This window comes from Coturnix japonica, chromosome 2 (assembly GCF_001577835.2).
Source record: "Coturnix japonica isolate 7356 chromosome 2, Coturnix japonica 2.1, whole genome shotgun sequence".
Taxonomy (NCBI): Eukaryota; Metazoa; Chordata; class Aves; order Galliformes; family Phasianidae; genus Coturnix; species Coturnix japonica.
Window position 1 is genome coordinate 122,835,411 of NC_029517.1, and position 112,981 is coordinate 122,948,391.

Genomic DNA, 112,981 nt, shown 5'->3' on the forward strand with positions numbered 1-112,981 from the left:
GGTGGTGACTGATAATAAGAGCCTAAAAAATCCCATTTTATTTCATTAGTTATACTTTTGGTATGAAGATTCAAGGAAAATAATTCAGTCTACTTGCAAGAGGATACTCATAGGTGAGTATGACATGCCACTAAGAAAACCAGCATTGTTCTCCATGACAGCACTAAAATACAGTTTGAATTGGTGTTCAGACTAATATCTCATCCCTGATGGAGACACATAAAGGGAGAAATAGTCCTCTAGTGCCTGGAGCATCTCTTGCATCCAGTGTGGTCCAAGTGTTAGAAGGACACAAGTGTACAGAAGGTTGGACCCTTGTATCTTTTCAAAGAGAAGTTTTTACATGCTCTGAAATGGAGAGAGAGAATCAGACTGAAGAAAGAAAAAAAGTCCTTTCTTATGGGAGTAATGTATATTTGTTTTGCAGGATGGCTCAAAACATGATTCTGTGATCAGAATTTCATGGAGTATTTGTTGGTGTAGACTATGTAGATTGTGAATATGCTTTGACTGTCAAGAGGACAAAAAAAAAAAACTTGTGGAGAACTTAATTTTTCCAGATCCAGGGAAGTAACAGAATGTCAGCAGCTCAGAAAACAGTTGTGCTGCAACACTTCTTTCGAAGAGTCAGGCAGAACTGGATGACATAAACAGAAGCAGCATTGGAAGGATGAAACAAATGAGTGAAAGAAGGAAACTGCAAAAGACTCAAAGTTATTGTTTGATATCACCTAAGGAAACAAAGCCTGAGGTCAGGTCTGCTTTCATCTTAACAGCCGGTTACAGGGCCACCTTCCTTCTCTGAGCAGTCAAGTATGGATAATATAAGGAATTAATGTAGTGGAAAATATGGTGGAGCCAATTGAGAGTCTTGGCTTTTCCAGAGAAAGGAGGATTTTGTAATGGTGAATGGATGGATTGTTGTTTGCATCAGAAGAAGAATGAATAAACTTCTGTTTTGCAAAATGGTGCTGTAACAACCTGTTTGTGTTGCTGTGCAAGCATGTGGAATCTGACAACTACAATCAGCACTTTGCCTGGGGGCGAGTACAATTGTACAAGTGCAAAACACAGTATCATGACCTCTGAGTGGTTTGGTTGTCAGAAAAACTGACTGTGTCACCTTTTGGTTGAGAAATATGCAGACACGACCAACTCAGTCTAAGATAAAACCAAAATCTTAAGCTGCACTACATTTCTTGAGGGCATCTCAATAGAATAGAAATGAACATTGCTACTAATTGGCAGCTATGGCATTAAGTTCAACTAAAATTAATTCATTTCTCTCTGAAACACACTGCTTAAGGACTTCCTAGCTAAAAAGACTACAATAGTAACATCAAGGCAGATATAAAAGCTTTGTCATCAAAAATATGTCCAGCACGTGGCTCTCAGTTGTATGCATTTTCTGAAGTCTTGCATTCTTAGGTAAGAATAATTTAAGCTGTAGTCTTGTGTTTGTTGCTGATTTGAATTTTATTCTTGTACAGTAAAAAATGTTTAATCACAGAGTGGTAGTGTGTAGTCGGCTCCCTCAACAACTGCTGGGGAAGTTTCTATGAGTAGACTACAGATGTGTTAACAGCATCATTTTGCGCAGCTCAAACTTTATTTTGGATGCTAGCCATTCACAAGGAGGTAATTCAGAGTTATGAGGGGTGCTGAAGTTTTTTAATGTACTTTGCTGAAATGGACTACCATAATTCAGCACCTTGGAGCTCAGCGAGCTGATGTGAGATGTGGCAGACTTCGGTGACATCTGTGTTTTGTATTCAGACTACAGACTCAAAGCATATTCTTCCCCATTGTAAGCGCCTTCATGATGCATCCTTGGCTTTCCTAAATTAGGGCTCTTGTTCTCTCCTTTTGGAGCTATTTTTCTTCATACCACATGGGATATGCTTTCTGGCGCCAAGAACTTTACTCAGGCTCTCATACCTGACATATGTGCCTTGACAAACAGGCTGCTGTGGAGACTGAGCCGGCTGTTTTCACTGGAAAGTCCAGGTAGGCTCAGCAAAATTCTTCCTGAGGAAGCTGGCACACACGCTCCCACTAAAATAGGATGGTTTTGACAAATACACACTTTCTAACAAAATGGAAAATTCCATGCCAGTCCTGTACTTGCAGATTTGCCATTTAAGTACAATTTGCTTGAAAAGACAGAGCAGTAGTGTCTGACATCTTAAGAAATTCTTAAAGAATAGTCTAAAACCAAGAAAGCAAAATGCAGATGCACTCATAACACACACAGTCAATAGCAGTATAGCATCAGCAAGACAAGGTGAAAAGTTACACTTCTGACTGAACTTCATTCTCACTTCTACTGGAAAAAATCACAGTACTCTGTTCCCACACTTTTTTGTCAGGAATCCTTTTGTAACAATTTGATGACCAGATCCTCAGATCGTTCTGCATCAGGTAGTTCCAATTTCCAATATAATTTCCTTTGTTTTTCTTCTCCACTTCCATCATCAAAGGCTATTTACATTCTGAACATCCATGCAGTCATCTCTAAAGATACATTTTATGTTGAAAGGACATATGGGGAAAGAGAGCATCAAGAAATGGCCACAGTCTTTCTTGTCCACACTACAGATCTCTCCAGTCCATTTTCCTTTTCTCTTGCCTGACTCCACTGTTACAGTCTGCAAACAATCTTCAAGGGCTATGCAAAGCACTGCAGCAAAAGAGCAAATAATTGGAGGACTGTTTAATTTGGAAACAAATAAGAACGGACAGCCAGGTAAAGGGCACCTTATTTGCCTTCCTGCAAGAACAAGGAGATATTCAATCATATTTAAAGCAGCATAGTGTAAATCCTACCAAAGGGAAATGATTTTGTATTATGCAGAAGCACTAATGCACAGCCACAGGATTTAAGTAAAGCCAAGGTCAATAGGAATAATGAGGGAATTCAACATTTGTATGAGTAATAAGGCTATAAAATTATGTCTGATGGGAATTTGTGTTTTGTTAAAGAAACATTAAAACAGCATGTTTTTAAAACCATCCAGGGGTGTTATTAAATACAGCTCATAAATGAAGCTGGTGAGAAATGTAGGAAAGACTAAAATACAGAAGGGATGGGGAAAGTGATCTAATTCTCTTCCAATACCTGATCCGGGAGACAGGACAGGACACAGCTCCAACCTCCTCACATCCACCTAACCTACATGCGCTGACCAAAGCTCGTGCAGGCACAAGCTGCCCAGTTGGTCTGCACTGGACCCATGGCCACTTTGGAGGGATTCAGTCCAGACAAGGTTGCACCTACTATGGCCAACGAAAGAGAAGTACAGAATCATAGAATCAGTAAGACTGGAAAGACCACTAGGATTATGTAGTACAATCATCAACTCATCACCTCCATACTACTATACCATGTCAGTGTGACATCTATCCTTTTCTTAAAACCCTCTAAGGACATTGACTTCACACCTCCCTGGGCAGCTTAACCCAATACCTTGTCACTCTTTATGGGATGAAATTTTTCCTAATATCCAACCTGAACCTCCTCTGGCACAACTTGAAGCTATTATCTCTTGTTCTATCACTAGTTACCTGGGAAAAGAAGCCATCTCCTACTTTGCTACAAGCTCCTGTTAGGTGGGAATGTCTTTCATCACACCGGAGCACTGTGCTTTGGATCCCTTTGCCAGAAGACAGGATTAGACACATCTTAATCAAGACAGCTGTGAACAAAAGCTCCACTGTGTTGCTTCCTGTAACATCTTAAAGAGATGTTTCACTTGATTTCTTATTCCATTTTGAATTTCATTTGTTATCCATGTAAACAGATTGACATGACTTAGCTTGCTAATGAGGTTGAATCCCTTCATCTCAAATCTCTGGAAGCTTTTACTTTATGGGAAAAAAAAAAAAAAGTCCTTTGTGAGAAATAATTTCTTTCTTAATTTATTTTTATCATTACTCTATCTTAATAAAATAGAGAAAACATAAAAGCGGTTGGAAGATATTTATTTAAATAGGTTTTATTTAAGCAAATGAGGGATTTTCTTGTAAAATACGCTTACTGAAACTGAAAATATTAGGATTGTTTAATAGCAGAATCAATTAAAACAATGAAATTATTTTGTATATATCTATAGCTTCAAGTATGCACTCTGAATGTTGAGCTGAATGTAGACTGTATTAGATCTGCATTAGAACTGCAGTGTTTGAACTTAAGAATTTTGGACAGCAAAGTCCAACTAAGCCAAAATTTCACATGAGTAAAAAAAATGACAAGCTTGAAATAAAGCCAGGCTGTATTCACCTGTCTGCTTCAAGGCTGCTTTTGCGCATGCGTTAATGAAGCAGACAGTGCTGTCAGAGTAACAAATGTTGTGAGTACTGGGTGTGTAACAGGAAGGAATTTTTATTTTTATTTCTTTGTTTGATGGAGAAAATAGAAAGATTTGCCCACCCTGATGCTAAAAATACAGAATAATTATCATCTGAGGCAAGTGCACTTCTGACCTAAGAATACATACACGCTTGTCTATTTTCAAGCCTGCTTTGTTATAATAAACAGATGAATTTTTCTTAAAGCGCAGACTTGAATAGCAAATACAAGTGGCTCTCCTGAGGTTAAATAAAACAGTCCCAGATGTAGAGGAGAAGAGAGTCCAGCTGCCTCCAACTTCTTACTGCACTACTGCTTCCACTGCTGGATGAGGGCTTTAAGACGTGCCACAGTCTCTCTGCAGAAAGTCCCAGGTGGTATCAGTGGCAGTGCCCCCACTGACATAGCTCTACCCCATCTGTGGCATCTGTGTTCCTGGACAAGGTTCAACATGTTTCATAGCACAGACATACTTCATTGCTTTCAAAGAATCATAGAATCACATAATGGCTGAAGTTGGCCAGGACCTCTGGGTCCATCTGGCCCAACCCCTGCTCTAGCATTCAGAGCAGGGGGCCCAGGACCACATTCATGTGACTTTTGGAGACCTCCAAGGAGGAGACTTCACAGTCTCTGAGCAACCTGTGGTGGAGATGGGAGAGCAAATAGAGAGGTTTTGGTGTACTCATAGGCACTGAAGTAGATCTGAAAGCCTGGACCCCAGAAGTGTTCCAGAATCGAAAAGGTGGATCAGATCCTCGATATGGGTCCAACCTCAGCTCTTTTGAAATGTCACCTCTTCTGAAGTATTTCATCCTTACATCATTCCTCACCCTATAATCTACTCCAGTGCCAAAGGAAGAAGGACAAGTTGCACTCCCCAAGTATAAAGGTCCTTATTTACTTTAGGCCATATGAATGCACACAGGCTGCAAACAGGAACATCAGCAGCTATTAAGGAATGAAGCCCTTTCTTCCAGAAGGGGCCAGATAACGGATTTTCTCCATGAATGCTCTTTTCAGAATTTCCATAGAAGTTACAAATATTCATTTTTTTGCCACAGAAAAGAGTTATGCTTCGAAATAACAGACAGTCTTAAACAATGTCAAGTAAAAGATTCTTCAAGTGCCAGCTGAATAGAAATCCAGTAGTTTTTGTCTGGAATAAATATAAAATAAATTAAGCTGGATAACCCAATCCAGGTGAAAAAAAGTGAAAGCAATCAATCCAACACTCAACTGTTGCTCTTGCTTGGTAAGAAAAGCTCCTTTCTGTACCTTCTGCCAACTCTCTTCAGAGTTTGGCTTTTCTTCTAAAGAGACTCAGAATTGCAGGCAAAATCCTTCTTACTTTGCAACTTTGAGCCCTGTTTATTTTGGATGTCTTGATCAGTGCATTTGCTTCACTAACCTGACTCCATAAAGGGGCTGTACATGGCTGTCCCACACAGACCCACCTGAATGCATGGAAAGACATGGGTACGATAGGACAGAAAACAGGATGTGGACCTGTACAAGTCAAATGTGTCATAATGCAGAAAATCGAGGATCTTTAAAAAAGAGGATCTAAGCCAAGGAGAAAATGAGGAAAACCATAAATGCTGCCTTCACTTAAAATAAACCACTTGCTCCCCATTTTGGTCCCCACAGTCGTCTCTGGCAGAAGATGGAGGCAATTGACAGAAGAGAGCTGTCGCAGCCAGGAACACAGAGATGCTTTCAGCCCCCACTTTCTCGTGTCTTTCTTCATAGCAGGCAGTTTTAGGACAGTACATTGTGTCCTTTATACACAGAGGAATTAAGCAGTTCTGTCCATGCCCTGCAAATTGCCTGTGATAATGCCTGCTAAGGGAAATGTTTTCTGTACCACTTTCATCTCAGAAAATATATCCACAGTACTATACACAATGAAAGGTAACATTTATTTTCTGTCCCTCAGACTTCCAAGCAATCTAATCCAACCATTTGTTGTATAATCAGAAACATATGACTTAATTATTTCTAAAGGTTTAAGTACGCTTTCATTCTCTTTTTCTTCGGATTTTGCAGACATACACGGCTTTCGTGGAACCAATCCACCCACTGTATTCAAGTGGAGTTGGCTTCCATTTAAATCAGTCCAGCTCTTTTATGTTTAGAAAATAAAAATAATGTGTTTCTCTCTGTCTCCCTCTTTTTAAATCTGAAGTCCTTGAAGTTGAGCGTACTACATTTCCTCTCTTTTTTCTTTTCCTTTCTTGGCTGGGATGAGGGGAACAGAATTACCTGCTTAACTTAAAATAAAAGAGTCTCTTCAGAAGGAAAATCTCAGTTTAACCCCTGGCTTTGCATTCAAGAGTTCGTTCAGATTTTCCCATGTGAACAATATAAACCCACTGACTCTCTCAGCGGGGGGCCCCTCAGCCCTTCAGACAGAGTAAGGGGAAGTCATGCATGGCCAAAACACCAGAGGCTCTCCCTCCCAGCAGCAATGGCCCTGCCAGGGCTGTGGGAATGGAGCAGAGCATCAGCCAGATACGTGCAGATAGCGCGCAGATGAGACAGAACTCACTCCCTGGCCTTGTTTAAGCAAACCACAGTGCCTAATCCTTTAAAGTGCAAAGGTGTTGGGTTGAGCAGCAAGATGTGAAGTGTTATCTATAGATGATGTTGAGAATATGAAGTACTTCACTTCTCCTCTTCGAGTACACCAATATTGGTTTAATCGTCTTTTAAAAGGAAACAAAAGTCGCATCTCAAGAAAACACTGGAGAAGTGACTGTTAGGACTGAGGAAGCCTTGGCAACATGAATTCTCAGATTGCCAGGATTGTCTTGCACTGGTTTGTGCTGGTGTAGCCTCAACATCATCACTGGGTGCAGTTTTGGGTGTCACAATATAAGAAGGACATAAAACTATCAGAGAGCATCCAAAGGAGAGCCATAAAGATGGTGAAGTGTCTAGAGCGTAAGGCAAATGAGGAGAGGTTGAAATCCCTGGGTTTGTTCAGCCCAGTGCAGAAGAGCTGCTCTCAAACTTTCAATAAATGAAATAAAACTCCAGGTCAATATAGGCAGCCATGCTACACCAAATCAGAGCAAGACCAGAATCAGATCTCAAATGAGAGATTAAATTTCTCTTCACAGTGAAATTCACAAAAAAAGAGCTTGCTTTGTAGACCAGACTTAAACCAGACACATGAGTATAGACCAGAGATTCATTGGGCAATCAGATGCCCGTCTCTGTGGGCTCAAAATTCCCCTTCAGCACCACCAGCAAACAGTAGCCTGGAGGGAGAAATGAGCAGCCAGTGAAGCTGAAATCTGAGCTTCCACAAGAATTTCTCTGGTCCTTGCTGTTTTCAGGATTGAAATGGCTGCAAGACATTAAATCATAACCAACAAGAAATGCAATATGCAAAACTACATTTCATGGGGTTGAAATTGTCTTAGCCTTCTGCCCATGAGGCATAGAACTGACACAATGGACACCACACCGTACATCAGGCGCCGTCCACAGAAGGCAGTTTTCTAACACATCAGATACAAACAAGTACTTTCTCCTCCATTTCAGGTTTTTTGAAGAGAGAGAAGAGAAGAGAAGAGAAGAGAAGAGAAGAGAAGAGAGAGAAGAGAAGAGAAGAGAAGAGAAGAGAAGAGAAGAGAAGAGAAGAGAAGAGAAGAGAAGAGAAGAGAAGAGAAGAGAAGAGAAGAGAAGAAGGCGGCTGTGAGATGACCTTACAGTGGCCTTCCAGTACCTGAATGGGGCTGACAAGAAAGTTGGGGAGGGACTTTTTATTAGGGTATGTAGCTATGGGATGAGGGAAAATGGCTTTAAACCAGAAGAGAGTACATTTAGAGTAGGCCAGGCTGGATGGAGCTTTGAGCAACCTGGTCTAGAGGGAGGTGCCCCTACCTATAGCAGGGGTTGGAACTAGATGATCTTAAAGGTCCCTTCCTGCTCAATGATTCTATGATAAGACTCTGTTCAGGGCTCTAGACCCACCAAAATTTAATATGTAATTTATATTCCTCAGACACACCACAGAAAACTGAATAAAACACACTCAGATCAGCTAAATACCTATATATTTATATAAAGTCTAACCTCACCTTCCTTACAGTGTGCCTTTAATCACAAGAAGGCACAAAAGTCTCCTTTCCTCCCTCTTGCTGTCCTACTTATACAGCTTTCTTCCTCCTTCCTGAAGTGAGCTCCCAACAGTGACAGCAGGGCTGTGCTTTGAGCCACCAGGACCTGTGAGTCAGCATCCTTTCCCACAAGGCTCAATACTTGGGAGTTTTCAGGGAAACACTGCCGTCTCATTATGTCTCAATGATTTGGGATTTCTTTTGGAAAACACCTTAGATTTAGAAGATTAAAAAAACCCGCTGTCTATCATTGTGTAGGTGATCCAATGACCCATTGTCTACCCAAGGGACACCTTACCAAGACCTCACTATATTGCTCAGGAGGAGGGGAAATGGCTCCATCTCCCTCCAGGCATTTCTGAGTACTACCTGCTGAACAGGGACATCTCTGGAGGAGGTTAAACATCTCCAGGGCTGAATTTTAAATCTACTGACTGCTCTCCTGCAAAAGAGGAGCACAGGTGACTGTGGAGGAATGGTAGGAATTGTCTTCTCATAATCTTTTTAATTTGCTGCTTAATTAGCCAACTCTGGAAGTGCACATTGATTCCTACCATTAAACATTCTATGGGAAAGGAATCTCTGAGGCATGATAGGAAACTCAGGAAGCTGCTGATTAAGTATTTGCTCATAGGCATTTTAACCTTAAGCAGGGCCAACCAGAAAAGAGGATGGATGCTTTGTATGTGTGTTGGATTTATTGTTGCTCCAATTTCACTGGAGCATATTATAGATCTTATAATACCTGCACTGTGGGAGCGATGATGATTCTTCTCTGGACTGTATTTTCCCACTTGAAGGGTTTTCATAGTCATTACCTTTCAAATAACCCAGGCATCTTTGTTGCCAGATTCTTCTTATTCAGCATTCTGTGAGTGTCTGAGTTTGTCCTACACCCTTCAGGACTGCAACCACCCTCTCACTGTGGTGTCAGGGGGAGGGGGAAGATGTCTGTGGGAAGAAGTGCAGTTTCCAAAGCACCTTGCAAATGCAGAGCAATAGTATGGCACTGCCCTCCATTGCGAGCTGCTGGACAGCATTGCATGAGTAAAATGTGTTCAGTAGGTCCTGTTGCTCAGTTACTTTAACTGAATATGCCAAACATATGGCATATGATTTTGAATTTGCAGTGTTTGCTGTGCTGAACAAGGGGCTGATAGAGCCTCAGGCAGAACAGGTGAAGTCCAGCCCCACAGCAGGCCAACGCTGTGCTGCAGGCACCGGGCACAGTGTGCCAGCATTCAGTGTCACTGCAGGAAGAGGTTTGCTGCTTCTAAGGAACTTCTGGAGTTAATATGAGGTTATCGCAGTTAAAATAAGAAGAAATATTCTTTTTTTTTTTTTTGTCTTTGAAAGAAAAGGGCAAACCTGTGGGCTTTATAATCCTTACAGATTCTTACAGCTGGGTAAAATACAGTGTTCAGTCTCATGCTCCAGGCTCTGAAATTAGTGATATAAGAGCTCCTCTGTGTGCTGATTAAAACTTCCCAGGCTCCCCTGGTCAGGATATGCTGCACGTCAGGGTATCATTAATAAAAATGGAATATGTGAGCTAGTTTCAGGCTTACTGTCATACTTGGGTTACAAAATTAGCTACAGAAGTGACTGTTTATTCTGGCTGATAAATGAATCCAGAGCTCCATGGGTCACAGACATCGTTCCAGTCCCTAAGCAACTGCTGGCTGCCCAGACTCACTTTCTGCTTTACATACTTATCTTTTCTCATTGGCCTCATGCTCATAGAATTCTGTGAACTCCAGATCTGTGTGGACTCAAACTGGGAACAAAGGAACAGGGCACATTACCTCTGGGCGCACATGGGGGAGCAGTGATGCTGCTCTGGAGGCACACAGCATTTTAGGGACTATATTCCACCTCATGTCCACGTACATTCAAAGAAAGGTATCGAAGCTGTGAAGTGTCTGGAGCACAAATCTTATGGAGAGCAGCTGAGGCAACTGGGATTGTTCAGTTTGAGAAGAGGAGGCTCATAGGAGGCCTTATTCTCTCTGCATCTCCCTGAGAGGAGGTTGTGGTGAGGTGGGTGTTGGCCTCTTCTTCCAGGTAACAGGTACAGGATGAGAGTTGACAGCCACAGGTTGCACCAGGGGAGGTTCAGATTGAATATGAGGAAAAACTTCTCAGAAAGAGTTGTCAGCCACTGGAACAATCTGTTTACAGCTTTTCAAGAAAAGGGTAGGTGTTGAACACAGTGATATGGTCTAGAGCTGTCACGGGCATAGATTGATGGTCAAATTACACGATCCTTGTGTTTTTTTCCAACCTTAATGATTCTATGCCCTGCATGGCACCCACCAGCTCTCCTCTGTCCTCAAGCCACATCCTCACCACCAGAATCATCCACCATGGCCACATCCTCACCACCAGAATCACCCACCATGGCCCTCCCATCCTTTTTTTGAAGGCTGAGCCACTATGCTGATAGCAGAATGGTGGGTTAGGTCAGGAGGTAAAGCTTAGGTCCTGTCCAAGGTGGGGGCAGAGTATGGGAGCATCCTCTCTGTCCCAGGTTCAGTCAGGCCTCTTCCCAGCAGCCTCTCAAGACTGGGAAGGAGGGAATTAAGCCTGGCAGCCTCCTCCTGCCTGGACCTGCTCATGGGCAGGAGGGAATCAGCAGCACCAGGTGTGGCAAGGAAGTGGAGCAACCATCTGCACCCAAAAGGGTGGGTGTTCTGTGTGCACTGTATCAGGAGGTAGAGCTAGGCTATGAGTCCATGTTTCACAAAGATGTTTCATCCTGCAGATCTGAAGCCTTTTCTGTGGGGTTGGGCATCCTTGTGTTGAATTTAAACTGTCAGAGCCCTTGCAGGGTGCAAAGAATCTGGGATCATCACTAGGTCCCCACTTTTACAGCTTGCTGTTGATCAACTTGCTGTTGCTACCATTTGCCTGTGAGCAATCTCTGTCTGCAGAAAATCACCCTAAGACTGCTACGAGCTCTTGGTCCTTAATTGTCAAAGCAATCTCTTCCTTTCAATGAAGGTATACCTGTTTCTTGAGCAGGTTTTTTTGTGATTATTTCAAGAGAGGCACACGTTTGGAGGCACAGAGGAATTTTCCTGCATCGTTTCCCTGACTTCTTGTGTTTTCATAGAATCACAGAATGGCCTGGGTTGAAAAGGACCACAATGATAATGCAGTTTCAACCTCCCTGCTATGTGCAGGGTCACCAACCACTGGACCAGGCTGCCCAGAGCCACATCCAGCCTGGCCTTGGATGCCTCCAGGGATGGGGCATCCACAACCTCCTTGGGCAACCTGTTCCAGTGTGTCACCACCCTCTGTGTGAAAAACTTCCTCTTAGTATCTAGCCTAAGCCTCCCCTGTCTCAGTTTAAAACCACTTCCCCCATCCTGTCACTATGTACCCTTGTAAACAGTTATTTCCCCTCCTGTTTATATGCTCCCTTCAGTGATGTCTCCTCAGAGCCTTCTCTTCTCTAAGCTAAACAAGCCCAGTTCTCTCAACCTTTCCTCATAAGGAGAGGTGCTCCAGCCCTCTGATTATCTTAGTGGCCCTCCTCTGGACCCTCTCCAAGAGCTCCATGTCCTTCCTGCACTGGTGGCCCCCAGGCCTGGACACAGTACTGCAGATGGGGCCTCACAAGAGCTGAGTAGAGGGGGACAATCACCTCCCTCTCCCTTCCAGCCACTCCTCTTTCAATGAAGCCCAGAACACAGTTGGTCTTCCAGGCTGCAAGCACAAATTGCTGGCTCATGTCCAGCCTCTCATCCATCAGGATCCCCAAGTCCTCCTCTGCAGGGCTGCTCGCAACGAGATCTTCCCCGTCTGTATAACTTTTCATCAAGTCGGTCTTGTTAGACTTTCAAAACACCTCTGACCAGCAGTAACTACCCATTCCTTGAATCCTTGTGCTGTCTCCCAGCCCACGCTGTATAAAACCAAGCTGCTCTTCTCTACCTCCCGGAGACCGGAATAGCCTGGTTTCCCGCTGGCTTCACCTGCTGCCAGCCACTCTCAGCTTATTTTGTTGCCATCCAAAAAACACACCCTTCTTGAAGCGTTGACGCATCTCCTGAGTGTGGACGCCCTTCCCGCAAATGTGGATCTATGTTCGTCTTCCCTTGCTCTGGCCAAGCTCCTGCAAGCCCCGTGGTATTCAGGCACCTTGATCTTTGATCTCTCTGACTCACTTCAAGGCAAAGATCTGATCCATCTCTTATTGACAATGAGTTTCCATTGCAGTGGGACTACTCATCTTTTAGGATTCACCATTTCACTCATCCTAAGTGTCATAGACAAAGCTCAGGCATGATACAAATACCAATCCATCAATACTATCAACAGAAAGAAATCTTGCTTTGTGTGCTGAGAAAGATCTGCACAATCAGAACCATGTCCTAGTTGTCAGGAGGTTTATTTAGATATTTAGAGGTGGATGAAGGCTTTCCCTCTTAGATTAAGGGGAAAAAAAGAGAGAAAATTATCCTCCAGAACTTTCTGTGTTCATGGTTATTGAACCCCACCCAGCTCTCTTCATATGTGAAATATTGCCAAAGCCACAATCTTTCATCATGTGGTTCCTTTTAAACAACTTCCTAGGTACTAAAGGTCAGGGTGATTTTAAAAAAAAATAATGTGGTACTATGAAAGAACTTTTTTTAAATGTGAAAAGACAAACAGAGGAATCCTACGCAAAGTTACCATAAATACAAGGGATTGTGTTTGATGATGGGAGGAATAAACTATGTCCAAGTTGCATTCAACTACTTTACTTTTCCCCAATTCTAATAGAAAACTGGAATTACTCAGTTCATTGCAGTTCTGAGCCCACTGCAGTAGCCTTTGCCCCTAGATAATGTAGACCTTTGACTGCATGGGGAGCAGTCACTTCCACAGCAACTACATCCTTTGCTTTATAGACATTTCTATCACCAAGTATGGCCAATATTGGCTCTACCGCCCAGGAAGAATGAAGAAAAATATAAAACTCTTTTATTATTATTATTATTATTACCCATCCCCCCCTTCCCTTATCTCATCACATCGTATCAGTGAAGAAATATTTTGAAGAGTGGGTATTTCCCATATTTGACATTTGCCCTAAGTTGAATCATTTCTGGTAGTCTGAGAAATTTATTTTTTTCTACAAAATTCTGCTTACTTCTGAGACACCATTTGGAATTAATTCAAAGCTCAAAATTCAGGGACTTTGAAGGAGATTTACAAGCAAATCAGACACTTCAGCCTTAGAGACTGCAACGCTGACATCGTGGCAGGATGTGCAGATGGATGTCTGAGGGTGATGAAGGGTGTTGGTTGGATTGATTTCATCACCGCAGCCTGTCAAAGCCCTGGTACAAGTTGTATTCATGGTGTGTGTGAGTGCAAGTGCGTGTGAGTGTGTGTGTGCACAGTGTTTGGTTAGAGATGCAGCACACCCCTAACCAATCTTTGGAGTCTTCATTATCTATCTTAACTTTTTAAGAGTTATCAAATATCAAGGACTATCTAAAATGTTCAGGCTATAGCAGACAATATTATTGATTGGCAATTTTTCAATGAGAGCATTCATGAGTGACAGTTGGGGACCAGGAATTTATTGTGCTCAGTGATGTGCACAGTGTAAAATATCAGATGATTAAAGAGCTCAGTATCTAGTTTGTTCTTTAATTTCTCATCTACCTCAAAACATCTTGTATTTTCTGAGACACGGAGGTCTGCCTCACTGGAGGACAGTCTCAAAAAAAAAAAAAAAAAAGAAAAAAAAAAAAAAAAAAGAAATAGATTAAAAAATGGCTTTGGGATTGCAAGGTTCTGTTTTAAGACTTTTGTATTGCTTTTTAACATCCCCACTAGCTGGGGCCTGACCAAACATCCCCCTTCACCTGACCCTGGCCCAAAGTAAGGCTGAGAATGGAACAGGCACAGCTACCCTGGTCAAAGCACCTGGAGCACAGCATCCCTCCTCTGGACACCCCAAGCCTTAGCTCTGACTGCTGTTGCATGCCCCCATCCCTCTAGTCTCCCTCCTTTCCCACCTCACACCTCCTCTTTCCTCCTGCAACCTTCCTTGAAAACAAACCACCCCCCAAACCCACATTTTTTTCCAAGCAGCCCTCCCACTTCTGTTTGCCTCATCTCTCCCTCATTATCTTGGGTCTTGCTTTTGTTTGTCTTGGCTATTTTGGGCTGGAGGCTCTTTGGGGAAGGGAATACAGTTAAGGCATCGGCTGCTCACTATGTGAAGTGTATGATTCCTTCCAGCTGAGCAAAGCTGAATTGATAAATGAGGCATAGCTGGCTGAGAAGTCCCTAACTTGGTGTGGACCCCTGGTTAGCTGAATTAAAAAGTATAATTCATCAAGAACATACCTTTCTGTCTGGGCAATAAACAAACAAACAAATAAATCTTATTTTACAAAGCACAGGTAATAGTTTAACACTGAAGTTACAAAGGAAAACTAAATACAGGTGTTCTGAAGTATTGCACAGGGCAGCTACAGCATGACTTATTCATACTCAATGGCTCTGAGCATCTTCTGCAGTAATGTTATTCACGAAGGTCCACAAACACTTACTATGTTATTTATAACAAATTATACATAATTAGTTGCAATGCAGTAGTTTAAATGCATTCATTAAAAAAAAGATAAAAATGTGTCAAGTGTTGAGCAAGAAGCATCTGTGTTGTCCACTGGCCTTTCAGCTCTGATAAATCAGTTCCAGATATTTTTACCACATTGCTTCTTGAGACTGTAAGTATGTCGACAAATGCTCAGTTCTTGTATTAGATAGATCTGACATAGAAAGGGTTAAGAGGGAAATGTTTCAGGAGGTGTGAAGCATTCCTCTCCGCTGTGCTGTAGCACCCTAATGGTGCTGGCAGCAGGACGAGGATTCTATTTTTAATACCTGCATCCCAAACTTCCACACCTGGCAGAAGCCTGGAAAAATCTGAGCTGTTTTCTAATTTGAGACTCTATTGTTATCATCTTTCAACCTGTTTAGTTATATGTTTGTATCATTGTCTAACAGCTCCCGTTGTGAATGCGTGAAACTGATTTCAAATGAACTAAGGCAAAAGTAGGATATTTTTCTGTGTGTTTAACATCATTTTTCAGCTATGCTGATAAATGAGATGTTAATATCTAGCATGTGAAATATAAAAAGGAGTCTATTACTTAATACTTGCACTTGAATCCCAAAAGTGATGTGAAAATTCAGAGAAATATGAAACCCAAGTATTTTAAGGCAATATATCTCATTTGCACTCTATGTAATAGAGCTCTTGTGATGAGAACCAATCACTTCTACCAAGATTCTCTTCCTCATTCTTTGCTTAAAATCCTATCATCTTCTGCACTGGAATATTTGTCACACAAGGTTAATGGCTTTTCCTTCCTTTACACGAGGGAAAGGAATATGTTGAATATCTAAGCTCCGTTCATGTAGATGGAAGAAAGAAACAGAGCAGTCTCTCCCTGCAGCCACCAAAGCCTTTAGCTTGCACTGTGAAAGATCAGAAGTCCTTAAAACTATTTGAGATCTTAGTAACAGCATTCATATTCTCTCTGCTCCCATTTTTAGTTGCCCATCTCTCTGCAGGTGCCTCATTCTGCAGCTGAGGGCAAAACTAAGTGATTTTTTTTTTTTTTATATGTGACCTCTCTTTGCTCACTTCCTTTAAATACAGAGGCAATAAGTGAGGCTTTCCAAGCTCAGCAGGGTCAGTGCATCATCTTTCCTCCATGAAATTACAAGCTGTGGTCAGGGCAAAGGTTGTGAGCTCTCCAAGAATGACGCCAGACCAAGAGTGATGCTGGGCCACGTATGTTGACAATTCTATAGAGTTGTAACTGGTTGCATCACATCTGCCTGGGCCCTCTGAACTTGGATACTCTAATACTTCGTACATTCTGTTACACCTGTACATTAACCATGAAAATCCAGTGCTGGTCAATATTTACTTGGCTCACATATTAACTACTGGACCAGGCAGAGAGCAGTGGAGAGCCAAGCCCAAGATAAGCATTGAAATCCGCAGGGAATGTCTTTGTTAGTAGTTCCTACTTCAGAGTCAGGAGTAAAGCAGCAGTCAAAAAGCAATCTGAAAAATTTAATTGTTTTATAAAATAAGATTATGAAACTCTATGTAAAAATCCAGCTTCTTAAATACGATACATTCACTTCCTCACAGAATATTTAAATATTCAGGTCACTTACATTTTCACCACATTTGAGATAAAATCATTGGATAAATTAAAACATCCCTACCCAAAGATAACACAAGTTATACAAATACAACTAAGTAATAATACTTCTTTAAATACCAAATGTAAAGAAATAAAGATTTTTTTTTAAGAGCATGCTACAAAATTTTGCCAGAAAAATATATGGGATCATTTTTGTTTAACTAGAAAATATACAGTGTGCTTTTCATTTCTCTCCCCCAAATTCAGTCTCATACAATTTCCATTTAACTTAATAAATATGTACAACAAAACTGTTTATATCTCAAAGAATATAAATAGCAAATACTGCATTAGAGCCTGGTCCAGCATTCTTTTCTCCTCTAGTGACTACAGTGGGGCTTTTCAACTCTGGATGTGCGAAAATGCAGAACCAGGCTCTTAGTGTTATCAACAGGTTAATAGCTTTTACAAAAGTGATTAAGAACAACAACAACAACAACAAAAACCAACCAAGAGAACAAACAAATAACACAATAAAAAACCTCCAAGAACACTGCAGAAGACTTAGAGCTATTCCAGTCTGGCATTTCTATAAATAGAAAGAGATAATGTAGGGAAACAACGTTCCAGTTTAATTACTGCTGGCAGTAATTAGGGAAAAAGTGTCAGTGGAGAACGAAAAATAACTGGAATTAGACACATCTTACTTTCACTGATTTAAGTTGATCCCCTACCATTTCTAAAAAGAGTTTCTGGTATAATCTATACATTGTAAATCTGTGAAGAAACTTAATGACTTTCTTCAGACTTTGGATGATTCTTTTTGGGAAGTGGTACGTTTTCAAGTGCTTCAGTCCATACATTAAACCTTTAATGGTGTCCTGGTCTCCATTCTTTATTCTCCACAGATTGAGGAGCTTCAGAACTTGCTCTGCACGCTGACACAATTTCATTGTGCGCTCGATATCTTCTTTTCCCACTTTCTTGCCTGGCAGACTTGCCATCAGTGTGTTGAGATGTTCAAAGGTGAGATTTGGTTGGCCGAGATGCTTTAAGACAGTATTTTCACAAAGATCAATGTCTGTAGAAAGCAAAAAGAGAAGAGACATAAGTACAGTTTGGATGGGGCCCTGGGCAGCCTGGTCTAGTATTAAATGTGGAGGTTGGCGGCCCTGCCTGCTGCAGGGGGATTGGAGTTTGGTGGAAGGGACCTTGAGTTCCCTTCCAACCCAAGCCATTCTGTGATTCTATGATTCTACAATGCACGAAAACTTTACAATGACCTGCAAAAAAGCTTCCAAAATAACACGGTGAATATTTTTTCTCAATTTGTTTGTTTTTGTGTTTTGTTTGTTTTTGTTTTTGTTTTTTTTTTTAAATATATTTCAAGTAGTTCTTACAGCAATACTGGCTTTTCAAAGCTCCAATACTGAAAAGAACTTAAGAATTTCATTAACTTTGCAAGTACAAACAGTCCCAAATTACACACTAGCAAGTATTTGTTATATAGCAAGTTACTAGCAAGTATTTATTTCCATAAGCCTGTTTCATTTATCTTGTACAGTGTTCTGTGTGCATGGTAGGACTTCTAATATTTGGTTCCAGTGAATAAAAAATTTATTCTTCCTCAGAAGTATTTAGGCAAGCTTTGCTAAAATAGTCATTTTAGGTTTTGAAGTGTTCTAGACACTGTACAATCTGACATCGCCATAAATATTTAAAAGGAGAGGCAAAAACATTTCTGTAACATTTTTCTATCATCTATTCCCAGCAGACAAAAGGTCATTCAAATGCGGTGGTTGTTGATGGTGGCTTACATGAAAAGAGTTAGCCTGACTTTCATACAACCCCCATGTTAACACTGTGGTACTGCTTCAACTTTGACACCTGTCTTGGCAGATTCAGCACAAACAAAGCAGTCAGTTGGCATGACAAATAGGTCCCGGAAGGGAAAAAGAAGAGAAAGCATGTCTGTATGTTATTTATTCCCAAGTGTTCCCATTCTGTGTATAGATGTCCTGGTTCAAGCTGTCACTCTCCATTTCATAATAAAACCAAACTGCACTCTCAGCTGTACACATCCTACTCCAACCACTGCTCAAATGTAACAGTGGGAAATGCTTTCCCCCTATCTAATAAAAATTCTTCATATGCTGTACAGCCTCAAATGAGAATATGGGCCGTGACACCACATGTACTCCCAAGGGCCTACGCATCTGTGAAGAAGTCAGTCCTCTGAGCTGATCAGGAAGGTTCCCTTCCTGCTTCCCCTCAGCTCCACTGTGCTTACTGCATCAATAAATTTCTGCTAAGCCCTGAGGGGCCTCCTCAGAGCATAACACATCACCAGGAGGGATTCGATCCCAAGCAATTTTTAAAATGCCAATAAGGTTTCTCACAGTATAAGTGCTAACAATATCAGGTACCTTGAATAATCTTTTTGACTGTATCCTGCTCCTTGTTTTGATGCTTCCATAATTTCAAAAGCTGGAAGGTCTGCTCTTGTGAACTGTGCCTTTGTTTAATCCGTTCAATATTTTCTGTGCTGATCTTTGTGCCAGGCAAACTGTCTGCGAGGGTGTTCAGCCAGTTGGGTGTGAAATGAGTAGGAACAGCAAACCTAAACATAGCCTCTTCACACAGGGTTACATCTGAAACAAAAAGAAAGAGCAAAATAGAATCACAGAATTGTTTGAGTTGGAAGGGACCCTTAAAGGTCATCTAGTCCAACTTGACTGCAATGAACAGGGACAACTACGGCTAGATCAGGGTGCTCAGAGTAAAATGACATGTTCGTCAGTGTCAGCTCTGTTGCCCTGCATGTCTTTGGACTACACAGAATGCAGCAAGGTTAATAAGGAAAAACAGATACAAATCACTGAAACTAGGAAGTGGTCTTTAGTGTTGTTGCTCTCTGAGCTTGAGTTCTGTGTAGAATGGCCTAAAAGAATTAAGACTCCAGCCACTACCATATCAGGCAAATGGCTAGTTATTTTTATCATAAATGCTGATATATTCATATTGATGACAGTCAAATGTGTATTCAGAGTTTGTTTAATATGATACACACCTATTCCACATTTCTGAGATGACGTATCTGCATTTTCCTGACAGATGTTGTCACGAACTGCATTTCCTTTTAATGCTGTTTTGAAACCCAGAGCACTGCAGTTTGTGTGTTTCTGACAGACTGCTTTGGATGATGTTTCATTGGAGAAAAATCCCTCTGGGCATCTTTTACAAACAGTGTCACTCTCAGGAGTACCTGTGGAAACAAGAAAACAATGCACTCAATTACATGCGAGCTCAATCGGTTAAAAAAAAAAATAAAAAATACATGTTCTTTCTAAATTTGTGGTCACTTCTGCTTTTCTTATTTCTATGAAGGAATCATATCATGGGAAACAAACAAGCAAACAAACACAACAATACTTCATGTTTCAAAAATAAGAAATTTTCAGACAATGATGTTCCCGCTGGAGTAACAGAATAAATAGAACTCTTAGACGTACTTGTTATCAACTCCTGTAAGGATCTTTAAGTCACTAATTACTTGAATCTATTCAGATATTATCTGATGTCTGACCTTCATCTTTCATCCCTACTAATACCATGTAAAATAATTGCACAAGACACTCTGATAAACTGTACTCTGTAATATCTGCAGAGAACCTTACACAAATGGATTACTTCTGCTCATGCCAAAAATAACTCAACTACATAACAACCAAAGACCCTCTGATAAGAATTGCCACTTCTGAAGTATAAAATTATACAGGGAAACATAATTCCACCAACATTTTGATTTTTTTCTTTGGCTTGAATAAAATATTCAAAGTCCCATCCAATATATGAAAAACGTTTAATACGCATATATATTTATTTACATGGTGCTTTAGAAGACATAGCTATACCCTCAGCAAATTTCCTGGTGACACCATGCTGAGTGGTGCAGTTGATATGACTGAAGGAAAGGATGCCATCTAGAGAAGCTCAAAAAACAGACCTAATGAGGTTCAAAATGGCCAAGTGCAAGATGCCGCACTTTGAGTCAGGGATATATGTACAGACTGGGTGTAAAGTCCTGGTGTGTGAAAAACTGAACATGGGCCAGCAGTGCGTGCTTGCAGTCCTAGGAGGCCAACAGTGTCCCGGGTTGCATCTGAAGAATGGTGACACCAGGCACAGGGATTGTCCCCCTCTTCTCTGCTCTCATGGGGCCCCATCTGGAGTGTACCATCCCTTGAGGAATTCAAAGTGAAGTTAGACAGGGCCCTAGGCAGCTTGAGCTGACTCAAATCCTGAACTGGGTGGGCTTTGATGTCCCTTCTAGCCCAAGCCTTTCATATATATATCAGTATATGATAAAAGAAGAATATTTCATCACTTCGATGCAGAAGAAAAGAAATTAATGCATGTATTTTGAAACAAAACTTTCAGTCTAGTATCACTGAAAATAATAGCGCAAATAATTGCTTTATATTCACTCTTAATTCACAGTTATTCAGACACAAGCAAGTGCACAAGCTCTACTACATAATACTGCATTACTTAACATGGACTTAGAATAATTTGCAAATAATTAGAAACCTTATTTGAATATGAAAGTGCCTCCATCTAGTGTATCTTGGTAGTATTTACGTGTGGATGCTTATTACAGAACTAGTTGTGAAGTAAATTTTATTTATTTGAGATATTTCCTCAGAGAAGAGTCATGAGTTTTCAGCTAGCAATGAAATAAAGAATAATATTTGCATACATCTGATCTGATATAGACCTGTTGGAGTGCGTTCAGAGGAGGGTGGCAAAAATGGTCCAAAGAATGGAACACCTCTCCTCCAAGGACAGGCTGAGAGAGCTGGGGCTGTTCAGCTTGGAGGAGAGGAGGCTGTGAGGTAACCTGAGAGCAGCCTCTTGGTATCTAGAGGAAATCTACAGGAAAGAAGGGGACAGACTCTTTATCGTGGTCTGTTCTGATAGAACAAAGAGAAATGTCTTCAAGTTTAAAGAGGGTAGATTTAGATTTAGCTTAGATATAAATTAGGAGTCTTTCACAGTGAGGGTGGTGAGGCACTGATACAAGTTGCCCATCCCTGGAGACTTTTAAGGAGAGGTTGGACCAGGCCCTGGGCTATCTGATCTAGCTGTGCATATCCCTGTTCATTGCAGTGGAGCTGGACTAGATGGCCTTTAAAGGTCGCTTCCAACTCTGAGGATTGTATGATTCTATGATCTAGCACTTCTTCCATCAGACACTAGGTGAAAACAAAGGGGAAAGTTTTAGCTGCTGCACACCTGGAAATCAGAGGCCCTGGATTACAGTCAACCCCCCAAACACTCCAATTTCTGCAGCCAACAGCAGAGGGGCTCAGTAAGGCTGCATGCACAGCTGCCGTGGCATTCACTTCCCCAACACCCATTGCTGGAGGCTTCAGATGATACAAAACTCAAGCCAACACCTGCACCTGAGCAAGCAGCAATTACTTTTTCTGAGAAGCCTGAACTTTTAGCAATTTTCCACCCTACAGACACTCTGTGTTTCACCAGCAAGGAAGAGGAAGAGAGGAGAGTCCCTGCAAACGGTAAGCTGGTCCGTTCAGAAGTTCCCCTGTAACCTTTTCATCAGAAGAGGGAAATAAACGGGCAATCCATTGCTGAGCACAAAGCAATCCCCCAGCCTTGCCAGCTTCTTCACTCCTTATCTGGCTGCTCTTGTTCAGGGCCCCATCACAGTTGCCCTTCTGCCGCTCCCTCCAGGGTGACTGGAATCCCCCACTCCTGCAGGAAGCGGCAGCACAGCGGGGAGATAAGAGCCTGGCAGAAGTCCTGATTCCCAGAGGATTGCTTTGGAAAGCCCTGCCACACACAGGGTGGAGCAAGCGGTAGAAGTGCCGCTCTGCTACACAGGAGGCTCAAATCCCTGGGGTTGGACTCGATGATCTCTAAGGTCCCTTCCAACCCTCACGAGACTATGATACTATGATATGATGCTATGACTGCAGTTGCAAGGAACAAAGCCTTAATGCACATGCAGAAATGCAGACTAACAAAGTATCTTCCCAATGTTGCTGCTGTCAGCAGGGCAACATTCAGATTTCATTTCTAATTCGTTACGTTCTGAGCTAGGCTCTGAACCACACCATCAGCCTGTGCAGCAGTGGGAGTGTATTCTTCTGCAATCAGATTTCCTTTCATCTGAATTTACATCAGTACAAAGTTCAGCAGTATCATGTAGCAGAAAGTGGGAAGAAAATGTGGTCCATGCTTACTAAATTCCTAGCCGATGCCTCATCTCAAAACCTGACTATTGACACAGGAGGACACAATTAATTTTTATAGTGTTTTTATTCCTTGTTTGAGGTTTGCTTAGGTTTAGCTTGTTCATTCTGATGGGCTTTTAGAAGCCGACTTTCCAATAAATTACATGATTCAACAATTTATCTTATAAAGTTTGTTTCATTACAAACTGAGGGATTCTAATCTGTCCACTATGGTTTCACTGTGTTTGCAGGCTTGTCTCTTTCTTTGTCTCCTGGGTGGGCTTTCTGAAAGTTTTGTGTTCCCTTTTGACTTGCTGATGAAGTGCAATGGAACTTCATTAACCCAGGCCATGAGATGTAAGGATCTAGGGTTGTAATATGGAAATGTGGTCGCTGCAAGTGGAACTACATAGAAATGCCTAACGGTGGCAAAAGCAGATGTGGGATGAAGGTAGAGAGCTCAGCCAATTACTCAGGGAACAGTGATCAGTAACGCTGCTCCTTACATCACACTTGTTCTCCAGTGTAATGTTCATAACTAGAGAGAAGACTCCTGAGCTATCCTTCAGCATGTCTCTGAATTTACAGCCAGTCCTTGTGTTTCTCACTTTGTATACGTAACAATTAGGGCAGTCATTCTGTAGTGCTGGAGACTGGCTGCCTACAGGTTTTTACAGGAGATGCTTTGGTTTTTCCTTATTACCTTCCTCAGTGCTCATCTCTGGGCAGTTACCAGTCTCCAGTACAATGACAGTATACAACTCTTTCGGGCTGTATTAAATATTGGAGCTAAAGTAGGCCGTGACACTTGCCAAATGATAAATAATGTATTTTGTTTAGAGAGAAGAGCTTATTACTGGTTTAACAATTCATGCTGTCTCAAATGAAGAATACACTGGAAAGCACTGCTTCACCCTCTATCCCCACCAGACATACCATACGGTGCCAGTCTGCTTGACAAAAAAAGGTTGTTTGTATGATAATTGTAACAGTTTCCCTAAGAGTTCCACTTAGGATGCTGATAATTAATTATTATCATATATTGCTGTGCTGCTGGAGCTATATTAATATTGTTATAATTATACAGTTGGTGTCAAACACTTAGCGGTCCTGGCGTTTGTTAAGATACGCAGTTGCTTGAAACAGCAAATTTCACAATGGAAAACATTATTATTTATCACACACACAAATACTACATTACAGATAATGTTCCTTTAAAAGAGGCAATCCATCATGTTTCTCATTAGAGTGCAATTTGCTACATTTGCTGCTGCCATTAAGTTAGAGAAGCGGGGTATTCCACTGAGAAACATTCCTTTGGCTACAGTTCAAATGAGGCAGCCTAGGAGAGGGTTCAATTGCCTTTACAATTTACTGTCCTGTAACTTCATCTGGACAAGCTTGTTTCCTAATCCTGTAGGCACCATGAGCTCCAACGTACCACAGAGCACTAATTAACTCCGTGCTTCCTGACAAGTAGCACGTACCTGGCTGTGCAACGCCGAACCCAGGAGGGCATTCCGTGTGCTTCAAGCAAAACTCCAGCTCCAAGTAGCGGCCTTCAACGCACTCGCAGACACGATCCTGTGTGCTCGTGCACTCCTGCTTGACGTACTGCAGCTCTTTGCAAACAGCACTGCAGTACTGGCACTCGTCGTTGCTGTTCCAGTCTTCGGCATAGTACTGATCTGGGCATGGGGCACACACTGTTTGGCTGTCAGCTGTACAGTGCTCCTTTACATAGCTCCCAGGAGGGCACTGGTTGCACATCACCTGACGAGATGTCCCTGGGTCATAATGGAGATACTTGGGGGGAGAGATGTCCTGGATGCTCCACTTGACAGAGATGTCCAAGAGCTAGCCACAGGAAAAGAAAACATTGCTTGCTTCAGTTCACTGAGCACCACAGCCACATACAAACTTTCACTTTGATGAGTTCATGAGCCTAACTATATCACTATCTTCAAAAATACATTTGTGTTAAACCAGCTTCTGGTCTCTCCCACATCTGTTTTAGAATGGGAAAAATTTAAGATCTTACTGAGCCATTCCTCTCTCACTTTTACCCTTTTAATATCACTGGGTAATGACCTTTTGCCTCTTGGCACCTGCAGACCTGGCCTGTCAGCTCCATTAGCACTGCATTCCATGCACAGCAAGGTGGGGATTATGCACTCTGGTGTTCTTGAGTATCAGTCACTCCAAGCACAAAAGAAATAGCAAGTATCTGAGCAAACAAATCTGACACATACTGCACCAGTAGCACAAATACCTTTAAAAGGTGGTACCTCGCTAGAACAATGTAAGTGACTTTATTTGCCTTCCATTTAATCTTGAACTGAAATGTGGCAGCTCTGGGGGCACAACATGGCAGTCCCTGTCAGTAGGTTAAGGTAGCTTCAGACAAAGGCTTTAGAATCATGCAGCAAACTAGCTCTGAATGAAAACACTTTCCTAGGTATCTTCAAACTAAAGATCCAGCTTTGATGGTCTTTACTGCAATTTTTGGCCTAGTGAGTTAACATAGAGTCGCAAATTCAATTTCAAGAACATATTTTCCTCTTTTCCAATGCAGAATCCTCAAAGTGTATGTGGAATTGACTCTTCGTATTCATTGGGATTCCAAATTTCCTAAAGGGGTTTCAAGTAAGGCCCTCATTTCTGCCACAGAACAGCACTTCTTAACGCAACATTCTTATCAAGGCTGGAAAGGACAATGACTTGCACTAACAAGAGTCACTGAATTTGCACCAAGAAACACTAGGGGCCTAAACTAGGAATTTAAAATATTTTTAACTGCATTCTTGTGCTGTCTTTGAATCCACTTGTTACACAGCTGTACCTAGATGGGCTAAACAATGAAATGTGCATAGCATGGATTTTCTCCATCGCCTCTGGCCACTCTTAACTAAGCCCTGTAACTTATCTCTTCTGTTTGTTGGTTTTTCTTTTACACTTGTAGAATACACTTTTCTTCTGGCACTTTCAGTGTACAGCCTTTTTCATTGTAAGAAATTCCTTACTGCTCATTGAAGTTTACTGATTACCTATAGCTCATTTTTCTTAAATGACTAGATCTGTTTCATGCAATCTGTTTAACAAGAGGGTGCAGCACATTTTTTGAATGTGAATGGCTTTCCATCTATGAAAAATGCACCCACCCTTGGTAAATCTACGTCTATTACACTAGTAATAAGGAAGTCTTGATAAACACATCAATTGTTGATGCGAATAGCCAGTTTTAATTCAATGGCTATTATTCTGCAGTAGATACTACAGCATCCCAGAGTCCAAGGCACTCCGTTTGCAGAGCACAACTGTCTGCAATACGAAGCACAACTGCCACAAAGACAAGAGTAAACCCATATTTTGTGCAGATATGCATGGAAAGCCAAGACAGTACCAAACACAGATGAAGATCTGACACTGTGAAAATGATCAGAGACTGCAAGCAGAAAAGCAAGTCATGCCTCTTCTGCTTTTGCTCACACATTTTCAGGCGTTGAGTGGTTAGATGGACCATTTCAATGCCGATCAACTGCCTCTGTAACAGGCAGGAGTAGGAACGACAATGTCTATTTTTCTAACTTGGCAATTTACATTGGAAATCAAAGGTAAGAGGCAAGTGAGAGGATTAGCTACAGAGGATGCTTTCTAGGTTAAAATAATTCAATTTCATTACTCAAGATGTAAGAGCGTGGCATTTTTGGGGGGAAAATGGTGGTACTCCCTTCCTGAAGAGCCCACTGCCATGTGAAGCAAGTCAATTCAACACAGCTGCAAAGAAGAATTGATTCAAGTTTTCATTATAGTATACAGATAAGTTACTAAATTATTTCGCTTTAAAGGTCCAGACTGAGAGGAACAAAAACATACATGAACAATGTGTAAGACTTTGCTAACCTTTAATGCTGGAAGTGCAAATAGCTGCCAAGCTAAATACTATTAATCTAAATGAGTGTAACAAATAAACATGCTAATAGGATTAATATGTCAGTGTCACCAAGATTATCAGTCTTTGCATTTCATTTTTTTTCTTTGCATTTTTAATAGAAAAGCACATTGCACTTGTCTTTCCAGAAACACAAATTATATAGCTGCAATAATCTGCCAATCACAGGCTGAACCACATGAATGCAGAAACTCTTTTATTTCATAAATAATTTTGGCTGAAGATCTTTCAGTCAAACCAAAGCTATAAATGCAATTAGTATCTCAGTATTTTACCAAGATCTCATACATCAATTTCAACAGAGAGCTGTATTACACACCACTGCTATCATTTGATGTTTGCAATCACATCTGTATAACCCATGTATGTCATTGCCACAAGACACAGAAAGCAGCTGGGTGCAAAATTCAGCAGGACAGAGTAAAAGAGGAACATCCAAATAAACAAACATCACCTCTTAATCAAGAAATCCCAAACCACAAATTGCATGAGTCTCAAAGACTGTTTTGGAAAAATATCACTGTATTTCCACCTTTCTCTTGCATCTTCTCCATGTATCAACCCTTATATAGGCAGAATATGGGGCATTTTAGGGATTTTTCTTGGATTATTTTTTCTCAGACCCAGCACATCCATTTGTATGTTACTAATTGCATCCTGAGACTCCAATCCAAAATATCTTCCTCCCTCATAGAACTGCTATAGATCCATTGAAAAAGCTTAGATAATAGAAGATTGTCTTCTACTCAGACACAAAGCAGCTAACATGTGACTATTATGGGTTTCAATATACAGCCTGAAAAGAAGTTATCTTTGAACCTAAACCAAGCACCAAAATGAAGGCAAACTATTTCTCAGAAGTTTTGCAAAAAGGCAGGGAAGGTGGTGGAAGGTAATTAAGTAGGATTTTTTACAGTTGTACTGCAGCGGCATGGCACAAACAGAACAAAAAGCTTCCTGTCCCTCAGCTCACAGAATACGTCAGAGGGGAACTTAGCTAAATGATCCAGTCCCCTAGTGTAAGACATGCTAAAGAACATCCCCCCAGTTGTGCTTGCATTAACAAGCTGAGTCACCTGTTATAGCAGATTTGTGGTGCAGAACAGATGGTGCTGAACACCTGACATCCACATGAAGCATGATTCATTGGGGGTTGTTTGGGACTAACTTTAGGCTGCTACCATGCAGTTACAGTGCATCTGGTGTGTCTCCAGAGTCCATCTCTCTGAATTTACTTTCATCAATCCAGGTTATTTTTGTAAATCCACCTTGTGCACTCTAAGTCTGCTGTGCTGTGCAAACTAAAATACAGCAAATAAGGATGATCAGGAGAGGCCATTCAGACACATGTTCCTGGAGCAAATTAAAATGCTAATGAAATGTATTTATGTTATTCCTGCCGTTTCTCCTCCTAAGCCATGCTAAGACCAAGTCCTCAGTCATGTAAAGCCTCTGATTGAACTAGATGTTCATACATAAATGCACACTAAGCATTAAACTCCCAAATCTCTGCTGTAAAGAAACAGCACTGCTGGAGCACGTGTAAATGTGGTGATCAGAACTGTTAATCTTCCCAAGAGCTGCAATGAAAGCAAGATTTCTCCTAAAATCATGCTGTCGCTGACCTGTTTGCACTAGTTGGAGAAAAAGGCGTGTTCCAGCTTGAAAGAAGTGAGAAACTGGAAGTCTGGCCTCAGTTTACCTTTTAAACTCTTAAGAAACTGAAGCTGGAGTCCATCAAAGTGGTACATGGCTAGAATTATGGATTTGTCATTCAATACATTGCATAAAATTCTGTTTGTTCTTGTTTAGGAGAGGTTAATGTAGATTAGAAGAAATGTCAGGAGAGATGAAATGGAGAGTGTTGCCATTAAGAAGTTAACTCTTAGCTTGACAAGTTTAAACAGTACCTATAGATTCAGTACAGACATTGAACACAGGGCAAGAGAAGGATTTTCTCAGTTAAAGGATAATGTTGGCAAATGAAAAGGGGATTCTCTTGTCAGAGGAAGTCCAGGAACAGCCTTTTACCAAGAAGCAGGTGCAAGAAACCCAAGTAGTTTAAGTATAGCTCTTGATGCATTTCTGAAAGCTACTCGGTTTCCTGAAAGAGCTGAGGGATGGATGTAACAGACATAGGCAGTCTCTTTCAATTCTAAAACATAAGCATATCCTTTCTATCCCAACATTCAATACCTTTTTCATCTGAACAAATTAACTGTTAGACTGATTCAGAACATCCTGGATTGCAAAGGATTTTCCTGTGCTGGAGAAATGCGAGGTTCAGTTTAAGAAAACAGTCCCCAGTTTTTTCATTTTGTTCTGCGAATACAAAGTGCAAACAGTAATAAATTATTGCTAAAACAACAGAAAAAAAAATATCTAGTATCATTTACTACATCTATCAACCTATTGGGAGAAGATCATTTCAGCTGGGCACCACGAGCCCAATTCTGAAAGGCCTGAAAAACCCAGTCATCATCAATCATCTCCATAAGGCAAATCTTGAGCACCTCTTAGGATGGCCATCTTCATGTGAGCAGCTGGGATGAAATGTAAATACCAAAACACAATCCTGATTAAATCAGTGTCATGCAAGTACATGCTGAGACAACTGAAGGCAGGACTTGCTGATAACTAACTTGGAGTCTTTAGCTTAGAGGATGATATCAAAATTGGACTAATGTTTTAAAACATTCTAATAGCTCTGGGTTTATGTATTGGTACTTAATAATAATGTTTTAGCCAAAATGAGTTACTCAAGGCTAAACAATATTTCTTTCATTCTGTCAGTCCATACATCAGGCCTAAAGCAATATTTTTCCATACTATCTTTAGTCAGCATACACAAAACAGTCAATGCTTACATAAAAGGCCTGTGCGGTCCATTTACTTGGGCCCTTGGAAGAGGCTTTTGAAAGAGAACTATTGCTATTGTAAAAGGGCGTGAAAACAGTACACACCCTTTTCTTTCATCTTTAAATGTAAGGCAAAGAGCTGCTTGTCTTTTCTTGTTGAATTAAAATGAACTGGATGGAAGACAAAGCCCATAAAGCAATAATCTTCTGAGCATCATCCCCTTAAATCACTGCTTTGTGAAGGAAAAGAAAGTGGTTTTTCAACATATGAAAATATTATTATATAGCTTGGTGTTGTGGTTTGGGGTTGTAGACCAAAGGAGAATGTTTGATTTTCTGAGAAAGATAAATCTGTTTCTGTTTTGCATTCCACAAGGATTCTGAAACATACTTTCCAGCTTGATAAATAATTGTTCAAGGCATTTGTCAGACTGCTCCTAGTGTTTGCACTGGGTTGAGAGTAAAACCTCACAGCTCTCCTACTTTGTTCTTTACACAAGGTATTGGCACAAAGCGAGGGCAGGAGGCCCTCCATCCTTGCATGGACCCCAGGGAAATCCTACTGACAAAATATGTCACCGAATGGCATTAAAGAGGTTCATCTAACCAATAACTTATAGAATTATAGGATCATTAAGACTGGAAAAGACCTCTGTAGATCCAGTACAAGACACTTTGTGTTGGGTCTGATCCATGGCCATCTACTGCAAATAGCCACTGTAATTTTTATTTATTTATTTTTCTTCTAGGGAAAAAAAAAGCCTGCTGGGAGATATTTCATCCTCATCACCCCTCTGTTTTGGGTGGGGACCATGCAACCACTAAGTGTAAATTACTTGGGGTGACAGATACATATAACTGTTTAGCTCATAGTGAGCAGACTCTCTTAGCACAGCCCAGGGGAAATATTTTTCCATCAGAGAACAGTTTAGCACCAGGTACACAACAATAGCTAAAAGAGAGTTATTTTTGCTGGTTTCAGATCTGCTTATAAAGCTGTTCCACCGTTCTGCCAGCTGTTTCAAAACAATCTGTTCACTTTGCATGTTCCAGGACCTACTTTTGAATAGAAAATGATTTGCAGATTGCTGGCCACTGTTTTAAGAAATACTAGTGACTCTTTTGAGCCATCTGTATTAAAAACTGTGGATATCAACCACCGTCTTCATTTCTTTCTCTCATCTGGGAACGTTAGCAGTGACACACAGTTAGTTGTCACTCACAGAGCAATTTTTGGGTCTAAATAATTGTTTCATTTAGAAAACAGTTTTCATCGGAAAATGACATTCAACTGAACTGTGTGACTTCATTTATGAGTGCTGCACTTCCCCTGAAGATTGTGTTGGGAGAAAGTAGGAGAGACCAACCAGCTACTCACCGAAATATCTATCCTAATTTTGAACATAATTCATCGGAATGACATCAAGACTTGGAGCTAACCCAAACTTGAGATGATACCGACATGCCTAACAGGCTGCACTGAACAGAATTAATAGTTTCAGTTAGCTAGAAAAACACTATGTCTGATACTATGTGCAAACAGGTGTTTTTCCTTCAGGGAGACCATCAGCATAATAAATCTAGTATGAAAGTTAACTACCACAGGAGCAAAGTTAGATTAGATAAGTGTGTCTAATTTAAGTTCTGACAACTTTTAAAATTATTCTGGTAACTTTGGTGCTTTTATTTTTAACCAACACACGTGCAGGCAGACAGACAGAAAGAAAGAAGGAAAGTCAGACAGAAAGATAACTCCTACCCTCGCGGGCTGCAAAGCCACTGCTGCCTACACACAGCAAACCCAACAGGCAGGCCAGAAAAAGCATGTCACATGCACCCAGAGATCCAAAATAGAGAAAGGTCACGTTTAAGGGTCAAGATAGTTACGTGACAAGTAACAAGATCCAGCTCTGGGGAGTTTCTTTCAATTCAGCCTATTTCATAAGGCTTGTATGTTTGAAAGCTGTTTTAGTGTTCCGACAACACGTACATGCATGCATTACCACAGCAGGTCTCCTTGCTGAAACCTTTAGCAAAGAGGCCAAGGTTGAAAGTACATCGTGTCCAAACCATCCTTTTCAGTGATGGTGACTCCAAAACCAAAGTGTGTAAGCCAAACACACACAACTGCTGCTGTGCCTCCTACAAGTGTTCTTACACAGCAAGTACTCAAACTATCCTCAGAGCTACAGAACATCCGACAGCACTTAAACTTCACATTAACATGAAATAAATTGCTTTTAAATAAAAAGGAAAAAAGAAAAGAGTTGAATGATGAAGCTCTCTGATATGCACTCCTGTCTCTGGGATACATTTCAGCTCAGAGACTCCGCTGCCAAAGGTTATGCTGAACGTCACCAAAAACTATGACTTTAAGAAAGAACATGAATAGGCACATTACATTTAAGGAGAACCAAAATGCTGATGTGAGTGCTTTATGACAACCACAGATAAGAAGCTGAAATTTCCAAACTAGATTTCTGTGCTTCCTCACAGACAAAGAAGGCACAATGTTACGCCTTAGATGAAAAAAGTTGTCCTGCATTTCAGCTTGCCAACCACAAGCATGACAGTTTTTGCTTCTCTTGCACCATTAATTACTTTGGTTTGTTTCTCAAAAAGCTCTTTCAGAAAGTCCTACAGAAAGTAATAAACATGCATTACTCATCAGATCCTGGAAATCTTGGTGCATTTATAAAGAGCTTTCAGAATAACTGGAACTCAGTTCTAATGTTCTACCACAACATTAATGTCCCTGTACCCACCAAAAGAAACGAGAAACAAGTTATTGTGCAGACACAACGTCCTACTCTGAACAGTACTTTTAAAATGTTTTTATTTAAATGTTTTCTTATCCAAAAGTTAAGTAGTCTCCAAGCAGATGCTACACAGTATCTGGCTGCATGCAGGTTTTAATTAAACTGGCATCATATAAAATTCCACGCAGCTAAACAGATTAAATGGTCTTTTGAAAGATTTACTGCACTGCTAACATCTCTAAATTTGCAGCTGGAAGTATCTTTGTAAATCACCAAATAAACAAAAACTTACTTAATAAGGGGCTCTACCTGACTTAATAACACACTTTTTTTTTTCTCTCTTTTTTTTTTTTTTCTCTAAAAGCTACAGACACAGCTCCCAATTCATCATTTTCTTACACATGAAGCTGAATTTTCTTAGCCAAAATAAGCACACAGGCTTTTTTTTCTGGAGTCCACACTGGTTTTTCAGGGAAAGAAAGCCAGCCCAGTATCTGAGACACTGCCTTGTGTCACTGTAGGAACGATTACACAGACAGGCAGGGATGGACCTGCTGTAAATCAAATATAAACGTCCCAGACTGCTGTTTCTAAAACTCATTCCTACATACAGTATTTTATATTAGTACAGCACAATGGAGCCTTGGAAAAGGTGAGAGGAAAATAAGAAAGGAGGCAAAACAAAAGTAAACCATGCCACTACCTTAAGAAAGGGATCAAAATCTCTGCTTTCTTCCTGACGCGAGACATGTCCATCTCACTCCAAACCTCATCAGGAAAGCCCAGTGTGATCAAACAAAAAGAGTTCAGCAGGAAAACGGAGAAAAGGCAAAAGAAAAACAAACAAAAAACAAAGCAAAACAACAACAAAAATGCAACAGAAAAGCCCCGTGTCTTTTCAGCCTCATCTCTGAAGCTGCAATCCATCTCAAGCCCTATCTACCTCTCTGAAGGGACTTACCACAAGCGTGCAGCACAGGAACTTGTTCATTGTGGTTGGTGGAAGAAACCTCAGCGCTCTGGGAAATCAGGCAGAGCTAGCCAGCGCTCCAGCCTCCTAGCAGCCTGCTGACATCCCCCAACATTAAAGACACGCTATATATATAGTCCCGGTGTAACAGGAAGCTTTGGCTCAGCTTTGATCACTCATTCCCTACTATGACCAAACTTTTCTCTCTCTCCCCCCCTTTTTTTTTTTTTTTTTTTTTAAGGAACCTGTAAAATCTGATGATTTAATGGAACTCTTTGAGCGTTGTAACCACAGACTGGAAAATGCAGGAGGGAGTGTCAGGGGCTGGCCAGGGGAGGGTTTAATTGGGCTCTGTCTGTCTGTCTGTCTTTCCCCCCCCTCCTCTCCCCTACGCAGCTGGCTTGGTGGGGAGACACGCTTCCAGGACGACGTCTCAGCAGTCAGGCTTATAGGGGATATGTTTAGAAATCACTGCCAGCGGGTGAGCTGCAGGCCCCACGGCCCCACAGCCAGCCCCCACAGAGAGCCTGGAGCTCACCCAGGGCTGCCATTCCCCACCAAGCCCGCAGGCTCCTTTCTGCCTGGTTGCCCAGGGATTTCCAGGAGCGGGGCTGGCTGGGAAACAAAGGTCGGGAAAGGGGAGGTGGAGGGGAAGGATAAACCCTGTTGGTTTCCCTTCCCTGCCGACATGGGAATGCCAGCAGCAGCCCTGTTGCCCTGGCCAAGTGCCCATGCCGCCCACTGGGCAAAGGGCTCCATGCTTCTTCCTTCTTCCCCATGCCGTGAGGTGTTTTTAATCAGAAAAGAGCATTATTTTTTTTTTCCCTGAAGCAATGTAGATAAAGCACTGATGATTTTGCATCCCTTTTCCTTGGTAGGCCCTTGGGTACCAGCCTGGAGCTCTGGGGGCTCGGACCCATTGACCTTCTCTAGGCCGGTGCCCCCAGCCATGCAGCCAGGGCATGAATTTCCCCTCAGAGGTCTGAACAAAGTATTCATTTTCCTAACCTGCAGATACCCAGAAAGTGATTATCGTCCATAGACACTGTGGGATCCTGGGGTAGAGGCCAAACCTAGTCGTGCATCCAATTTTCACAGATGGTTTTCTGCCCTTTTTTGTAGGCCAGACCAAAACCTCAGTTCTCTCAAGCGTTTAAAATCTGGGGCCCACACTGCCTCTGAATTGTGCAGTTTTGCCCCTCTGAGTCACGAGGCTGTGTGGGATTGGCAAGAGGGAGGTGGAAAAAGCCTGCGCATTGTTATACAAAATCCAACTATGCTAAGTCAGGAAGCCATAGCCTTCAAGGATCACCCAGCACATTCCTCTTTATACTGTAATGGTTTGAACACCCATCAAGCACAACCTGAGACTGAAACAGATGCTGATTATACTCGTCAACATGATAAAAATTTGAGACACTTGAATTAGTGATGAGTTCTTTCTAAGAGGCAATGTGAAAATTGACATGGAAATCCAGCTACCCGGAGGCATATTGCTGGCATTTGTCAGGTAGCTGTTACCACTTCATTACTTGAATGGATGCTCTAACTGTTCCTGTAACCTTTTCAGAGACTTCTAGTACTTTGACATCTACTGTTAGGCATATTAGTGGACATACTGCCTAGATAAAGAGACAGCAGTGCTGATGGTCTGGATCTACCCTGACGTCTTCTTTGAGGTGTGAAGAGAAGGCCATTTTCTAAATGTCCATCACTGACCATGTACAAGTAGCTGTACTGAGTACATTATTTTCCACACAGATGCCAACAAATCATTACAAAGAATGCTACACCAGCTCCATCAACAGAAGTTATTGAAGCCAAATTAATGTTGCCATCAAGAGCTGGGACACAGCAATACAGTCTTCTGACTGTTAGTACCAAGCACCAGAGTCTGACCCTGGGTGGTAGGGTAGGTGATGCAAATTGCTCCCCACTCAGATACCAGAGAAGCAAAAGCAGCAAATCCATGTCAAGCTCCTACTGTTAATCAAACAGTGTAAGCTAGTTTCAGTGGGCTTTGAGTCAGGCTTGTCATCTCATTGCTGGTGCCCGTCATAAATATACAGTAGCTGGATCTCTAGAGAAATAAAAATGCAGCTCATAAGCCTATGTTTCTGCCAGTTAATGTTTATAGGGAATACTGTTCATATAAGAAATTTTTAGAGATCCCCTTTTTTTTTTTTTTTTTTTTTTTAATGCTGTGAAACAACTGAAAAAATTCAAAAGGCAATCAAATAGCTTAGCTTAAAGTGTGACTATCATTAAGAAGTGGCATCTTCTTCAGCAAGCCTGCTTCTTTTGTACATTTGCATTCAGAGTATGAGAATATGACAAATCTTCCTTGAACTCATCCACCTTAATGGAAGGGAGTTGAAGCGTACCTGTTTCAGTGAGGACAAGAAGTCTGGTCAGATGCTAAGGAGACCATCATCGTAAAATACATGACTATGAAAGTTTCAATATTCTAATCCCACTGGGATCTGTGGAGCTGGCTGTGAATGATACAAGGGAACTATATGGCTGTACTTAGCATGTTTGATCTAAAGATCACAAATAGACAATAAATACAGAATCCCACAATGCCATTTTTAGTGTCACTTTCCAGAGAAAAACTATGCTTTAACAAGGTTTAAACTGCAGTTTGAATGTTTTCACAAGAGCTTTACAGTGTCGCCACTTTGCCTTGGGGAATTAGCTAAGATGTATTTTGCACAGAACGGAATCATAGGACGAGGCAGCAAACCCTGTAATAAACACTTGTCCATGCTACAACCAAGTTGTTCTCGGCAGGGTTTGAAAGAACCATGTTTGTGACAATATGCCATACAGCAGGGAAGGGACACAGCCTAGAATTATTCTATAAATTTAACTGCCTTTTATTATTCATTATCCATAGCATAGTTTGCAAGATGTAAGAAGAAAAGGATTTCTTCTTTTGTCTGACGTGCCTAATATAGTGACTGTAGGCATTAAATCGTCTGTTCCACATCACAGGAATATGAGTAGTTTGTTTTAAATATAATTAGTTAACAGTGATTCAGAAACAGCTCCCTGGTCAACATAAATGATTCTCTGCAACTTGTAACATACACAGAGCTGGAGAAAAATGGCTGCTATTATTGGGCAGACTAAAAGTTGCTGATACCACTCTGCTTTCAATCTGTAATGATGTGCTTTTGGTAAGACATCAGCTTATTGATTCAGTAGTAGTCATATTTCCAGACACGTATTTGTCTTTCCCTGTTTTTTATCCCTACTTGTAATGCTGTCCTGGATGTTATGATTGTTATAAATCTATTTTTATTCCCATGCATCATTATAATCACCAGGTCTATAAACGGCTTTGCTCTTTAAGCCAGTCTGCTATCTGGAAAAATTCACAAGTCCAAACCAGTGAGTTGGTGCTGGCATGTGAAGGCTGCATAGCTTAGTCATCTTAGTATATCAGTGTGATGTTTATTGAGCCCAAGCAACTAACAGTGGGAAGACTGTGGCTTCAGGCTTGGGACTTAAGAGTTCGCCACACATTGCATTTAGAGAACACTCAGAGCTTCGTCATTAACAGATTTCTGTCAAACTAAGGGGAAGAGGGATCTCAAGAAGATTGATTGCCTCAGAAAGAAAACATATTAGTAGCTGCAAGAAGGAAACAATTGGCATTCTACCATGCTGTTACAGCAGTCCCTTAGAAATTAATCTCCCTCTAAATTGTAAGAGCTGATGATCTGAAGTATCGTGGGAAAACTTGGAAAATGGAGGCTTGGAGTAACCTGATAATCTGCAGACAATAAAGTGATGTAGGTAACAGGAAAACATGTTTCAGATCTTGCTAAAGTAGGTGAAGCACCCCTGCAGATATTTCGCCATCCGTGTTCTCTCATATAACTCAGGAGCCTGGGGAAAAGACTGTGCCAACATAGACCAAAGGAAAAGGTATTTAACTCATAATGTTGTCAAAAAAAAAAAAAAAAAAAAAAAAAAAAAAAGCCCTAGGTGGTTATCTTTAACTGTGGCTTGTTTTACTTTGCAAATGATCCTGCCTTTTTGGCTTTATTTTTCATTGAGATCTTAGCTCCTTTTATAAATCTGAGCTAGATACGAGTTGTTAAAATGCCCAAAGAAAACCTCGTTTGTCGAAGTATGTATTCAGAGAAGGAAGGTAGATCTCATCCTGTCAAAACACATTTTGACTTGCATTATAGGATTTGAATGTTGCAATGGAGGAACTGAAAAATTAGTCACAGAATGTACCTATAGTTGCATAAAGATTTAAGTACAAAAATCTCATCCAACTTCAGACTAAAGAAGGCACCTATTTTTTGCCATTCTGGGCTTGCCTATCTAGTGAATTAAGCCAGCTTGTGGATATCAAGAGTGCTGGTTACCTCTGTGGTCACCCTCAGTTTGCAAATAACATTACTTGCTCAGTTTCCCGTTCAAAGTGGATTCACACCATGTCACTAATCTAGATCTGTGAATTTTTCAGGTTGCATATGAGTTAGACTCTTTGTAAGCAACCTGAAAGAGGTAGGGTCACACTTATTACTTCCAGATGGCTGCAGATGAGAGTATGCCCTGTAACTCTGAATGAGGGCCACCAAACTGCTGCACTGGAAACATGCATCCCAGACTCCTTCACAGTCACTCCCACCCAGAGGTGAACAATGATGAGCAAACGGGATGCTGGAAAGCCATGAACTGAGAAGTGGCAGCTTCATTTAGACATTCCTGCAGTGGCTATTTTGGCCTTTAATATCTTTGTAACTCAATCTCTGTGGCACTAGGAGGTTTCATGCAATGATTCAGACCCTTCAAGTAGAAGAAACTTAAATGCCTTCTGAAAAACTTGGTCATAACACCCAACCATTTGATAAGAAGGAATTCACTGTTCCCTGAATCAACATTTCCAGTTAACACCAGTGCTCCAAAGGAGACAACACACACTTTACTGAAAGCAAGGGAAACTGGAACTGATACAAGACAAGCTTTAGCCAGTATGATTTTCTGGCTAACAGGTTTTTCTTTTTTGTCTCTACTAATTTGCTTTCTACTCTGTAATTGAAGGTCACTGGTTAAGGAAAATGGTCCCATTTGCTCATGAGGAGCGGCTGTAATTTCATTGCTTTCAGTCTGACTTCATTGTGTATATTTGGGTGCACTAATTTTCCCTCCTGCTGGTTTTCCACATACGCAAGGATGTCAGGCCAGCAATGATGCCATGCTCGGCCGTCAGTGAATTTTGCATGGACGTTTGATTATTTTTGCTCCAGGCTCTGAATCTCTTAGACGCTGGGTTCATTCAGCTGTGAACCAACTATCCAATTGTACGGCTTGATGGATGGCCTGAATCATTTACATCCAAATGCCTCCACCACCTGTGGATTGCTATGCTCTTTCCTTCCAACCAGCAAGGTGGATAAAGGCAGTTGTCATCTATGAGAGATTGGCTGCTCCCTGCCCCTGGAGCTTGGTTGCTTATTATGGCAGTAAACCTCTGCAGGGTAGCAAGAACTTGAAGTGCTGAGGCATCTGAAGTACATACAAGACAGGAAGCTGGAATCTCAGGTGAAGACTTTTATTGAGGTTTGACAGAAAAAGCACTGTGAGGGAGTGCAGCCATTCAATGAAATGGAATATTAGGTATAAAAGTCAAATTTTCCAACTGCAAATACCAGAAAATCTGTGTATCAGTCTTGTGAGGTATGTAGATAACATTACAAATCCAGTAATTCAAACAGAGTCTGTTCTGTTTTCCCTTAATTATGAACGGGCCTATCAGTACCATACTCCTTTCTGTTTCTCCATTAGCATCTCCTTTTCCCACTGAAATGAATTAAAGTTTCCTGTCCACACTTTTCAGAAATACGTTTGTCATACCTTTCAGAAATACCTTTGTTCCTTTTCCTTCTCCCTGCGTGGCTTCTTTTTCCTCCACCATGTCCCTGAGGCCACCCTCAGTCTGTCAGATTTCCCACGGCCATCTCTGTCTTCATCAGTTCTGTCCTATGCTCACATATCATCCTTTTTGAATGGAATTCAAAGACTCCTTCTTGTCCATCCACCCTTTCCAAGAGCAACTACTGCCTACAAGAGATGGATAGCTAGGAAGCAGGCCAGGCTAGTATAAATTAAGCTCTTCAAGTGTATGTAATCTATGTGTATGTATCTACCTTCTTTGCCTTCTACATGCTGCCTTTCAAGGCAGTTTTAAAGTTTCATAAGAATGTATGTTGCCTTCCATGGAATTTGTGCAGTATCACCAACAGAAAACCCTACTTACAACTACACACAGAATCACAATAAAGGAAGAAAATCAATAACGAAGACTCGATGTTTCCTCCTCCAAAGAGCTATCAGAATTTATTTGTAGTTCCTGCTTTGATATAAGCTCTGCAGCTTCTGGTTTCATAAGAATTGTAACAGTGTAAGCCAAGTAAAAAGGAGAGACCTCTGAGAAGTAACACAAAAGGAATATGCAATTTATGGAAGATGGCAAGTCAATCGGAAAGCTTGCCACGTCCCTTCAGAAATAGCACAGCTCATGTAGTAAATGGTCTAAAGCACCTTTTAGGTACTTTTGCTTGTGGCCAGACTTCAAGCATAATGAAGCTTTTGTCCTTTTCTTGGCAGAGAAGCTTCAAAACCAAAAAATGCAAGGGAGAGAAGACGGAAGGAATTTCAGCCTCCTCAGAAGATTCCTTACAGCTAATGTGGATGGTGCTACATCCTCCCTGGATGCTCCAGCACATTCCTTTGTTCCCTTTGACCACAGATTTTCTTTTGTTTAGACCATCAGTGACCTGAAAAGTATTTTTTACCTACAAGTCAATGTGGATTGCATTGAACAGTCCTCATCTCCCAGCACCAAAGTTTCCCTGGATTTAATATTTGTATCATGACCTGCTGTCTACTCACTGTGCTAACACAACTATTAATTATTGTTATTAATTTCTGTTAGTCAGTACTGACAAGTGAGCAAAATTAAGCTTGGATGGAAGTGCTTGGGGCTTTCACCTTTACTTCTCCTCCCCAGCTTTCTAACCTCCACACTTCTTTTTGTATGGGGATCTTCAAGCATTCTTCCAGTCTGCTGTCAGAGTATCTTAGCACATTCCTTTTGAATCAGGATTCAAGAATATCACTAGTAAAACAAACATCAATAGTTCATGGTGGTGGACCACAAGCCATACTTATGTCAGTGAATGATAGATCAAAGGCTGCTTCCTCATGCCTGCAAGTAAGAGGCACATTTATTTATTTTCTTAATCAAGATAACTTGTTTGATAAAGCCATGTATTGCAGATGAACCTATTCACTTGATCTTTCATGGAATTGTTTTGTACATGTTTCTGCAGCTGTGATTTGAAATCTAGGAGCCAGGAGCATGGCTCCTTGGCTGGGTCTGCTCCTGGGCTGGCTCTGAGTCAAGAGTCTTGAGAACTGAAAAATGGAAAGAGGGGAGGGAGGTCAGTGTTCGCCCTATCAGAAAGGTTCAACATAGCAGAGACAAACAGACTTCTTCCTGTGTTTCAGCAGATTTTGCAGACGAGAAAGAGTAATAATGATTTGAAATTCTCAGCTGAAGAATTGAGCGCTGCTTCTTTAAATGGTTGATGTGGGCTGCACGAGGAAAGCTAACAGCACTGTGATTTGTTGTGAGAACTTCTGCCTAAAATGTAAAAGCATTTCTTATCAGAGAAAGCCTTTCCCTTCTGCTTCTGCCATCTTTTCATATCGCTATGAAAAGGCTAACAGCGAACGTCGATACAAATGAAAGCAATGTGGAAATACATAGAAATGGCTGCTCTATTTTTTATTTTTTATTTTTCCCTGTGAATTCTTTTAAATAATTTTGGTCTGCATCCAGAGCAGTTTATGGAGGCACAAAGCAGTGCATGTGGAACAGCAGGCAAGAATGTGGGGTGAATACTAATGCACTTGAGCACCCTCCCCCAAGCTCTCTAAGCCTTCTGCAGCATAACTACCAGTTTCTGTTGGGCTTGCTTACATCTTCATGGAGAAAAGTCCGTTAGCATTTAATAGAAAATGATTACTTTTTCATACACATTTTGAGCTGTTAGAATTTAATGCAAAATCCTCTCTTTGCTGTACAGTAGTTAAAAAACAAAACAAAACAAAACAAAAAAATACTAAAGAATAAATTCTAAAGGCTGTTTAGGACAGATTTTGCAGAGAAAAAATACACCCCCATAGGACATGCCTGAATACCTCTTGCTAAATATAATGGGATTTTATTTTATTTTATTTTCACATCTAAAGCTATGTGGATTATAGTAAGTTTACCAGGGCAAATTTTGTCTCTTTCTTGCAGGAGGACAGGAAGGGGACCCTTTTAAAAAAACAGAAGAAAAATGAAGAGATAAAAAACCTGACTTATTATTTTTCCAAAGATGATAGTGCCAGTTCTGGAAGCCCAAACCCATCCCATCTGATACAAAGTGACACAAAAGGCCTTTCTTTATCCAATTTGAAAGACCAAATTATGGCCTGACCTACAACCCAGAGATGCCACTGAGGTACACAGAACACAGTTTTGGGCCAAACTGGTATCAGAACATTTCATTTCAGTGTAAAGGGATCATATGATGTGTGGATTGCAATAGACTACGATCAGTGACATCCCTTTTTCTTCTCCCTTAACCTCATATTTCTCATGAAACATGGATTCATTTTTCTACCCGTTCCACCCCTGAAATGATTTTACACATTCAGCCAGAGGGAAGATACACTTCGGCAGCAACATAAAAGGAAAGATGTAAAAATTCAGTACAAACGCATGTTGGATGTTTCTCTTCTGCATAGACTTCATCAACTCTGAGGACAAAGCGGCCGCTGTTCCTGCTCACAAGCAGAGCATGAAGTTGCACAGAGATGAAAAGCATCACAGTTCCATAACTAAATGCTGCATATTTACTATTTATAAGCCTTGCATGTGGGTGGCTTGGGCTGTTAGCAAATGTTTTGCTGCATTGAACGGCCAGACTCGTGCCTCTGGAGCCTGGGGCTGTTTGGGGACTGGGAACATGGACGTAAAAGGAGAAGGAAGAATCTGCACATTAGTTCTCCAAGGCCACTTCTCCACAAAAGGACGGGTGGCCCAGTGTACTGCTCTTGAAAGATCTGACTTCAGATCTCTGCTGTGGCACCACCTCTCTCTATGCTCCCAGCAAGACATTTCAAGTGATCTCCAAGTTATTTTGGCTCAACGAGCAGAGATGGGATCTGAGCTTCTTGCAAGATCAAGCCTGATGTCTATTTTTTACTTTTTTTAAAATGTTTACTATTAAGTTTGGGTAAGATGCCATAAGCTGGGATTGTTAACAGATTAATACTTTGAATTGGATGCAGTGAGAAGAGCTATATAATTACCTTGAGGAGGTAACGAAGAAATGGTGCTGACAGGCTTTGGCATTTACCACGCTGACTGTGAGAATGGAAAGATTTATTCAAAACTACTGTGTAAATTAAAGCCTGTATTCTGTTTCACTGCAGTATGCTCCTTGGTGTTTTGCTTTGTAGCTTATTTAGCAAAATAAGTTCCCTGTTGAATAAATCAGCTGACTGTAGAATAAGTCAAAATCCATGGACTGCACAGAAAGCAAAAAAGCCAAGCATTCTGTCCAGAAAGATGGAGAAGATTCATCAGCCACCCTGTCAGCAGCAAGGCCATTGATGGTTATCTCCCCATCTCTTCTCCCCTTGCCACTGGGTAGGGACTGAGTTCAACCAGAGAGGAGAAGGAATTTGGTTGTTCAGAGAAGAAACCAGGGCAAGGACTACTGCATACTCATCGGTGGATTTTCACTGTCCTGTAGTGGTTTTGTCCTCTCCATCAGTCCCCACATTTTCAAGCAGCCCTGAAGCATATCCCCTCATTCCTCTCCAACCTTACCCCATCTTTCTTCCAAAAAGGAAGAAGCATGAAACTATGCTGTTGCTTAATGCTGCTTCCTTTTCCATTTTGCTAGCATGTTATATAATTTCTTTTGGGACCACTTTTGACTATTTCTATATTATACTTCTGTTTTATACTACTCACAACAAGGCTGTGGCTGATTGAATATCCCCCAAATAAATAGTATGGTCAAGCACACAGCAGCAGCATCCCACATGTCGATTAAGAGTGGCAGGCATTAACCTAGGCATCAAAACTTAATTGAAACTCGAATAACGTGGGGGTCCCACAGGCACCAGTAAGTTTCAGTGTATCTAAACCCTGTTTCCCAGCTCAGCTCCAAGTGTATGAGTAGGCCCTCTGACTTGGATTAAATTACTCATGGTATGAAGTACCTTTCTGAACTGAGGCTTCAGCATTAAATTGAAAAACAGAAAAAGCTCTTAAGATCCAGTGAAAAAGTGCTAATTCAAACCCTATGTAAAGTGTGGGCTAGCTTGAATCAGCAACGTTATTCCTCAAAAAAATATACAGCCATCTTGGCAAAGCTTGTTTGTCATTGAATTTATTTTTATACCAGAAGTTACGGGAAATTAAATAATACCTCACATTTTTCTTTGTTATGGTAACAATGCAAAAATGTTTCAAGCTAAAAAATGCTTGCATTCTTTGGTAGTCTTTGAAACATAACTAGAAAATTAACATTCTTTATGATTGTCCTAACTAAAAGTCACAGATAAACACAAACTCTTTCCCCTAAAAGAATGGGAAGCCATTTTAAGTAGTTCCATATCCCTGGAATAAAATGAAAATTAAATGTTACAGTAGATGTGTTTCTCATTAAATAGCTTTTTTTTTTTTTTTTTTTTTTTTTTGCAGTCATCTTTGCTGGAGAACCTTTGCTCTCTCACATGGCGGATGGCTACTTTGGGAATGTCACTCTTACAGAATCATGTACATTTGCCTACCATTGCATTTGTCCTAATTACTTTTCTGTGGAACCACAGTTTGTTCCCCTAAGGGTATTCACAGTGTAAACCCTGTGAATCATTTTAGGGGGTTAAAATAACTGAAGTAACAGGGAATAAAGACCCAGAGGAATTTCCCTCACCAGTAGGAGATGAAGTAAACAAACAAGAAAATAAAATTTCATCACAAACCCTCTGAGGTCAGAGTTGGGTCACCATGTCAAGCAGCATAGAAAGAATAGCTTGGTTTCCGTGCTCATTAAGTACTCCTGTCTGCTGACATTGCAAGCAAGAATGCTAATTAGCACTTGCCACTGTACATTGGACTGACACTGTGAGAAGTCTAAATACTCATCTGTCTAAAAAGCTGCAGTTTCTTGTGACCTGAGTGGTTTTTGAAGGCCCGATTTAGAAGTAAACAATTCTGTTTCCTCTCTTCAAAATGTCTCTTCCATTTTAAGCTGTTCTAATCTTGCAAACAAAAGTTTTTAGAAAACCCAATCAATCAATTATTACTTCAACAGTGTTGCTCAGTTCACATCAGTTGCATCAATTGACAGTGGTAATATTTTGCACTGAAGCAATCGTATTGGTTTCAAACAGCTAGAAGGAACTACCACATTAATGAACTCCAGAGCCAGGCAGATCATTTTGCTTAGCAAATCTGATGGCTGTGCAAAACAGATTGTACAGAGAGAAGATCATGGGGAAATACATCTCATTTGATTGTTGTTCCACTGCTTAATTACTAACAGTGTAAAAAAGCATGTGATTCATCTTGCTTGCATACATACAGCATCAATTTCTGTTTTAAGGAGTTTGCAGAATACCATCCTGCCACCTCAGTATTGAACTCAGCAGCTTTTGTCCACTTTTTCCAAAGAGACATCTAGTCTGTATTCAAAGACATCAAGAAATGGAGAATACACCAGAATTCTTGGTATTTTGTTCCAATGGTTAACCACCACCAAAATTATTTCCTAACTGCTTATTTTCAGTATCTTCTGATTTAAATCACGCAGACAGTTCCTCCTGATGTCATTTTGAACAGCTACAGCCTCCATCCAACACCTATTTAAATCAAGAGAAACATTGCTATTGATTACAAAGAATAGCAAACCAGGCTCTGAATTATATATAACACATCTCTGTGGTTTATGAGATGAATGCTAAAGAAAGTCTCTCTTAATATTTCAGCAGAGAGACAATACGAATGATAGAGAGAATGCTGCCCTCTTACGGTTTTGTGGATGAATGTGTTCTCATAATATATTAAAAATACAAAAATAATATTTTTTGGCTGCTACATGTTAATCTGCTCTGCTTTATGTATTGCACTGAACAGCAAGCATGCAACAAGCAGAACTCGTTTCATAATAAATAATCTAAAAGCAGTGAAAATGCAGTCCATACTGGCAGTACTGAAGGTAATAATGTAAAAAGACAGTGGGTGATCTAAGAGACAAGTTTGGGACCACTGTTTTCCAGACAGCTTTGGAAGCTGAAGTGGGCTGGGACACAGCTGTGTACTTGCTCTCTTTCCCATGCTTGAAACCAAAAAACCTGTCCCCATGATGAAGACTCCTTTGTTCTCCAGAGGAACTGATTCATGCGCCTGCCTTCCCTGCTGGAGAAAGCAGCATCCATGGATACCACTGAGTAGGATGTGCAGGAGGACCTCTTCTAGTTTGAAAGTATGTAAGTTCATGACTGTGCACTCAAATTACTAGAACCCTTTTTTCCCCTTCAAATATGTAATCTCCTTTACATGCATAAAGCAACAGGCATAGGTATAAAATGACCGCAAGCAAATCCAACACGTCCATGGTAGCTGTTGAGCAGTATGAAACATATCCATCATACTCCACACACACAACCTACAAGACAGGTCCAAGACAGCTTCATATCAAACACATGATCAGAGCAGACTCTGGTCTCTGCCTTCCATGTGCCCCCACTGCCCAGTCACCAATTAGACCATTATTGTTTCCATGACCAGTTGAAATTTCACAGTGAATCACATGACATTAAAAGAGAAGACACTATGTAGCGACCTCCCTGGAAATGGATTTATGCAGCCTATTCAAAGAAGCCTTCTATTTTTTTGTAAGATCTGGGTGTAATACAGTATAACCTCAGACCATGAGCTCAGTCATCTCCCACATACTGCAAAGTCCTTCATGTGCAAAACCATGAAAGAAACCACATCAAGATGCGCAGACCACTGAAAACTTTAAGAAAACATCACCCAGATTTATCTATCACTTCTTTACTAGAAATAACCAAATTCTGCCATGACTAACTACTTAGACATGTAGAAATGGGAAAAATGCATAAAATAACTAGTTATGTCTAAACAATTCATATGCCAGAATAGATCATTAGGTCATGTAGCTTCATCTCCTGCATGACACAAGCCATTGAATTTCACCTAGTTACTGCCAACAAGCTGCGTTTAACAGTAACAGCAAAGCACTGGTTGAAAATTTCAAGGAAGATAATTTTGATCTTCCAGTGGGAGACTGTGAAGGTTAAATCTCTCATTCTTAACTGTTTGTTTCTCCTTCACTTCTCATGACAAGACATCTGTCTATCTCTCTGTCACTGTTTTATGACCTTATTAACCAAAGAAATCCCTTAACGTTACAGATGGATAACCCAAAAAAGTTACTCAAAGGATATGTTGCTTTTTTTTTTTTTTTTTCCTAATGCAAGCTTTCAAAAACATAATGTCTTTGTCTCCACAGTGGTTTTTCTTAATAGTTATGGCTGCAGTCATGACAACATTATGTAAAATAAGCTTCTGTTCCGACGTGGGGTGGTAAACCCATGACGTTATTTCGCTGAAAGAAGAACTTCCCCCTCAGTGCATTGTTAATGCTATGATATTCCTTTTCTCAAAATAGAACTGAAAAGTTTGAGTTTGGTCAGACCTGAAAGAAAGGCTAAAAAATGCCTTAGATACCAAATATAAATATTCAGCGTATTTCAGTGCACTTTATTTTGGGACAGGTTAAAACCCTGTAAAGGACTGAATGGCAGCAGAGCAGTTCTGGTTTCTAGTTGATCACAATGAGGAAAATCTTCTGTCACTTTTCTCATTTAACAAGATACTGCCCCCTGAGCTGAGACTGGGTTTTGCTACTCTTCGGTGTCCTACAGAAAGTCACAGTTCAGGCCTGCCCAGGTATTTGTCCCTGTCTCTTCCTTGTGCCAGTATTGTACATTATGCCAAGTAATTAAAAAATGTCAAAATAAAGGTATATTAATATAAAGATATATTGCAAATAAGTTTTGTGGGCTTCAGGAGTCAACCTATACAAAGACATGCCCTAAAGACCATTATAATCCATATCACTATGTCCCTTACCAATGTATTTGTGTCAGGAAGAAAAAAAAAAAAGCCACAAAAAAGCAACAATAACAACAAAAAGAAGAGGACAGAGGAAGGGACTCTTAATGGCTGCTGTACAGACCAAAACAGTGTCAGTTCTTGTATTGTATGGAACGACATGGTTTAGTGGGGAAATACTGGTGGTAGGTGAAAAGTTGAACTGGATGGTCTTGAAGGTCTTTTCCAACCCTTGATGATTCTATGATTATCTGATTCTTCAATCCCTCTCAAAAGACTCAAGTGGAATGAGTGTGTGGCAAAGCTATCAGATAAGGACCACAGACCCCAAATTTCTGTTCCACAAAGATATCTGATGGTGGCAGTCAAAAGGAGGTGCACATATAGAAAATCCACAGATTCAAAGGGAAATTTTCACAGATCTGTATCTTCTTTTGTCTGTATAATGGTGTATAAGGCTTGTGACTTATACATGCCGCATACTAGCAAGGCTATCCTGTTACCCATGTACTCTAGGTTGAAATTATAAACATTTCCTTAATGGAGGGTTACACTGAAATATGACTGGTTTGCATTTCTTATACTACATTGAAAATGCATATCAGCAATGATGCAGGTTAAATAATGTTTGCCAAAAACTACCCTGGCATCTTGATTTACTCATCCTGCTGGTAAATGTTCTTTCTTTTTTTCCACAGATGTGGAAAGTGCAGCATGGCATATTTTATATATTTGGGCTGGAAATGCATTTACTTGTTTACATCGTGCATCTTCAGTGTCTTAACTAGAAATATTCCTTGAAAAATAGCTGTATTTATGTCACTGACAAAACCTAATGCTACAGGGAAGAAGTTCAGAAGAATGTGCTATCTTCATAAATTACACAAAAGTACTGCATCCTGAAGCTTTAGTGATGTGGCTCCCAGGCAATGCTATGGACTCTCCATCTTCATGCTCTACATGTAGCCAAGGAAGACTGCTGCTACTAAAACCCAAGCTGATGGGAAAAATAGATTAAGTTATTATAGAAGACACTTCTTGGTTAACGTTGTTCCTCAGAGCTCCCCCTGAAGGAGCTGATGGAAGGATGCCATAGAACTATCCATCACTGTACAGGAATGCAAGCTCTGAGATAAAATGAACAAACCATAGGAAACGCCAACTGCTTATAGGTATCTTTGGGTGCACTGAGCCCCACTTTTCCCTGACCACCACAGTGCAGTGCCAGAGAGCACATGGTGGAGACTATATGCCAGCTGTACCAGACACAGGTGTTCTCATTTACCTTAGAGCTGTTGCCCTCTCCTCTGTGGAAATCTGTTTACTGGATTGTCAGAGATGAAAACTGCTAAAACACCTGCCATGCTGTGAGACAATACAAAACAGAGACTTAATATCTCCTTTTTGTATGTTTTAATCTGTGCCTTGGGCTTATTTTTTTACCCATACCTCATCCTTCCTTATTAGTATGGATAAAGGAGGTGATGAGTACTGAGATTACAAGATTTTTATTCAGAGTCCCTCAAGGGACATTTTGAGCATTTTTGTAGCTATATATATCTACTGAAAACAGAAATGGGCAAATGAAATAAAGCTTTATGGTAAGAAAGGACTGAAAGCAATGGGATGACTTAATCTAAAGAGAAAAAAAAAGGAAAGAAGTCTTCAAAAAAAGTGAAAATTAGCCTCAAAACTGGCTGTTCTCTACCCACGCCGAGCACAAAAGAAGAAATCAAGTGACATGAGAGATATGGGTGGACTCCAGAAAATACATTATGCTTGAAAGACAGTTACGTACCAAAAGAGATTGTGTGGAGAAGGTATGGCTTCACTGTCACTAGGGCTCTATAAGGAGAGGTTAGATAAGCCTTTGTCTGATTAGGCTGATTTTATCTGTTGGCAGCAAGATGTATCCACTAACTATTCAGGGTCCTTTCCAGGGAACAGCCACAGACTGAACAAACTCTGTCAACATCAGCTCCCCATCAACTGATGCTGAAAGCACAAGAGCTGAAGTAGGTTTAAAAGTCTGAGGAAAGAACCAGGCAACATTTCCGAAGGGGGTTAGGGAGTGGCTGTGCAAGCACACCTGAAGACTTTAAGTCTATTATACACACTGCCACCATCCTGAGGGAGAGGGTTAGCAGATGTGGAAGGATGAAGTCATGTGGTTAAAGGACATTTGCAAGTCCATGTTTACACCGGCAGACAGGAAACCAAATTAACAAACTCTTGGCAGAGTTACCAAGAGAGGGCTTTTTGTTTACCACTCATGTGGACGTATTGCTGTTTCCTCCCAGTAAGTCTGTGTTCCTTCTCTGAACGCAGTTTCACCCATCTCCTGTAAGCTCTCATGCTTGGAGGCAAGGATGTTTTGTTTTAGGGGCACATCAGGTGAGCACAAAATCTGCAAGAGAACTTCAGCTGGGGATGTTGGTTTCAAAAGGGGATCCACCCAGGAGCTATTTAAACCTGTCTCTTGTTTTTGCCAGCAAACCAGGAAGAAGTCTTAGACACCGAAAATGTCTTTATCCTAATACTAGCCAGAGGCCTTGTTCGGGAAACAGAAAACAAAAATCCCTCCTAGTAGAGCCTCTTTTCCGGTCTCCCTGTCGGTGCTTGCCTAGCAGATCTGACAGGAGGTATGGAGGTGAAGAACAGGTTTGAAAGGCTTGATTAGATATGGAGGGAGTAATAAAGCTCAGATTATGAAGGAGGTCCAAGCACAGGGCTGAGTTCGGAGTCTTCTCTCTGCAAAAAAGCAGGGAGGTGATCATGCCAGCTGAGGAAACATGGGGGAATATGCACATTGACTTTAAGCCTCTGAGTTGCTTTGAAAAGGCAAGGAAGCATCTTCTGAGGGAACCTTTGTTCAGCAGAATACACATGAGCTGAAAGAAACACAGATGCACATCTGGAATGTTAATCTTTCACCTGATCACACCAATCCCTGCTGGGGAATCAGGAAGCAAGTACAAGGGTAGCTGGGGTTCTTGAACACATCACGGTGCTTTTCTCTCTTCCTGTCCCATGGGCAGTACCAGGTACGGTATTTTCCAGCTGTCACATAGTCTGCCATTCTCAACATCCAGTCAATTTTTCTACTGGACCTTTTCATCTTTTCCAAGCAGTTTAAAGTAAGACACGGCCTTTTGCTGCAGTCAGAGGTCCTTTCCAACCATTTCTAGGATTCATCTCAAGTGCACCACAACCATGCAGTAGGCTGTGCTCCAAATTATGTTTCAAGGACCATTTGTTTTAGTAATTTCTCTACCTCCCAGCACAGCCTAGTCCAGACACTTGCTATCCCAACACAAAAGAGACTCCCTGTGCCAAGACATGGTCTTCTCTATCCCTTCTCTCCTGAGTGAACTCACAGTCTCCAAAACATTTAATCTTCCCACTTGGCTGTAGGATAGCAGCTGTCTCTTCCAATAAAACTAAAGCCACTGGCAAGCAAAGCTTCATTCCTGGGAGTCACACCAAGAACAGTCCATCCGCCTGTTTTGTGAGATTTTAGAGCTGTTTCTACCAAGTAGTTGGAGATGGGCTATAGAAGGAAATGCATTCTTCAGTCACAGGAAATTTAGAGGGCAGGCTTGAGGAGGGGGGAAGGAAAGGCTTGAGGACTCAGGAAGGAATAACATAAAATGAAATAAAATAATAACAATAAATAAAATCTGATGTTTAGTGCCAGAATCCATGTGGCATTTATAAATGCACAGGAAAATCTTAGCGTGTATGTGGTCTCGATGTTTTGTGAGTGTAATAAAATTAATGTGGATTCAGTCCGATCTCTAAAATGCTGCCACAGCATGTTATTGCTAATTCTTGGAGATTAAAGCAGCCTTTGGCTCTCCCTCAGTGGCCCAATATGTATTGCAGACTGCCAGAAAATAAACAAGCAGTTTTAATTGCCCTCTGTGGTGGTGGCTTTTTACAAGAATGGCTGGCAGTCTCACTGTAGTCATTGCAAGTTGTTGCCACAATTATGAAGTGGACAAGTGATCATGGTAAGCTCTTTCTGATTTCCTACATTTGCCAGAGATTTATCATTCTAAGGTGAGTTTGATATTAGAGATACTAAGAGTGGACCATATCAATTCTTTCTCTTTGAGAATTCATCATCTTGATTTGGAATTATCCCAGGTATGTACACAGACTGGGAGAACTCCTTGAAAGTAACCCTGTGGAGAAGGACCTAGGGGTACTGGTGGATAAAAAACTGAGCACAAACCAGCAGTGTGCTCTTGCAGCTCGAAGGGCTAATGGTATCCTGGGCTCCATCAGAACAGAGGTAGTCAGCAGAGACATGTAGGTGATTGTTCCTGTTTACTCTGCGCTTGTGAGGCCCCATCTGGAGTACTGAATCCAGGCCTGTGGCACCCAGTATAGGAAAGATGTGGAGCTGTTGGAAAGGGTCCAGATGAGAGCTACAAAGATGATCAAAGGTCGGGAGCACCTCCACTGTGAAGACAGGCTGAGGGAGCTGGGCTTGTTCCAGCCTGGAAGAGAGAAGACTGCAAGGAGACTTCATTGTAGCCTTCCAGTATTTAAAAGGGTATTGGATGTCTGCGGGAAGTTCTTTACTATGGGAGTGTTGATGTGCTGGGACAGGCTGCTCAGAGGGGCTGTGAATGCTCCATCCCTCAAGTGTTCAAGACAAAGCTGGATGGAGTCCTGAGCAACCTTGTCTAGTACCAGATCTGGAGGTTGGTGACCCTGTCTATGGCAGAGTGGTTGGAACTCGATGGTCCTTGAGATCCCTTCCAACCCAAGCCATTCTATGATTCTATGACCTACAAGAAAAGCATTGCTCAAGGTACCCCAAGGTTAAACTTTGCGGTAACTAAGTACTCAGTTTCATTAAACAGTGGAATTTGCACTGGAACCACAACAGTCTTCTTCTTTTATAAGCAAAGATTTGACTAATGACAGGATTTTCCAGTAAAGAAACTCAATGGTGCTTTAATCTTTTAGTTGAAGACTCTTAATTGTGAAACATCTGAGAACTACATTCCAGGGAACTAGAGAGAAAATGAAATAAAAATGGTGCATCTTGTTCCTTTGTAAGAACTTGGGTGATTTTTTTCAGTTTTTTGTAATGTATTTTTTTTAATCAGCTCAGATATCAGTTCAGATAGAAGTTCTCAGCTTTTACAATTTTCTAATGCATTTCTTATGGGAAAATTGTAAACATGGTCTTGAATTCAGCCTTATTTATGATTCTTTTCTTTCCAGTACCCAAGGGAAACAACCCATTTCCAAAGTAATATTTATATTTTAGAGGTAATAACTTGTATATGAGATCACTGAGCACGCCCGGCCTTTTCGCTTCTGGGCCATTCACATAAATTACAATATGTGAACATGTTTTGCAAATTGCACTGTTTCCAGGCCCAACAGTTGTAACAATGGTTCATGCTTTGGTTAGTACTTTATGTGGGTTTTCTCTGATCTAGGTAAAGTGGCAAGAGGAGGCAGCAGGTGGTGTGGAATATTGACATAATTTTCTGATGACAGTAGAAGGGAAGCTTGCAAATGAGATCTGACAGCTCTGAAAAGTTTTGTGGGTAGAAGTGAGAATACAATATGGATCAGCATATTGAATTGCCATTGCATTTTATTTAAAATATAAGGAAGTAAAAAGAAATGGATGAGATGTATAAGCTGTTATTCATTCTGAACTACAGCTCATGCAAAAAATACAAAAAAACAAAAAAACAAAAAAAACCAACTTTGAAATAGATTAAAAGAAAGGTGTAGTGTTTCCCTAATGTAACCAATAATCTTGAGTAAATAACTTGTGTTGTATAATACACAGAGGGAAACAGTGTTGAATTCTGTGAGAATGAAAAGCATTATGTGATCATATTTCACTTATGAGATACCTGTATATTCTGGAAAAGGTTAATCAGGCCCTGGGGATTTGAGTCTAGTGATATTTAATAGCCACCTCATGGAGACAGCAGGACACAACATACACTGCAGATCTGATTAGTTTATTTCCTGGTCTTTAGCCTCTAGTTTTGCCCCCTCTGCTACGCTAGATTCATCATTAATTCTGGAGCTTGGATTTGAGAGAAAGGAATTTCTGGAATTCAGCACTCATGAGTTCCATACTCTTTGCTTTTCAGTAGCAGCTCCTTTTCCCACTTGATGGCTTGGGACCAGTAGAGAGAGAAGGGTGTCATTCGCGCCTCAGTTTAGCTACAGCCTCATACAAAACAGCAGGGCAGCAGCTACCAGCTTGCTCTATATTCTTGGTGTGGCTGAACACATTTTGCCCCTGGAGACAATGATGAGGCTCAGCCTAGCAGCCATCTGCACTGCAGGACCAGGGGCTCTGCTTTGCTCAGCCATACTCTGCCTCTGTGTAGTACAGCCTAAACCATGCTGGTGTCTGAAGTATGGCTGCCCACCTAAAGCCATACACTGCCCTGCCCTTCATTCAAACAGTGGCACCATGCCACACTCCCATGGACATGAAGCACTTCTTGGGAAGATTATTCATCTCAGTAGCTGCATGGGGATTTTCACAACAGCAACTCCTTGATGCATTTGTTGTTTATAATGAGCGCACTGCAGGAGGGCAGCCAGGGACTTCCTTGTGGCTGGAGTTTCCTCCTGGGAGAAATGCATCTCTTAAATCAGAGGAAATGGTTTCTGGTTACTGGTAGTTTGATTCACAAACTTACATGAGCTTTTAAAAGAATTACCTGAAATGCTCTGCTGTGAACAATTGGGTTCTCATACCCAAGAACATCCTTTCACTTTCCTCTCTCATTTCTGTGTTTAAAATGTTACTCACAGGAGTAGGCAAGCAGGAGGTATATTACAAGTCCTCTTTTGTCTGTGTTGTTGGTCATAATAGAGTCAACAGATACGGATAGATCCTGAGATGCTCTCCGGCTCTCCTTTTGTCAGAAAAAACGTTAGCAGCCTTTTCTCCTTTCCCTTCTAGTGACACAGTGGCTATGTTATAGGATGGGGACTCAAAGGTCTGGATCTGCAACATCTCAATACAACTTTGTGCAAGTTAAGGAGCTGTTGACTCATCAAAAAAACCTCTTACCTTGCTATTGGCAAATTCAAACATTACCCTACATGATTTAATTAATTAGGCAAAGGAGAACTCTATTCAGATTCTTGTATGATCAAGAAAGACTTCCAGCTAACTTCATTAGAATGGATTTAAATGAATAAAAGTAACACAGTTTTAGAACACAGTTGTGGTAAAATTTAAAGGATTGAAAGTGTAATATATTTATTCTAAAATCATAAGCACATACTTAGGCTCGCGTACAATGTGTCTAGCAAGGTTTAAAAAGTAAAGCCTTTGATATAAACCCAAAACTCTTGCAGCAAATGTGAGAAGAATGTTTGTGTTCAGCAAAGGAAATACTTTGTGTGTTTTTCCTTAGTGGAAGCAGCACAGAGAACAATTCGTACTGACCTGAAGTTTTGTGGTGTCTCAACTTTGTTTAAAACACTTTGTAGAGTCCAACTTTGCACCGACTGCTAAAGAATCTACTTTTTTTCCCCCCCAATAATTTAGCTGACACATAGTGTGGTCTCATTTGAAAGATGCAAAGCAGCCAGGGCAATGAAAGAGACTCTAAGACGTGAACAGACATAACCTCTTGAAAAGGTTTCAGCTCTTTTTTACTGAAATACAGTGTTTCTTACTTACTTAGATGAACTCAGAAGTCTTGTAAAGTTGTCCTGTTTTGTTTTGTCTTTTTAATGTCTAAGAATATATTCAGTAACAAACCTCTTTGCAATGAAGAAGAGCTTCTTTAATACCTAAAATGTAACAAAATGCACGATTTTGACTCCTAGTTATCTAGGAAAGCTGTATCTAACCCATACCTGCACCTGTAATTGGCTGGGCAACTCCAGTTACTGTTTTTACTCACAAAGACCACTACCACTACTTAGACTGAGATTTGCATCCAGAAACCCTTCTTCTGCCTGTTTGGGGTCTATAGGAAAGACAACTGCAGCCATAAATGTCTGGATTTACTAGATGTGCTCACAACACGAGTAGAGTGCACTGAGATCTGCAGTTACAGCTACCTTCAGTTAAGGACAGCAGGAAGAATTGAGGTGTGCAGCAACTGAAAGATTTCCTTGCCCAAGTAGGAGAGTTGACTTGTAGTCCTCCTATAGGTTGACAAAGCCTGAATCTATGGCTCTTGCTTCTCAGGAGATAGCATAGCCATGAAGCCATGGGACACTATGAGTAAGCAGTACCTTTTCCTTTCTTGTTGACACAGGGATGCTCTGCAACTCAAATTTGAGGTCCATGCGACCAGAGACACTGCTGTGAGGAGAACTACAGTTGGCAGGATAGCAGCTAGGGAACTCTTCTTCTGAAACAGAGCTTAGCTTTCAGGTATTCGGTATCAAAACTCTCAAACTTTTTTGGTCATTGAAAGTCCCTCAAGAAAGCGAGTGAATCTTTGGTAGTGCTGCTTATTTGTGATATGGACCAAAGTTTGCCCAGAATGGAGCAGGACTGAAATGAAGACCCATTGCAAAGCTTTAAATGAAACATGGGCTAACAAAATTATCTCTTGCCCCCTGAAAGCTTTCTTTCCACCTTCCTTCATATAAAGACTTACATTTCCCCTCACTTTTGTTGGGGAGCTCTTAGAAGGGCTTAACAGAAGGCTGCAGACCACCTATGAGATTTTCCTGCACAGAGTAACCGCAGATCTAAATTATTACTAATTGCCTAAGAATATAAACATATAAAATTCACGGATGCATGTCAACTTACTCTACAACATAGCCAAGCATTCTTCCCTGTTATTGCTATCTTATTATTGGGAAAATGCCCAATGCTACTCATTCTTACAACTCAACGGGTTCTTTCAAGCCAAAAGAGTGTTTCAATGAGAGATGAACTGGCAAATTCACTTTTAAGTTTTTGTTAACTAATTTCATGTGACCTTGGTAATAAGATACTTATTAAATAATTTCATGTGACTACGATGATCAATGCGGAAATAAGATCTGCAGACAGCGGGCTGCTAGAAATTGCTGGCCCTAAGGCTGAAACAAAGAAGCTCATTCTTCTAGGGAAAAAAAAATAAGGGTACTACTTTGCCATTCCTCTGGTTTTGCAATAAACTTTTCCATTTGTGCTGTGCTGTTTGTGTCTGGTGATGAATTAAATTCAACAGACAACAACAACATCCTGAGTATTTCAAAAAATATTTTATTTTGAGCCTATTGAAGGAGATAGTACCAGTGGATGAAAAACAAGCATAAAATGCTGAAGAATGAACCCCTTTGAAAAGAAGTCAAGAAGCAGAAACTTTCAGTACAAGTACTGTAGTTGCAGGCTGCAAGGGACATTACAGAGTCAGAGAACAAATGCAGAGCTCATTTGGAATGGCTACAGCAAGCCAGATAGGCAAGCTGGGTATTTCCATCTCCAGCTCCTAAATTTCAGTCATTCAGGACACCAGGAGTGACTCCCTGAAGCAGTGCCCAAGTTGCTAAAGAATCAGCTAGCTGAGCCAAATTAGCACATCTCAGTAGGAAGACCACTGATATTTATCTGCTTTGAATATAAAAATCAGGATTAGATAATTTGAGTCTGCATAGGTATTTTCTTATTGTGTCCATGCTTGTGGCCACCCACTCATTGCTACTTTTAACAAGGCTGTAGCAACAGAAATTCTTTTCGAAGACTGGAGTAGTGAGGAATTGCTCTGTACTGTCTATAAGGAATTTGGCTTAGGACCTTGGTAATATCATAAACGTACAATATACTTTTGGGTGATAGAAGAAAAAAAAAATCATTTTGGCATCTTGTACATTTACTTTAGTGGTCATTCAGAAAACTGGCTAGATTGGAATAACAAATTCAATCCTGTCAGTTCCTCCTTACATACACTGTTTCTCAGCTTACGTAGAGAGTAAGCTTTCAGCCTTGTTTCAGTTTCACCCTGTTGCATTTCTCAAAGCCAGCCTACAGATGTTAGGAAGTCTAGCAGCAAGAATAAGAGAAGCCTCGGCACTAAAACATCCATCAAAACAGAAGTCAGTGATGACAAACAAAAAGGGATCCATCATCTGCTTTCCTGCATGTATTACAGACCTTGGACCTCCCTGGTTTTCAAGATCAGAGAGTCTGAAATGTGTGGCAGGATATGAGGCTGAAAGTACCACTCAAATTCTCCATGTAGGACTCGGCAGGACGAGGGCAGTACGGAATTTTCTGCCAGCTCCACGGGCAGGTGTGCTTTTCACTCTGGCTGAAGGACACAACATGTGCTTAAGTCCTGACAATTGCGGAATGCATTGCTAACCTCACCACAGCTTGCCGCAAGTGCGAACGGCAAACTACTACAGCATGACAAACCTTCCTCTGTGACTCGCTTAGGGCTGCATGCAGCCTGGCAATCATTCAGTCCCTTACTGTCCCTCACCTGCTTTTTGTGAAAACAATATAATTTCCATTACTGGCATCCAAAACCCAAGGTTATAAATATAAAAATCAGACGGCTATTCCCTCTTTCTTTATGGGATTTTCCAAGATCGTCTTGGATATATTTAGTATTCATGTGTAATGAGTCAGAGTGTCCACCTGTGGTCTCCATAAACCAGTTTTGTAAACAGCACTGACTGATGTGACTCAAAAAATAAAAAATAAAAATAAAAAAATAAAAAAGAAGAAGAAGAAGGAAAAAAGGGCCTGTTTCTGTTTTCCAGTTTTAGTCTGAATTCAAACACTGTTTGCAGTTCCAAGAAGTCTGTGGGTTTCATGCTCTAGGTCAGTGGGTGGAGCGTACTGGAAAAGGCACACTCCATCCTGTCCCCTTGTTCCGGTGGGCTGTAGGTCTCAAAATGATGACTTTATTTTATTGCACAGTGAGACACCTTTTCTTTTAGAAACTGTTTAATATGCAAGCTGTGGATGAGGTTCCAGCGTGCACCATTCCCTGTGTTTGTTCCTCACTTGAAGGTTGCTGCTGAAAACTCTGAGTTTTGCTTCAGCACAGAAAGAGCTGTGGTCTGGTTTTTGCAGGTGCTGAAGAGCACAAAAGGATGAAGTCTCACTGACATTTCAGTAACACTTATAAGAACATGGGAGAATAACATGACTTTGTTATTATGTTATCTAAGCTCAGGTTAGCCTCATGCTAACAGTAGTGGACACCCTCTGAATCATAGAATCACCAAGGTTGGAAATCATCCAGTCCAACCGTTCACCTATTACCAACAGCTCCCACTAAACCCTGTCCCTCAACACAACATCCAGTCTTTCCTTGAACACCCCCAGGGTCAGTGACTCCACCACCTCCCTGGGCGGTCCATTAAAGTGCCTGACCACCCTTTCTGAGAAGTAATACCTCCTAATGTCCAGCTTGAATCTCTCCAGCTGTAGCTTGAAACCATTCCCTCTGGTCCTATCACTAATGACATGAGAGAAGAGGCCAACCCCCAGCTCACTACAACCTCCCTTCAGGAAGTACTTGGCTGAAGTCATTGGATTGTTTGGAGGTTGAAGTGACACCCAAATTGCTTTCTTTGGTTTGAAGTCATCTGTGCACCGTGTGAAGCCCTGTGGGGCTGCAGTACATGCTCTCAGACTTCGGATGTATGACTTGTAGGTCTGAAATGCTCCTGTGCAAGTTGAGAGGGAACTTCCACGACTTATTGTGCAAGAGAGAAGTTTTGGGAAGACAGCAAAGAAACAGCAGCAAGGAAAAGGAGGCAGCTTGAGTCCTGTTAATAACTAATGAGCTGTGCTAACCAAAGCTTAGATTAGCCCCTTTAGCAATATGGATCAATATCTCAAGTTGAGAGCACCATCATGCAGAATGTGGGGATATAATGTATATTTACTATAAAAAGGTAACTGAAATCAGCTCTGCAATGCAGACGGCCCTCAAATCCAGAAAAACACACCTGAAATGGGAACTCATGGCCCATTTTAAACTGTGGTATTTCTTAAGACATTCCTAAGGCTTAAGTTCTTACCCTGAGATATAGTTTCAGCTGCATCACTTACAACCTTTGCACAAAAGGAGTACTGAGACAGCGGCCTCATAGTTGTGAAAGGATAAGTTGCCAGTTTGGATGAAGTGGTTAAATGACAGGCATAAATGCACAGGTACCAGCATTAAAAATCTTTAAATGATCAAAAAGTAACTGAGGATTTGAAGTAAGATGATATGCTTGCTGAGTTGTTGACTTTAGTGGGAGTTTTGGCACAAGCTAGAGGCAAGGTTGGTCCTTTACTAACAGAACTGAGTGAAACAGTTTCTGTGACCATATTGATTCTGCTTTAAACCCTGAGGGGTTTAAATGAAGTGTGCTGTGTTTGGGATGTAGAAAGAGATTCTTAACTCACAGCATATGTTTCAAAAGATCCGTTAATACTGACATAGCTCCTGAATCTGCTCTGAACTACAAATGTAATGATGCTGCATAGTTTGCTTTCACTGAAATTTTAGGAAATTTACAGTTGGTTTGTTTTCTTTGTGAAAGTCGGGACATGTGATACCTTGAGGAATTTTTACATTAATGCTTCAGAAACACTTGAATTTGAAGCTCAAAGCTTCAAGACTTGCAAAGCCATTTAGTCTGGAATGTATAATACAATAAAAGGCAACAGTTTGCATAAATTTTTGCCAACTGAAACCACCAAGCACCGCATAGATTGATGAAGGGCATTGCTCTGCCAGGTGCCAACGTGTCTTGTGAGTCACTGAGTGCTCTCAGGTCTTTCAGATCAACAGAACCAAGCAAAAAGCCTCAGTACTTACCAAGATCAAGTTTCTAACAATGAGTAAAAGAATGTTTTCTGCTGCATGTTTTGATTAGAAGAATAATTTCCAAAAAAACAAAAAACACCAAAAAAAAAAACATTCTCAGGCAGAAAAATTAATACAATTACCAAAGAATCGACATTCTTCCACATCATAGTGAATGCAAAGCAAGCAGCTGAGCAAGCAGATAACGAGCCGTATTAATTTGGAATTATAGCAGCATTTGATAGCAAGGCAATGGTTGAAGTTGTATCAGATTTTCCACTATGTCACCATAAAAATCAACTGAAAACAGATATTTGTTGTATTTGTTGTATATTTTCCGAGTCTCGGAGTCATTCCAAAACTTACATTGGATTAAATAGCTTCCACTGAAAATAAAACAGTTATTATTACAGCCTTCTAGATAAAATTCAACTTCATTTCAGCAGAACTATGTTCATTTGGGCTTTTATTGCCTAGCAAACCTTGGTCCTTAACATTAATTGCAATGCTTATTTTTCCGTATTTACAAAAAGCTTCTTTATTTAAAAAATAAGCTGCAAAGGAGTCAAGTGCTCATTCTTTGTGACCACATGCAAGGTGTTCCTGAGGTAGATACACACAGCTAACAATTAGCTGGTCGTGCTTCAAGTATATACTCGAAATAAAATATAACAACTGGCTCCAGCCAAGCATATGGGAATGGAATCTTCTGCCTATTGTACTTTGTGCTCTTTGATGCCTGTGGTGCTATGTATTATTTACTGGCACAGCACATGTCTCCAGAGCACCTCAGGCAAGTGGTATCCCTATTTTGTCACAAACCCCACTGCTTTCAGAATATGAAAGGCAGATCATTTTTTGTTTGTTTTGTTTCAGTAGTGCCACAAGCTAAAAAGGAACAACATAGAAGAAACAGCTCAGCACTCACTGAAATCTAGCCAGATCCCATCGGGCATCAAGCAAAACTCATCACCCCTAGAAATGCAGCAGCTATTGCAACTGTGCCAGCAGCATGACACAGAGCAAGAGGAAGGAAGCACGGAAGAAACAACCATGGTTTAATTAGAGCAGGCAAGATGTTAAGGTGATAACCCGGTTCCCAATAGAACCAAAACCAAGGCAGATGCTGCTATTCTTGTGACAAATGTCATCCAACACTTCATGACACGCAGAAGTCAGCACTCAGAGCCTCAGTGCTGGGACTCACCTGCAGGAGAGCAGACCAGCAGGGAAGCCGGCTGTTGTTGCACAACTGACTCAGGGTGAAGAATGTCATCTGCTGAATCACAAGTGCCACATCCTATGGCACTGTTTTTCTTTCCATGATTTCCCTGACTGCCTGATACTAGTTAGATGTTTCGAAAGCTGAATATAACTAAACACTCGGACCAAGTTTGTGATTGGTGCAATACAGTCAGCATGGCTGGCTTTGCCCCTGGGTTGAAGCTGAACCATTAATTTCCTCTTGTCCATATAAAGGTAGGAAGGGTAGATGCAATTTTAAAATATGCCCTTGTTTTTCATAAGCATTGTCTAGCATTCCTGTTTCATAGTCATTTAAGGAGCAGTCAGTGTTTCCATGACAAACTTTCCTCTCAGGGATTTATCATTTGCAATAACAATGTATTCTAACAGCAGAAATACACTCTGCACAAATTCTCTGGTGAAAGAAGATGAGGTTAACTATCAAAAATTGCTATACTCTCCCTTATGGGGGTCTTCTACTCTCTTATGGAGACTGGTTTCATAACACAATCAGTCTTATGCATCTTCCTTCTATTCACTTACACAGATGGAAGTGGAAAAAGTAATATATATTACAGTTATTGGAAGCAGACTAATTTGTGACAGAAACAGAATGACCTCTCTGTAGATAACCAAGCCTTCTGCTGAGGCTTGAACTCCAATCCAGCCTTTCAGCAGTAGAAATGGCTCCTTCTCACATTAACACGCTCACAAAATGGGATCTATTTTGTCAAAAGTATTTCTCTAAACAAAGCTAAGAGAATCACAGAATCACAGAATTGTAGGGGTTGGAAGGGACCTCTAGAGATCATCGAGTCCAACCCCTCTGCCAAAGCAGGCTCCCTACACCACGTCACACAGGAAGGTGTCCAGGCGGGTCTTAAATATCTCCAGAGAAGGAGACTCCACCACCTCCCTGGGCAGCCTGTTCCAGTGCTCCGTCACCCTGACTGTAAAGAAGTTCTTCCGCACATTCGTGAGGAACTTCCTATGCTGTACTTTCATCCCATTACCCCTAGTCCTATCCCCACGCACTACTGAAAAGAGACCAGACTCACCACTATGGCTCCCACACCTCAGGTATTTATAAACCTGGATCAAGTCCCCTCTCAGCCTTCTTTTCTCAAGGCTAAACAGACCCAGTTCAAAAGGGAAGGCATCTGTGTGACCCAGTGACACAGGTAGAGGCTGACATAAAGTTAAGGCTGAAACTGTTCACTTCTGAGACAAAGAGCAACGTACTGAAACAAATTCTAGGGTGCTATGGTATTTTAAAGAGCAGAAACTTGAAACTTTTCCTTATTAAGGGAATAGTTGCAATACTAACCCTATATCTAATGTAACAAAATATTGATCCTTTTTACAGCAGCTACAAACAATTTTGTAAGACATTCTATAAATACTTAGGCCTAATAGATGCACAATACTGCTTCAAGATGAAATGAAGATATTGGGTACAAAACATATAGTGACAAATAATTCGTAGTATTTTAATGTTTTAATTATAATCCTTGGGAGAAATAGAGAGAATGTGATGGAAAAGTGAAGAGAAGCCAATGAAAGAGAGAGATCGGTAGGCATGTTGAACCCATTTGTAGAGTTTATGCCTCTTAATTAAATTTTCTACTGCAGTTACCACAAACCCACATCAAATATTCCAAGAAACTGCCATGCCCAACAGACTTAGCTGTAGGCCAACTGCATATGCTTGTGGGAATCAAAGGGGGAGGTTTTGGACAAGCAAGCCTACCAACATTTTTCACCTCTCCTGTTGAACTGAGCTGTAGGTGTTCATAAACAGCAGTCATATCCAAAATAAAAATCCCTCTTTCAGCAGCATCCATTCAAACTACACCTTGACAATAATTTGAGTGGTTTTTTATCCCCGTGTGGTTCATTTTATCTATAGAAATAGCAGAACAATAACACTTCTAGCCAATGAAAATACTACACCACACCTTGATTAACCACCCAGGTGGTTTTAATATTTACACCTTGAGTGAAATGTAGTGAAGTGACTGCATAATACTTGCTCTCCTCAGCCCTCCTCTTCACGTTGCATCTGTCAGTCCCGGTGCTTCAATCTCATTCCATAAGTTATCCCTAAGAGGCCCATTTTTTGTGTAAAATAGCTATATGTAATGGAAAAAACTGCTACATAACATGGCATTCTGAAACTTACTTTTTATTTTCTTCCTAAAAAGAGATGTTACAGTTCTTCTTATATTGGAATGGCAATCTTCTTTGAGAGTTTTCTCCAGCTCAGTCACTAACCAAACAGCTCTACATGTTCAATTTCAGCAGACTTTGATCAACTTATGGAGACCTTACTGGAACAATCTTTTTCATATGTTTGGCCTGAAATGCTAGGGTTACCACAAGTTAGCTGTGGTGACTGGAAAATCACTTTGAATAAATTTACAAAAGAACCCATAATATTTTCACACATGGGGACCAAAAAAACAGACAAAGAATAACATGAAAGCACAAAACAACCAACCGACCAAGATACACAAGGCTGCAAAGCAAGGAGGCAGCTGTGCAGGTGAAGCTGTTGGACACATGGTTTGAAGAATCAGGACAAGCAGTGGATGCTCTTAGAGCCAGGTGCTGTGTTGGGACTGAATCAGAGCTGACTCATTTTTTTGTTTAACATCTAAGCTTGAGATCCTGGAATAATATCAATACGAAAAGAAAAACTACAGCCTTTATTGAAAATAATTTTTAAAAATACCACAGAGATCTTAATTTTCAATAAAGATTTCTTGAGAAATTTACCTTGGATCCAATTTCCCCTTTCTGTATCACACACCTCTCTCTGTGGATTGCAAGTGAAAGAATATGCACGTCTGGGGCAAAGATATGAGGAGTGGTTTTAATTTGCTAACTTAGACCTTCTTGTCATGAAATCTATCTAAACCTGTTCGTTTCCTACTGGCCTCTCATTCCACCGGGCAGTCTGCTGACAGGTGTTCAAGGAAGTGGAGTCACTGAGGAACTTTTATAGGAGTTCTCCTTAACAGTAAAAGACACCTTAATATCTAATCGATTTTTTTCAGCTCATTTTGTTTTAGCCAAGGGAAACTTGAAAGTAACAGCAAAACATAATAAAACTGACAAGGAAGAGCTGCATGTTCAAGGTTGAGCACATTAACCCATCCTTGACAGTCTGTGAAATCAGACAGCTGTGAAGCTGGATTATTAAAAGGTGTTATTTCCCCAAATTACGTAGAAGACGTTGCAGGCTTCCCACCTGCCCTTCCCCAGGGACTTTCTTCAGAGAATGCATGTGGTGCCTATTATAGAGACTGGAAGCAGTGCTACTTCTCCTACAAGAGATGCTTTGAAGCGTAAGGCAAGAATCTCGGTCAAGCCTCATTCTTTTTACCCTATAGAAATACAGTACACTGCATGCTTTGTGTGTCCTGAGACTGGATGTATCCCCAAGACAACAAAGAGCTGCACTCATTTTACTGAAACAGATCCAAAGTCAGAAACAAACCAGCTGATGATACAAACCACTCCTAACAAATTTCCCCATGTGGGTGCTAGGCTGTTTCTTTGATCCCCAAAATGGTGTTTAGTCACATTTAGTCCAAAAACGATATCAAGTGCCATTCTGTTTTGGATAAACACATATCTCACAGTAATACCTTCTCAAAACTCAAGTCACTTTTAACTACTTTTAGTTTATAGATACAAACAACAGGAATTCACGTGCCTTTGGGCATTTACAGCAAAAAGCTTTTACTTTTTGTAAGGGGTCAACACTCAGATGCACCAAAGTACTGTTGATGCAGAAAACTTTGTCCTATTTAGTCAGTGTGTTACAATGGAGAAGAGAGAAGAGAAGGCTCTGTCTTAAACAATTCAACTGCATTTCTTCACCTCTGCTGGCACTGCAGTACAAAAAAACTCAGCAAAGGATTCTTTGCAAAAAAAGAAAATGAATTAGAGCTGAGAACTTGTAGGATATTGTTATTATTAGATTTACCTTAGACATTCACATGAAGGAAAGGGTTTTCTGGTATCCAGCAATAAAAGCCAACCCGGTAAATAAACAAAACACTGAATGTCCAGATCTGCAGCTGGTCAGTAACCAGAGTGAAAGCAAAGTGCCAAGCCTCAGCTCGGCAGCCTGCTCCAAGGCACAAAATAATAATAATTTAGAAGTGTCTATAACATTTGGATTTTGTTCTGTCTGAAGCTGATTTCCAAAACTTCTTCATAAGTTGTTCTGAGTTCTGGAGGGGTTCTCTTCCCACTGATATTAAAATACCTGCTAGTTTTCTTACAATTCTACTCCTCTGTGAAGTTCAAAGGCTGAATTTCCACACATAACCCAAACATTATTGGCTTTTCTCATTCAAATGCCTTGAAGTTTGTATCAGTCTTTGTCTCAGTTACTTGCGAAGTGACGATGGGCGCATATGAAAGGATGTACTGGTACACTAGTGTAGTAATGTTGCATTGGTAACCCACAACCCATTCACATTGCTGATCCTTTAAGATAATTAAAATATAAGGGAATTTTTCTATGTTGTTCATTACTTACAGAAAAAGAAAACGATCATTAAAAGACTGCAACGTTTGCAAAATCAAACCTTCAGATATCAGGAAATCATATATTTGCATTTGACCCAGTTGTCTCAATTGTGACATTTTTTTTTACTGAAGCTAGGAATAAAACTGAGAAGTTGCAGAATGAAGGAGACTTGGGAAAGCCCAAGTTTCATACTTCCTAATTTCAAAGTGTTGATTTTGTAACCAGACTGGACTCAATCAGGGCCCCTGGGAAGACAGAGTCCACAGTGAAGGCAATTGAAGATCATACCAGAACACGCAAACACGACACTAAATTTAAGCTGGCCAGACAGACAAATATCTGGCATTTCCCAAATTCGAAGCACTTGATTTTCCACTCATAGGAAGAAAAAAAATAAAGGGAGTGTTATTTCCAAGTGTGTTTTGCTAATTTGTATTTTAAAGAAAGCCTACATTCACCCACCTCTTTTATATCAGTGGGATTTCAGTTCTGAGTGCTTTGTGATTGCTCCTCAGAAGGCAGCTGATGGAGAAAGCCAACACTACTAGCCACACACACTGTGTGAAGAGACATGGTGGAAGAGGGGTCCTGGAGCAGGGCAGAGGAAGGAGCTGGACCACCCCACAGCTGTTCCAGCATCCCATCAGACACTGGCTCTCCCTATGCCACTGCACTGGCAGCTGTGGAACTACAGACACACCGGTTGTGGTGCTGCCAAGCTGTCACAGCTTTCCTTAGCTCCACTGGATCTCTGGGAAGCTTAAGATCACAGGAAAAACAGTCCTGTGAAACAAAATACTGTACTTTTATTTTTTTATGTCTAGAGTTCCCTTTTTTTTCTTTTGCCACATTTGTGTGTGCATACCCTTCACATAACTATTTCAAAGACCTGTTGGAAGCAAAAAAAGATGTTAGAACTTCTCAGGATAGAGTAACAAGAACCTTTTGTACCAAAATGGGTCAGGGCTTCCAGATGAGCAGGTAGCACAGCTGCCACCTCAGTGATTAAAGCAGTGTCAGGTACAGCCTACTTCAGTGCAATGGGTTCAATGAAATTTCCTCCTGTGTTTTATCCTTCCCTCCAGTGAACACCCACATATGGGGCAGCCACTGCTGGTCCAGATTATCCCAATGTTACCTCTGACTTCAGAATGACAGGAACCCCAGGCAACTCTGGCATCCAGCTTTCCTGAATGAATCAGAAAGTTAAATGTGCAAATGAGTGCTGAACACCTGACACATCTTTTACAGGAAGGAACAAAGCATAATGCCGTCATAATAGCACATTTCTCTCTCAAGAAGCTTTGATGTCAGGAAATAAAGTACCCAAGTACAGCTGTTTTTCTAACTTGTTCATCTTTGGGGGTTGCCAGAAGAAGGTCTTTTTTGTCTCATAGATCACTACAAAATTTAGAAATGGAGAACAAGAGATCACCCGCATGACTACTGTGTGAAAGTTTTGGATTTTCCAAATGCCATTTTACAGTCACACGTTTATTCATTTTTCCAGTCAGTGGGTATTACAAAAATAAAGGACAGAACAGCAGAGGTTATGCTAATAGTTCCCAAGTGACTATCAGCAGCATCATGCAGTTTCGATCTCTGATGCAGATGGTGTTAGATTCTGTCAGGAAGCTAAAGAGGAGAGTTCTTAGACACAGAGTTGTGGAATTACATAGAGGACAATAATCTACAAAATTATTATAGAGTCATAGAATAGCCTGGGTTGAAAAGGACCATAAAGACCATCTCTTTTCAACCCCCCCACCACAGGCAGGGCTGCCAACCACAAGACCAGGCTGCCCAGAGCCTGGTCTATAAAGCCATATCAGCTATTGATTTTTACGTACTTATTTGAATTATTGGTAGCTTTCAGCATGTTCTCACACAGACACCAGCCCTAAGAGGCAGTAAGGAACTGTCAATGGAGCTGAAAATGCCTTAGATGAGCAAATACATCTATCGCTTCTGAACTGAAGAAACTACCAAATTTTTGGTCCTCTGTCAGATGTATTCTGTAGTTGAGGATTGACATTTCAACTGCTTTTCTTTTTTATTAGTTTTTCTGTCTTAAGAAAAATCAAATCAAATTAGTAAAATTCTGTGGAACTGATAACGATGGCCTATTTTACAGTTCTGCAGAATGATTCACTGAACTGAACAATGCAACAGGTAGTTTTCAAGTGGTGGAATAAATTCTATTGCTTCCTTGTAGGGATGTTGACAATAGATGAACTGTTGATAAACATTAAATGTAACAAGCCTTCTTTGTGATTTCTCCTTCTGCAAACTTCAGAAAATTCAGCACCAAACATAATAGAGGTTGATGAGCCACGACAAACTGCAAGCATTAAAGGACACAGAACTGAACTGCTGGGTTGTCTTCTGCTTCAATCTCACTATCTTTGCATATAATTTCTTTTTTGAATACAGCCTGTATTTTTTTTTATTTATTTTTTTTTCTGCTTTCCAAAGTAGTGAAAGGCAGTCACTTGGAATGGAAGGAATAAGGAAATGGCTCTTTCCTTTATCAAACTGGATGTCTCATCAAAAAGGATATTCAGGCAAAATGTTGAGGTTTTGTTCCAAGTAATTGAGTTTTTCTTGACTAAGAAAACAGAACATCAAAAAAGACCAATCAAGATCACTAAGAACACCCAACCAGCACCTCAGCCACCTCCTTCCATGAAAAACAGCGGTGACACCAGAGCCATCAACTTAAAAAGCTGCCTAGTTTCTCAAGAACACTACATGCTGTAACAAGATAAAATCATTGGATCTCAGGATTGTTGTCTAGTGTAAAGGAGTAAGCCAAGAAACATGCATTGCTGTGTGCCAAGAAAGGTCACCAGAGACAACTGCAGTACTTCAGGATGAAGGCTGCTCTCTGTGATGCACTGTGCCACCTGTCGGCTTCTGGGACACAAGATGCAGAACTGCTTGGCATTTGTGTCTAAAATTGATAGAAAGTTACACATACTTTAATGTGCTGTTTTATTTATACAGCCGTATGTATTAAGTATGCTGAAATAAATACATAGCAGAATGCATTATGAAAGAATTAGCAGGTTATAAAATTAGCATAACTGGCCCCCAGATCAAGTTAGTCGGTGCATTTTCACTCACTGGAAATAGTTAAGTAAAAAATATACATTTTTGTATGTGAAACTTCCCAGCACCACCTGCAGCTGTGAGCAGGAATCACTCAGTGACATTGCAAGGCTTCTGTTACGTAGGAGGCCAGCAGGGATCGTCATAATGATCCCTTTTCATTTTAAAAGCTCAGAATGCTATATGTAATCCCTGTAATTAATCTAACTCCATAGGCTTCTGTTTACAAGTCCGTTATTTTGGCTGTCTGTATCACGAGAAATAACTAGTTGCAGCCAGTCAGAGTTTATTGAAAATAGGGAATTACTATTTGGAGCGAAGTCTGTTTCTAAAAAGCCTGCTGTATAAGTCTCCGCTCTCTGGAAACACCAAAGTTGATCTCTATGACACATCCTATTTGCCGAAAGTTTACGGTAGATTGACTCATGCAGTTTTATGTTGTGCTCTGTTTAAAATACTATATTTTTTTTTGGTTGAGTGGTAGCTGTTTCAGTGGTTACCTTTTGGTTTGATGGTTTGTTTTTGTAGGGCAGAGAAAGTTTACCCAAATTACGAGCAGTTGCCAGTACTGCCTGAAGAAAAATGTCATCCTGACATTGATTTCTTTGGGGAATGAATCATGCAGCTATACAACTTTTAGTAATGCTGTCTGTCTAGAGTTCTGATCTTTTTTCTTTCTTCTAGTGCAGAGTTTGTCACTTGTAACAATGTGTGATGTCTGTCTTAAGCATATTTATAGTTTACCCTATGTTTACTAACAGTTCTGTTCTGTGTCATTCCTGTCTGGCATATGCATCATCAGTAGTTTCATTTCAGGATGGAAACCTGTAATTTCACTTTATATTTTGTCCATATGCATCATTTTTGTGGCTATCTTTTACCCATTGTGGGGCATTAAAAGGAGGACTTCTTAATGATAGAAACCATAGTGTGTTCCAAATACAGCACAACAGGGATAATCATAGACAGAAGTTTAGAGGTATCTTTGGTTTTGACAATTAATGACTGCCTGCATTAAAGTTTTAATCCATTGCATCACGCAAAATACCACTAACATAAAGCAATGGCACATTCCTTCAGAGTTCCCTTGAGCTCAGCTAATCCAAAGGAAATCAAAATGGCCAAACCTTTAAATCAGCACAAAAAGAAAACCTAAGTAATGAATACAGTTTTATGGATTTCTTCAGGTCAGATCCTGCTCTCTTGAAGTGTTCCTCTTAGGAGGAAAGGCTGAGCAATAAAATCAAAGTAGCAGATGTTTCTAGTCTGGTTTTAACCCCATGCAATTAGAATAACAGACAAATAATAACTTCTCAGATTCCTATCCCTATGTTCATTTCAAGATTGCTTTATTCCGTTTTTTCCTTGCTCCATTATTGCATGCTGTTGTTACTTATGAATTGCTGGTTCATACAAATATTTGGATATATGAGGCCATCATACTTTTATCATGATGTTAGGGCCTTCTAGTCAATAAACGTCACCTCTCATCTCCTAGGAAAACAGTGGCTCAGAATTTAGGATGTGCCTCCATCACTCTCCCCACCACAACATGAAAATACACTCGCTGAATGCATTCACATGGCATGGGATGACAGCAAGGATGGTCATCGCATCTGATGGAGTCAGCAGAGAGTGGCACCAAGGCCCTGGCATTCACACACAGGGAAGACTCACAGTGCGTGACTCATTCCCCACCACAGATCCTCCTTAAAGGAAAGCACGTGCTGTCTGCAAATACCTTCCTAGTGCTAACAGGCAGTAATTCCTTTCCAGATCAATTCAGTCTAGAATATAAAAACAAAAACAAAAACAAAAAAAGTTATTGCAGAAAAGAGGCCAGTTTCAGCTGGAGAGCTGGCATAGAAGCATCCAGCAGGATGCCAATCTAAATCCGCTCGCATTACTCATCTGTACCCTCATTAAGTTGGCATCCCACTCCTCTGAGCAGGCACTATGCCATCCTAATGGCATGGACATTGGAGCAGGGAGCTGAGCAACTGTGCACACGCACTGACTGTGAGCAAGCAAGGCAGGAGGCCAAGCCCAGCGACAGGAATGTTGCAGCATGGCTGGAGTCTCTGCACAGATTCAACAGTTAATGGATCGTGTCAGCTCCATGAAGCTGGAAGTGCCTCCAAGTTCAGCCAAGCAGCCTCCTCTGTTGCCTGAAGTCATTTTGGTCACCAAGAGATCAGGGCATGAATTGCACAAGAAGAGGGAAGAGAAGAAAAAGAAAAGGAGTGGGAGATTTTTTAATAGTGGACTGTGCGATCAAGATCTGCCTTCCCTTTTCATGGTCCTTGTTAATATGATTAGGCTGTTGGTCTTTGGGAAGAAAACATATCTGATATATGATGTGGCACTGTGGGTGCTTGCATGGCAAATCTCTTCTGCACTATAAAAGCAGGGACCAGTTAACCTTAACGGCAGCTTTTTACCATTACCTCAGCTCTTCACAAGTTCAGCTTTATTCTGAATTGCTTCTGCCTGGTGATGGCCTAAGGGTAAGACCTCTTTACTACAGCACAGGACAAACCCTGCCAGGATCAACTGTTTCACCCCATCACATGCTGCTCTGACCAAACTGCAAACATCTAGCAAAGCGTGACCGTTTCCTATCTCTTCGACTGAAAGTGACTGTGAACATTATAAGAAAGTTGGAAACTCCAAAACGCTTGGAGAAATGACAGTGCTACACAATGCTTTACTGATAGTGTTGGACAAAGTCCAACATTGCCCTTGGAACTGATCTAATGTTATTTCTAAACTCATAAATTCCTTTGAAGACTGTCATAAAAGCCCACATATTAAACAAAGCCATGCACCAGATTTTGGTGATGAGAAATAGTGAGCTGATTTATGAGCCTTTCTTCTGTATCTGCATTGCTATGGCCAGAGAGAAGACAGATTAAAAAGCAAAGCACCCAAGCATATGTCACTTTCTACGTGGGGATGAGATAAGTGCAAACTTGAAGTTAGGGAGAATCCTGCCTTGGAGAAAAATGCTGGAAACTCGGTGGTTCATGACATGTTCCCATCAATGGCAGAACAGTTGCTACTCAGAAATCTTTCTATATGCCCTATAGCTCAAATTCATCCTTGCCAGGGATGGCTGAGCAGCAGTTCCAAGTGACATGTTTTACTCCAAATGGTAGAAGTCACAGCAGTCCTTTTAGTCAGTCTAGGCTAGTGATGTGCTTTATATGCTAAACTATTTTTAAACTAAAACCCAGTGCTAATGACTTCACACTGTACGGGTAAACAAGCATCTACAGTTCAGAGAGTTGCATACGGAGTGGGGACCGGAATGCAGCCTTCCATCTCTCACAGCTCAACAGTCAGATGCTCCAGAGGTGCTAGCAATAATCAGAACTGAACAGAAAAATATTATCCTTTCTAATATCTCTTCCTTACACAAAACCTGGAGTTGTAAATTGTCTAATTCATTATCACGTTTTACAATACTGCTTTCTCAGTATGGACTGGGTGATGGTTTTTTTTCTTCTGGGTTTGTTAGGATGTTAAGTAGAAAATACACCACCTCCATCACCCTCCACCCTTCACAGTCTGGCAGCCAAGACAATAAGTAGGAAGTTGGTAGAATAAGGTTCAAAAGTTTCTTTTTCTTGCCAGAAACACACCCACACAGACATGAAATCAACATTACGATATATATTACACAACACTGTGCATCCCCAGACACAAGGGAAGCAGTACAGAAGGTAGGAGAGAGTTCACTGAGCAGGACAGCAGACGTCCGCACACATTTGGTAGCAGCCTTCAGGCAGTGAGCAGGGCAGGGGCTCTTAGAGCAGCAAGGCAGCCCCCCTTAAGCAATAAGCAGCCTCTGTCACCACTGAAGGTGTTCAGCTGGACAGCAGAAAAAAGATCAGGAATGCCTGTTTCAGACTGTGAACATATTACATGCCCATGGGCTAAGAAGGAGATCTTCAAGCTTCCTCTGGCCTCCTGTGGATCCTTTTTATTATGGCCCTCTCCTGCTATCTTCCTTGTAGCCTTGCCTTTGCCTTTACCAGAGGAGCTCATGAATCCTTCAGGGCAGGTAGCTGCTCCCTGGTTTCCTGGTTTCATTTGTCTCTTTTTTTGCAAAGTGCTGAGGAAAGTGGAAAAAGCTGCTTGGCTCTAGCTGTGTTTGGAAAGTGTGGCGGAGTTTGAAGTGAAATGGGGGGGAAAGAAACACTCTGTAAATCTATATGATCTATAAATATGTGTGTTCAATTAGAAGGTCAAATGAGTAATGCAAACCACCAGAGCTGAATGTCAGGAGCAGGAGACTAAGAACTGAGACCCCCATAGGACTGATAAGCTTGCGCTTTTTTTGTCAGTGTTCAAGACAAACAGGTTTCATACAAAACACACAGGTCAGCACAGGACCTGGGTACCATTTATTCATGTGCATTTTACCCTGGGCACAAGATTGATGTTTGCCTTCTCCTGTGAATGTCTCCTACCATCACACAGCTTTCTCTACAGCGCCCTACAGAGTTCAGCACTTCCTGGAAGGGTTGAAAGTGAGCTGGCAAGCAAGGTTCAGCTTTGCATGAGCACAAGACTTAACAAAGGGCTACAGCGGTGTGTGCTTCAAGGTTAGTCACTCTTCCATTCTCTTAAAATCTAGAATAGAACAACACCAACCTTTTTATTTTGTCATGATGGGGAATATTCCTATTTTCTTGCAGCAACTCATGCACAATTTTGCTGTTAAGCTAGAAGCTTAGAAAGCAAATGTGAAAGACCACATGCCAGTTCTATTTCAGTTCATATAAATGTGTTTAGGTCTGTTTCTAAATATAAATGCTTCCATTAGTCATGCAATTCCCTGTTTAATTGCTTGCATTAATTAATTTTTTCAGAGAGCAGTCTCAAAGCAGCATGGGAAGGCCACAGCTGGGTAGGACATAAATATGATTCCAGGCTGAACATCACATTTGGCTTTCTTTTCTTCAGCCCAAAATATCAGTCCTACAGTGAGCACTGAGGATATTTGAAATTCAGAGCCAGAACTAAGCACTACGACACAAGGCATTATGTGATCTCTAGAAGGAGTGCAGGAGAGCTTTAAAAGACAGAAATGCCTGAGATAAGAGTGTAAAAATCCAAGGCCGGGTAAATGACCACAATCTCTCATGTGTAAACAAACAGTTAAATTCATGTCAGGGAGCAGCGTGCTCAGTTTTCTGAAGAAGACATGCTTCCCAGAAGGAATTACATAAATATTTATGAAAATGAAGCAGGAAATATTTTCCCAGGGTAGGGCACTGTTCAGCACTACATCAGGTCAGCAGAATCCGGGGTTTATTTTGTCAGTGTTCCCCTGGAACTGAATCATTGCCCTCTTGTTTGCAAAAATCTGTTCTGACACAGGAAAAGGCCACACTTAGATAAACACAATTACAAACCACACTGAGTATTTCACTTTCTATTGCATCTCTAAATACGTATCTGAATGCCTTTCTTTTTTGGACAACTCTGAGTGATTGTATGGAAAATAACAATAGGTATCTGTCTCAGGCTTCTCAGGAAGTCTGATGGCCTATGAGTAAAATCAAAGGCATCTTCAGTAAAATTAAAGCCAGCAGACTAACTGTCAGAGAAGTATTCTCATATGTTTAAAACACGAGCCAGTAAATTTTTGCAAAGAGCAAAAATTGGAAGCATGAAGACATAATGCAGTACTGAGTAAGCAGAAGTTGCGTGTAATTGAGGGATGTTTAGAAAACAAGGTACAGTGTCTGTTCAGCACCTCACAAGGAGCCCAGAGGCTCTCTGAATCTATGGGCTGACCAAGATCCATCTGAGATTTTGGTACTGAGCAGCCGTGTCGCTCCCTGGGCACCAGCTGTCTCCAAACCACTCCTGGCTCACAGCAGACAGGCTCTTCCAGCTGGAATCTGGTCAGCTTTGCTGTTTAAAAGGTAAAAAGATGAAGGCAGAAGGAGATAGGAGGAGTAAAGGAGAGGTGGGAGCGCCACAAAATGACACTGTCACACCCACGTTTCTCCAAAAGAGCCATCCCTGAGTCACACCCGAGAACACTCACGACCATCCCTCAAGGTAGCAAACCCAACAGAGTCAAACTCACTTGCAGGAAACCAGTGGCACATCTATTTCTATTTCTACATTGCTGGTGCTGACAAAGTACCTTAAATATTCAAGAAAAATTGCCTCCACTCATCACTGTCCTTTCAGCTCTGTTGACTGGACATAGAAGCAAGGATATTTTTGAGAATTACCGTCTTTCTTCGGTTCTTTTTGTAAGCTATTTGAGAACACATTAAGGTCCAGTTATTGCTTACATCTTACACAAAGGAATAACAGTGGGAAGCCTGTATTTTCAGGATCGAGCAGACAGTGTATGGTGTCAAAACCAAAACAGTTATTTTATAAAATAGCCTTAGGTTTACTTTCCTCCCTACATTTGGCAATCTACACAGTACCACTTTTCCTCTTTCGTTTTCTCTAAGCTTTGCCACCATGATTGATGCGTCTGTCATGACTTCCTGATACAGTCCAAATCATCATGATCAGTTTGTCATAGAAGGAGAACAGAAAACCAAAAAGTTATCTTTTTTTTTGTCTTTTACTTCAGATGCTCCCAGGCTTATTCAGTATAGTGAGGAAAAGAAAAGTTCTCCTTAAAACTAAATTGGGAGTAGAAAGGATCCCAGCAGACTTCCAGTGCTTCTGGCTGGATCAACCCATGGTAACAGGCAGCATGTATTAACACGGAGTTCAGTGACATTGGGTCTGGGACTTTAGGAATTATTAAAATTGGCTGTAGATCAGGCCACCTTTTGCTGAAGGCCATTTTAGAATGTTGTCTGTACTCCTTCTATCTACTGTAATTTAACTGTTAACAACTGAATATCCAAGTGAAGGCAACACAACCTACCACGGAAGTACCTGAGATCCAAGGGGTGGTACATAAAGGTTACCTGACTGCTGTGCAACTCAAAGCAACAGAATCATTCAAGATTTTCATTTCTGCCTTCTGAAGGCTCTTGTAAAACATTCATGCCTTAGGAAATGTTTGTTTTATGTCTTTTATGACTGGACAACGCTGCCTAGTTTGTTTTTCTCTCTTGCCTACAGACACTTCCCAAAGCCTGGTTCAATCAGAATTAACATGCACAATAGGCAGTGTGCCTCATTAAATCTCCATCAGCGCTGAGGCTGCTTGAGGATTTTTCGATGAAACTGGTTTGATAAATATTGATTTGCCAAAATCCAAGCTTTTGTGCTAGCATTATGTTGTGATGGATTTCCTGTTAAGGCCGATTTTCTAGCCTCAGGATAGGATTTCTGGTCCAACATACAGGAAGACATAACTGATTATGAAACAGCCCAGTAATAAGGCTATATATCCTTAAGGCTGTGGTGCAAAAGACCGGTTTGAATTAGGGAGAGAAAAAAATTGAATCTCAGTCTCCTCCATTTTAAGTAGCTCTTGTATACATTAAACTTTGTTTCTCACCACGTGTTTAGGGTTTTTGTGACTTTCATGGAGGAAAAAAACCACCTGTAGGGATTTGATTTCATTTCTAATGTGGAATGAGAACATTTGAAAATGACTGTTAAGAGTAGTAGTATCAAAAGAAGGCTATCTGCTTTGTCCCGGTCAGTAACTTAACTGGTTAAATGACTGGTTTCCTCCCTTACTTAAATATACCCCTTTTTATCCCTGATATATAACAAAAAATTCTCTACAAGTCTCTCAGTGTTGTGGAACAGATAGCATCATTCACGTCATTTTGGCAACATTTCCCCAAATGCCTCCTCCAAAGCTAAGTACACCAGCTTCCCACTCCTACGCTCTCTATTCTTGCTCTTACATTGACCTTCTGCTCACAAAATGGAAAGTGAAGAGAAGAAAAAGATAAATAAAGCAGATTTACAGTGTACAAGTCAGAGGCACTGTGCCCAGTGCAAATCACAGAGGAACAAGTTTATTCTTGGTACAGCTCTATCCATCTCTAATCCCAGAATTCACTTCTTTAGCTATGGTGTATCTGTTATCAAGGCCACACTTGAAAGTGTTAGTTAGATTACATTCTTTAGGGATGAAACCACTCTTTATTTATGAAAAGTACTGTATACAGTTTAACAAAAGAGGAAAGGGACAGAAAGAAAGAGGGAGAGGAGTTTCTTGACCCTTCCTTGGGCTTTTGGCCAATATTTCATACCACTTAAAAGCTTGTAATCAAAGCCTTTGTGCAATACCTTTAAGAATGTTATCTGCTTTTACATCAGTATTGCTACTTTTTCTTTCTACTGAAAGACTAACGTGTAAAACTAAGGAACTACTATTGTCTAAAATAATGAAGAAGGCATCTCAAAAGCTGTTATTACAGGAAATACATTTTTTTGTCTGGGATGGAAAACAAATACACACTCACGCTAATAGTACTCAGGCAGTACTAAAGACTTGCTCTGCTTCATTGTGTAAGAAACCAAAAGTTAATGAAATTCCTGGGCAGATTATAAAAAGTCATCTCCTCTTTCATGCTTCCTTGTTACTGTACTCTTCCTAAGAGAAAGCTGGAGATTGCTCTAGGAGGCGACTGCACACAGAAGGATAGCTGTGACATTTCCTTCCAAAACGATACGTATAGGTGCTGCATTCTACCCATTCCTCTATGCATGAGGGCTCCTACATCTACTTTCAAAGACCCAGCATCCTGCTGAAAAACTGACAGCTAACTTATGCAGATTTGAAACAGTGACACCTTCCATGGCAACCCAGGGAAAAAAAAGCAAAGACAGAATGGGCTTGAGGCATGTGTTAAGCCATGATCCTGATATATGGAATCTCTCAGTTTGTAAGTAGAGGAGAAAGATGGTATGGGAGGACATTCTGCAGTCATTCGATCTCATCCAACTCTGGATTTAACCCTGTAGTTTGTCCTTCTGTACTGTGTCTAGTAAAAGAATTTGGACTTGGAGAAAACACTGTGGAAAAACTGGTAAACATAAAACTATCATTTGGGGGTTTCTGGCTCAAAAATCCATTGTTAATATCAAGCTTTCATCCCTCATATGGGGGCTTCTGGTAGATGGCATCCAAAAGCCAACTGCACCAGAGACATCCACCCACAGCAGACTAGGAGCTAGTCTGTCATCCCTAAAGATCTCCTTGGCAGAAAGCTCTCATGGAAATCTCTTCACTCATTATAAGGAATCTGAATTATTTTTTGCAGCAGAAAAACAGCTACAAGTGTTCTATAACTAATTAGTATCCACTTGGATAAAATACCACAGTCTTTTGTCTCTTGAGTGAAAAGCTGGGTGTGAAGAATCAGTGCCAAAAGGGGGAAAAAAAATAAAAGAAGAATGATAAAAGAGATTATCCCCATATATTGAAGAAATTTTCCAAGGCAAAAACAGCTAAACTTCTCACAGATAAGAGATAAATTGGAATAAACAGCTGTCAGTGTAAAATAAATATCCTGGATAATGTGCAGGACAGAAATAACTACAGCATCGTCAAGCTCCTTTCTTCTCTTTATTTAGCTGTTCTTGCATGTAGCTCTCAATCTTTGCACTGCTTCAGTTAGCAGAGCATTTATTTCTGATTCAGCTGCATTTGTTAAGACTGTAACAACGAAAGGCATTTCCTGAGAAGCTGCAAGGATGAGCAGAAAGAAAGAACAACAGCTGAGGAAATATGGGACCCTAGTAGTGCTTTTCATCTTCCAAGTTCAGATTTTTGGTTTTGATGTTGACAATCGACCTACAACAGATGTCTGCTCGACACACACTATTTTACCTGGACCAAAAGGTGAGGAAAATCAGGTTACTAATGCTGAGACTAGTACTGATTGAAGCTGTTCTTTTGAAAAGAGAGATGTGGAGGGCTTGTGGCATGGGATGTGGAGGAAAGATCTCAGTTACTGCTATCTGTAAAAGCATCTAGAAAAGTGAAACTGTAATAGGGGAAAATGGCAGAGCAAGGAGATTTGAATTTGTTTCCTTCTTTAGTTTCAGTTACATCTTCTCACATATTTTCATATGGATTAAATGTGTCCTTTTGCAATTTTCTCCAGCCACATAAATCTTCTCTTACTTCTTTTATTCCTCACACAACCAGTATAGTTAGTAGCCATAAACTGAGGAACTTTGTCTGAAAGTAAGCACCTATTTTGAGCAGTTAATAGCTTATTCTGCATATAGTTGGAGAGAGAAGTGCAATATTTTTGATGACTGTAATGACATTATTTACAAATACTTACCTATAAGCAAAGTTCTGCTGCATTCATTCAGACCTGATCCAGCAGCTCCTGTGGAATTAAACAGGACCTTCACTACAGACTTCAAGAAGAACTCAATCAGCTCTAGCGTGTGCATTTCTTTTATCTTCAAAATTCTTTGCAAATATCTAAAAGCAAATTTTCTGCATTAACTTGCATTTTGTGTAACGTATCTAATGTCAGTGGAGTTGCCTGAAGGCACCACAGCTGAAAATTAGGACTATGACATACAAATCTATCTTGCAGCGACAGATCTAAAATCTATATTCAACAGTACAGCTATTGCAGTTTGAACTATTGCTTTCTTTTTAACAGTTCATTGTATTTTTCCATAGGCATCGGAGCATGAGGAAAAAAAAAAGAAATGCAACTGATTTAAATTTTAAGCAGAAAAAAAAGATTATCAAGTCAAAAGTATTGCTCCAGACTAATTTGTTTTTACGATGGATTATTCAAATGCATGTTGCTTAAAGGACTATTTTTAATCAGCAAGTTAATTTCTTTATGATTACAATCCAAGCTTTAGCTTTTGCTGCCACAGCATAAATGCAGGGAGATGTAATGATCCCAAAGGGAGCAAGTAGGAGTTTGTTTAATTAATATATGAGTAATGTCAGGCTGAAGAACAAAGTTTGACATAATTGTGTTTAACAAGTCACGTGGCTAATGAGTTGGTCTTTGGACAACATGAGAGTAGTTGGGATTCCAGTTGGTTTCTCTGGTCTATCTGTGACAGGGAGTATTTAAAGGTTAGATATGATTCTCTGCAAGTGTGATACTGAGAAAATCAGGATTTAGCCATTATCAGTTCTACTGCTTCCTGGCTGATAACAAGATACAAGAGAAGCCAAACATCTATTGGCAGGGTCCTCACTATCACTCTAAAATTGCATTACTACAGCCAAGATCCATGACTGGTTGAGCAAATCAACTCTAAATTACTGGCTCAAATCCACTGCAGATCATAAAAATATCTTGCAGTTAACGTGATATGATCCTATAGCCTCATTTCAGTTCCTACCAGATCTGAGCTCAACCAAGGCAGCTAGCTTTAAGCATCTCTCAATAGCAGACTGATTGACTGCCAGTCACCTGGGCAACTACAGGTTGAGCAGGCTGGGTGTGTGACTGCCCTGCTGCTCTTCAGGCATTCCCTGTAGATGATGATGAAACACATTGACCTAATATGGCAGAAGAAAGCCTGTTCTGATCCAGTTTTCCTCTAACTGCTTTGTGCCTAAGGACTCAGAACACACAATCCAAACCCAGGGCCACATAACAGCCACAGGCAACACTTTGCTGTTCAGACAATAGTTAAACCCTGACAATGGGCAAACCTCTGACTTCCATTGCTGTAAGGTTTATTTTCTGTGCTCCATTTGTTATGCTTCTTTGTTTACCATATGCCTCTAATTTGCTCAGGGTCTTCAGCTATAGTGGAACACAGTGGTGTTCTCACAGGATGGAGGTGCTGAGCTTCCATAGAACACTGGTCAGCTTCTTCTACCACCATAAGCCAGGTTGCTGTTGTGGCAACTTCTTTCTTTTATGTGGACATTGGTATCTAATGGGACTAAGCACCTAGAACTGTAAAGAACTGAACAGCATTAAATAGCTTTGAAAGGCTGTGGTGGCACAAACTCTTTAGTAGGCTAGATTAGGTTATGAGTGAGATTGGCCTCAGTACTACACAGCAGCAGTGCTGCTCTGCCTCTCACACAGCTCAAGGGAGGAGAGAAGGCTAAGGGAGAAGTGAGAATGTTTAGAGAGATTCTGAATTTATCAGCCTTTGTTTCTTGTACTGTTGAAGGTTTCATTACTCACTTCATCATCTAGGCATTCACAGCTGCTACAAGAGCAAGCACGTGACATTTCTGCATTCTCACCCTAAAGATCACCTGTTTGGTGTCCTGAAAATCAGCTGCTGGATGTACAAGTTGCTTGTAACTTGTCCAGGTATATGTGTAAGCCAAATTCTTCCCCTTCAGAAATATACCCTCTTATGCTCCCAGTTGGGGTGTCACACAGGAAGTATGTGATGAGTGATGAGATTAAAAGAAAGGGCAATTCCAGATTGATTATCAGGAAAGTCTTCACAACAGTTATGCCACAGTCACCTGCCCCTGAAGAGTGTCAGCAGAACCAGAAAACACACAGCTAGAAATACTCTGGAAGGATACAATCTCCGAGGAACAGGAGGAAGGCAGTAGATGTCCTTTAAGACTTTTGCACTTTCAGTTACTATGATGAAAGTCCATCTAACAGTTCAGAATCAGAAATGGAGTTTCAGCCTGACCTCTGCTGGTGACGTGTGATACAAACTCCGCTCTTTGCAGTCCATCTGTCTTCTGCTTTGCCATCGCTGGTGAAAGAAAAGGCAAATCAAACCTGTTTCGAAAGAATCATGGAAAGAAAATTTATATATTTTCAATCCAGAAAGAAAGGTGGAGGAAAAAAAAAAAAAAGCATAAGAAAAAAGCATAAGCTGCTACTTTTCTTCCAGTCTCCTTTTCTATGCAATGCTCAAAGGTCGCTTCTCAAAAACTATATAATAATAACTATATAATATATAGTTATAATATATATATAAGTATATTCACAGTTGATTAACTAGGACAATAAAGATCAAATTCTGCACTCATTAACTTCTTGGATCAAAACAAAACCAGATATAGCATAAGCAAAGCAATGAATTTTGCAGGGAAGTCAATTGCTTGGACTAGCAAGGTTAGTCATGGCCCTGTAGCCTTCCAAGCCTCAAAACAGGCTGGTGGCTGCAGCTTTTAGGGGAAGTATAGGGAAGCAGCAGTTAATGCTATGAGAGAAAAAGCACAAGTTGTTGGTCCATGCTTCGGCCTGAATAAATCAGTCATCAACAATATTAGTAAGGAAAAATACTGAGTCCAAAACTTCAACTTCTAAACTCTCATAAATAGTAGGAACGGGGGTTGAAGAAGAATAGGGACGTCTTTACAGAAGAGTGGAACAAGACTGCAGTTGATTTCATGTGGACTTGTGGGAGCTCAGTGTTCCTGAAGCCTGACTCTAGATCTTGCTATCTGTCCCAAGTCCCAGCTCGTTTCCTTTGAAATCCAGACACAGGACTTCAAAGGCCTTGAGTAAGATCCAAGCTGAAAAACTGGAATGAGATGAATACTGAAGAATACAGAGAGTTTCCCATAGCAATTCAGATGTAAAGTGTTTCCTTACTATTATTTTTGACAAATGGTGCTTATAAACTCTATGACATTGGCTAGCACCTCAAAATAGCATTTACTGTGGTCTCCTGCATAGCTGTCCATCTCTTAGCTTTAATTGTTCTTACGCAATTCCACTCCTGGAAAACTTAAAACACTCTCAGAAACCAGATATGCTGCTATCCACATTTCCTTCCAAAAATAAGAAACTCCTTACCACATCCTATAGGCTGCTCAGACCTATAACTAAGCTTCCCTCTTAGCGCCTCATGTTTGATCTGAAGAGCACCTTATAACTGACACATCATTCTATTTTTCACACATTTTTACCTTCATATGTTTTAGCATATGCTAAGTTTCTGAAGTTTTTCAGCCTGAGCTACAAAGCATGCAGGAAGGCACTTAAATGCAAGTTCAAAATATATTGGGTTTGTATTTCTTACCAGTGTAGGTTTGATTTCTCATTCAGACCATTGTAGTCCATGGGTCTTTGAGCATCTTAACAGTGTGGCATCCAGATTAGAACTGGGACAAACTGAAAGGAGAATCAGAAATAATACAAAGTTTTACTGTGTTATTAAGGACATAACATATATCCCGTTCATGCACAAAGTCCCACTGTTTCAAATAGCACAAGCTGGCAGAACTACTAAGAGTTTGAATCTGACTCATGAAATGCAATAGAATGAGGGCTTATTTCTGGAGAAGTCAGTGGATGTTTAGAAGCAGAAATCAGAAAAGTGAGCAGAGAATTTATTCTTGAGATTCTTTGCACTTCACCAGGAAAGGTGACTGAGCCTCCGTTGTCTAACATGGAGATGAGTGAGAAAAGATAAGAACCTGTGAGCAAAACAATTATATTTCTCCTGGTACAAACTGTGGAGCACTATATGTCTCCTGCAGGGCATGAGAAAGAGTGGCTATAGCTGAAGTTACACACTGCAGCTGGATGATGCAGTCAGGTTCTTTTCCAAAAACAGATGGCCATCATTCTGACCATAGGGATCTGCCTTCCCCATGTGCAGGCTCAACTGTTTCTTCATCAGACTTCTCACTGAGCTAATCCAGATCACTTAAAATGGATATGATATGCATTATTAGTGTTCCCCTTCTCATTTCTGTAATTCATTAAATGCAGGGTGAGATGAGTGCTCAACATCAGACAGAGTGGGAGGGAAGTATCAGGTCAGTGCTGAGGGCCGACGGGAAGAGGAATGAGGCAGGGACATTGCGTCAAATTGACTCCACTTAGTTCCAAGACAGCACAAGAAATCCTGCCCTCACTTGTCATATATAGCTTGGAAACAGGAATCCCCACAGCTACGGGAAATTTGCTAAGGATCTAAAGGACACTGAAAGTGAAATTGGAGGAAATCTTGAGGCTTTCCACTGACGTAGCTGTGACACATTTATGCAATGGAAAGACAAACTGTTTTGTTTATTTCTTAGAGTCTGTGACTCCCTCTGGTGACCAAACCTCTCAAATGGATTGTACACATGCAGGTGCTGCAGAGGCTTAGTGAGTACAGGGCTTTTCCAAAGCAGTCAGTTACTCTTGGAAAAGCTTCAAAGCTCCAGAATTACACTTGTCCTTACTCCTTTATTTTAACATTCAGGGCAGTGGCATCACCTCATCTCCCCACAGGGTCTGCAGAGATGGAGAGGGTCCCTGTGCCTGTAGCAGGACTCCAGGCATGAACCATGGAGAACAGCAGAGCTTGTAATGTATCACAGGGTACAGCTACATGACAGATTGCATACAAAGCCTCTGTGGTGGGACTCAATGCCTAGAAATGCTAAATGCATCCAAAATAAGTAGTGTAAAGTAGCCACATCCAAAAGAAACAACAAGGTTAACCACCCTCTCTCCCTACAGCATTATCAGCCATGACCCAGCACTTCTCTGCTTTTTTAAACATGGGCTTTAGCCCACCAAAAGAGGATTCTCTGATATTTAACAGGGTGGGTATGCCCTGGAGCATGGAGGTAGGTGCCAGGGGATGTGATGTGTGTTAAACGACTTCAGGTAGTGGCAAAGAACAGGGCACTAAACCTGAGACAGACCCATACAACTTGCTTGGTCTTTCTGCTTCACAGGATGCATTTCAATTGATTCACTGTAAAAGAGAGGCTTAGAGAACACTAGCATCAATGGAGTAGATTTACCCTGGGGGTATTCAAGGAATGACTGGATGTTGTGTTGAGGGACGTGGTTTAGTGGGAGCTATTGGTAATAGATGAACGGTTGGACTGGATGATCTTTTAGGTCATTTCCAACCTTGGTGATTCTATGATTCTATGAGTATTTTTGGTCGAGTGAGGAAGTGCAGCTAACTCACACCATGACTTGTCAGCACACATGAAAAACTCAGTTAAACCAAGCTGGAGGGTTTTGAGTGCTCCCAGAAACAACAAGCCTGAAACCAGCTCAGGAGTTCCAGTTTTAGACCCCACACAGCCTGTAAAATTGCTGTCACACTGTCTCAGGGCTGCATCCACAGGTAGGTATGGGCACTATAATCCACCCTGATTCTCTAAGAAGTAGGGTCAGCCCTTGATCACAAGACTTGGGAAGCCACTAAATGTAAGTGAACTGCTTAACCTGAATGCTTCCTCCATTTGTGAATACAAACCAGACAACAGATGGCTCACTTCAGGACAGAGCACAGCCATGCCAAAAAGCACCTGGGGATACTGGTGGATGGGAAGCTGGACATGAACCAGCAATGTGCCCTTGCAGCCCAGAAAGCCAACAGTATCCTGCACTGCATCAAAAGAAGCGTGGCCAGCAGGGTGAGGGAGGTGATCCTGCACCTCTGCTCTGCTCTGATGAGGCCTCACCTGGAGTACTGGGTCCAGATGGGGAGTCCTCAGTACAGGAGAGACCCAGACATGTTGGAACACATCCAGAAGAGGGTGATAAAAATGATATAAGGGATGGAACACCTCTCCTATGAGGATAGGCTGAGAGAGCTGGGGCTGTTTAGCCTGAAAAAGGGAAGGCTCCGGGGACACCGTAGAGCAGCCTTTCAGTATTTAAAGAGGAGCTACAGGAAAGAAGGCGATAGGCTATTTGGCAGTCTGTGGTCATAGAACAAGGGTTTCAAGCTTAAAGAGGGTAAATTTAGGTTAAATATAGAGAAAATGTCTTTTTCAGTGAGGGTGGTGAAGCACTGGAACAGGTTGCCCAGAGGGGTGGTGAAAGACCCATCCCTTGAGTCTTTGAAGGGTCAGGCTGGATGGGGCTCTGAGCAACCTGATCTAGCTGTGCGTGTCCCTGTTCATTGCAGGAGAGTTGGACTAGATGACATTTAAAGGTCCCTTCCAACTCTAAGGATTGTATGATTCTATGATATTTAAAATCTGTGACATAGAAGTTAACCAGCTTGTAGGAATATGAAGTAGAGTGATGGACTTGCTTCACCTATTTGCTGCAAGTGCTCCATCCATACTTCAGATGCTAATGTGATGCATTATCTGAAATCCTTGCAGTAAAAGTTTTAAGGTTACAATTTGCCAATTGGGTTAAAATGTAGCCTGATACTTCTCCAAATGTACAGCAGCACAAATGAGAATTTAAATTCGAGGCACAGATTACAAACATACAAGGTCAGGATCAGAACTTTTTTTCCGTATAAGACAAGTTACAGAGTGCAAAGCACAGCAGTACAACAATTAAAACACACTGTCCAAAGCACAGCTAGGAGTCAGATTCAGATTTCTGAAGTGTCTATTACAGTGAAATGCTGTCCACATGAAGTCCCAGAAAGAAGAGAAAGATGCTTATTATAAATTAGAGAGAAAGCCAACTCTACCCTGTTCAAAACAAGGTCAACCAACCTTTCACAGTCGCTCCTACCTCTTTGCAAATCATAGCAAAACCACAAGGGGGGAGCATTACCCAAGGATTCATATTTCTTGCCAAAATTTGACATCACGTAACTACAGTTGGGCACAATGGATTGATAATCTTAACACCATACTGTCCAGCATCGGATTTAATTCATTATTAAGCACAAAATGAAATGGTACCACTAATTAATACTCTTGGCTTCTACACTTGCCTACCCTTACCCAGATGTGATACTGGGGGAAAAGCAGGATTCTCCTTTTACAGACAGGCAAATTAGTATTATTTCCATTTCCAGTGTATGGGAGCTAAGGTATATATATATATATGATACACCACTTTACAACAAGATGAAATGGGTGATAGATCCTCCTTCCCTGTCCCTTAGATTTTCTCATGGCTTGAGCAAAAACTGGGACCTGGTGATTTCTCAAAATGTCCAGAGCAAACTTTCCCACACCTTTTACCCCTTTAACCTGCCAGCTTTCAGTCTAATGATTGACAAGCAAGAACTGAGTTGCATCTCTGGCAACTTCGTGTGTGCAAAACTTGCTCCAAAGTCTCTCAGAAAAAAAAGCCACTGCAGCTTTTTTTTGGCTCTGTATTGTAGCTGAGATTGAAAGAAAACACATTTGGAAAGTAATCACAGCTTCTGTGCGGGTATATTGACTTTCTTTCCAGGGCTGTAAGATTAACTGTCTAAGCAATATTTCTTAATAAATTATTAAAGAAATAAAAGCATCTTTCTTGCACAGAGGCCTTCTTTCTGCAGAAAACATCAGCCTCAGCAGAGCCCTTAACCCAGCAGACACACAGGAGGTAACTGGCTGGGCTGACAGGTGATGAGAACTGCCAGGGTGATAGGCAGAATTCGGAAGGTTCACAAGAATCTGGTTTGCTCTCCCACATGATCCAGGCCAAAGAAACTCTCTTGGCTGTTTCTACACCAGAGCCAGAATTGCAGCATATTGTATGTACATAAGGGAATTCATTGCATAGTTAAGAACTGGAAGTGAAGCCTCTTAGGTGTGCCTCCCCTGTTGGAGAGCACGGCCTACTTCCTAAATAACCTCGTGTTACCCTTCTAGTCAGAACTCATCCAGCTTTTCCAGTCTTTGAATCACACCCTGATTCCTTTCTATTATCACACATTTCCTCCCCTGCTTGAGTTTGCAGACTATGATCACACCAGCTCTTAACCTTTTCCTGGAACCATGTTTTACAAGGTCTTTGTCAGCCTCTGGGAATCTTTTCTGAATTTCTCTCCTACTGAGAAGTGACTCTTACAGTTTTCTCTAGGGCTTCATAGCTGGATTTGGAAAGGACAATTGCTCGGTTTCTCGGTCATAAATGATGTTTGCATTGAGGTCAACAGCAAAATTAAACTGCAAATTCTCTGGCTCTGCTGTTTGATGACCTCTAGGCAAGAACTCAGTACAAGCAGGCATCTTTCCATCAGCTTGAGGCTCAGACCTGCAGCTTCAAGCAGCTTGGCTTTTGGAAATATATATGGATTTCTCAAATATCTTTGAAGAATCAGTGATAATAAAAAGACATTTAAAATTCTCCTGTTGGCTGTTCATAACCTTTTCCTTTCCAGTTTTGTCCTGTGGCAGCTGGTGTTGAAATCAAAGCAGCCAAGTGTACCAGCACACACAACATGCTGTGTGTCTTCCTTGTCCCTTCCTCTAAGAGGCATTTCCTCCTCCAGTTCAGCCCTTCATCACCTTCAGTTTGGATCACTGCCCACCACCCCCAAGGACACACTGACTAATGGGGTGAGCCTGATCTCCACCAAAGTGTCTCAACACTAACGCTTTTTGTGGCATTCAGGGACAAACTCAGTCCAGTCCCTATATTCAACATGCAGAGGACCTAATATTGTTTTACATGCTGCAGTTAACACCCACTGACTCTCGTCTTTCATCACCCCATGGAGCAGCCCATGATAAGCTGCCTGTTGGCTATGAAAGTAGCACAAGGTGAATGAAGAATGGGTGGGTGATGTTTTTCACAAAACAAGAATGAAGAAGATACCCAATGAAGCAATTAATGAATGTGAAAGCAACCATGGGAAACTGCTTTCTCCCCCTCCCCTTTTTATCACAGGATGCTATAGAGACCAAAAATATAAATGGGGTTAAAAGGCAGAAAACTAATGTTTGCAGGGTAGAATAAGCAGTGTCTCTTCACACATTGACTGGATGCAGCCCTTCAGCCAGGTAAACCCTAATGACTCTGCTCATGGGGAATGGTAACTCTCAACACACTCAGTTCCATGAAAGCTTTCTGCTAGGGTTGGAGACGCTGTCCTCAATGAGAGAGGTCATTGTTCTTGTCATATAATGCTGAAAAGAGGATCTTGGGATCCAAGCTAAGAATACAGATATACAACAGTCATCCCCACCTGTACCTCTGATTTTCTGTTTTCCTGCATAAACCCAAGAAAAAATTATATGCAGTGTTAAAGTAGATTATATTTATTTCTCACTCCTAATTGCAGTCTTGCTCTTTTAGATTGTAAGATGCTCAATAATTTCTATAAGTATATACAGTAACCTCTGTAATAGGACCTTGATCTCATTATGGGAAATCTCTGCACTGTGTAACACAGTGAATTTTCCTCCTATAAATACTCTGTAAGTGACTAATTCAAAATAAAATATTGGAGTAACCGCAAAACATGTTTGCTATATTAACATATGCCACCTGCCAAAAAACTGAAGGCAAGACTTCTGCTGTACTAAATGCTAAGGTTTGTGTTAAGAACTACTGAGATATATTTATGTTGTTCCTGTTTCTATTACATCTGAATACCTCAAACTAAAGAATCACAAGGAACAGTTAATAAACCCCAATTGCTTCTGTTGGCATCTGTCCCGGATTTCCCAATAGGCAAACACCTGTTTTTTTATCTGCTTTACAGCTACTAGGCCTTAAATGACAAGAGTTGGCATCGATGCCATAGAATTGTTACACCAGGACAGTTTCTCCAAAAGGGAAAATTTTTAGCTTTTCCTAATGGTCAGATTTGTCAGCTCTTCTTTGGAAGTGTATCCCATGGCTACCGCACCTTCAATGTGAAACAAAAAGAAATCAGTGGTGCATAAATGTGACTTCCTGTGGATATACAGCTGCATTGACTACACTGGGTAAAATGTATCATGATGTTTTACTTTATGTTTTGTTTTTTTTTGGAAAGGGGATGATGGTGAAAAAGGAGATAGAGGAGAAGTGGGCAAACAAGGAAAAGTTGGACCAAAAGGACCTAAAGGTATTTATGATGGTTTGTTGGCTATTACTGGTATATGAATATCAATACAGAATCCCAGAATGGCCCAGGTTGGAAGGGACCTCAAGGATCATGAATCTCCAACCCCCCACCACAGGCAGGACCACCAATCTCCACATTTAATACCAGACCAGGCTGCCCAAGGCCCAATCCAACCTGGCCTTGAACACGTCCAGAGATGGGGCATCCACAGCCTCTCTGGGCAGCCTGTGCCAGCACCTCACCATTCTCATAGTAAAGAAATACGTACAACTGCATTTATTATCAGTGCTGTTCAATGCTTTTCATTCCTTTTGCTCCAGTGGATTTCACAATGCCTGTCAAACATTAATCAGTGAACCTAACCATGCTCTGAACGCTTGGTGCAATTCCTGCCAATACATAATGAGAGTCTGACAATAAATGTAAATAGTCACATAATAAACCAGCACATTGACTGCTGCTCTCTCAAGTGGCAACCATGACTGAGATCCAGAATACCCTCCCAGATCACACATAGAATTGGAAAGATTACTGTTATGTTAGTGAAAAGATCTTTTGGGTGTAACTGAATTTTGAATCATGATGCTCAAGCAAAACTCAGTCTCAGCTGTCCCTCTTTTACAGAAAAGCAAACTGAGGCACACACTGAGAAACACAAATCCTATGATCAAGTGGGAACATCAGGGCTGAGAGCAAGGAGCATAAGATGTCTCAGGACTCAGCACTATTAAACAAATCTTGTACCTTCCCAGTTACCTGAGCACAGCACTCTGCACCACCAGACAGGACAACATCAGCATTGTTTGTATGCATTAACTCCAAAGGTGCCAATAGTGTGAATAATGCATTTCCATATTCTTTCTTCCTTGACAGTGGTCTAATATTCTAAGAGTAATCATAAAGGTTTTCACTTATATAGAATCTTTAAAATTGCCCTGTTATTTCTGTCATAATAACTTCTTTTTTTTTATTATTATTTTTAAATGCACTCAGAGGACTTTGCATCTTACTTTAAATTGATCAGGTAAGATTCAGGTAGATCAAATTAATAAAAAAACAAAACCCAAGACACACTTAAGAAGCACCTTGTGATGTTATCTTCAGCGTGAAAACTGAGATTTCCTAAGCTGGGCTCTTTCTATCACCCAGCTACATCAGAACTTACACTGCTAACCAGTCAGAAAGGCACCCAGTATTTTTGTGCTCCAAGGACTGGGAAGCAAGCACAGTGCAAGCAGCAGCTCCTTACGTGCACTTGTGCATCCAGAAGGATTCCCAGCAAAGCCATGAGAACTCCACCTCCAGAACAAAGCAAAAGCTTTTCTCTTCAGTAGAGAAATAGTAATAAAGTAAAATGAAACAGCAAAGAGACGTACTTCCCAGGCAACTTGCTGATGGTATAGTTCAGTTGTGAAGTAAAATCAATATCTGAACACTCACTAGCAGTTTTCGTTTGTATTTTCTATATGAAAATATGAAGTTTCTGGCAGATGAATAGGCAGTTTTATTAAGCTGCCTTGCAGAGCCGTACTGGTCCCCAAGCAGCTGTGATCTGAGCTGCATGCAGCCACAGCAGACCTGGTTTAAGTAAGTGCTGTTTTCTGGCACTGGAGTCAGTTTGCTGTTCCCTGCCAGAAGAGTGGGGCTGCCAGCAGCCCTGTGGCTTACAGAAGAGCCTCAGCAGCCCAGATTGGTACAAGTAAGTCTAAACAAAGGCTAAAGCTGTAAAGCTTGCAATGTGTTCATTTATATACTCACACAAGCATATTTATTGTGTCTGTCTTACACTGGGACTTGCCATGCTCAGGAAAAACAGTAGTAGTAGAGGGGTTGCATCTTGGGGAAGGAACGACAGAAGTCATCCATACTCTTCCTCATATTTCTTCTATCAGGAAACAAAGGAACTGTGGGGGATGTCGGTGACCAGGGAATGCTTGGGAAAATTGGTCCGATTGGAGGAAAAGGTAAGCCCTGGCCTGGGAATTTTCTTGTGTTTTTTCTTCTAGGTAAATACGTGTTTTGTGTGAGTTCCAGGTATGGAGTATCACCAAACACTGGCTGCAGCTGGTGCTTGCCAAATAAAATTATGTAGAAAGATCAGTGATTAGAGCTAACTGAAATATTTATGTTTCCCACCTGCAATATGTCACTTACTTGGCTAAAAATAGTTTGCTTGATAAGTTAAGAAATCGGTCCTTGGAGATGATAGAAGAGAAAGGGGGAAATAAATAGCACAAATCCTCTGATACCTCAAAAAGAGAAAGCCAGGTTTGTGCCCCTTCATCCAGTGCATCTCAGAGCCAATACTCAGCTGCTGCTCAGGGTACCACACCTGCATTGTGTGGGAGATGCAAGCAACAAGTGTGCAGGGAAGGAGAAGTGTCAAGGAGATTAAAGAAAGAACTTACATAGCAATGAACAACTACTCCAAGCAAATGAAGATGGACTCCATCTCTACTTGGGTAATCATTCCATGAAGTTATTGCTCTAGCATCCTGAAGAGATTAGGTATTCCTTTTAGAGCTGAAGAAGAAGAAACATTACTTCTGCCACAGTGAGATCTGCCTTAGCAACTCACCAGGGATCCACTGCCCTAAGGGGAACTCTGTGGTCTCTAACCAAGCAATTGATCCAGCCATGTGGGTGAGTGGGTGGAACAATTTACCCTGTGAGCTTCTTACACCAGTGCCTTTTAGTGAGCCTCTGATGGCCTCCAGCCAACCCCGCTATCAGAGAAGAACAAAAGAATTTGGCCTGGGGGATTCATTTTCAAAACACCTAGACAACCGAACACACAGATATCTATATCTCCTAAAATATTTTCAATCACTGAGGGAAATTAGAATATAAGAATCCCACAGATTGTTTATCTGAAAATAAACTAATGCTCTAAGACTTTAAATCAAGCTGTCTGTCAAACTGACCATGCAATTATTGGTCCTTTCCACATGGCTCTTTTTCTCTCATTTCCTTTTTCATGTGCAGAAGCAAAGGCCACCAAGTCACTCTTTCAAACTTACCATTAAGCACTCAAGTTCTTCAGGAAGCAACCCTGAAATTTCAGCAGGGTGCCAAACAGTGCTAACTGAAATGCCAATCAGCTAACGACTTCCTTCTTTAAAAGCTAGGACCATATAAAAGAATAATCACATCAAAATGTAGCTTTCGATGAGGGAGAGAATGTATTAACATTAGTTGGCCCTGAAGGTTTTAATTTATAAAAGAAGAACTGACATTATTTCAGACAAAGTCCATCTGCTCCTGAACTACACAGCTGAGACTTTTGACAGCCGTTAAATTATAGCTGAGATCATTAAAAAACGGGCCTGTCACCTGTATTTAGCATGAAATTTGGAGAAGCAATTCTACCATTTTTTTACAATGTACAAAACTAGAGGAAAGCAAGAGGAAAATAAATCATCTTTCCATAAACCGTATCTGAAATGAAACACTGCTCCCTAGTGACCTCATTTTGTGCAGGTGCTGACTGCTGCCCACAAACACATCCTGCTGTATGCATGAATTCTGAGCCTGAGTGCCCATTGGCCTCATCTGTTGCCTTGTCCTGACATGGATCTGATAAACTCAGGAAGGTCCTGCAAGGCACTGAGTGGACAGGTTTCACCTGCTGCAGATTCCTGAGTGCTTGCAGCCCCTTGGGATCATGGTGCAGTTTATATTTAAAGCAGTACCAGGAACCAGCAGCACACAACATGCCTGTGTTATCGGTGAGTTAGTTATTAAAGGGTTCTCCTTATTTTCATTCACCGGCATTAATCATGGCTTGTTTGACTTGGCACATTGGCCAGTACAGTACATTAGGCCTTCCTATTAGAAGCACACTACTAATATATTATTAAACAGGTTTTTCAGATGTGCTCCCCCTCACATATGCAGCATCTGAGAATATATTTTCCTCTTTATCCAGGTGACAAAGGAGCCAAAGGCATATCAGGGGTAGCTGGAAAAAAAGGAAAAGCAGGTATGCTGGGCATCTGTCTCTGAAGAATGCTTGAATTTGCTTGTGCTAGGTCTTCAATTTCAGGGTTGGTTTGCCTAGAGTGTTACAAAATGTTGAGGCCGATAGACAAACTTCAGAATGGGTGAAACAAACAGGAAAAGCATGAAAAGTTTTGTTTAGCAAAATGAAGGCTAGTGACATGACCCAGATGGTTCCTCTCAGTCCTAATAACTATTAGTGTTTTCCCACCTTCAATGTTCAACTGTGTTCATTTCTAAGGTATTGCATATGGTTCATCAGATTGGTTTTTAGTGAGAAACCAATAGCAACCTGTTTTCTTCCTGAGAATTAGAAAGGAAGAAACAAAACCTATATCAAGTCAAATTTCAGTTTAACAACCAAAAATATAACCAAGATTTCAGTGCTTGACAGCTACTAATTACTTGAATTGGCATCAGCTATTTCTGCAGCACCAAAGCTGCATGCAGCTAATGTGGTCCATCCACCAAGATTTTTCCAGTCTCACCTCAATGTGTACTTCGAATACTCTTTCACTGAGAAAGCAGTGGTGACGTTGTATCTGTCAGAAGTCTATGGAATCTGTGCTGCCTGTGGATACAAAGGTGCCGAGGGATAGAGAAGGACTTGGGGGGTCCTGGTGGATAAGAAGCTGTACGTGAGCCAGCAGTGTGCGCCTGCAGCCTGGAAGGCCAGCTGTGTTCTGGGCTGCTTTAAAAGAGGAGTGGTTGGCAGGGAGAGGGAGGTGATTGTCCCCCTCTACTTGGTTCTTGTGAGGCCCCATCTGCAGTACTGCATCCAGGCCTGGGGCCCCCAGTACAGGAAGGACATGGAGCTCTTGGAGCGGGTCCAGAGGAGGGCCACTAAGATGATCAGAGGGCTGGAGCACCTCTCCTACGAGGAAAGGTTGAGGGAACTAGGATTGTTTAGCTTAAAAAAGAGAAGGCTCCAAGGAGACCTCATTGTGGCCTTCCAGTACTTGAAGGGAGCATATAAACAGGAACAGGAATGACTGCTTACAAGGATGGATAGTGATAAGACAAGGGAGAATGGTTTTAAATGGAAACAGGGTAGGTTAAGGCTAGATATTAGGAGGAAGTTTTTCAGTCAGAGGGTGGTGATGCACTGAACAGGTTGCCCAAGGAGGTTGTGGATGCCCCATCCCTGGAAGCATTCAAGGCCAGTCTGGATGTGGCTCTGGGCAGCCTGATTTGGTGGTTTTGGTGGTTGGGTGGTTGGTGATGGCGACCCTGCACACAGCAGGGAGGTTGGAAGTAGATGATCATTGTGGTCCTTTTCAACCCAGGCCATTCTGTGATTCTATGATACCTTTATCATTTAGATATAACACTGTGACATCATCACGGTAAACCACACATCCACAGTCAGATGGACATGATGATAAGAAGGGCAGGGAGTGTGTGAATGGTACACTGATAGGGGTGGAAGGAAGATGAAAGGCAAACCCTTTTATCTGCAAAAGATATATAAATTTCTGAACAGATGAATCCTCTGTCATTTCTGTTGTAACAGGCACAGTCTGTGACTGTGGAAGGTACCGCAGAGTTGTTGGACAACTGAATATCAATGTTGCTCGGCTTAACACATCCATCAAGTTTGTAAAGAATGGTAAGGATCATTATGCATTTGATGTGATTTATTTGGTTCTTACAACATTTATCACAGCTATTCTCCCACTACTGCTGTTCTACAGCAGCATACAGGCCAAGACAGAGGGCCCCACTGTGCGAGGCACTCCAAAAACATACAGAAAAGAGGCAGTCTGGCACCTGTAAGAATATAAGCAGCTGGTGAAAGCAACTACAGTACAGCAATGATCAATAGCACAACAGAAATAATTATGAAAGAACAAGGCACAGCTTGCTAACTGCCTCTGCACTGCCAGGCTGTTCACCCTCATACTCAGTGGTCATACACACAACAAAAGGGAAAAGGTTGTGCCAGTTTACTCCATAGATCCAGAAAAAGCACTAGGAACCTCTTCATCTTGCTGTTGCTGCTGCACAGAAGAGCTGCATTCATTTATGGTGCTCCTCTCATGCCTCCTTTCACTGAAAACATCTTTCTCTGTAATTAGGGAGATACCGACACCCCAAAGACATGGGTTATAACACGTCATATCTATAAGCAGTGCTGTCAGCAGGACAGTGCAAAACACCCCGCCTGAAAGGACCCACTTACAGGACTCAGTCTGATCTGCAAATTAAATGTGTCTGAGGCCATTCTCTGGCACCATGGGAAATTACCACACTCTCATCTGTATTGCTAAATCCTAGAGAACTGAGTGCTCCTCTGCTAACTCCTTGACTGTTTCTGGAGTAGCTTCAGAATTCAGGGACTGTTATTTGCCTGAGGCCGAAGCTGTGACCAGGATCACTCCAGCAATCCAAGAGCAGGGACAAACTGGCACCAGCTACCCAGGAATGCTTGTCACTGCTTAATTCACTAGGATATCTGCTGCCTGAGAAATCTGCCTTTTAAAGCTGCTTAACAGCCACACTTTCCTTCCTATTCAATGTTCCTTAGTGGCTACATCAGCTGTGAACATCAGGCTTTATTTAAAATGACTTGTTTTAGCAGTTCCTTTGACTTTCCTCTACATGGAAAAGGCCTCAGCTATTCCCCTGCATTCCTATCCCACAGCACTCTCACAATCTAGAACACAATATGGCAATAGTATACAAAGCAACCAGGGTGATCCAGAGTTATTCACTGCTACTTTTCCATTCAGCATACCTTGATTTGGTAACTTCAAGGATGTCCAGTACAAAACAGTCACAGGGGACAAATGCCAGACAGGTTTGGATGTGCGTAAGGTTCTTGTCATTCCTACTGGTAGCATCAGTCTCTGATCATGTCTTTACTGTTCACCCTAAATTCAGTGGTGGGAAAAATTTCCTTATCTTCCTTTCAATAAGGCTAATGTAAAAACAGTCTTGTTGTCATAGTGGAACAGAAGAACTGTCAATAGCTGCAGAAATGCCATTAACATTTTTTTCTTCCCCTTTAAAGTTATAGCAGGCATCAGGGAGACGGATGAAAAATTCTACTATATTGTCAAAGAAGAGAAGAATTACAGAGAAGCCCTGATGCACTGCAAGGACAGAGGAGGAACACTGGCCATGCCCAAAGGTGAGGTGATCAACGCCCTTCTTGCTGACTACATCTCCTCAAGTGGCCTTTTCCGAGCATTCATCGGGATAAATGACATGGAAAAGGAAGGGCAGTTTGTATATGCAGACAGCAGCCCACTGCAGAACTACAGTAACTGGAAGGATGGGGAGCCTCATGACTCCACAGGCCACGAGGACTGTGTGGAAATGCTCAGCACAGGAGAGTGGAATGACTCTGAGTGTCAAGTCACGATCTACTTCATCTGTGAGTTCCTCAAGAAGAGAAAATAAATGTGCCACAAAAGGTATCTGGCACCTGCTGTACACACAATAACCCCTCCTCATTCGTCCACTGTAGGGAATGCAGACAAACAAGGATAGGGCTCAATCCAGCAATCACTGGGTTAACCCAGAGTAACTAACGTGACATGGCAGTGACCATAAAGCCAGTTCAGGTCTGCAGGGGGCATCCAGCCAACTGTGATTTTTATTTCATTTTTACGTATAACTCAGGGTGGTTGGGAAGATTTAGGATGCATAGAGGCAAACATGATTTCACTAAATGCAGTGGAGGACTCACTTATCTCTGCTTCTCACTCAATCACCTGTTTGGTTGGCTGAGGTGTGAGGAACAAAGCAGTGGCACTTCTGCAGGTCTGCACAGCTTGCCTGCAACCTAAGAACAGATGAAACAGTTCTAGCCTCTGATGCCTCCAAAAAGCTGAGCAAGAACATAGAAAAGTCCAGCATAATGAAAACAGTACAAAGGAAGCAAAGCCACCGCTGTAGGCTGCAAACAGATGGTGCAGAATTTGCTGTCAGAGCCTGGCTTCTCAGTTATCCATGTCAGCATGTCCATAATGGATCAGATTTTCATATCATTGCTAGTACCAAAGGAACACATTCCTGCATACAGTGGAAGAGCTCACATTCACGTGGCTTCTATGACACCACTGCCAGGACTGTTCTGAAGTTCAGGATGCTCCTGAATCTGTATCTGTTTTATCTTCAGAAGTAAGCCTGGTTTTGTTCTTAGTCTTTTCTCATGCTGCTTAAAAGTCTCATCTTTCCTCACAGCAGGAGGTGCTAGTAAAGACTCCAGGTTCTCTGCAAGAAAGTCTGCATATTTTTTCCCCCACTTGGGACTAAAAAGATAAAAATGCTATCTGGGAGCTGAGAACACTGGCTGCTAGTCATGGTCCAGTCAGTGCACACTGCAGGTCACACTCAGCATTGGGTGCAAAATGTTCTTCTGGATATGAACAGCTGGACATGAAGGCAGTCCCACCAGTGAGCAACGCAGAGGGTCAGCTATAAGTCTCCCTTCTGCAGCTGTGTACAGCATTGCAAAGACAATGAGACAGCTGTCACACTTAGTCAGCCTGCTTTTCAAGAGTAAAATCCTGCATACCATTTTCCAGCTGGTAGTTTGCCTTCAAGCTCATCTCTGAGCAATGGCCAACACCGGAGCATCCCAGGAGACTCTGTGACTCAGAGCTACTTTTCGAAGCCAGTTTATCGGCTACTTGTTCTTCCAGAAAACCATTTGTTGCTACCAGCAGTAAATTACCTGTGTTGCTACACACCCTCCAGGAAACTTCAGTCCCAAGAATGCAGGTGTGGGACCACATGTATTTTCATTGCTCCCCAACTATGCTATGAGCATACTTTCGGCAAACAGCTTTGCTTAGCACAATGTATGTCATCCTGAACAGTTCCCTTCCTGAGAATTATACTCTCCAACATCAAGCAGAATCGTGCTTTTTAGGATCTACTGTAATAAACTTGTTAAATTATTTGGCCTGTAGAATCATTAATGAATAATGATAAAGAATTAATGGAAAAGGTTTCTTGAGGAAAAGAACTGCCTTTTGCTAGGTCAGGTCCAGACACTCACAGTATGTCAGTTCTTTCTAGTCATGAGGAAATGGCACACTAACATTCCAGTGGGGAGGCACAATCACATTAATACTCACCTTCCCACCCTACGCATCCTTACCTGTGACCCAAAACGTTACCAAAATATGTTTGCCAGATTGGGGGGGAGGGGAAAAAGGGGGGCTCTACATTCATATTGATCATATTAGAATCACTGTCTGACAAAAACCAGACATTCCTTTTATACTGACGATCATCATTAGTAGGCCATTTTCCTATTCTTCAGGAGGAACGTTTAAAGCTAGGAGAAGGTACAGAAGCAGAAATGCTCTGCTGCAGGATCAAGTTTCTAAGATTCAACCAGGCAGTCTCCTTCACATACAAAATCAAAGAACATGTGTCTAGACTGAAGCTACAATCAGAGCAATAAAGGCCACTGGATTCCATCTACCCTTCTAGCAGACAGTGAGTTACAGGAAACCCAGGACCATGTTGCACACACGTGAAGGAATGAGCGTCACGTGGCTGAGGGAAGAGAGTGAAGAACTTGGGTTGGGTTTCTGCAGTGGAAAGGCTGTAACCGCTTGTAGCCTCCAGCCTCCACCTCACCCACCACACCATGTTCACTCTTTCTTAAATAGAAAAAACAAACAAAAAACAACCCTTCTAGCCACTGTGCTTTCATTGGGCAAGTAGATCCTGGCTGGCTGTTCATTTGCTAACTACATAAGAGGGACAGCAGAGGAAAACTGCACAGATTTTCAAACTAGCAAGGCATACGCAAGATCATGTGCTTGTGCAAACCATTCCTGCAGCACTGGGTTGCAGCTAATTTTGCCAAGAAGTCTAGCTCATAGGCCAAGCCAAATAAGACACTGCACCATACAGGAAACCTGGCAGGTAAGTCTGTATAGCACTGTACCAAGCAGACACAAGCTTAAGCTTGCACTAACTCAAGGATTATAGCTGTGTTTTGTAGGAAAAATATGCCTGTTATAATTAAGAATTTGGGCTATATCACAGGCTTCATTGCTAGCCAATGGAAATTCACTGTGGTGGGTAAAGGTTCTTAGGTTTCTACATGAAGTGGATGGATCCAGGAGCACAGGAAATGGTGTCTGACTATTCAGGATTTGTGGTGTGTTGGAGCAGGGTACCTAAACCATTCTCCCTAATCCCAATATTTCTCCCATGTTTTTCTTTTCCTCATACCCAGTCTGAACCTTTCTTGTTTCAATTGATGCCCTCTGTTATTTGTACTTACACCAGACACTGTACAGAGCCTTGCTTCATTTCTCAGACTCTCCTATAGGTCCCAGCAGGCAATGACCAGGTTCATGCAAAGCTACTTCTATTAGGCTGAATAAATCCACTTCTCTTACATTCTCCTCACTATCCTCAGCAGAAAATGCCGCAGTTTCCCATGCCTTTTCTGAATGGGGATGCTTAAAAGGACACAAGGGCTACATGTGGTATTATAAATGATGACTGGGAGGAAAATCCCTTCTTCGGTCTTCCGGCAGTGGCTTGCTAGCACACTCAAGAGTGCTGTGGGCCTTATCTGCTGCCAGGCCTCATTCTGTGTCATAGGTATTGCTGTCTGCCAGATTTCCCAAGGGACTTCTCATTAAAGACAGTCATCACCAGCTTGTATCGGCCTAGAGTTCTGCCTTCCTAGCCATAGGAAACTTTGCATTTGTCCTTGCTGGGTTCCATAAGGTTCCCATCAGTCCAACCCTCCAGCCAACCTGGTTTCCTCTGCATGGCAGCCCTGCCTGTGAGTGTTTCGGCTGTTCCAGTTTGGTGGTAAGTGAAACCTGATGAAACTGGACTTTGTCACCTCCTCCAGCTAATTGAGAGATGTTAAACATGACAGTTCTAGTGTAAAGACCACAGTGTTTGAAATTGGATACATTGTTGGAGACAGTGTCAAAACCCTTGCTAAAGTTGAGATAACTGACATCCACTGCTTCTCCTCATCCACAGATCCAGTCACTTTATTGCAGAAAGCAACCTGGCTGGTCAGGCATAATTTACCCTTACAAAATCCATGCTGGTTGTTCCCAGTCAGCTTCTTCTCATTTATATGCTCCAAGAGAACTACTCGAACTTCCATAGGACCAATGTGATGCTGATGATTTTAAGGCTCCCCAGGTTATCTTTCAGTGTTTGTGAAGAAGGAAGCAACATTTGCCTATTCCATACATTAGGAAACTTCTGTGTTCAACATAACCTTTCCAAGTTAGACTGGCCTTGCAACCAGTTTCCTCAGGACCTTGGACACGTTCTGTCTGGTCCCATGGAATTTTCTGATGAAACTCTCACAGGAAATCCTTTATTCAACCATCAGCTATTGCTAATCATTCTCTGAACCTTTTCCCTAAGCACAGAAGAATGGGATAACGTGTTGATAAGGAAGGCAGAGAGACCATAAAATGCTTCATTTTCAGGTGTCTGTTGTCACTGCATCACCTACTTCATTCAGCTACATTTTCTTTGCCCAGACTGTTCTGATTGATACAGTGGTAGAAGTTGTCCTTGCCTATGCAAGTCTCAACTTCATTTAAGCTTTGAATTTCCTAATGCTGCCCTATATACTGAAGTAGCATTTCAAAATTATTCCACTGCTGCCCCTCCCTGCTTCCACCTCCCCTTTTCTATCTTTTTGCTTTGGAAATGCACCAGGAACAGCCCCTGTTCAGCCACACCAACCTCCTGATACATCTGCTTGTAGACAAACAAGTCAGCTGCATAAGATCTTGGTACAACATACCAGGAATACTTCAGTTTTCATCCTGCTCTGAGAGAATTGGGGCTTCATGATCTCCTGCATTCTGTAGATTGCCACCTCTATGCAAGCATTAACCTCCTGCAGATACTCGTAGAAAGTATAATATTTTGAACAATAATCCCAATTTAAAAGATTACAAAATAAATATATCTCATTAGGAATATATTTATTTCAAGAATCCCAAGCAATCTCACCTGTGTATGAAGCAGATTCACTTCTTTCACTGTCTTTAATGTAGTCATGTGCTTTAAAATAAAAAAAGTACTTAATACCAAAAGCAATGGGGTTCCATGTTCTTGACCGTAGCCACAGGAATATACAGGCATCTCTACATAGTTTCATATACGTTCTTCAATGGTACGCTTTAGTTGTAGTTTAACCACATGAAACAGTTGTAAAGAGAAGTAATTTGACACCGTGCAATGATGAAAATGGCAAATGTGTCACAGGGAGAGCGATCAGCTTCTGGTTATGTTGGAAGGTACTGATCTGTAATTGTCTTGGTGTAATACATTTGCACAGTTACACAAAAGACATGGATTGCCATTTCTTTTTTCCTTTGTTGAAGTCACACTTGATATACTCAACACGCATAAGAAAGAACGAGGAAGATCAAAGCAGCAGTGTAAACTGGGTTGGTTTGTACTTGTGGGAGGGGAGAACAGCGAATGGTAAAAGAATTCTGTGAACTTGGCCTACCTGCGGCACGCGGCGCAGCCCACACCCCACCCTCCCAGGCCTGGAAAGGTTTCTCCACCTCCATGTTTCAACACAGAGGAAAAGTTTCACTGGATTTTCATGATGTGGGTGCGGCCAGGAACTTGCATCACCCTGTTTTGAAGAAAACAGCAGTGACCTACCAAAGTACAGTAGTAGCCTACCAAAGCACAGTAGTAGTCTATTAAAGCACAGTAGTAGCCTACCAAAGCACAGGGCTTTGGTCTTAATGTTCCAGACATAGTTCAGTCCTTAGGAGTATAATAAATGTAACTAATATCTCTTTGAAAATTTGTTTCAGTCATGAATCCTCTGTTCATTTGTTTCCCTTTAGTAGATGTTTCAAGCTATCTTAACAACCTCTCAGCAGCGTATTGTACAGCAATACATGCTAGTTTCCCCAGCTTCGTACAATAGAAGCCTTTCTATCAGTTGCCACACAGCATTCCAGCAGCACGTGGGACACTGCACCATGCGGAGGGTGGAAGGAGGAACAATGATCAACACTTAGTCAGGAGATTACATAAAACACTGCAGAAAAATATGAATATGGAGTTGGCGGATGCTTAGCATGTGAGCTGTGGAATTTGATTCTCACTGTGAGCCAGTTTTTAAGTCTTGAAAACATTAAAAAGCTCGTCTGAGAAAAACTAAAAGTTTGTCAGCAGATCCAAGGAGAAATCTAAATTCAGTAGCTCAGGAATCCCAGAGCTGCTCGTAAGTTCACATTTGTAAATGACAGAACTTTTTGGGGGCCTGAAGAAATAGAATTATGTTTTCTACAAAAACAAGGACAATTAAAAGAGTTTCCTTGTGAAAGGCGCATTTTTTCATTCCTATTTTCTCAGATAGGAACTTTTTTGAGTGTAGGCATATACCACTGGACATATTAAAATTTATGCAATGAATGCATATGTCTATCTTGCATATGGTTTTATCCCTGGATTGGACAGTGTGTGACAGGTGATAGCGAGTGGACATGCCCTACTATGACATGCCACTGGAAGATCTCATCAAACAGAAAATAAGAACAGTATAATAACTAACTAGTACTAAAAGCAGAACATCTTTACATCAAAGCTATACAAATAGCCACAGATGTTCGGGAAGCAGAGGAATGAGAAAGATGGAAGGTTATGGAGTAAGGTAGGTATCCTTGCTTATCCTTCCCGGTTGTTCTAATTATGTATAACTCATTTATGTCAGAAGATTCAGGCTGTGGTTCCTCCTAATACACAGGTATCTGATTTATAAAAATGGGACACTGAACTAAGTGGAGGGCAGAAGGACCAGCAGTGATGACCAGTCAGTCAGTCAGGAGAAGATTAAGATGGCAGAGATGTTAGATTGCATATTCTATTAGCAGTCCCTGTACTCATCCCATTTTGGCCACTGTAGTCAGGGAATATTCTCTGTGCATGGATAACAGTATCAGCCAGTTCCTACTCCAATGGAGACAAGACTTTCTTGAAAAGCTGGAAATGAGAGCTAGCTACCTGTGTGACTCAGCAAAAAACAGAAAGCAGAGTTTAGTGAGGAGAAATCTAGAAATATATGGAGGTACCTTAGAAGCCCAGCCCTGTGTTGGACCTTCCAGGAGATCACTTATAGGGGAGGAAGAAAGATTTGTAGGATCACAGCACAACCTTATACTGGCAAAAATCTGAAAGAAGAGATTTTCCAAAGAGCCAGACTGGGACATGTAAAGAAGTACTGGGAGGAAAAGGGTTGTTTATGTTCAAGGTAATGTTCTCCAAATGTGGACAGATGTGGATTCCACTGACCACCAGCTGATGACAACTGCTTCAGTAGGGCTGGAAAGACTTGAGGCAGAAGTCACGCACTCAGCTGAGTGTTTGTGGGGGAGACTGGAGAGGATTTTATGTCTGCTGTAGATCCAAAAATGTCTGTTTGCTTTGTGTTTGCCACAGAACATGCAAGTGTTTGCAAGACATCACCCACACTGCTTACTGACACAAGAAGCTGGGAAGATAAGTTTCTCCTTCTGTGGCAAAGATTCCAATTGCTAGCAACACCTGCCCTGCATTGCTTTGTGCTATGGGCATGGTGGTGATGGACTTCATGACCTTTAAGATCTTTTTCTACCTTAATGATTCTATGAACTCTATGAAGTCTCTGAAGGGAAGCCAGGACAGGCTGCTACAGCAGCAGTCCTGAATGGGCTTGCTCTAGCAACTTAACCTGACAGGTGTTGACAGAAAGGAAAACACAGACTTTGAGGGCAAAGATAAACATCAAGATTTTTCAGTCATCATGTCAAACATACTTGGAATCATAACATATGTGGTCTCTTCAAGCTATGTTCCATTGATCATGTTAGTCAACCAGCCTGGAATTATATCTCTGACTCATTACAAAGTCTGAAAACACTGGAGAAAAACTGCAGTTTGGTCCAGGGATTTTTTCACACTAACTTTCATTATCTGCAAGGTAAATGCCCCCACCCGGCCCAGCCACTGTAAATTTCCATTATGGTTGACATTAAGATACAAATTATATTTTCAGTTACCTACTTCAGCAGGAAGAAAGTCATTCTTCAAATGTAACCATCTCTTTGCCATTTTCTAGTTCTGAGATACAGAGACATTTGGTCAGTCAAATCCATCTCTTTTATTTTTCACTGTGCATCACAAACTTCAAGGATTTCATGCTAGGTTAATAATTTCCTTGGGAGTATAGCTAAATGTAGAAGTATATGAACACTGCATTAGTTCAGTAAAACAGATTGTATCTTCAAAGCCCCATGTAAACATTAACTTCAGGCCAATTAGTCTATTCTACTGCTAAAATAATGCACAGGATACTGACCTACTTATTATTTTGCTATTATGTAAAACTAATGAACTGGTGTGTTTTTTTACCATTGATTCCTCCTTCCACTAAATACCTGCCGATTAAAATGTAAGCTATTTAAACAGTTCCACAAAACTGCTAGGAAGAAAATGGAAAGGCAAGTATTTGAAATGCACTGCTACATATTTTAGACACTCTGAAAAATATGTGAACATGAGATCCCATCCTAGATTCCAGAGTAGAGGAATATTTTTGTTTGGAATGAGAGATGTCCAGGGATATCACACTTTTAAGTTCATTTGATTTTGGTTTTCAGTTTGTCTTGTAAATAAGCTACAAAGTTTTTCTGGTAGCTCATTCATTTTGTCTTTCCCTCCCCTCTCATTCCGAATATCCAAGGACAAGGTTCAGCTCCAGCCTAAGTGGTGACAAATCCACTCTGCCCTCATGAGGTCCTGTCTGGAGTACTGCATTCTGCTCTGGAGCTCCCAACACAAAAAAGACATGGAGCAGTTGGAGTGGGTCCAGAGGGCCATGAAGATGATCAGAGGTCTGGACCACTTCTCCTACAAGGAAAGGCTGACAGAGGAGGACCGGGGAGACTTCATTGAGGCCTTCCAGTATTTAAAGAAAGCTTATAAACATGAGAGTAACTTTCTACATGGGCATGTAGTGCTTGGACTAGGGAGAATGGTTTTAAACTAAAAGAGGTTAGATGATAAAAGGAAATTCTTCACTCAGAGGGTGGTAAGGCAGTGGAACAGGATGCCCAAAGAAGTTCTAGATATCCTATTCCTGGAGGTGTTCAAGATCAGGCCGCCCAAGGTCCTGACCAACTTGATCTAATGGGTGGCAACCCTACTCAAGGCAGGGGTGGTGAAACTGAATGGGTTTACAGGTCCCTTCCAACCCAACCCATTCTATGATTCACTGCAATGGATGACAACACTCACTACAAAGGAGGAGCACATACAAGAAGTGGAAAGACAGCACAAAAAAGCACTGGTGAACACAGGACTTTTACTAGCAGCTGTAAATGAACTAAAATATTCATCAGTATTATCTGGGTTAGCAGCTGCTGTGAATGTCTCATTAAAAATCATAAAGTGAGAGAGTTGGTTTTTAACTTATTTTTCATAGCCTGAACCACATCATAGCAGTGTGGCTCAGTGTGAGGACAGCACAAACCACATCCCTTGGCTTTATGAATCCTAAGTTAAAGGATGCTAGTAGAATGATAGACTGCTTTCAATCTAAAAATCACATGCATACTGTGCATAATACTTCTTCCTGAAAGACGCCGGGCTAACTGGAAAGCAGTGTAACTTGTTTAGGATTTATCAAAGAAAAGAAAAAAAAACCTCAAACCTACTTGTTTTTTATGAATCAAGACCTACTTGATCAAATGCTCCAACTTACCAAAACATTCTGTAAGAACCAGAGGCTAGGTTGAGGAGGAATCTGCTGCTAAGCTCAGTAGGAATAATACTTGAGAGTTCAGTAGGAGCTGAGTAGTCGAGATAGGTCTGAAGATATATACTCACAGTAATTCTCTGTTTATAACTACTTGTCATTTCATTGTATTTGCAGCCAAGATTCCTCAAGCATATTTCCCAGAACAGAATCCTTATGCACATGGGAGTAATCACAGATTTTCCTAAATTCATGGTGTGACTAGAAATAAAGATATTGCTCTTACATATTATGCTAACTTGGTTAAATAAGGAACAGTTACTATTTGGAACCTGCAATCAATGCTAGGTCTTGTTTTCAGAAAATGTAAGCACATTAGTGAGCAATCTGACATATAAAACTCCTAGAAATAGGGTTCATGTTTTGTAAGAGGCATCAATCTGCAAACACCTGAGTTCTTAATGGAAGTTTATCATTTCAGTGGACCAACAAGCTAATAAAATTCAAGGTGACAGAACGTCTTGTGCTTACTCTGATTATCAAAAAAATGAGACACGTGCTGACATAGTACGTCTCATTTCTCTCTATTGAGACCTTAGGAGTTTTCCAGGAGATAAAACACTGTAAATTTGTTGCATTAAAATAAATTTCTGACACTAATTTCACTAAAATCATGTATATGTAAGAACACTCAATTGTTTGTGTACAATTTGATTTTCACCCTGTAATCATGATTGTTTCAGTATAAACAGATCACCATGGTGACACAGCTGATGAACAGTTTTGCCTTGTTCTGGCCCACTCTGTTCCCTTACTGACATTAACTCTGATGCAACGGAGGCAGAGAGAAACCATGGCTGGGGGAACAGGATCACTCCATTTGGCAGCAGCCCAGTTACGCTGGCTTACATGCAGCATGAAGTATCACAAGGAAGTTCATATGCATCAGAGGCATAAGAATCCTGGATTCTGGGGTTAAAAACAGTTTTGAGATGAAGCACAGTCAGTAAAAGGATTGTGGGTCTGTCCATTATTCAGTGCTTGAAGAAGTCCTTCTCAGCCTTAGAACTCCTGTAGGTACTTTGAGGAGCAACAGATGCCAATAGAGTACGATCCTACTATTTTAACCAAACTGAAACTTACTACAAATATACAGAGGTAACTTATGATTCACTTAATGATACCCATAATTATATTCAAATAGTTATGTTTACCATCCTACTAACAGTCATCAGATAAGGCCTAATGATGTGTGTGTGTAAATTCTTACACTGAGATTAGTCCTCTTTAATTACAATTGACTAAACTCAGTGTTTCGAAATCAAAAGGCTTGCTCTTTTTGCAAGTGTTTTTACATTATTTCAAGACATTACAGTGCATTTGTATAGAAGCATATTTTAATGGGTCTCCCTGCTTCTCTTTTCTGAACTCATTCATCACAAAATGAAGTCACCTTTGTATTTTGCCTAATTATCCTTTGCCTTCTATTGGATTTTTAGCCAGGAATTTGCTCAATAAAACAAACAGTCTAAAGCAAACAAAATGCAACTAGGAAAAAAAGAGACTTTGTGTCAGCTTACAGCATGAACTATCACAAGGGAGTTCATACTCATTAGAGGCATAAGATCCCTGGATGCTGGGGTTAAAAACAGTTTTGAGATGAAGCGCCATCAGTAAAATGATTGTGGGTCTGTCCATGTGATGAAAGGACAGTTAATCAAAACACCAGATACATACTTCTGACCAGAGAGATAAGAGCAGAAGTCATTACATTATGATTACAGGGCAGTAAGTCACGCTCTGACTGATGACAAGTGAACAGCCACACACTATCAGCAGCCCTACCAGCACAACACCATGCGGCATCCTGCGTTGGCAACACTTTGATGATGTCTTCCCACCTTTGCTGCCAGGCCTGGGTTCTTTTGCAACCAGACGGACTGCTCTTTCCCTTACCATGGAGCTGGAGGGCGACCGAGAGAGCAGGAGGTGTTGATGGTGTGCAGTTCCTCTGCTGGTTTTCCTGGACAATATTGTCTTAAACAATTAGTGTCATTTACTCATCCCTCATCTACAAGCATGACATGTGCTGATTAGCACCTCTGAGACTTTCATGTCCTGACTGGGGACATCCACGCAATCCATTTTCCCTGCTTGCTAATCTATGCCAAGAGCAGCAGGCTGACTTCTGATGTGTTTTGCCACTTAGTGGGAACTGCTCTATTCTGCTATTTCAGTCTCCACCCACCCAGCCTCCTGCACTGTGTGTGTTCAGAATCCTCCCTTCTACCGGTGATGGCACTTCATGTTTTTACTTCTGTTGCAGCTTCACACATCTAAGAGGAATTCCTCAGTGTAAACGAAAGGAGAATTGGCCATTTGACTGCATGTTCTACTAGAGAACTGCAGTGCCACAGAATCAACCAAATGGAGTTCTGGAATCATTGGAAAAATAGAAATGATGTTACAGAAGCATGTAAGAGACCCAATTCCTTTCCAAGTAATACAAGATATTCTGCCACAGAGGGTCTCCCTCTCCATACCAGCCTCTAAGCTGTGTGAAAGGACCCTCAGACTGCTTTAACTGCCAGCCAAGGATTCCCTCCATAAAAAGCATCCTGGGACCATGGACAGCTAAAGTCCATGGATCAGCACCTTCCCCCTCTAAGCTCTGGGCACAGAAGACACTTTAGTGGGAAGTGTCATAAGCAGAGTATTACTGCAAGCTTATGAACCAGAATCACTGCTGAGAGCAGTCCTGAGACCATTTCAATCTGCTCTGGTAACCAGCCATCCCTGGGACTGATGGACCAAACAGGTGACACATACACATCTCACAGAATCACACAGAGGAAGGGACCTCGAGAGATCATCGAGTCCAATCTCCCTGCTAAAGCAGGTTCTTTACAATTGGTCACACAGGTTGTCCAGACAGGTCTTCAGTATCTCCATAGAAGGAGATTCCCACAGTTTCTATGGGTAACCTTTTCCAGTGCTCCATCAACCTTATTGTAGTGAACTTCCTATGTTCCAGTTTTAGGCCATTGCTCCTTGTCCCATCACTCCACACCACTGAGAAGAGCCTGGCCTCATCCATTTGCCTCCCACCTTCCTTTAGATATTTATCAACACTGTTTTTATCTCCTCTCAGTCTTCTTTTCCTCAGACTGAGCAGACCCAAGTTACTCAGCCTTTCCTCATACAGGAGATGCTCCAGGCCCTTTGTCATCTTTGTGGCCCTCCACTGGACTCCTTCTAGGAGATCCCTGTCTTTTTTGAACTGGGGATCCCAGAACTGGACACAGTATTCTAAATGTGGCCTCACCAGTACATAGTAGAGGGGGAGAATCACCTCCCTTGACCCACTGGCCATGCTCTTTTCAATGTACCCCAGGATACCATTGATCTTCTTGGCCACCAGGGCACACTACTGGCTCATGGTCAACCTATTGTCAACCAGGTCCTCCAGGTCCTTCTCCACAGAGCTTCTCTCCTCCTCCCCTGACATGTACATATGCATAGAGTTTTTCATGTGCTCTTGTTAAATCTCTTTAGGAAGTGTTTCTCTGCCCAGATCTCCAGTCTGTCCAGGTCTTGTTGCACAGTAACACAACCTTCAGGTGTGTCAGCCAGTCCTTCCAGCTTTGTATCATCAGCAAAGTTGCTGAAGGTGGACTCTATCCCTTCATCTAGGTGATCTCTTTACAGCAGGCACCCTAAGCACAGTTTCAGTGGATCAGGCAAGTTAACTCAATAGTTATTTTTCCTTTATCTAGGTGATGCAAAAGGTGCCAGCACATAATCAAAATCCTGACCAAGCATGTTAAAAAAAAAAAACAAAAACAAAACTTCCAGGCTGCCTTTCAAGAAACCTCAACAATGTGGTATTTGTACAACAATTCTTAATATGCACTGGTCTGAACATGACCCTAAAGTTCTGTTACCACTGGGCAAATACATTACGCAAAAGACATTAAAAGGTTTCCCTATCATTCATCTAATGCATGCCAGCTTTATGTCAGTTTAATTACACTGGCTAAAGGGTAACAATTCCAAGTTTCCACCACTGTGAGATCAGAATCCCACATGCAATTTCCAGGAGCATGTTAAATGAATTAATCCATAAACAAGACAGTCTGCATTTTATATAATCAGCTTCTTGTTTTCTGTCTACCTAATACAGGATTAAGAAATAGTAACTTTGCGAATCTAAAAGAAACACAAAAAGCTTTGGTAGGCAACTTCCTCTGTAACTGGAAGAGTCATATCCTGATACCGTTGGCAAAACCTTGCTCAGCTCTGCTCTGTCTTAGGAGATCTAAGCTCTATGTGTCAGTAAATAGGGCCACTTGGGTATCACAAAAGACAACTTGAGCCTTCATACACAGCACTGCAATATAATTAATTTTCATATCCACTATGATGTATGTCTATGTTTTTCTCTCTTCTAATCCCTACTAATGTCACGTGGTAGACAGCAGCTTAATACAAAGTTTCATATTTTTGTGCATTGTTTCTAATGGTTGTCGCTTCAGGAGGAAGACAATTAGGACATTTGTATCCACATATTTCTATTTTAATATATATTAAATGTATGCACATATTATGCTAATATATTTGGAATTTAAATCCTCAGCTGATTAATTCACCCTTTGGTACTTGCCGCATCTTGTAGATTATTTGTTTAACTTCCTCAGCCTTTGCAGGAAGTTCAGCTAAATTAATACCAAGGCTCTATCTTCATTTTGAAAAATGATTTGCTACCAACAACCTGATAGATCTGCAGATCTATGACAATCCCAACTTTACATTAGGCTACAGTACGCAGTTCAAGAACACCAAGGGGAAAGCTCAGCCTATACTCATCTAATATTTTAAGAGAGGTTTTTAGCCCCTTTGGCAGTATAAACAGACATTTTTATGTAGACTGAGTTAACATACTCCCATCTACTTTTTGACTCTGGTGGACTTATAGCAGCAGTAGTTTGCCTTGCAAACCTCAAGAATCATCAAGTTCCAACCACCCTGCAGCAGGCAGGGGCTGCCAACTTCCATATCTCATACTCACATTGCCCAGGGCACCATCCAGCTTGGCCTTGAACACCTCCAGGGATCTAACAGTGACATTTAGACATTCCTATGGTAGTCTACTAAAAGTGAAGAGTGTCAGTGTTAGAAGGAAAGTGCAGATTAAAACAAGCAGTATTCACAAGGAAGAAAAAAAAAAGAAAATACTGTACATGGTATGTAATCATGAAAAAAAACCTTGCTGCTGGAGTCCACGCTGATTGATTGTATGGCTGGATAACAAAGATAGAAATGTTTATGACCCAGTGTCATTTGTACTTGCTCTTTATATGATAAGCATAATCACATTTCATGTTCCAAATCATAAACTCATCAACCTAGATTTCCACCCACGCACATTTCACCCTGTGCAGAGCAATCTCAGCAGATTTATGGCCAGACTGTGAAGTTAACTGGACATATGTTCTCCAGAATGCAATCCCAAGAAAGAACCACCTACACCTCGTTAATTAGGCACTGGTTGAATCTATTGCCTTCCAAAACAGAACCAGACCAGAACTTAAGTAGGCATGCACCTCCAGAGCCTAGAATCCTTAAAGATAAATGAATGGAACACAGTGTTCATTTCTCAGATTTACCCAGACGAGGTACAGTAAGTATCAATTCTCTCATCTCATAACCAATGGAATAGATTGCTCAGAAAAGAGGAGGCCAAGCTTCTCTGGCTCTGAATGGAGATCTACATCTTGTACATTTAGGAGTGAGTCATCCAGCTACAAGGAGTGCAGCAATGAGGAGAGAGCACATGATAAAATACAAATTGATGCTTCTTCCTCCTCAAAGCTGAGCTAGTATTACTGCTTCTAGATGTGCAATAAGCACAGATGAGTTGTGTTTACAGGAGTTGACTGCTTCCCTACCTAGACTTTGGATTGAGGTGGGAGGACAGGCATCTCAGGTTAAGGTGTTCTGCACAAAGCAGAACTCTGAGAAACATCATGCATCTAACAAGAAAGGAATGCAACACCCTTGCTGGTTCAACCTCCAGAGCAGCTGCGCTTTCAAGAAACCTTAAAACATAGTCTTTTTTATCATAGATGAAGACATTGAAGATGAACATCCAGAAATACTGCATGTAGTAACATTGGCTGAAATAGTACATCACAGTGGACACCTTAAGTCTTCAGTCTCTGGGAAAGCAATGGAACAAGTCCTCCTAGAAACAATTACAAACCAAAAGGAGCGGGCAACCATGAAAACCCAA

At 41.1% G+C, this 112,981-nt stretch overlaps 2 protein-coding genes across 7 annotated transcripts; one reads left to right on the forward strand and one right to left on the reverse strand.

The window, feature by feature from the left end:
• Nucleotides 1–16,558: 16,558 nt before the first annotated feature.
• TNFRSF11B (TNF receptor superfamily member 11b) lies at nucleotides 16,559–79,660 on the reverse strand. Of its 3 annotated transcripts, none has more exons than XM_032442892.1 (5): nucleotides 79,625–79,660; nucleotides 24,403–24,772; nucleotides 19,726–19,920; nucleotides 19,082–19,306; nucleotides 16,559–17,736 (listed from the first exon to the last, which is right to left on the reverse strand). In XM_032442892.1, exons 2-5 carry the CDS (start codon nucleotides 24,683–24,685, stop codon nucleotides 17,348–17,350), a joined length of 1,092 nt encoding a protein of 363 aa, XP_032298783.1. In that variant the 5' UTR covers nucleotides 24,686–24,772; nucleotides 79,625–79,660; the 3' UTR covers nucleotides 16,559–17,347. The 3 variants fall into 3 exon arrangements, with proteins under 3 accessions (XP_032298783.1, XP_015711720.1, XP_015711721.1); XM_015856234.2 differs by lacking the exon at nucleotides 79,625–79,660 and adding an exon at nucleotides 33,446–33,761; XM_015856235.1 differs by lacking the exon at nucleotides 79,625–79,660 and adding an exon at nucleotides 33,188–33,414.
• On the forward strand, nucleotides 78,729–98,872 carry COLEC10 (collectin subfamily member 10). 4 transcript variants are annotated; one of them, XM_015856223.1, is made up of 6 exons: nucleotides 78,729–79,173; nucleotides 89,892–89,963; nucleotides 91,856–91,927; nucleotides 93,892–93,945; nucleotides 95,476–95,571; nucleotides 96,976–98,872. In XM_015856223.1, the coding sequence occupies exons 1-6, from the start codon at nucleotides 79,026–79,028 to the stop codon at nucleotides 97,365–97,367; spliced, it is 834 nt and encodes a 277-aa protein (XP_015711709.1). In that variant the 5' UTR covers nucleotides 78,729–79,025; the 3' UTR covers nucleotides 97,368–98,872. The 4 variants fall into 4 exon arrangements, with proteins under 4 accessions (XP_015711709.1, XP_015711713.1, XP_015711711.1 ...); XM_015856225.2 differs by lacking the exon at nucleotides 89,892–89,963 and having other exon boundaries at nucleotides 78,864–79,173; XM_015856224.2 differs by lacking the exon at nucleotides 93,892–93,945 and having other exon boundaries at nucleotides 78,866–79,173.
• Nucleotides 98,873–112,981: the final 14,109 nt, after the last annotated feature.

Excerpts from the sequence above, each read along its gene's own strand:
- COLEC10 (XM_015856223.1), top strand. The coding sequence starts at position 79,026 with ATGAGCAGAAAGAAAGAACAACAGCTGAGGAAATATGGGACCCTAGTA. Across the intron at positions 89,964-91,855 it reads TGGACCAAAAGGACCTAAAG|GAAACAAAGGAACTGTGGGG; the intron begins GTATTTATGATG and ends TTCTTCTATCAG. Across the intron at positions 91,928-93,891 it reads TGGTCCGATTGGAGGAAAAG|GTGACAAAGGAGCCAAAGGC; the intron begins GTAAGCCCTGGC and ends CTCTTTATCCAG.
- TNFRSF11B (XM_015856234.2), bottom strand. The coding sequence starts at position 33,475 with ATGAACAAGTTCCTGTGCTGCACGCTTGTG. Across the intron at positions 24,773-33,445 it reads TCCTGTGCTGCACGCTTGTG|CTCTTGGACATCTCTGTCAA; the intron begins GTAAGTCCCTTC and ends TCCTGTGGCTAG. Across the intron at positions 19,921-24,402 it reads GTTCGGCGTTGCACAGCCAG|GTACTCCTGAGAGTGACACT; the intron begins GTACGTGCTACT and ends TTGTTTCCACAG.